This window comes from Dendropsophus ebraccatus, chromosome 1, assembly GCF_027789765.1.
Source record: "Dendropsophus ebraccatus isolate aDenEbr1 chromosome 1, aDenEbr1.pat, whole genome shotgun sequence".
In the NCBI taxonomy this organism is placed as follows: Eukaryota; Metazoa; Chordata; class Amphibia; order Anura; family Hylidae; genus Dendropsophus; species Dendropsophus ebraccatus.
The window spans coordinates 130,450,514-130,594,692 of record NC_091454.1 but is presented as its reverse complement, the minus strand read 5'-3'; the positions used below and the strand labels follow the sequence as shown (position 1 = coordinate 130,594,692).

At 40.7% G+C, this 144,179-nt stretch overlaps 2 protein-coding genes across 3 annotated transcripts; one reads left to right on the top strand and one right to left on the bottom strand.

Annotated features, from left to right (window-relative positions):
* The first annotated feature begins 27,186 nt into the window (after window positions 1-27,186).
* LOC138798336 (store-operated calcium entry regulator STIMATE-like) lies at window positions 27,187-83,004 on the top strand. 2 transcript variants are annotated; one of them, XM_069978765.1, is made up of 8 exons: window positions 27,187-27,428; window positions 47,722-47,770; window positions 50,282-50,377; window positions 53,161-53,282; window positions 63,399-63,511; window positions 67,364-67,447; window positions 67,825-67,950; window positions 82,077-83,004. In XM_069978765.1, exons 1-8 carry the CDS (start codon window positions 27,278-27,280, stop codon window positions 82,113-82,115), a joined length of 780 nt encoding a protein of 259 aa, XP_069834866.1. In that variant the 5' UTR covers window positions 27,187-27,277; the 3' UTR covers window positions 82,116-83,004. The 2 variants fall into 2 exon arrangements, with proteins under 2 accessions (XP_069834866.1, XP_069834867.1); XM_069978766.1 differs by lacking the exon at window positions 82,077-83,004 and having other exon boundaries at window positions 67,825-67,983.
* An 11,715-nt stretch (window positions 83,005-94,719) lies between these two features.
* On the bottom strand, window positions 94,720-137,774 carry ITIH5 (inter-alpha-trypsin inhibitor heavy chain 5). Its single transcript, XM_069978764.1, has 14 exons — window positions 137,532-137,774; window positions 130,785-130,829; window positions 129,100-129,263; window positions 127,817-127,915; window positions 126,144-126,385; window positions 118,188-118,357; window positions 116,608-116,724; window positions 107,349-107,520; window positions 106,246-106,555; window positions 102,677-103,227; window positions 101,427-101,483; window positions 100,044-100,160; window positions 98,677-99,054; window positions 94,720-97,650 (listed from the first exon to the last, which is right to left on the bottom strand). Exons 1-14 carry the CDS (start codon window positions 137,637-137,639, stop codon window positions 97,373-97,375), a joined length of 2,808 nt encoding a protein of 935 aa, XP_069834865.1. The 5' UTR covers window positions 137,640-137,774; the 3' UTR covers window positions 94,720-97,372.
* Between the last annotated feature and the right edge of the window lie 6,405 nt (window positions 137,775-144,179).

Genomic DNA, 144,179 nt, shown 5'->3' with positions numbered 1-144,179 from the left:
TTTTATTAGGGGAGGGGGATTTTTTATTAACAACAACACCTTTTTTTTTTTTTTTTTTTTTTTTTTTTTACACATATACTAGAAGCCCCCTTGGGGGACTTCTAGCATAGCACCATTGATCTCTCATAGAGATCTATGCAGTATAGTAATACTGCATAGATCAATGAGATCACTGGATTGCTTTTGGCTGCTGCAGCCGAAAGCAATTGAGTGCCCAGCCGGGATCAGCGCCATTACAGCGCAGACCGGCAGGTACCGGACACAGAGATCGCTCCTCCACGACAACGTTGGGGGGGGCGATCCCCCCACTAGACATCAGGGATGAGGCTGCATATAGTAATCAGATGCAGCTGTCAACTGTGGGTATCCATCCACAGACAGCTGTTTCAGATTGTTGCCCTTCATCGGTGTGAAGCAGGATTCTGGCTAGGTGGGAGCAATGCCTAGTAAAGCCATAAGAGAAATAGATCAAAGATAACACTGTCGGCTTCTGGTTAAAGTGCTCAATACTGTGAAATCCTAGGTGCATTGTTCCCTGTAAACATGAATATGCAGAAAACAGCCTGTGGAACCTCATTTAAGAGTCTCGAAACACAGAACTAGCCAGATATCCCTCATGGATACACAGCATAGATATAGATAAATGCTAATTAGCAGCTGGTGGGCAGAGTTTGCTTCTGCTCATGAATATCCAGGACTAATAAGCACACGTATAAAGGAAGACTACTTATTGTCTATGTTATTTAGGAGGATATGTCCAAAACAAAACTGTGTAAGGATACATCGTTTTGTATGCCTTCTTTGTCACTAGTTTATGCTGCTCATAAATAAAGGGCAGGATAAACCTACTTAGAGTCTTTTTAAGGTTTACTTTTAGATCCTGATTCCATGGCAGTTCTATTTTGTTTTCAATTAAATACTGTTAAAATGAAAGTTAACATGAAACTTGGCAACATCTCACACCTTTATTCTGTAAGGAAGGCAGACTCATTCATTAACTGCCTCTGACAAGAATGATAGAATAAGTGACTCTTGAATCCAGCTGATTTCCTAGGAAATGTTACAAGATTTAGTGGCTTTCATCCAACAGCAATATTCCTGTAGGAACAAAAAGCTTCATTGCTTAACAGGAACATAAAAGCTGAGACCTATTGTACTTTTCCTGACAGTAAGAGCTTTTCATCAGAAATGTGTTCTATCTAGCATCTTAGTTCATGTCTTTAGACGGCTTGCACTATGGAATGCTTCTTTAAACTCACACTGGACCATGATATCTAGTTATCACACTAGAGAAAGGGGTTTTAAGTTTGTTTTTTTAAGGAATGTGTAATCAGAAAATAACCTTTTAAATAATGTTTTTATGTTAAACATATTGTTTAAGAATTTTTGGTGACATTTTTTCTAATTTTCCATTTTTCTATATTCTAAAATAATCGTGAAATCTTGCACTTTTCTTTCTCACTACTGGGGCTAAAACTAAGGGGCCTATTCCCTGGAGCGTTAATCGGCCGATTATCGCTCCGTGGAATAGAGAGAACGATCAGCCGATGATCGTGTCATTGGCAGATCGTTCATTTAGGTTCAGACCTAAAATCATCGGTCGCCACCAGCGCATCTCTACGGTGGAATAGCTGTGCACGGCGGCGACAATTTCAGCAGCATCATACATTACCTGTCCAGGCTGCAGGTCTTCTCCTTCTCCTTGGGGTCCCGCGGATATACAAGTCATATCACATGTGCTATGTAAAGCACTTGTAAATCTAATGGCACTAAATAAATAAATAATAAAATTTTACAGTTGTTTTCCCATATGTTAGAAACTGTTTGAATGTCCTAACTAAATGTTTTTTTTGTGGTAGGCCACTTGACCCCTACTGAATTTACAGCAGCTTCAACAGATTTTAAACATATTTAAAGGCAGATTTTTTTTTAACAAATAAATTATGCTCCACCCCAGAAGAACTGTAGGCAGCTGCTTACCTAGATTACTTCTGGTCATATTCCTAAATGTTACAATCCACAAGAGATGAAAGACATGGCACTCACCCTTCTAGAAATCCAAAAACAATTCTTTATTTCATGTTCCAAAAATACAAAAAAGCAGACAGACAAAAGCGAGAGGACGCCAAAACGTTTCATCTCTCGTGGATTGTAACATATTGGACTATTTTTCTTTTGCACACATTGAGCACCACCCTGAAGTAATTGCAAAGTTGTTATACCATCTGGTTAAGCGGAAGCCACAGTGCAGCATTGGATATATGGGTAGTGCCGGACTCGGTTGCTTTTGGATTGCATATTCCTAAATGTGTTCTTTGTAATTATCACATGACTCACCTTAGTAATAATTAAAATGCTTTCTTATGATGTAAGAGGAAAGAAAAAACCACATAATAGAGGTTATGAAGTTTGAGCCCAAGTTCTATAAATTAAAGGGGTTATCCAGTGCTACAAAAACATGGCCACTTTCCCCCCTACTGTTGTCTCCAGTTCAGGTGCAGTTTGCAATTAAGCTCCATTTACTTCAATGGAACTGAGTTTCAAAACGCCACCCAAACTGGAGACGACAGTAGGGGGAAAGTGGCCATGTTTTTGTAGCGCTAGATAACCCCTTTAAGCTACTTCTTAAAGGACAATTCCGGTGATTTTTTTCACGGTAATTAAAACACATTACAAATATCACCTCCCCATCCCCCCCTCGACCCCCCCATCCCCCCTGGAAGTATTAAAACTCATACGAAACCTGATCCCAGTCGACCACAGCTGGCGCCATCTTGTGTTATAGTCAGCAGATGAATGACAGCTTGCTCGGCTTCGATTAGCTGATCAAGCTGTCAGTCATCTAATGCTCTCCAACCCCTGGGAGAGGTCAGGAGATGACTCAAAGCTTGCTCAGCTCCAATTGGCTGAGCAAGCTGTCAGTCATCTGAAGCTGCTACTGAAGAAGGGGCCCGCCGAACCAGAAGGCGCTGCCGACAGGAGCTCCGGGGACCCGCAATCAGCGGGAAATTCGAATGGAGCTCAAGCCAGTTGAGGTGAGTATAGCAGAGGCGTTTGCCTTTGTTTGTTTGTTCTTCACCAGGATTGGCCCCTAAATGCTCAGCTCCGTTGAAGCATTAGATGTACTTTCTCTTTTTGAGAATGTTACATGATTCAGTATACTACTGTATAACACTTGTCTGCGTCCTCTTTCTGCTCTAAAATTGCTTCATTTCATTTGTGGCCAGTGTCACCTAGGTGGGTAGGCAGCCTACCTACCCAAGAGATGGGGCCCAACTGCTGTGAAGCCCCGCCTAGATGACACTGTCTACTGATGAAGTATTGGGAAATAACCTTCACAGAACAGGAAGTCTCAGCTAAGGGACCTTACATAGGTCATTATTGGCCAAAACTCTCATTTGGCTGATAATCAGCCTATGTAAAAGTGCCAGCGATCAGCTGAGAAGCATTAAAACGCCCACTTGTTGGCTGGTCACATCTTTATAGCAAGCAAATAAATCATTGTTTATTGGCTGCACATCTCACTATGTAAACAGGGGATGTGCAGCTGATAGCAATGGATTTAAATGGATGCAAACACAATACAGAGATCATTCGTGCAGCCCGGCGACTCAAAAAGCTGTGCTGTGTAAGGGCACTGCAAGCGAGCACCGATTGCTCTATCAACATTAAGTTTTAAGCCTCGTGGTCAGAATACAAACTATACGATTTCAAGGGTGTTTTATAATACAGATAGTAAAATGAAAAATTTGAAGAAAAAAAAAACAATAACATTCCTTAATAAATCTGTTTAATAAAAAGACTTAACAAAAGGTCATTTTCAAATGACACATTTTCTTTAAAAAAAAAATGGATTAAAAGACAGCGAGCTGTCTTTACCATGAACCCTTTTAATCGTTTTTAGATTTACTTTCATCCTTTGACGCTACATGACTGCTGTGGTTATCAAGTGCATGAAACAATTTAGACATTCGATATATGTATTAGTTTTAAGGGTCTAGAAGGTGCCAGACTTTGTTCATTTTACTGGTGATTCACAATCCAGAGTTTTCAGTAGAATTATTGTTGCTCAATTACAGTATAACAGTTATTAGCTGTACCTGCAGGGGTGTGACTTGTCATAGCATGGAAAACAAAAAAAAATTGACATTTGATATTGCCTGTTCTATCGCATTTGGGATAACAGGAACCGTTCTCCTATGCATAGCTCATATACATAAAGCCCAATGTCTGGGCTTAACGTATTGGTTTAACTGAGCTTCAGTCCACAAGGTTACATTCAATTGAACTAAAAGGGGTTTTCTGTTTTAAACTTATTTTCCCCCTATCCACAGGGGTGCAAAATTCATGAAGTGCAATAATGTTTCATAGTGTTGGGGCCGTATTACCAGTTGCTGCTGCCCTAGGCACTAAACCTAAACACATCCCTATCTTCACTCACCAATTAACATAATGATTTTCTAGTTTCTAAACATCATATTGATATCTGACCAGTGTTAGGCCGCCTTCCCACATTTACTGTACATCACCACATGCGGCCAAAACTAGACCCTCATGCGGTAACCAATAGGTGTATGGTCAATCATCCTGGTAACAGCACATGACTACTGAGGAGGAAATGGGAGTGAGGTTTCGGCCACATGCATTTCTCTACATGTAGAAACATTGTCTGAATCACGTTTTTTCATGGTTTTTAACCATTAGAGCCGTCCGTATATTGTCTGACGGAATTCTCACCACAGGATTGGTAGATTAGTAGGTAATAGCTCCAGGCCTCACATTTACCACTGCCACTCCAGACCTGAACAATAAAGCCATACTGTGACTAGATAACACCGCCATACCAGACCTGACCAATACCGCCATCCTGTGACTGGATAACACTGCCATACCAGACCTGATCAGTTTTTTTAAGCCTGGACAACCCTTTTAACTCCAGGGAAAACCATCAAGCCTGCGCATATGCCCAGACTTTGCAAAAAGTTATACATTTTGCACAGATTTTTAACTTTGACAAGGTCTGCAGAGTGCAGAGAAGGGTGGCACAGCTGAGCGGCCTCTGCATAAGCTACATTTATCTCAATTTATGACCGTGTGTAGATATAATTGTAGCAAACTTCTACACTCCGAGCACATAGGCAGCTGAGCTGCGTAAAGGCATGGCAAGACATGAGATAAGATTGGTGTATTAGACTGGTCTTAATAAATCCCCCTACCAAAAAAAAGATATCACTGGTACTATGGAGTTTACTTATATTAGGGTAATTGTATTACTTGTTACTTGTGTTGTGGATAATTGGGTTTGGAGGTACAAGACAACCATCTGCCACTTTTGTCACCAAATTCTATCACTTGTAAGGGAAGGCTATATTACTGGAACTGCGGCATTAAAAAGATTTCTGTGGTGGCGTGAGTTAGGGCCCTATTACACTGTACCATAATCTGCCAAATCAGGCCGATTTAGCAGATTATCGCACCGTGTGATAAAGACAATGATCAGTTAATGTCAACGAGCATCGGCTGATCGCATCTCTTGGTCCTGACCTAAAATCAATCGTCTACCAGTCATGCATCACAAGTTTATAGGTTACTTCTCCATACCTCCCAATTGTTCATTTTGCATCTGCTCGCTGTCCGTAGCTGCTGGTGCAACTTCTGGGCGGTCTCTGATGTGACAGGCTGCTCAGCCAATCACTGGCCAGGGTGGGACCACCATGGCCAGTGATTGGCTGAGCAGCCTGTCACTTAATAGAGCGGTTCTGAAGTTGCATCTGCGGCTGCAGGGAGAGGGCAGAAGCAAGGAGAACACTTGGGAGGTGTGGAGAGTTAACGTTTGAACTTTTATTATTTTACACTTTAAGGCTATGTTCACACTACGTATATTTCAGTCAGTATATGTATATTTCAGTCAGTATTGCAACCAAAACCAGGAGTGGATTAAAAACACAGAAAGGATCTGTTCACACAATGTTGAAATTGAGTGGATGGCCGCCATTTATTGGCAAATATTTGCTGTTATTTTAGAACAACTGTCTTAGGCTGCGTTCACACTAAGTATATTTCAGTCAGTATATTTCAGTCAGTATTGCAACCAAAACCAGGAGTGGATTAAAAACACAGAAAGGATCTGTTCACACAATGTTGAAATTGAGTGGATGGCCGCCATATAACAGTAAATAACTGCCATTATTTCAATATAACAGCCGTTGTTGTAAAATAACAGCAAATATTTGCCATTATATGGCGGCCATCCACTCAATTTCAACATTGTGTGAACAGATCCTTTCTGTGTTTTTAATCCACTCCTGGTTTTGGTTGCAATATGAGGACCACAATACTGACTGAAATATACGTAGTGTGAACCCAGCCTTCGAGTAAAAGCTGCACAGACATTGCTAACGTACTCCGTGCAGCCCTTGCTGCGGATAATCCAGCTGTGTAATTGGCTCAGGAAACAAATGCCAATCTAGGAGATTGGCGCTTGTTTACTCTATAGTGTTTGGGCCTTTTAATGCAGCCCTTAGACCCATTGTCAGAAAAATAAAACAAAACAGAGATTGTTTAGTTCATCAGTTCAATGTATTGGATAAATCTAGCTGCAATATCTTAAAACATCCTGCAGATGGCATTGCTGCTGTCTACTTCAGGAACTTCAGATAATTATTAAACCCAAGTACATACTACTTTTTTGTTTTAGATTATAAAATTAAAAATACATAATTATGCATTTTAATTCCTACTTAATGACAGACACATGGAGTGCTGTTCACCTCTGGTAAAAAAATGCCAGAGCCGATCAGACACCAACAGCTCATGCATCTCAAAAGGGATTTTTTTTTATAGAGAACAATATCATTCATTGCACCATTTAATGCCATAAAATAACATATGCTAATTTCATCACAGAGTGAGCCTTTTCTTTGATTTTATATATTCCTATGTTCTCATTCACTTATTATGTTTTTTTTATTAATGATTATTATTATGATGTCCTGCTGATTCTTCTATTTCTGTCAGAGACACATTAGCTATGTTACCTATCTGTTTTCTTTGTCACACTATCACATTGATAGCACTGATCCTATGATAGTAAAGTCTTTTAAAGACCTGTCATCAGCTTTTTAATGCCTAAACTAAAGTCAGTGCACCATGGGTCTTCTTACCCTGACTTCACAGAGGCAACTCTTATTGCAATCTAGTGCTCCAGCGCTATATATAATATGCAAACTGGGGGCTGAAGCCAACAGGGTTTCCCCTTGGTCTGTAACTTTACAGCACATTTCTTTGCCTTCACTCTGAACTAATATCCAGGACAGCCAGTGTACACCCGTAGACGTTCTACAGCAGATAGAAAAAATGGATAATAATGTTAGGGAACTACAAATACCAGTACACTTGTTTTCTATATATGTCTCAAGGAATCTCCTGCAGGCATCTGTAACAACCTTTTTAAAAAAACAAAACAAAACACAATGTGTGAACATTGCCTAAGGCTGGGTTCACACACAACAGATCCGCAGCGGATTTCACGAAGCAATTTTGCAGCGAAATCCGTTGCTGATCCCTAACTGTAATTTTCAATGACATTCCGTACTCGCAGCGGGATTGTCATCCCGCTGCGAGTATGTAAAATCAGCCCCCGCGACCCGGTGCATACACTATCGGGTCCCCGATCCAGCTTGCTTCAGGGGCACCTGGCGTCTCCCGGCGCTCAGCCAATCAGTGGCTGTAGATCTATTATGTGTGAACTCACCTTTAAGCTGAATTGAACTGTGGCAACATTCTTCAATAGGATGCAGAGTATGTGATGTGGTGATGATGAGGTTCTAGACCCCACATGGACTGAAACCCATTAGAGTCAGGTGAAAGAGGCGGTAGACATGCAGCCTTAACCACCCAGTAGCTCATAGGTAACAACTGGAGTAGGTAAAATAGTAGTAGTAAATAAATAAGACACGCTCCTTTTCATAGGTTATGTCCAACATTTCTTTACCTCTTTGGAACCATCTACTTTTTCAAAACAAGTGCTGTCCAGCTTTAAAATTAATTGTTCCATCCAAAAAAAAAGATGTCAGTAGTGGCACTCACCAGCTTAATTCAAGACGCTTTATTCCTTAAGGAAGGTAACAGGAAAAATACCGTGCAATCCATTAAAAAGGGCTCTTCTTATTGGATTGCACTGTGTTTTGCCTGTTACCTGCCTTATGGAATAAAGTGTCTTGAATTAAAGGGGTTATCCAGTGCTACAAAAAAATTGGCCACTTTCTTTCAGAGACAACACGACTCTTGTCTTGAAGCGACTCTGTACCCACAATCTGTTCCCCCCATACCGCTTATACCTTCAGAAAGCTGCTTTTAATTCAAGATCTGCCCTGGGGTCCGTTCGGCAGGGGATGCAGTTATTGTCATAAAAACAACTTTTAATCCTGCAGCGCTGTGTCTAACGTCCGGGGCTTACATTTGTATATGCATTAGGCTGGCACCACCTCTCCGTCCTTCCTCCCCACCCTCCTCATCATTAGGAATGATCCAGGAACATTTACTGCTGTTTGAGCTTTGCACAGGTGTATTAACGATCCAGCCCATGTTCATTATACACACAGGTGAGGAATAGGAAGCAATCTGCCTGGAGCATTTCTAAAGATGAGGAGGGTGGGGAGAAAGGACAGAGAGGTGGAGCCAGCCTAATGCATATACAAATGTAAGCCCCGGACGTTAGACACAGCGCTGCAGGATTAAAAGTTTTTATGTTTTTTTATGACAATAACTGCATCCCCTGCCCAACAGACCCCAGGACAGATCTTGGAGTAAAAGCAGCTATCTGAAGGTACAAGTGGTTTGGGGGGGTCAGATTGTGGTTACAGAGTCACTTTAAGTTCAGGTGCGGTTTGCAATTAAGCTCCATTCACTTCAATGGAACTGAGCAGCTAAACCCCACCCAAGCTGGAGACAAAAGTGGGTCTGTCTCTGGAAAGAAGTGGCCATGGTTTTTGTGGTGCTGGATAACTCCTTTAAGCTGATGAGTGCCGCTACTGACATCTATTTTCTGGATTGTTTGTGTGTGACTATAGCAGAGTACCTCCTATGATGTGATGAACTGTTAGTTCTTAGTGCCAAGCCTGTGTTTGCATTCGAGAGACCGGAGTGCCCACACATATACTACTGTTGCTGTGATTAAAATTAATTGTGCCGGCTAAATGGGCATCACTGATGTAGGGAGATGCCACTCTGTATGGAAGAACTCCAACAGCTGACACCTTCTCAACTTTGTAAAGTTTATGCATATACACACATTTAAATTTAAATCAATCTGATTTTATTAGATAAAGTGAATGGTTTACTGGCCCAAAACAATGATCACAAGGTCATAGATCCCTGATGGACTGAAGGCCATGACAGTACGAAGAAAAAGGTGGCAGACAACCAGGGCCGGCTACCTAGAGGCCTGTTGGTTGGCTGGTTGGCTGAGACCAAGCTTACCAAAGCCATCTCAGAGAAGCTCTATGGCGTGGCATTTTTTCTGGCAATATACAGTAACGAAAAGACACTCTTCATTTGCACGTTGTGCAGCAAGGATGGATGGGGTAAAGGGCTACAAGACCTCCTGACATTAATCATGCAACACCTCCTGGCAATACTCCTGTAACACCTCCTGGCAATATACCTGTAACACCTCCTGGCATTACTTTTACAACACCTCTTAGCATTACTCATACAACACCTCCTAGCATTACTCATACATTACTCATACAACACATCCTGGCAATAGTCATATAACACCTCCTGGCATTACTTATGCAACACCTCTTAGCATTACTCCTTGTAAGGATGGAAAAAGCATGAGGTTGTGGATCCCTTGGATCACCAAGGAGTGCTGATGAACTTTCTCCAAGGAGCGGAATCTGAGGAGCCCTTGGTTTTTACAGAGCCTGCCTCACATGCTCTTCTTCAGTGGTCACACTTTAAAATGAGAGAAGACAAATGGAGCATTAGAAATGGAGAAAGATCCAAATGGCTATAAGAACGCTAGGAAGCGAAGAAGTGGCAAATAGCAAGGGAGCACAGATGTGGTTTGCTGACTATGCAAAGCAAGTCAGCTCTTCAGGATGTGGTGCGCGTGGATAGTAGTATACCATAATATGAAGAATTTCCCGGCACTCACCACTGTAACTTGCAATTAAATTTTATTCCATACGGAGACGCACATGGTTTGCTGACTGACACACCAACAACTGATCACCGAGATGTGGAGGTTGTGGCTATATATACCCTCAGGTGAACAGCCTGGAATTCTCCAGAACCTGTAGGCTGAGCTATACTGTAAATACAGGTAAGCAGGCGCACGCCAGCCACTAGAGGGAGCCCAATCCTCCAGGAGGCTTGCTCAGAACAGGAGAAACTGCTGGAAGAAGCAGACCCTCCTGCCACACCTTCTGGCAATCCTCATGCTACACCTCCTGGCAGTACTCTCCCAACTCCTCCTGGCATTTGGGCCAAATTGCAGATAACATAGGAGAGGGGTCAGTATATACATAACCCAGCAGTAGTGCTGTATACAGTGGGGAAGCAGAGGCTATATCCAGTGTTTACATACTATAGAACAACTGAAACACAGACAACTGAAACAATAATAACTAGGTGCAAGAAAACCTCACGGTACACTATGTATTCGTAGAACAAATAAACAAGACAAATTATTATACCCACCAGTACTCCAAAGGAAATCCCTAAACAATTAAACTGCATTAAACCCATTAAGGCTAGGTTCACACTGTGTTTTTGCAATCCGTTTTTTGCAAAAAAAATGGATGAAAAAAACAGATGCATTTGTGTGCATCCGTTTTGATCCGGGTTTTTTTTCCGGACGCAAAAGTAGTGTCAGCTACGTTTTTGTGTTCGTCAAAAAAAAAAAGGATCCGTTTTTTGCAAAAAAAAGCGGATGAAAAAAACGGATTGCAAAAACGCAGTGTGAATCCAGCCTAAAGGTGATGTCAGTGGGTCACTTGTCTTCCGTCTCTTCAGTGGGCAGGATTATAATTGCTAACCCAGCCCATTGAAGAGCAGAGGACACGTGATCCATGTCTCGGAAGATGGGGACCAGGAGGAAGGCGCAAGATTGAGTGGACTCCGCTTAGCTAAGGGGGTAAGATGCCAGAGAACACATAATCACTTGCTTTGACCATATGTGAAGCTATGGGTGGGCTATTACATAGTTTATACACAATAGTTCCAAAGGACACTCAATATTTACCTTGGTCTCTGTCTAGCAGAGTTTATTAACCATAATGTAATTGGGTCCACAAAATATATCACAACAGATAGCTTTACTATAGAACAATTACACAACACAAAGCTAAACTTTTAAATATTAATCATTTTTATTAGCATGATTAAAAATATACCTCATAAACAATATTTTGTAGTGCAAAAAGGATCCAGTAATTAATGACAGCCTAGAAACCATAATGTAGAAATCACATGATCATCACAACATATAATGTAAGTGTCTCAATCATTATGTATACCCATGCAGTGTATCCACATGGCCTCCTAGGTTTACTACATGCAAAACTACATAACCCATATAGTATCTAACAAGATCATAGAGACCGCTTACCCATCGTGGTATCTGGTGTCCGTAACCCCGACGCACATTTCGCGTTAGGTCGTTTTCTCAAGCGACCTAGATTTTCAATGGAATACCCCCAAACTTTGCTGCCCGACTACCTCTCCCCTGTGTTTCTTCACTGGCTACCCGTTGCCCAACAAATTTATTCTCAACTGTTAACTATTGACATCTCCATCCTGTCTCCAACATACATCTCTGCCTTGAGATCCGGCTACCATCCCTCATGCAACCTCTGATCCTCACAAAACCTCCAATGTGCTCTCTCCTGGTCCGCCCATCATTTTTCCCAAGCTTCCTACGTACCCTGGAGTTCACTACCCCAATACATCCAGCTCTTACCCACCATCAAGACCTTTAACCCTTTAAGGACATGGCCCATTTTCGTTTTTACGTTTTCGGTTTTTCCTCCTTGTGTTTAAAAGGTCATAGCACTTGCATTTTTCCACCTAGAAACCCACATGAGCCCTTATTTTTTGCGTCACTAATTGTACTTTGCAATGACAGGCTGAATTTTTGCATAAAGTACACTGCGAAACCAGAAAAAAATTCAAAGTGTGGTAAAATTGAAAAAAAAAACGCATTTCTTTTATTTGGGGGAAATGTGTTTTTACGCCATTCGCCCTGGGGTAAAACTGACTTATTATGCACGTTCCTCAAGTTGTTACGATTAAAACGATATATAACATGTATAACTTATATTGTATCTGATGGCCTGTAAAAAATTCAAACCGTTGTTAACCAATATACGTTCCTTAAAATCGCTCCATTCCCAGGCTTATAGCGCTTTTATCCTTTGGTCTATGGGGCTGTGCGAGGTGTCATTTTTTGCGCCATGATGTGTTCTTTCTATCGGTACCTTGATTGCCCATATACGTCTTTTTGATCGCTTTTTATTACATTTTTTCTGGATTTGATGCGACCAAAAATGCGCAATTTTGCACTTTGGGATTTTTTTGCGCTGACGCCGTTTACCGTACGAGATCAGGAATGTGATTAATTAATAGTTCGGGCGATTAAACATGTTTATTTATTTATTTATTTGTTTACTTTTATTTAAAACCTGGGAAAAGGGGGGTGATTCAGACTTTTATTAGGGGAGGGGGCTTTTTACTATTAACAACACTTTATTTATTTTTTTTACACATATACTAGAAGCCCCCCTGGGGGACTTCTAGTATATACACTGTGATCTCTCATTGAGATCTCTGCAGCATAGATATGCTGCAGAGATCCATGAGATCGGCACTCGTTTGCTTTCGGCTGCTGCAGCCGAAAACGAACGAGTGCCGAGCCGAGGACGGCGCCATCTTGGACGCGTCCCCGGCCGGCATCAGTAACGGAGATCGCTCCTCCGGGACAAGGTCCCGGAGGAGCGATCTCCCCCACTAGACCCCAGGGAAACGTTGCCTCCGGTAATCGGAGGCAGCTGTCAACTTTGACAGCTGCCTCCGATTAGCTAATTAGCGGGCACGGCGATCAGACCGTGCCCGCTAATAGCAGCGGTCCCGGGCTACTCGCGGCACCCGGGATCGCGGCACTTCAAAGCGGGGCCGCCGCGCGGCCCCGCTTTGAAGTGCAAGTGCGGACATATGACGTACCGGTACGTCATATGTCCTTAAGAGGTTAAAAGCAACTTGAAAAACCCCCCCACCTCTTTCAGCTACAACCTCTGTGGACACGACACCACATTGTGACTAGCTGCCACTGTCTGTCTTCCCTCACCTTGTTGACTGTAAGCCCTCACAGCAAGATGCGCTCTCAATGTACCAGTCTGTTTTGTACGCCGTTTTCTCGCACATGTAAATTCTACATGTTAACCTTGAAGAAAATTTAATGTGTTTTGTTTGTTGTTGGTTCCCTTATTATTTACATTTCTTCGCTGTAATACTGCCAGAAACATGTCTTCCTGCTCTTTGCTCTCTTCTAGGCAGTAGTCCATTTTCAAGTTGTTTGTATGGTTTCGGGAATCTTTCCAGGATTGCGTAAGGAGCTGAAAGGAAATGACAGTAAATTAAAGTGATGCAGATTTCTAGTTACTAGATCTTTTTACATATAACAACTCTTCACAGCCTCCACTGATTGAGAGTTACAAAAAATCAACTCTATTTAGACATATCACAAAAATCTGTAAACTTTACATAATGAAATATGTGAACTCCATTGACTATGCACATGACAACATATCGGTCAGTATTTTACATCAGTGTTTATAAGACCAAATAAAGGAAGGAAGGCTCCTGCATTTTTTTTTTGCTTATTAACACACATTAAAAATTTATATAATTTTTAATGTATGTTTATAAGCTATCTGGCCCCATAACGCCCCCCCCCCCCCCACCGTACTTCTGCACTTCTTCCTCCTTAGAGTTTTCCAGTAAAGTAAATGGGGGAGGGAAAAGCTACTAACTGGTGCACTTGCACACCAGAAGCCTTTTCATTGGCTGGAGAGCATCACATGGCTTCCAGCTTGCTCAGCCCTGATTGGCATGTGCACCGGCAGCCTTTTCTCTTCCATTCACTTCACTGGAACCCGGAAGTGAGGGAGATCCAAAGATGATGGCCAAAGCTGAGGGGGATGTGGCACGTCAGGAGATTCAGGTATACTCACTGGAGGGATGGTGAGTATAAAATGTGTGTCTGTTTTTTTTCTTTTTTGCAGCGCTGGAGTTGTCCTTTAACTCCTTCAGGACCAGGCTAATTTTCATTTTTTTCCCCGTTTTTTTCCCTCTCCGTGTTTATAAGGCCATAGCACTTGCATTTTTTCACCTACAGACCCACATGAGCCCTTATTTTTTGCACTACTAATTGTACTTTGCAATGGCAGACCTAATTTTTCCATAAAATATGCTGTGAAACCAGAAAAAAATTATTTGTGCAGTGAAATAAAAAAAAAAGGAATTTGTTTACATTCTGGGGGGGTTTGTGTTTACGCCGTTCATCCTATGGTAAAAGTGACATGTTATTTATGTTCCTTAAGTCTGTACGATTACATCAATATGTAACTTATATAACTTTTATTTGATTTGATGGCTTTTAAAAAATTAAAACCTTTTAAAAATAAATGTGTTTAAAATTGCTCTATTGCCATCATTATAACACTTTTATCCTTTGGTCTATGGTGCTGTGTGAGGTGTCATTTTATGCACCATGAGCTGTACCTTGCTTGCGTATATGCAACCTTTTGATCACTTTTTATTACAAATTTTCTGGATTTCATTTGACAAAAAAAATCATAATTTTTGCACTTTGGCAGGTTTTTGCTCTTACGCCAATAATCATGCAAGATCAGGGTGCACGCGGCGATACCAAATATGTTTGTTTATTTATTTATAAAATGGGAAGGGAGAAAAAACTTTTATTAGGAGAGGAGATTTTTTATTACTGAAAAAACTTTATTTTTAGTTTTTATACTTTAACTTTTAGTCCCCCGGGTACTTTTATTATTATTGCTGTGATCTCCCATAGAGATCAGTGCAGTATACTTAATACAGCACTCATCAATAAGATCCGATTTCACAGCTGCACACGATGGAGCTCCATTGCGTGAATTGACATTTCTTGTGCGGTCGCTATTCATGTCATTTTTTTCGTGTGGTGTGATGTATGAATTTCTTGAGTAATTTGGTGTGCTTTTTTTGGAGTGTGACATGGTTTTTTTACTTTTAGGTATTACTTAATTAGCTAAACATTGTCGTTGTTGAAATAATGAAGTCATAATAATGTGACGACCTCGTACAGTGTAATGTGTATGGCCATTGTTCCTCCATTGGCTCCAAACACCTGTCATTTTTTGGACTGATATCAAAATTCTAATGGATTGTGTTATCAAGCAAAAAATCTCTGTGATGGCCTCTTATCAGTCTGCACTTCAGATGACTTAACAGGACACAAGTCTCTTCCTTGCATTTACCATTGTTTTCCTTTTGATAACAGTGGATAATAGGATAATAATGCAAATACTTAACACTCTAGGACACATCATTGTAGTCGGGCTCCCATTATCCCCATATATTTGCATATCTTAACCTATAAATATCTTTCACTATTCAGACTATAGAGATACTGTCTCTGCTTAGAAACAAAAGCACAGTTCAAATACTAGGGTGGGTTCATACTGAGGAATTCTTGCGGATAAACTCAGCGGTATTCCGCAGTATGTCCGCGCGCACGGCCGTGCACCTTTCTGACGGCTCCATAGACACCATTCTATGGGCCGGCGTATTTCGCTATCCTCCGAAAGAAATGACATGTCAAATGACATGGCACGGCCGCATGTGCGGACATACTGCGGAATTCCGCTGAGTTTATCCGTGAGAATTCCGTAGTGTGAACCCACCCCAACACATAAATAAAATCAGGAAAAGAATTGGACAGCACTATTAGATGCTACATACAGTCAAAAACTTTCGGATTTGGCCATCAGTCTGGCGTGTATGGGACTGTCTATAACCACAATCCACAGATGGTTTTGTGGTGATGGGGTCAGCCATGATTGAAAATCACAAATGACCTCTTTGTTTAGAGAGTGATAAGCCGCAACAAGAGTGCTCTCACTGCGGCTTACCCCTCTCCATAGAGAAAACAGGAATGCTCAGCCATGACAAACATTTCTGTGTGTGCGGAGGACAGGTGGCGGGCGGGAGAGTTAACTGACAGCCAGAGGTGTATGGGGACCTTATGGGCCATATTAGATGGCCTGATGCATGGGGTAAGCGAGCACCAATCTGCTAGATCGTCTCTTGCACACAAAGTCTATTACATGGCTCAATAATTGTGTGGACAGGGCTGCACAGACATCATTAGTGATGTCTGTGCAGCCCTCGCTTAAATGGCTTCTCTGAAGTCGGTATATAGAAAATAATAAAGATGCTTTATCCTTGCTCTACCAGTGTCCTCCTGCCTTGTATCTGCGTTTCCCAGCCAATCACTGGCCATAGTGCTGTCCCATCTCAGTCAGTGATTGGCTGAGCGGGTTGTCACTGTAGAGACGAGTTTGGAAGTGTCAGCAGTGGCTGTAGTAGGTGACACAGAAACAAGGCAGGAGGACACCGGGCAAGCGCGGAGAGGTAAGCATGGCTTATTTTCTTTATACTGATGCCGGAGTACCTCTTTAATCAGCTGTTGGACGTGCATAATCTATTACAAAGAGTGATGTGCTACTGGCTGTCAATGAGTTTTAGGGCCTGTTCACACTGAGCAAACAAGGCAGAATTCCAAGTAAAAACCATGCTGCGGACGCCGCTTAAAATTCTGCCCGAGCCATTGTTTCAATGGGGTTTCAATGGCGTCCATGGCACAGGCTCCACTTGAAATTCTGCCTCTTTTGCTCAGCATGAACTTGCTGAAAAACAATGATCAGCCAACAAGTGAATGATTGCCGGCTCCTTGGCTGATTGTTTTCTTTTTTGCATGGGCTGATATCAGCCTTAGGCTGCATTCACACGTTTAGTGTTTTTTCTGGTTGGAATGTAGTCTGCTAGCTACTAGAGATGATCAAACAGCGCTGATGTTCAGGTTCGTACGAACTCAAATCATCAGTATTTGACTCCCGCAGTCTTCCTGTTCTGTGGGGGAAAATGGAGACAGCCCGAGTACCACCAAGCCAGAGTTGTTGTTCTACCATAGCCACACAGGGGCATGCTGGGAGTTGTTGTTCTACCACAACCACACAGGAGCCTGCTGGGAGTTGTTGTTCTACCACAGCCACACAGGAGCATGCTGGGAGTCGTTGTTCTACCACAGCCACATAGAGGCATGCTGGGAGTAGGGCTGGGGGATATGGACAAAAAATAAAATCTCGATTTTAAAAGAAAAACATTTGGTCAATTCTCAATTTAAATCTCGATTAAAAAAAAAAAAATCACAGTGGCAGATACTATTTTAATGACGTTTGAGACAACAACTGTGTTGTTTCCCAGTTTAACAGTGCTCCCTCTGTGACTGGGGCAGACTGGGGGTGACTGAGGGGGACTGGGGCAGCTGGGGGTGACTGGATGTCAGGGCATGCTGGGAGTAGTAGTTATACACATACAGGCTGGGGTAGTAGTTATACACATATAGGCTGTCAGGGCATGCTGTGAGTAGTAGTCCTACACAGACTGACAGGGCATGCTGGGAGTAGTAGTTCTACACAGGCTGTCCGGACATGCTGGGAGTAGTAGTCCCACACAGGCTGCCAGGGCATGCTGGGAGTAGTAGTTATACACAGGCTGCCAGGGCATGCTGGGAGTAGTAGTACTACACAGGCTGTCAGGGCATACTGGGAGCTGTAGTTATATAAAGGCTGCCAGGGCATGCTGGGAGCTGTAGTTATACACAGGCTGTCAGGCAGGGCCGCCATCAGGAATTTCGGGGCCCCATACAACCAAAGTGTCTGGGCCCCCCACATTATTAAAAAAAAAAAAAATTGTGTGTTCGACCCACGCCTTGCTGGGAGGTATAATTTGGTTCAGATCAATTCTAGAGAACTGGCTCATATTCCCCATTTTCCCCAGTGGCTTAAAATGTAACCTCTGTTATACAGTTATAAAATTGTAGAAACTAAATGTGAACAAGGTGCAATTCAAATAGACACTTACTTGTATAGCTGTCTCTTGTGCTCTGTATGCAGTGCGTTATACTCACCCTTGCAACGTACAATTTATAGCGCGTCTACAAGCCCAGCGGGGCTCATTATGATGGAGACTAAAACTTATACAAGAGTGGGGTAGGGGTTCCCCTGTATTCAGAATGCTGTTGAGTACTAGGCAATGCCCCGTTTGGGGTTATTGAATTTCGAGGGTCTGGGGGGCTGTTTGATTTGTATATGTTCACCAATATCCCCCCCCCGGTATGCTCACTAACATAGAATATGTTGATAAGGCTAATATAATGAGTCTGTTCCATGTTAGTGAGCATATACAAATCACCCCCCCCCCCAGGCAGACTAGTTTAGCTCACCCAAGCCAGTGATAGCGAATACATGGCGGTGAGAACGCTTTCTAGGAGATCCTGTTTGTGCAGCAGAGGTGTCTTTATCCTGCTCTGCATAGACCCTCGAAATTCAATAATCCCAGACGGGGCATTGCCTAGCACTCAACAGCATTCTGAATACAGGGGAACCCTTACCCCACTCTTGTATAAGTTTTAGTCTCCATCATAATGAGCAGGCCCGGATTGGTAATCTGGCAAAGCGGGCAAATGCCCGCTGGGCTGCCAGTATTACCAATCCGGGGGCCGCCGGTCCTGGCCCCCATGTGCACCGGCCCTCAGCAGTGGCTGCAAGAATAGCGCAGCCGGCAGCTGCGCTATTCATTCAGCCTGTGCAGAGGGCCGGCGCCCTGGCCCTTTAACTGTGAGCGTTCAAGATGAACGCTCACAGCTTGTAGCGGCTGCGCTCTGACTGACAGAGCCAGGGAGCCATTGGCCCCCGGCACTGCCAGTAAGGAGCGGGCTGGGCCGGAGAGCGGGGGGGCTGGTCTTCAGCCCCCTCCGGCATCTGGAAGGTGTCAGGGCCGGCCCGGGGCCGCAGACGTGCCGCGCGCAGGCACGTCTGTAGGCACCTCTGCCAGGTCCCCAGCGGCTGACGTCACTTCCCTGACGCACCGCTGAGGACCTGGGAGCAGAAACAGGAGAGGAGCTGCCTCCGCTCTGCACCGGGGAGAAGAGCTGTGGACCGAACATCCGGGAAGAAGAAGCTGCTGGGGAGCGAGGTGAAAGGTGAGAATGTGTGTTTTTTTTTTACCTCTTTCACTAGTGGCCATGGGGGGGGGGGGGGTATTCTATTCTATATGGGTGGGATGCAAGGAGAAGGGGGTATTCTATATGGGTGGGATGCAAGGAGGGGGTATTCTATATGGGGGGATGCAAGGAGGGGTATTCTATATGGGGGGATGCAAGGAGGGGGTATTCTATATGGGGGATGTAAGGAGGGGTATTCTATAGGGGGGATGCAAGGAGGGGTATTCTATAGGGGGGATGCAAGGAGGGGTATTCTATAGGGGGGATGCAAGGAGGGGTATTCTATATGGGGGGATGCAAGGAGGGGGTATTCTATAGGGGGGATGCAAGGAGGGGTATTCTATAGGGGGGATGCAAGGAGGGGTATTCTATAGGGGGGATGCAAGGAGGGGTATTCTATAGGGGGGATGCAAGGAGGGGTATTCTATATGGGGGGATGCAAGGAGGGGTATTCTATATGGGGGGATGCAAGGAGGGGTATTCTATATGGGGGGATGCAAGGAGGGGGTATTCTATAGGGGGGATGCAAGGAGGGGTATTCTATATGGGGGATGCAAGGAGGGGTATTCTATAGGGGGGATGCAAGGAGGGGTATTCTATAGGGGGGATGTAAGGAGGGGTATTCTATAGGGGGGATGCAAGGAGGGGTATTCTATAGGGGGGATGTAAGGAGGGGTATTCTATAGGGGGGATGCAAGGAGGGGTATTCTATAGGGGGGATGCAAGGAGGGGTATTCTATATGGGGGGATGCAAGGAGGGGGTATTCTATATGGGGGATGCAAGGAGGGGGTATTCTATATGGGGGATGCAAGGAGGGGGTATTCTATATGGGGGATGCAAGGAGGGGTATTCTATATGGGGGATGTAAGGAGGGGTATTCTATATGGAGGGATGCAGGGGGGATATTCTATAGGGGGGATGCAAGGAGGGGTATTCTATATGGGGGGGATGCAGGTGGGGTATTCTATATGGGGGATGCAGGTGGGGTATTCTATATGGGGGATGCAGGGGGGGTATTCTATATGGGGGATGCAGGGGGGGTATTCTATAGGGGGGATGCAAGGAGGGGTATTCTATAGGGGGGATGCAAGGAGGGGTATTCTATAGGGGGGATGCAAGGAGGGGGTATTCTATAGGGGGGGGATGCAAGGAGGGGGTATTCTATAGGGGGGATGCAAGGAGGGGGTATTCTATAGGGGAGATGCAGGGGGGGTATTGTATATGGGGGGATGCACGGGGGGCTATTCTATATGGGGGATGCAAGGAGGGGCTATTCTATATGGGGGGATGCACGGGGGGCTATTCTATATGGGGGATGCAAGGAGGGGCTATTCTATATGGGGGGATGTACAGCAGGGGGGCTATTCTATATGGAAGGATGTGCAGTGGAGGGGGGGGGGCTATTCTATTTGGGGGGGATGTATAGATGAGGATGTTGCTGAAGCAAGAAGCCTAAAATGTCTGTCTGGCAGATCCCGTGGAGAGGAGTCATGGCCAGAGAAGCCTTCATGATGGCCGGAGCCAGATGGAGAAGAAAAGGAAAAGTGGACGTCTCTTCATGCAGAGAAGACACCTACTGTGAGTCACTGAATGTAATTGTAATCATCACTTTTAAGGTCTGCAGAACCATTATACAGCTGGGATCTACTTCTGTATCAGGGGTGTCACACTCCGGCCCTCCAGGTGTTACAAAACTACAATTCCCGTCATGCTTTAGCTGACCAGGCATGATGGGATTTGTAGTTCTGTAACAGCTGGAGTGTGACACCTGTGTTCTATGGTCACTGTTCTGGGTGAATATTGGTCTTTATATAGTGGCTGTTATTTGGTGCCAGTATAGTGGTATTATCCAGTCACTGTATGCTGAGGGTAGTGGGCATGGTGTGATGGTATAGTGGTATTATCCAGTCACTGTATGCTGAGGGTAGTGGGCATGTTGTGATGGTATAGTGGTATTATCCAGTCACCGTATGCTGAGAGTAGTGGGCATGGTGTGATGGTATAGTGGTATTATCCAGTCACCGTATGGTGAGAGTAGTGGGCATGGTGTGATGGTATAGTGGTATTATCCAGTCACCGTATGGTGAGAGTAGTGGGCATGGTGTGATGGTATAGTGGTATTATCCAGTCACTGTATGGTGAGAGTAGTGGGCATGGTGTGATGGTATAGTGGTATTATCCAGTCACCGTATGCTGAGGGTAGTGGGCATGGTGTGATGGTATTACTCGTATTATTGGTAATATTAGTGTTGTATATAGTGGATTGTATTCAGTCACAGTGTAGCGGTATTAGTCATTATGTGGTGGTAATGGCCGTGCTCATGGTGTGGTGATATTATTTGTTACTTATATACTGGTAGTATTGGCAATATTGCTGGGTTTGCTTAGTAACAGTATGGCAGTAACGTGTACAGTATGGGGATAATATTTGCTTACTGGTGTTATTAACTATGACAGTATTATCATGCACAGAAAATTCTAGATAGATAGATAGATAGATAGATAGATAGATAGATAGGAGATAGATAGATAGATAGATAGATAGATAGATAGATAGGAGATAGATAGATAGATAGATAGATAGATAGATAGATAGATAGATAGATAGATAGGAGATAGATAGATAGATAGGAGATAGATAGATAGATAGATAGATAGATAGATAGATAGATAGGAGATAGATAGATAGATAGGAGATAGATAGATAGATAGATAGATAGATAGGAGATAGATAGATAGATAGGAGATAGATAGATAGATAGATAGATAGATAGATAGATAGATAGATAGATAGATAGATAGGAGATAGATAGATAGATAGACAGACAGGAGATAAATAGATAGACAGACAGGAGATAAATAGATAGATAGATAGATATCCAGTAGGAAATATCTATCTAGCAGCTTATTTTTAAGCTTTGATTACACATGAGATCACAACCAGCAGACACATTTTAATAATTAAAACCTTACTGCTTATACCGCCATTATATGGAGTGCAGACATAGTCAGGATAAAAGGGATTTAAAAAATATAGTAACTTTTGTCCAAAAACAGCACCATCCCTGTCTTCAGGTTATGTAAAGGTATTACAAATTCACTCCATTCACTTCAATGGAATTGAGCTGCAATACCTCACACAAACTGAAGAAGAGTGTGGCGCTGTTTCTGGAAGAAAGTGGCTATGTTTTTCTCCTTTAAAGGGAATCTGTGAGGTCCGTACCAGGTCTAGGGCTGTAGATCTCAGCAGACAATAGTGACAGGACCTTTAGTCCAGTGTAAACTTTTATAATTGTCCTTTTCATTACCGACTAAAGTTTCACAACAGCAGCCGCAGCAGCAGCACTAACCTATACGTCCATCAGTCAGAGCAGGAAGGGGCGGGGGCAGAGGGTGCTGCTGTGACTCAGCTCCGCCTCTCTGACACTTCAGCTGGTAATTAAAAGAATGATTATAATAGTTTACAATGGACTAAAGGTCCGGTCCCTGATCTGTACGCTGGGATCTACAGCTGTGTACCTGGAATAGACCTCACAGGTTCCCTTTAAGGGAACGTTCATACCTAATCCATTGCGGTTTTGATGCTTCTGATTTAATCAGTTAAAATAAATGCATAAATATGCCACATCAAATCCACAGCAGATTATGTTATAGCATTAATTTTAGGTGCTGGTGGTGGGGTTCACATGCTTAAGGGAGTAGTGGGGACATGGCTAAATGAAGCAGAATTTGCTACAGCGCGTATTTTACACGGATATCCATGATATGGTATGTGGGCTGCTGGGGTCTGATTGCCAGGGCTGATTTTAAGTCCCAGTCCGGCCCTGATAATGAGCCCCGCTGGGCTTGTAGACACGCTATAAATTGTACGTTGCAAGGGTGAATATAATGCACTGCATACAGAGCACAAGAGACAGCTATACAAGTAAGTGTCTATTTGAATTGCACCTTGTTCACATTTAGGTTCTATAATTTTATAACTGTATAACAGAGGTTACATTTTAAGCCACTGGGGAAAATGGAATATATGAGCCTAGAATTCTCTAGAATTGATCTCACACACAGACACCAGCACACATGTATACAAACACCAGCACACATGTATACAGACACCAGCACACATGTATACAGACATACAGACACCAGCACACATGTATACAGACACCAGCACACATGTATACAGACATACAGACACCAGCACACCAGGGCACGATGAAGTTTGAACTTCTGCAACCTGGAGAAATCACCTGATATCACCTGCAGTCCTATGTAACACCACATAACACAGTGGTATCTCTGAGTACAGATAATGTAGTAGATTTCACCTGCAGTCCTATGTAACAGCACAGATAACACAGTGATATCTCAGAGTATAGATCATGTAGTAGATGTCACCTGCAGTCCTATGTACCAGCACAGATAACACAGTGATATCCCTCTGAGTACAGATAATGTAGATGTCACCTGCAGTCCTATGTAACACCACAGATAACACAGTGATATCTCTGAGTACCGATAATGTAGTAGCTGTCACCTGCAGTCCTATGTAACAGCACAGATAACACAGTGATATCTCTGAGTACAGATAATGTAGTAGCTGTCACCTGCAGTCCTATGTAACACCACAGATAACACAGTGATATCTCTGAGTACAGATAATGTAGTAGTCACCTGCAGTCCTATGTAACACAACAGATAACACAGTGATATCTCTGAGTACAGATAATGTAGTAGCTGTCACCTCGGGGCGCCCCTACTAAATAATGTTCTACAAAATAAGAAAACTGTCATACAGTGACTCACCGGTGATGTCTTCTTTGATCTGAAGCGTCACTTTCCCTTTTCCTCTCCATCCGGCCCAGACCTCCATGATGATTCCTTCCAGATACGTTTCATCCCCTTAGAACCTGCGAGACAAACAATTTAGGCTCCGCACATTTCTAGCAACTTCCTTTCCTTTCTCCCCCCTGTAGGCTCCCATAGTAACTGCGCTGTGTGGGATGCCCCCTGTATGCAGGATCCCCTGCTGTGCCCCCTGTATGTAGGATTCCCTGCTGTGCCCCCATGAGCTAATAATGCCCCTAGAGGTACCCCCATGAACTAATAATGCCCCTAGAGGTGCCCCCATGAGCTAATAATGCCCCAAGAGGTGGCCCCCATGAACTAATAATGCCCCCAGAGGTACCCCCATGCACTAATAATGCCCCCAGAGATGCCCCCATGAGTTAATAATGCCCCCAGAGGTGCCCCCATGAACTAATAATGCCCCCAGAGGTGCCCCCATATACTAATAATGCCCCCAGAGGTGCCCCCATATACTAATAATGCCCCCAGAGGTGCCCCCATGAACTAATTATGCCCCCAGAGGTGCCCGCATACACTAATAATGCCCCCAGAGGTGCCCGCATACACTAATAATGCCCCCAGAGGTGCCCCCATACACTAATAATGCCCCCAGAGGTGCCCCCATACACTAATAATGCCCCCATATACTAATAATGCCCCCAGAGGTGCCCGCATATACTAATAATGCCCCCAGAGGTGCCCCCATATACTAATAATGCCCCAGAGGTGCCCCCATGAACTAATAATGCCCCAGAGGTACCCCCATATACTAATAATGCCCCCAGAGGTGCCCCCATGAACTACTAATGCCCCCAGAGGTGCCCCCATACACTACTAATGCCCCCAGAGGTGCCCCCATACACTAATAATGCCCCCAGAGGTGCCCCCCATGAACTAATAATGCCCCCAGAGGTACCCCCATATACTAATAATGCCCCCAGAGGTGCCCCCATGAACTAATAATGCCCCCAGAGGTACCCTCATATACTAATAATGCCCCCAGAGGTGCCCCCATGAACTAATAATGCCCCCAGAGGTGCCCCCATACACTACTAATGCCCCCAGAGGTGCCCCCATACACTAATAATGCCCCCAGAGGTGCCCCCATACACTAATAATGCCCCCAGAGGTGCCCCCATATACTAATAATGCCCCCAGAGGTGCCCCCCATGAGCTAATAATGCCCCCAGAGGTGCCCCCATACACTAATAATGCCCCCAGAGGTGCCCCTAAAAAAACAAACATCCTACTCACCTAATCCGCGCTGTGCAGGCAGCAGCTCTTCCTCCTCCTCTTCGGGCTCCATCTTGCGAGCCGCAGGGACGGGACTTCCGGCAGACGTGATGACGTAACATCATCACGCCTGCTGGAGAGGTCACGGACCGGCCTCCCATAGGCTGCTGGTATGAAGTGCCGGCGGCCTATGGGAGAGAATACAGGAGGAGGACGCTGACAGGTCCTTCTCCTGTATTCTGATCGCTTTAATGTTCCGCCCGCTCAATGTGCGGGCGGAACATCGAAGTGATCAGTGCATCCCGAGAAGCTGCGCGGCCGCAGCTTCTCGGGATGCTCAAAAACAGGTGGCAAGGGGGGCCGTGCGGGCCCCCCTAGCGTAGCGGTCGGGGGGCGGCGGCCGGCGGGCCCCCCCCAGTGTCTCTTAGGGTCCGGGCCCCATACGGCAGTACCACTTGTACTGCCCTATCGGCGGCCCTGCTGTCAGGACATGCTGGGAGCTGTAGTTCTACTCAGGCTGTCAGGGCATGCTGGGAGCTGTAGTTCTACTCAGGCTGTCAGGGGATGCTGAGACTAGTAGTTCTATACAGGCTGTCAGGGCATGCTGGGACTATTAGTTCTACACAGGCTGTCAGGGCATGCTGGGACTAGTAACTATACACAGGCTGTCAGGGCATGCTGGGACTGGTAGTTCTACACAGGCTGTCAGGGCATGCTGGGACTAGTAGCTATACACAGGCTGTCAGGGCATGCTGGGAGCTGTAGTTCTACACAGGCTGTCAGGGCATGGTTGGAGCTGTAGTTATATAGGTATAGGCCATGTGTATGTAGGGATATGTGTATATAGGGCCATGTGTATGTAGGGATATGTGTATATAGGGCCATGTGTATGTAGGGATATGTGTATGTAGGGATATGTGTATGTAGGGATATGTGTATGTAGGGATATGTGTATTGTAGGGCCATGTGTATGTAGGGATATGTGTATGTAGGGCCATGTGTATGTAGGGATATGTGTATTGTAGGGCCATGTGTATGTAGGGATATGTGTATATAGGGCCATGTGTATGTAGGGATATGTGTATATAGGGCCATGTGTATGTAGGGATATGTGTATTGTAGGGCCATGTGTATGTAGGGATATGTGTATTGTAGGGCCATGTGTATGTAGGGATATGTGTATTGTAGGGCCATGTGTATGTAGGGATATGTGTATTGTAGGGCCATGTGTATGTAGGGATATGTGTATTGTAGGGCCATGTGTATGTAGGGATATGTGTATTGTAGGGCCATGTGTATGTAGAGATATGTGTATATAGGGCCATGTGTATGTAGGGCCATGTGTATGTAGGGATATGTGTATGTAGGGATATGTGTATATAGGGCCATGTGTATGTAGGGATATGTGTATGTAGGGATATGTGTATGTAGGGATATGTGTATATAGGGCCATGTGTATATAGGGCCATGTGTATGTAGGGATATGTGTATGTAGGGATATGTGTATTGTAGGGCCATGTGTATGTCTGCCCAGTACAGCCATCCCATTGTCTAGCTGTTTCAGTAAACACATAGGTGATAACAATGACAATAAGCTTCCCATCCGGCCCCAGCACAGCTGGAGGAGTGAAGGACGATAGTGGAGGCTGCACTGGGACGGAGCCGTGGGTGGGAGTGGAGCAGGCAGGAGGTGAGGACGGGGCCAGCCTCCTCACAGTGTCCTCACAGCCTCCTCACAGTCTCCCCATAGCCTCCCATAGCCTCCTCACAGGTCTCCTGCCTTTGTCTACACGGAGCACTAGTTCACAGAGTTTCCTTGCTTGGAGCCGCAGCCGGACGTTCCCTCGGACATGGAGGGTCAGGGAGTCCTCCTGAAGGACGGGAACATGACGGAGCTGGTGAAGGCGACCCCTCAGGGCTGTGATAACGGGGCGCTGATGGATCGTTTCGGGGTCCTCATCCAGGGGGTGCTGGCTGTGGTGGCGTTCAGTACGCTGATGTGTAAGTATAGCTGGATGTGCGCCGCCATGTGGGTGCTCCGTGTGCGCTCCGTATAGGGGGGCGCTGTGTGTCCGCTGCCTAAAGCAGGCAACTTTTAGCTGTTGTTGCACTCCTACAACCAGCATGGATGTATTGAGTTCTCCATATAGTAATTGTAAGCTGAATACATGAGTATAACTGGCCTTGGAGTTTTATGTGGTAAGGTTAGTAAAGGGGTCCCCCTACTCCATATGATTGGTGGTGTGTACACAGTCTAGTGAGAGACATGTGGCTACAATGCCTTGTTATCCGGGCAGGTTTGCTTAGCTGACATTTGCATTGTTTTAGGGTAAATTGCATTATTTTTTATTTTTTTTGGACAAATGTACCTGAGACCTCCACAAATGTGTTCTGTCGTATTAAAGTGGTGCTCCAGGGCCAACACCTTGCTGTAGTAAATGTGTCGTAATTACTAGAGATGGTCCTGAAGGCCTGGCATTTGGTTACTGGTGGCAGAAATGGTGCAGCTATGGGCAGGCTGATGCCGCACAGGTTCACCTTTGGTTGGCAATTATTATTTCTATATGCACTTCAATGGCAGCAGCATGACTGTATAATAAAAAGACATGCAGCTTCTCTATAATTTCTGCATTATAGTACCATTTAAAGGGGTACTCCAGAGATAAAATAAAAATAGAATCTATTGCTTTCTTTAACCCTTTGAGGACCAGGCCCAAAATGACCCAGTTGACCGCGCCAATTTAAATTTTTGCGCTTTCGTTTTTCCCTCCTCCCCTTCTAAGAGCTCTAGCACTTTCATTTTTCTATTCACAGGGCCATGTAAGGGCTTGTTTTTTTCAGGGATAGTTGTACTTTGTAATTTCGCCTTTCATTCTACCATAACATGTATGATGGAACCCCCAAAATATTATTTATGAAGATATAAATTGGTGAAATTGGAAAAAAGAATGCAATATGGTAACGTTTGGGGGGTTCCTGTGTCTATGAAATGCACTATATGGTAAAAGCGACATGATACCATTATCCTATAGGTCAGTCCGAACACAACCATATGCAGGTTTACACAGATTCTCTGTTTTATTTATTTTTTTTTTTTTTATGAAATCCTTTTTTTTTCCAATTATTAATAAAGTGGCCCTATTGTGACTCTTATAACGGTTTTAGTTTTTCACCTACGGGGCTGTATGGGGTATAATTTTTTTTTGCGCCATTATCTCTTCTTTTTATTAAATTTTTTCCCTCTTTTCGTTTACTTCGTTCACCGTAGGGGATGATGATTGTTATATTTTAACCCCTTAACGACATTGGGCGTAAATTTACGCCCTGATGCCGGTAAGGGAGTTCAGAGCGGGGCCGCGCGGCGGTCCCGGGTGCCACTTGTAGCCCGGGACCGTAGGTATTAGCGGGCACGGTCCGATCGCCGTGCTCGCTAATACAGTAATCAGATGCAGCTGTCAAACATGACAGCTGCATCCGATTACCGGACGCAGCGTCATCCCTGGTGTCTAGTGGGTGTTATCCCGGAGGAGCGATCTCCGTTTCTGAAGCCGGCCGGGGACCGCTCCAAGATGGCGCCGTCCCCGGCTCGGCACTCGTTTGTTTCCGGCTGCAGCAGCCGAAAGCAAACGAGTGCCGATCTCATGGATCTCTGCAGCATATCTATGCTGCAGAGATCTCAATGAGAGATCAAAGCACTTATACTAGAAGTCCCCTAGGGGGGCTTCTAGTATAAGTGTAAAAGTAAAAAAAAAAGTGTCATTATTAGTAAAAAGCCCCCTCCCCTAATAAAAGTCTGAATCACCCCCCTTTTCCCAGGTTATAAATAAAAGTAAATAAATAAATAAATAAACATTTTTGCTATCGCCGCGTGCGTAATCGCCCAAACTATTAATTAATCACATTCCTGATCTCGCATGGTAAACGGCGTCAGCGCAAAAAAAATCCCAAAGTGCAAAATTGCGCATTTTTGGTCGCATCAAATCCAGAAAAATTGTAATAAAAAGCGATCAAAAAGTCGTATATGCGCAATCAAGGTACCGATAGAAAGAACATATCATGGCGCAAAAAATGACACCTCACACAGCCCCATAGACCAAAGGATAAAAGCGTTATAAGCCTGGGAATGGAGCGATTTTAAGTGACGTATATTTGTTGACAATGGTTTAAATTTTTTACAGGCCATCAGATACAATATAAGTTTTACATGTTATATATCGTTTTAATCGTATCGACTTGAGGAACATATATAACAAGTCAGTTTTACCCCAGGGTGAATGGCGTAAAAACACATTTCCCCCAAATAAACAAAATGCGTTTTTTTTTTTTCAATTTCACCACACTTTGAATTTTTTTCTGGTTTTGCAGTGTACTTTATGCAAAAATTCAGCCTGTCATTGCAAAGTACAATTAGTGACGCAAAAAAAAGGGCACATGTGGGTCTCTAGGTGGAAAAATGCAAGTGCTATGGCCTTTTAAGCACAAGGAGGAAAAACCGAAAACACAAAAATCGAAATTGGCTCTGTCCTTAAGGGGTTAACAGATCAGACAATTACGCACACTACGGTATATAATATGTTTAGTTATTTTTTATATGTTTTATTTATACTTTTGGTTAGGGGGTTGATTTTAATTTTTATTGGGGGAGGGGCTTTGGGGTATTTTTAAAAACATTTTTACTTTTTTTTTCTACTCATTTTAAGTCCCCCTGAGGGCATTTACATGCAATCATTAGATTGCATACACTGATCATTGCTATGTCATAGGCATAGCATTGATCAGTGTAAAAGGCGCTCTGCTGATTGAGCCTGCTTGTGGCAGACTCAATAAGCAAAGCTCCGATCAGACTGCACAGAGGAAGGTAAGAGACCTCCGACGGTCTGACACAATGAAAAGGACCTCCCCAGTTACACTGCGGGGGTCCCGATCGGTAAGTGACAGGAGCTGCTACTGTCACACTTAATCGCAGTGTGATCGCAGCGTTTAATGAGAGTTAATGACAGGCCGGGCTGGGCTACTGATTGCAGCCGGCCTCCACCTGCTATGCAGCACGCTCCGCTCCAGAGCGTGCTTCATAACTCAGGACGTACCTGCACGTCCAGGGTCCTCTGACAGGGGGCCAGGGCGTACAGGTACGTCCTAGGTTGTCTAGGGATTAATAATGTCATTAACATAAATGTAATTTTATAGATTATTTATGTTTGTGTCAGACACTGCAATGGTGCCCAAGCCCAGCAGTTAACGATCCCCCCGTTGATCTAGATCTGCCACCGAGTGCTATTGATACAAACCGCCCTCCCTAATGTACAGTGGGGCTGCCCGTCAGTATAGCTCTATGCTCGGCAGCCTCTGCATAGTGAGCGGTCATTTGCATGGTTGGTGGCAGCAGAAAGACCCATGTCGCCCCTTACTGCTGCCACTCAACGTAAAATGATGTAAAAGTAGAAATGTGTACATTTAAAGAGAACCATCATGGAGGAAAATAAAAAAAATTATATTTTTCCCTAATTATATGTAAATTACCATTTTATTAATATTTGTAAATATATTTAATTATTTTTATTGCCGTGTTTTTAAATTTTACACGTTTTCCTTTCCTGTCTTGCGCCAGCTCTTTTCAAAAGAGTCGGCGTGAGACAGGAAGCTCCCGTCATGCAGAGCGGTAGCAAGGCCGGGCGCCGCCATCTTGTTTACTTCATCAAGATAGCGGTGCCCGGCCTTCCTGCACCAAAAAAGAAGAGTGGGTAAAGTATAAGATACAGACTGCAAAGGCAGTCTGTATCTTCATAGATAGACTTAAGGAGAGATGAACTTTGATAATAGGGACAGTGAGTTTTAGGTGATAGGTTCTCTTTAATGTAATAAAGTTAATAAAATAAAATTAATTACATAGTAAAGAAAAAAAATTATTACTCTCTGACTCCGAGGTACCCCTTTAAGACATCTGCAGGGTTTCGACAAGGAAATTGACCTGCAGTGCAGACTTGAGGTCTGCAGCATGTTGTGTTTGTTGCCTACACATGTTGATGACCCCATACCAAGATCAGCATTGCGCTTTGCATATTAAATCCACAGTGAGAAATTCACACCAAAATCTGGGATTCTCTGTGACTCTGGTTTTGATTAAAGAGACGGCATAAAATTTTTAACATGTTGCTGCCATATTAGTAAACATAACATGCTATAACAAACATGTTATGCTTACCTCTCTGCTCTCCTCTGGTGTCAATGCCAGTGTCCCCTGCTGTCTGTAGCTGCTGTTACTTCCGAGTAGAGCTCATCTTGGGAGCGACCGAGATCTTGTCATTCCCGAGATGAGGTTGTCTCGGAAGTAACAGAGGCTACAGACAGTGGGGGACACTAGCAACCGCATAATGGAAGTTATAATGAAAGTTAATGGAAAAACGGATGGAAACACATGCATCTGTTTTTTTTCATAAATGGATGGAAAAAAAAAACAGATTGCAAAAACATAGTGTGAACCCAGTCTTAGGTTGCAGACACACAGGCCGGATCCGCAGTGGATTTCTCGCTGCAGATCCCTTGCCTGTTAGTTTCTATGGGAAGTATGTAAGTGACAGCCCCATTAACCCACCGGCGGCCGAAGCATACATTACCTGCTCCATGCTCCAGCTTGCTTCAGGGGCTCCCCGTGTCTGGTCGTCCCACTCAATCAATCAGTGTGCTGCGGTGGGGCGTCCAGCCGGGAGCCCCTGAAGCAAGCTGGAGCGTGGAGCATGTAATGTATGTACCCTTACAGCATAATTGTGACATAGAAATGAAGATTTCATATCTGCAGCAGATATTTGTCCTATTGGAAACAAAAGGATGCATCTCTTCATGTGCTTTTCAAGCATTTATGCACTTCATATGCAGTCAGTTGTGATATACAGATTCGTCAGGATGTTGAAACTTTCACACAAACAAACACAGCATATATATATATATATATATATATATATATAAATATATATATATATATATATATATATATATATATATATGCAGGTAGACGGCACTCCAATAAAGTAAATAGGTGCAAGTTTTTTCATATACATATACGGGTGAATAAACTTGCACCTATTTACTTTATTATAGTGCCGTCTACCAGCCTTTGATTTTCTATCCTGTGGAGTCGGGGGTCGACTGCCAAGGACGTGCACCCCCTGGCTGGAAGCCAATTGACTTTAAGTCAGCACAGTGCCATTCAACCATTGTTTTTTTCATATATATATATATATATATATATATATATATATATATATATATATATATATTATATAATGTCTGTGAATGTTAATAGAAGTTTTAGACAAAGCGGCCTATAGGTTTAGTTTAAAGTGTAACTGTCGAGTGATCCACCGATCCCATTGGCGGTAAATTCCTCTGCGGCTGGAGGTTTAGGTATCCTTGAATATGAACATGCCAAGACCATAATACGCCCGACCCCCATTCTGATCCAATGGGGGGCACACGCATTACGGGCTCAGCATGTTCATATTGTGCAGAGTCTACACACAGTGATCATAGACAGTCCTGCAGTTCCCGCAGTTCTGCTACAGAACGGTATAAACCAGTGCTTCTCAATTCTAGTCTTCATGGCCCACCACCAGTTCATGTTTTCAGTGTATCCCATACAAAGAACGCCTATGATGATACCTGATGCACTGAGTCTAATTATATCACCTGTGAAATACTGAGGAAATCCTGAAAACATGACCTGTTGGTGAGACCTGAGGACTGGAATTGAGAAGCACTGATATAAATAACTTTTCTTTTTTTAAAAAACTGACCACATGCTCTCTATAAGCCAGCTTGGACCTATAACCAAAAAATTGTGGGGTCAGACAAAATATAAAAGAATAATCCTCTCAAGACATGTGCAACTTTTTTTTTTTTTTTTTTTGTGCGCCATGCAGGATATTCAGATGGTTTTGCTCTTATTTTGACCTGTTGGTTAAATTGAATCACTTTGTTTGAAGGCCGCTGCATGTGTTTCTCTTATAGTGCCAAGATTTAAGTAAGCGCATTCTTATGGCTGGGATCTTGTCTGGGCATGTCTTCTTAGGGCATATTTTCTTTATTAGTATCACTTATATCAGGCTACATTTACACAATCGGGACTTTTTTAGAGGCAGTTTCAAAGAATCCTTGGGAGAAATGTGTCACAGGTTTTACAGTCTTTTAGTAAAATTCTTTTTCATTTCCTTAGCAACCAATTGGAGCTCGGTTTTCATTTTACCAGTGTGTTTTTGGGTCAGTAGCAGTTTTTTTTATGTCGCATATTCTTACATAGTTACCTTGTTAATAAGATTGAAAAAGACGAGTCCATCAAGTTCAACCTATAATCCAAAGAAAGGCAAAAACCCTCATGAGGCAGATGCCAATTGCCCCATTACAGGGAGAAAAATTCCTGACTCCAAAATGGCAATCAGAATAATTCCCTGGATCAATCTTCTATCACGCGTAATCTAGTGCCCATAATTTTATATTTATCGAGAAAAGCATCCAGACCTCCCTTGAATTTGTTTAGCGAGTTAGCCATGACAACATCATGTGGCAGAGAGCTCCATTGTTTCACTGCTCTAAGGCTCCGTGCACACAGAGCAAAAGTGGCAGAATGCCACCAGCCTCCCTGTCATAATGACAGTCTATGGGAATGAATATGTTCATTCTTCAGCGCGGAGAGAGGGGGCACAGAAGCCTCCCATAGACTGTCATTATGAAAGGGAGGCTGGCGGCATTCGCGGCAAAGAATTCCTCCACACTTGCTCCATGTACACGGAGCCTTACAGTAAGAGGAGTAATGGTGTGCTGATGATGAAACCTTCTTTCCTCTAGATGTAGAGGCTGGCCCTATTACATGGATCAATAATCTGCGGAATCGGAACGATTCTAGCTATCGCCCTGCATAATAAAGACATTGATCAACCAAGGAAATGGTCATTGGCTGAACGTTGATTTTTAAATATGTTTAAAAATCATCAGTCACCGTCTGTGCATTGCTGTGTGTTATAGCGATGCACGTCTGGCAGTGTACAGAATAAAGTTAACTTTATACCTACCTGTCCCTGGTGTTTTAGCTGGCATATCTGAAGCACCCTGCAGTGACCTGCCACTCAGCCAATCACTAAAGGTCCACGAAAGGCCCTATTCCACGGAACAATTATCGCCCGTATTCGGCGATATCGGCCGTTACGGCCGATAATCGTCCCGTGGAATAGAAGGCAACGATCAGTCGACATTGTTCATGTTGGCTAATCGTTGCAGTCGTTTGTCTTTCAAACTAGTTGAAAAAGAAACGACTGTGATAGCAGCGATCTTCTACCGTTGCTCCGTGGAATAGGAGCGGCGGCAGCAGACCACCACTATCCTCTGTGGGCTGCCCGGACGATCTAGCGATCACCCGGGCAGCCCCCCCCCCCCCTGCAGCTCCCAGCTGCCCCTCAGGCACTCACCCGCTCGCTGCCGCAGCGTGCCATAGCGGCATCAGCAAACGAGGGGAACGAGGAGCAAATATATAGGTTACATCGGTGAAAGACCAACGACGATTTGAGAACCTGCTGAAAGATCATTCGTTGATCATTCCCTGCGTTTACACGTACGATTATTGTTCGAATTCGACCATTATCGTGCAAATTCGCATGATCGTTCCGTGTAAACGCAGCATAAGCCTTTTGCATGATCTAAACGGACTACAAATGTAACTGATCATTGTGTCTTGCACAGACTAAGTGGGAAAAGCTGCTCTTGGCCGCACATTTCTCCCTGGCTGTTTTTGTGATTTGTTTGGATCTGTACACAAAAAAAAAAACTAAGCCGGATCGCAGCAGCAGCGCACATGGTAAATATGCACTTTCTGTGATCTCAAAATTGACAGCACAGATATATGTATATCTGTGCTGTCAGTTTCCATGGCTGAATGAACGATCATGCAGGGCAGCTGATGTGTTACGGTACATGTGAAGCTACCCTTATGGTCCTTTTACACGGAACGATTATTGTTCGAATTTGCACAATAACGATCGCATTTGAGCGATAATCATTCATTTTGATCTTTCAACATGTTCTCAAATCGTCGTTGGTCGTTCACAAAAAATTCGCAGATTATTCCATGTAAACAGTCTTTCACCGATGTAACCTATGTGTGAGGCTTAAACGATCGCAAAACGATTTTTTCGTACGATATATCGTTCTGTCTAAACGCTGATTGTAATGAAAAACACATAGTTCATTCGGAATCGTTAATCGTGCAATCGGGCGGTGTTTTTTTTTCTATTTATGTGCACTGGAGACATAGGGGGGATTTATCAAACATGGTGTAAAGTGAAACTGGCTCAGTTGCCCCTAGCAACCAATCAGATTCCACATTTCATTTTCCAAAGAGTCTGTGAGGAATAAATAGTGCAATCTGATTGGTTGCTAGGGGCAACTGAGCCAGTTTCACTTTACATCATGTTTGAAAAATCTCCCCCATATTTTTCATTGTGGCTGACACTATAGGCCTCTATGTCCGCTATTAGGGCAGCAGATAATATTATGGCAATATGCGCACATCCTACTGGGTAAGCGGCATGGCCTTTCTGACTTATCTGACAATATTGTTTTAGCATTGAAGAACATTGCAGAGCTGCTAACCCTAAGTGACCCAAGTGTGAAACTCTATTATAGTATGAAACTTGATTTCAAGATGAAACATGCACGCTTGTTATATGTGTATCATGTCTTGTTATGCATGATGTCTGACCTGGAACAAGGAATCAGAAAGAAGTCACAAAGAGACATTCACTGTCTGACGCTTTTATTTATCTTTATTAATCCAAGCTGTCTGATACAAAGGCTTGTATGATATTATGAGGCTGACCATAGAAACAGAAGGAAAAATTGTGCTCAGGAACATATCAAGTACTCACTGGTTTCACAAAACGTTATGGGGCTGCTTTTGACTGTGGCTCAAAGTACATGCATATACCTGTGCATGGGTGTAATGAATGTATGCATGTGTAGTAAGTGCATATTAATACATGCATTATTGTAATGTATGGATGCCCAGTGACTGCATAAATGTAGTGTCTACATGCTGGGACATGTCAGTATTTTTTGGCCATGTATAAAAACATTAGGCTGTGTGTGTATAGTTCCTTTGCCGTGTGAGATCACACTGCCTGCACTCCCAGCATCCTTTTCACATTGTTGCCTGTGCTTTTCCAGGTTGACTAATTGCCCAGCCTTTCCATAATATACTAGTATTATTTAGCTGTATAATTTGGGGGAATTGTATAGGTGTGCAGTACATCAACGTTGTTTGGCTGTTTAGGTATAGGTGCTGTATAGCATTGTGCATTTTCAGTTATGCAGTATGGAAAACTATTTAGGGCTTTATTTACATGTGCAGTCTGACACCATTACTATTGGGGTGTGCAGCATGGCTGCATTATGGAACAATATAGCTTTGTGATAGTGTGTTTTTTTTTGTTTTTTTTTTAATAAAATAGTTTTTACTGAAATATTTTCATTTTACAAACAAAAATAAACACATTAATTCCCCGCCTCTGTTATGCTTTTTTTTTATTAGGCACTTGTGACGACTGTTGAGTGCATGGCCATATGTATTTCTTTATATTCATGGACATGACAGCCTATGTATCTGCATCATGAGGCCAATATGGGACCAATGTCCCAATAAACATTGGCTGATAATAAAATGCAAACCTCTCCCTATGAGACTTGGTCAGAACACTAGACTTGCTGATAACCAAACCGTATAAAGATGAAATTGATACCTGTAAGCGTCCCTTGCAGAATTAAAGAAGTATGGCAAAAAAATTTTTATTAAAGTATTGTATTGCCCCCCAAAAGTTATACAAATCACCAATATAGACTTATTACAGGAAATTTTTATAAAGTGTTTTTCCCTGCACTTACTACTGCATCAAGACGTCACTTCCTGGATAAAACGGTGATGTCACTTCCTGAATAAAATGGTGATGTCACGACCCGACACTCAGAGCTGTGCGGGCTGTGGCTGCTGGAGAGGATGATGGCAGAGGGATGCTCAGTGTCCCTCCAGTGCCCTGTGTCCCTAAGTGTCCTCCTGCCATCATCCTCTCCAGCAGCCACAGCCCGCACAGCTCTGGTAGTCGGGTCGTGACATCACCATTAATCCCCATCGCAGCTCTGCAGTGTATCTATAACAAAGGCCTCTGATGTATATTGTTGACGTCAGACACCAGATAACTTGTAATGGTATTATGATGTTCATATCTAGAGATTCCATAATTCATGTAGCCTAATTTTACCCAGTGTTAGGATGTGAGATTGGGAAGTGTCATTACATTAGCTACAGGACTCTCACAACAACAACCACAAGCCCTCCTCCCTTCTTTTCATCAAGTATATGAATTATGTGAAACAGAGCATATTGGCAATTCGTTTTAATAAAAAAAAACTAGTGTTCTACAGCTTGCAATATAGTGTAAGCTGCTTAATTTCAAATCCATCAGCTTCCTGACATCTCAGTCTGCAGTCCCTCTCTTTGCTCTCCGGAATGCTAATCTAAGCTGATTTGATTTGGGGAGATTTTTTATGGTATTTTAGCATGAATGAGCAGACCAGAAACAATAAATAAGCAGAGAGCTGTTATGCATTAAAACAGCAGTGATCAGGGAGGCAAGTAAAGCAAAAGTAACTATATTGTGCTCAGGGCCGTTTTAATACATTGGTGGGCCCGGTGCACAGCCCTCAAGAGTAGGCCCCCCTCTTCCCTTTCGGCACATGGTATAATGTACTGAATTTGCCCCCACACTGTATTAAGAGCCCCAATACATACAGTAGTTACCTTATGACACTATTTCCACCATACAGTGATTACATATTACATGAAAACTGCACTGAACAAAACAAAGATATTGCCAATGATACCATTACATAATACCGTCACACCATGACCCCTAACACTACAACCCTATAACAGAGTGCAGTTACATCCAGTGACTCACCGGGGGCGTCTTCTCCGATCAGAGTCTGTCACCTTTTCTTTTTCTCTCCATCCAGCCTGGGCCACCTTGAAGTCTTCTCCTGGCTGTGAATCTTCTCTCCAGAATCTGCCAGAGAAATATTTTAGGCTCCAACACATACAGTAGTTAGGTCCCCTGTACCCCTATATAGTAGTTACACCCCTCCGTACCCCTACATAGTTCCACCCCTCTGGCCTCCATAGTTTTAAGGTGTCCCTGTAGTATATAGACCCTTGTGTGCTCCTCCAGTTATATACAGCCCTCCTGTCTGCCCCCCCATTAGTATATAGACCCCCCGTGTGCTCCCCCCAGTAGATTATAGCCCCCTGTGTGCTCTCCCCAGTAGTATATAGACCCCCCGTGTGCTACCCCAGTAGATTATAGTCCTCCTGTGCGCTATCCCCAGTAGTATATAGCCCCCCGTGCACTCCCCAGTAGTATATAGCCCCCTGTGCGCTCCCCAGTAGTCTATAGCCCCTCTGTGCACTCCCCCAGAAGTATACAGCCCCCTGTGCGCTCTCCCCAGTAGTATATAGCCCCCCTGTCCGCTCTCCCCAGTAGTATATAGCCATCCTGTGCGCTCGCCCCAGTAGTATATAGCCCCCCTGTGTGCTATCCCCAGTAGTATATAGCCCCCCGTGCACTCCCCAGTAGTATAAAGCCCCCCTGTGTGCTCCCCAGTAGTAAATAGCCCCCATGTGCTCTCCCCAACAGTATATAACCCACCTGTGCTCTCCCCAACAGTATATAGCCACTATGTGCTCGCCCCAACAGTATATAACCCCCCCTGTGCTCTCCCCAATAGTATATAGCCCCCATGTGCTCTCCCCAACAGTATATAACCCCCCCTGTGCTCTCCCCAATAGTATATAGCCCCCATGTGCTCTCCCCAACAGTATATAGCCCCCCTGTGCTCTCCCCAATAGTATATAGCCCCCCCCCCGTGCTCTCCCCAACAGTATATACCCCCCTGGGCTCTCCCCAACAGTATATAGCCCCCCCCCCTGTGCTCTCCCCAACAGTATATACCCCCCTGGGCTCTCCCCAACAGTATATAGCCCCCCTGTGCTCTCCCCAATAGTATATAGCCCCCCCGTGCCCTCCCCAATAGTATATAGCCCCCTTGCTGTGTGCAACCCCCCCCTTCCCCCATTCGCTCCTGCTCCCCCTCCCATATAACATAAAAAAAAATCAGTTATACTCACCCGGGTCCTAGCGTTCCTCTTCTCTTCCCTCTTGTGGCCGCACTGCAGCGGTCAAGAGGCTGCACTCCCCTTACCCTCGCGCCGACGCTCCCGTGACGTCAGGCACCAGAGGGAGAGTGCGGCCTCTTGTGACCGCAGCAAGTGCGGCCACAAGAGTGACTGACAGGGAGGGAGCCAATGGCGCTCTCTCTCTGTCAGTACCGCTGCTCCTGCTGAAGCGCAGCAGCGGGCGGAGGGGCGCAGCGGCGGGCGGAGGGGGGCAGCGGCGGACGGGGGGGGCCCTGCAGGGGGCGCCATGGATGGGTAAGTATATTACCCATCCATGGCGCTCCACCCTGACAGGCTGGTGGCCGGAGCCCTGTGCGACCGCATTGGTCGCACATAGCAACGGCCGGCCTGCTCAGGGTGGGCCCCTTTAACCAGTGGGCCCGGTGCACATGCACCATGTGCCCTCTGGTTAAAGCGGCCCTGATTGTGCTCAATCGTATACATCCAGATAGATATAAAAGGACATTTAAATACCCAGCTGTCTGCACTGTAGAACATTTGTTGTGGGTTGTGACTGTACCACTAGGTGTCTCTGTTGTTCTGAATGCCGATGAATAATAACTGTCAGGACTCTTTTACCAACCACAGCTTTACACATTTTTCAATTCCTTCTAAAGTTGTACTTTTTATTCATATTATTACCAGTAGTATGAATTAAGCTCAGTATAGACAGAGATATGCCTCCAATAAAAAAAAAAATGTTTTTTTTTTTTTGTCATTTAAAAAAAATATACATTTTAAAAATCAGTCTGTTATAGACTACATGACTAAAGGCAGGAAGAGAATGTCTGATATATTTCTACAGTAATTAAATAAAACAGAATATCCAATGAAGGAAGTAATGCAGTGTATGCATGACGACTCGCATCATCTTGTTTGTCAGCTGCTTCCACACCACATTTCCAGGGCTGTTTGCTTTATGGGCCAGGTGTTGGCCTGGTAGACATGCAAAATGTATACATAGATGCCCTTTACTTGACAGAGACCAAGTAAATTTTGTGGGTGGTTTACATCACTGTTTGTATTTATTTATCGTATGGAATAGGACAGACTGTAGAGCTGTTCCCTAGAGCAGTATAGAACCACACAGTATACATTTTTGTTTATACATTATTTTATTAACATGGGAGTTCATGTATGATAGATGGCTCGAAGCTATATGTAGGGATTCCGCCACATAAAACTCATTCACCCATATAAATGTGCAGACAGATAAATAAAGGTACTTGGTACACACTCCAGTCTCCCTTGCAACCAGTCACTGTTTTTTTTTATCCCATTATGTGCAAACTTGCAGGATTGAGTTTCTTTATGTTGCAAATATTAGTTTGTTTTCTAGTCACTATGGAAAAAAAAGATGAGCACATCCTCAATATAATTAAAAGACAATTGTGATATAAATCGGAAAGGGTTTTAACCTTTGGTCTGGAATAAGAATGTCTGCATATATATAGATTGCAAGTGGAGGTCTTAGAAATGTGAAAACTGTAACGATTCAGAGACAAAGTAGAATAGGAAGAATTTCTTTATATGGTGATTTGCTTTATGTGTGTACAATCAGAAACTCCTCTAAATTGTCAATGCAGCCATGTACATGTTGTTTACATGTTATGTGCTTTCAACTGAAAGTCCAGGGTTTATGTGGAATTGACTTGATGCTAAAGCTCGGTAAATGACCTTTGACTTCAATTGATTAGCAGATGTTATTGCTTCTAGATTTAACCCTTTGAGGACCAGGCCCAAAATGACCCAGTGGACCGCGCAAATTTTGATCTTAGTGTTTTCGTTTTTCCCTCCTCCCCTTCTAAGAGCTCTAGCACTTTCAGTTTTCTATCTACAAGGCCATGTAAGTGCTTGTTTTTTACAGGAATAGTTGTACTGTGTAATGGCGTCATTCATTTTACCATAACATGCATGATGGAATTCCAAATATATTATTTATGAAGATATAAATTGGTGAAATCGTAAAAAAGAATGCAATATGGTAACGTTTGGGGGGTTCCTGTGTCTACGTAATGCACTATATGGTATAGGTCAGCCCGAACACAACCATATGCAGGTTTACACAGATTCTCTAATGTTATATATTTTTTTTAAATGAAATCCTTTTTTTTGGCAATTAATTATAAATAAAATGGGCCTATTGTGACGCTTATAACAGTTTTATTTTTTCACCTACGGGGCTGTATGGGGCGTCATTTTTTCCCGCCATGATCTCTAGTTTTTATTAATACCATATTTGTAAAGATCGGAGGTTTGGATCACTTTTTATAATTTTTTTTTATATATATATATATATTGTAACATAAAATCGGTAATCCGCGCACTTTTTTCCCTCTTTTCGTGTACGCCGTTTTCCCTTCGCAATGACGCTTGTTATATTTTAATAGATTGGACAATTACGCACGCTACGGTATATTATATGTTTATTTGTTTATTTTTATATGTTTTATTTATATAATGGGAAAGGGGGGTGATTTCAACTTTTATTGGGGGAGGGGTTTTGGGGTAGTGTGTTAGTGTTTTTAACTTTTTTTTTTACACATTTGAAGTCCCTTTGGGGGACTTTTACATTCACTAGTTTGATTTCTACACTGATGATTGCTATGCCATAGGCATAGCATTGATCAGTGTTATCGGCGCTCTGCTCATTGAGCCTGCTTGTGCAGGCTCAGTGTAGCAGAGCGCAGATCGGACCGCACGGAGGCAGGTAAGAGACCTCCGGCAGTCCGTTTTACCAATCGGGACCCCCGCAGTCACACTGAGTAACCGCAGTGAACATAATGTGTGCACATACCTTCATTCTTGTCTCTAAAAGTTTTTACAATCCCTATTGTACAAACACTGTGGCTGATTTTCATAGGAGTGCAATACATTTTCACTCTGCCAATTTTCACCTTTTGCGTTTTTTATTTTTTTGCTCTCTGAAAGCTATAACTATTTTATGTATCCATCTACAGAGCTATATGGGGTTTACCATAAAATGTACAGCAAAACGAAAAAAATGTGTTTCGAGGGTCAAAAAAAATTTTTTTTTCAACTTTTGAGGGGTTTTGATGTTTAAGATATGCAAGTTATGGTAAATCTTATTTGTATTCTGTGCTTCAGTTACAATAACGACGATACCCAAAAATGAAATAAGATGAAAATGTAAAGGAAAAAAGCACTTATAATTGCAGCACTATTTTAGTGAGGTGTTCCCAGAATTGAAATGTATTGCCAGGCCACACCATAGATGCTAAGTTTCTTCAGCTACTGGGAAGATACAGTGCTCAGGGGAGTTTATCTCCCCTTCACTTTTGTGATTCAGTGGGGGTCTTTGCACCTAGGCACCCTCATAAAACTTCCTACATATTTCTGGGACATGTCTAAAATTCTGTGAACATCCAGTTACATTTTAACCTGCAGAAAAAGACAATTGATTAGTCAAATAAGTCTACCTGAGTTTACAATATAAACTATAAGTATCATCTCTATTTTGAAAGGTGTGCCTAACCAAGACTGTGAGAGATTTATCAATGAAGTAGGAAAAATGTCACAGATTTTACCAAATTGATCAAAATGATGCTTGCGAAATGGTAAATGTAGTGCAGATCACCAGACATGTTAGGTCCCTACGCCATATGGCATTTCATAGCTGGAGTATATAACACCAATATTTTGCTGAAAAGGCGTGTGCCGTAAAAAAATTGAACACATCCTATGATGACTGGTTAACCATGTGCCATACATCTTGTTTTAACACAGAATTTTTGGGACGATTATCATGCGAAAAATCTTTATATTGTTGAATTTAAACGATAATCGTTTTGTGTAATTGCAAGCAAGATTAAAAAATCGTTTGTGTGCCATTGATCTTTGGTTTACATCTGAACCTAAAATCATTGTTAATCGTTCGCTGTAATTGCACATTCATTCGCTTATGCTGCATTTACATGGAGCGATTTGCCTGATCGTACGATTAACGATTTCGAAATAACTGTTTGTTTTTGATAACGATCAGCGTTTAGACGGAACAATATATCATATGGAAAAATCGTATTGTGATTGCTTAAACCTATCTCACACATAGGGTGAATCTTTGAAAGACTGTTTACACGAAACGGTCTGCGAATTTTTAGCGAACAACCAACGATGATTTGAGAACATGTTGAAAGATCAAAATGAACGATTTCTCGTTCGGCGCTTGATCGTTTGCTATGTTTACACGGAACGATTATCGCTCAAATGCGATCGTTATTGTGCAAATTTGAACTATAATCGTTCCATGTAAAGTCCGCATTTGTTCACTAATCGTTCAGTGTAATTGCACATTGTTCATTGCTTTGCTGGCATCAGAAGGAATAAACGATCGCAGTAACGATCATAGTAACGATCGTAACAAACGAGCATCCTTCTGTGTAATATGGTGAACCATTTCAGGTTAATGATAAACAATCTCGTTCGTGATTGTTTATCGTTAGTCATTAATCGTAAAAAAACCGCTCCGTGTAATAGAACCCTAACTCTCCCCCAGTATTCATGAATGGAAGATGTGTACTTTGCCTTGTAGTGTTGTCTCTAGTGGTACCTGTTTATTAGTTAAATATTTCTAGACTTGGATTGCTGAGTAAGGACATCTTCATGCAATTTTGAAATTAGGTTTTCCATAAGTTAGTACTTGACAGAGGAAGAATCTGAAGTTAAAAGTTTAGCTTAAAGCATTTCACTCTTAATTTTTTAACCCCACAAAGCATAATTTTTTCCCTTTGTATTCATTTATTTCTTTTACACAAACAAAAGCCAAAATAAAGCAAACAGTTATGAAATCCCTCCCACCGTTATAACATAATTATTATTGTTGTTATTTTTAGCATAATATTATACACATTCTCTGAATATTTATAAAAAACAGTACAGTAACAATTTAGAAACTCTGTGCACTACAAGAAGCCTTCAAACTTAGGCCTTATTCACACGTTCAGTAATATTTTCTAGTCCTGAAACAACCCGCTAAAAATTACGGATTTGACATCCATAGTACATCTGTATTGCATCCATATTTCCGTAAATCGGTTTTTACTACTGACTGCTTTATACAAGTTAATAAAGTTTGTAGTAGGCACCAGTTTGCCCAACCCCTAAAATAAGTCACATGATCGCTTGTCAGCCTGTGGTTGCTTAGAAACAGAACCTTGTGACCTATGAGTCATCCGTATTTTTTTACGGGAATACGGAAATACGGATGCCAAATATGTTGCAATCCGTAAACAATTGATTTCAATTAGAGGATCCGTAAAAAAGTCCGCACTAGGACATGTCCTTTTTTTTTCAGCATTGATTTTCATCCGTTTCATCTACTGATAGTGTGAATAGCCCAATAGACATCAATGTGCACCAACTCGGATACAGAAATACGGGTCCAAAAATTACGGGACGTGTGAATAAGGCTTTATAGGTATATGGCTGGGTTCAGACTAACGTTTTTATTTGCTATGGATCTGTCCATAAAAATAATGAATTAATGGATAAGCAAGAAACAGATGAGCAGACTGATGCAAACTGATTGCAAAATGTTTTGGCTTTAAAAACTGAGTTTTGTTCATCAGTTTGCATCAGTCAGCATCCGTTTGCTTATCAGTGTTTTTCTTTGGTTTCTCACTTCTTCTGCGCATGCTCAGTGACAAAACTGATGTAAACTGTTAACTTGCAAATGGATGTGAACAGAAATACCTTCTGTTTAGATCTGTCCTCATTGACTATAATGTAAAAAAAAAGAAAAGAAAAAAAACGGAAGTGCACTTTCATTCGTGTTTTTTGAACAGAGGGAAAAAAAAGGTGCATGCAGATTGTTTGTTTTTTTCCGTTCACGAAAACGGAACACTGACAGAATGCAAACTGAGCACAATAAAAACACATTGAAATGAATGGGGTGTTAGACGGATAAATTAGATTCCGTTTATGTTGTTTAAAAAACAGAACAGCTAAACAAAACTGTGGCAGAGAGAATAATGCAAGTGTGAACTCTCTAGATGGTCTAAAAAGGAAGGGAAAATTGCGAACTAGTTAGAAATCTTAACCCATATGAGAATTAGGGGAGCAACACCTCAGAGAGCCATCAATGCAAACACAAGGTACTGTCAACATTAGTACTTGATCAGTCAGATCTAGAACAACATCCTAATAACATCTTAAATGTGGACAGTTAAATGGATTAATCCTGCCATTGAGGATGTGTGTCTAGGGCAGCTATCATCACTTACTGATCCCATATTTGAGGGTAGTAATATCACTATAGATATTAGACCCTGTATATTAGGAAAATGTTAAATAGTCTTTGGGCTTTGGGATGTGTTGGGTTCTCTATAATATCTTGCCATTGCTTCTCTATGATAGAACCCATATCTCCCTTTCATTTAACTTGTAAATGTAGAATATATATTAATACTGTAGGCCTCTAAGAGTAATGCAGATAAATAAATCCCTTTGTTTTCTACCAGATTGAGATACATTTTCAAGGAGTAAAGAGGTTTTCCAACTAAAAACTAACTTGTCCTCTCCTGTGGATAGTGGACAAGTAAGAGATTGTGGGGGCGGATCTCCGTACCCCGTGGCTATCTCCATATCACCCCTCAGCTCCTTTGTTCTGAATAGAGCCAGGAGTGCGGCATGTGACCTGTGGCTCTATTCATTCTCTATGGAGCCGATGGAAAGAGACGTGCGGTGCTCTGCTCTCTGCAGTGGCACCATAGAGAATGAATAGAGCCACTGGAGAAAGCAGAGTAACGTACTCTGCTCTTTCCAACAGCTCCGTAGACCATGAATAGAGGCGGGGGTCACATGCTGTATTCAAAAGAAAGTAGAGTCCTTTGGATATGGGACAAGTTTGTTTTAAGTTGAAAAAAAACCTTTAAATTGGTCAAAGCTGCCTTGACCTGTGGTTTTGTGCATTGTTGTATCAGAAAATTGGATTTAAATTAAACTGCAGCATGTTTTTTTCTGATTTCAATGTTCTCCTTTTAACCATATGACAGATTTGCAAACATTGGAAAAAAAACTAACTAGTCTGCAGCTAATTCATAGTTGTCTTTAATTTCTGAAAAAGGTTTTAAATGTATCTTCCTTAAAGTGACTCTGTACCCACAATCTGCCTATCCAAACCGCTTGTACCTTCGGATAGCTGCTTTTAATCCAAGATCTGTCCTGGGGTCCGTTCGGTAGGTGAAGCAGTTATTGTCCTAAAAATATAACTTTAAAACTTGCAGCCCTGTGTTAAATTGGCGTGGCCTAGAGTGTGTATGCCCTAGGATTGCAACACCCCTCCGCCCCTCCTCATCACTAAGAACGCCCCTGGGCAGGATTTTTCCTATTAATCAGATATCTTAATCAGGTGCCTTAACGATCCGGCTCATGTGCAGTGTTCACACAGGTGATGAATAGCAGAAATTGTTTTAGGGGCATTCCTTATGATGAAGAGGGCGGGAAGGAGGGATGTCGCAATCCTAGAGCATGGGTACTGTAGGCCACGCCAATTTGAAATAGGGCTGCAAGTTTAAAAGTTGTTTAACAGACCCCAGGACAGATTTTGGATTAAAAGTAGCTATCTGAAGGTACAAGCGGTTTGGGGGGGGGGGGGGGTCAGATTGTGGGTACAGAGTCGCTTTAAAAAATAATGCCATTAATTTTACTACTTTATTGACCCACTTATCTAGCTAAGGAGGTTAGCTATATTGTTTTACCTAAAGTCTCTCTACCTTCCACCAAGTTTTTAGAGCAGTGATCTCAAAAGATCCCCACTTCCAAGACAGATGGTACTTACATAAGTCACTCCTTTACAAACACTTTTTCATTTTTCTTTTGCCGTAGCTGTATAAGGGATGTTTTGTTTTTTTGTAGGAAGTCTTGTAGTTTTGAATTCAACACTTTATTTCACTGCATATATTATTAAAAGACAAAAATATTTATGTTTATTCATTTATTATCACTATGGGGGGGGTAAATAACATTAGAACTTTTTTTGTAGTAATTTCACTTTTTTTTCTTCTTCAGTAAAACGATGGAAGGAACCTAAAGAAGAAAGGCGTCCATGGATAATATGGTTAGTAAATATACTTATGGTTGTGTTATTTTAATAAGGCTTTGTTCACACTTAGCATTTAATTTTCAAATTAAAAAAACAATTAAAACGCTATGTGTGAATATAGCCTAAGATGATGATTTAAAGGAGAAGTCCAGCAAAAAATTTTATGAAAGTATTGTATTGCCACCCAAAAGTTATACAAATCACCAATATACACATTAATGGGAAATGCTTATAATGTGCTTTTTTCCCTGCACTTACAACTGCATCAAGGCTTCACTTCCTGGATAAAATGGTGATGTCACGACCCGATTCCCAGAGCTGTGTGGGCTGTGGCTGCTGGAAAGGATAATGGCAGAGGGGACACAGGGCACTGGAGGGACACTGAGCATCCCCCTGCCATCATCCTCTCCAGCAGCCACAGCCGCATAGCTCTGGGAGTCGGGTCGTGACATCACCATGTTATCCAGAAAGTGAAGCCTTGATGCAGTAGTAAGTGCAGGGAAAAAAAGCACTCGCTGAGATATCCCTAGTTGTTTGGCTCAGAAGAATAAATACATTTTTCTCCTGGCTGAGAGAAAGTGGGCGTGGCCTATCCCTCATCTCCCTGGCTGGCTCCCTCCATTCACTGACCAGCACCTCAGCAGATGGTATTATACACAGTGGGGTTAGATACATCGCTCTCATTACACTGTAGGATAATGTCAGCCATGGAGGTGGGGGCACCTGCTGAAGACATCTGATAGGGAATGTTATATGTACTATGGAAGGACTACAGCTGTGTTGTGCTGGGACTTGTAGTCCTCCCCTCAGTGACTCACCCACTCTCCCCTATGCAGTACATTGGAGTCATGGCTGGCATGTCCCCCCTGGGTGAAGCACTGGATACACTTGTCCCTCCATCCAACTCTTCCCCTGCGCTGCTCCTCACACACAACACCCTCAGCCCTGCTTAGTGAGGGGAGGAGAGAGAACGTGCTGCTAGGAGGTGGGGGAGGAGGTTTTGTTTCTGTCTGTGTCAGGGCTGTTATCTGATCCTCCTGTAAGAGTCTGTACGCTCGGGACGGATCTCCAGGGAGATCCAGCAGGATTGCAGAAATAAAACAGAGGCAAACACAGCTCTTAGGGGACATTCAGTTTCATGTATTTAAAAAACTGTTTTAGTTTATTAATGCATATTGCAAACATTCTTATTATGACCTAAGCTAACTAACACTGAATGGTCAAAATATTTTATAGTTACGCTTTAATGTCTGGTCAGAAGACACAACATTCAAGGCCAAGCTTTGCTGTATTGCCTTCTAAGGGAAACACGTATTTGGTATAGCTCTTAAAAAAATCTTGGGAAAAATGTCAACAAGACAAGAAGAAATTTTTTTTTTTTTATGGAAGGAGACATGGTCTTGCCAGTCAGTCATCCAACTACAGAGCAATCAAAGCAGCACAGATGTGTCTGACCTAGGTAGAGTAAGTGGCTAAGAAAGAAAGAAAACAAATAAAACTGAGCTCCACCCACAAAAACCTTCTATTTACACCCTCACTCTTTAATAAATTGTAAATTTTATATAGTGTTTTCCTGTAAAAGAATTCTAGATAATATAAATACAAGAGCCTGCTATTATAGGGCACCTGTCAGCACAGATGCTGCTGGACTAATGCCGATGTTCGGATATCCTTGGTAAGGCTGAGCTGTTATGGGTTTCTAAAGACAAATCACAGTTTTTGTTTCAAACAGACTGATAAATCTGGGCCACAGTGCTTTTATATTTTGTAGAAATGTTAAAATTAATAGAGTAAAAAGTTCATACCAAGGACATCAGATGGGCTGTTCTTCTATATATGACCGCTTACGACCCTTGGCGGGTTAACCAGAATCCATTCTTCCAATTTATCCAGGGAAGAACAGAGGAAAGAAAGTTTCAAAGAGAACCTTAGCTAGGTACATTAAAAACTTTATACAGTATCTAGCCTTTAGCTGAAAGGTTCTTCAAGCTGTGGTCTCTGATAATCCCCCATGGTGCCATATTGGAGGTGAGGAGAAAAATAGGATTAGTCTTACTAGTAAGTACTTCCTTCAAATCCTCCATGACAGCATCAGTATCCCTCCCTACAATATATTATATTATCAAGTGGTGCTCAGGTTGGTTATAATGCACTGTAGGAGGGAGGTGGAGGGGCTTTTAACCTGTTGTGTTGTGTTTTTTCTGTCCCTATAGTACATTCCTGTGGTGCCATTGTACAAAGACTTATCCAGTTGTTGTTTTTTTCCTTTCTTTTTTTATTTTTATTTTTTAAATTTTTATACCATTAATTGAGTAATGAAAGTAAATCTTTATTATTTTAAAACATGGGCAAATCGACACAGCAAATAGTGTCATTGATTTCCTGTGGAAATTGTTTGCAGTGTAGCTCAGTTTGTGTTTATGCAAGGTGAGTTGGGGGTGGGTTTAAGCTGCTGGATGTACAGATGTGTATTATACTTTCTTGCAACAGAATACAGATTATGAACTTATGCCTTGAATTCTTTAGGTTTTTTGACACATCTAAACAAGCCATTGGTTCTCTCTTCATTCATTTCACAAATGTCTTTCTCTCAAATCTGACTGAACAGGACCCTTGTTCTTTGTGAGTATTGATTTTTTTTTTACAATATTGTATGAATAAAGAATTACTGTGAATGTCATGAAGGTCCTTCTGCATGCTGTATAGATTACATTGGTCTCATATTAAACTAATACACCCACTATGTATACAGTAGCCATTTAAAGCAGGGATGGTGAACCTTTGGCCCTCCAGCTGTTGCAAAACTCCTCATCATCGGCTGCCCAGGCATGATCACAGTGGCTCAGTGGTTAGCAAAGAGTTTGTATGTTCTCTCCATGTTTGCGTGTGTTTCCTCCGGGTTTCCTCTCACACCCAAAACATACAAATAGGTAAATTTAGATTGTGAGCCCTAATGGGACAGGGAGCAATAATCGACAAACTATGTAAAGTGCTGCGGAATCTGTGTGCGCTATACAAATAAAAGCATTCTTATTATTATTATTTAGCTGGAGGGCCGAAGGTTCCCCATCCCTGATTTAAAGCGTACCTGTCATTGGGCAGCTTTTCCTGAGTTCAGTACACAAGCCTCAATAGGGCTGAATTAGTATTTTGGTGGAGTCAGGTGGATGCATACCAACACTATTGTTTTAATATACTGTGACAATAGAGCAGATAAACTAGCTGTCAGAAAGAAGATTGATCAATCGCTATTTTGTTCAGTGATATAAAGACCCTTTACATGGAGCAGTTTTTCAAACTACCAAAGAACAATCATTTGTTTGAATATGTATGGCTGAGAATCCTATATCAATGCCTTACAAATATTCCTTACAATATCTCCACAAACATCTGCCAGATATCAAGAATTAAAGGGACTCTGTCACCTCCAAACCACCCACCTCAAAAACCTAAACTAAAGGCATCTGTAAGTAAGATAAGAGATGCTGATTGCAAATCTGTAATTTGTAGCTTTCTACTCCTTTGTATTTCACAGATACAAAGCCTCCAAACTGGGCATGCCGATGATAGTTCAAGAATATAATGGAGAGAACTACTCAGACTCCTTCTTTTGTAGACTTATAGCAAAGGAATGCAAGAACATAGAAAGATATAAACTGCAGATATAGAATCAGCATGGTATACCCTACTGATGTATAATTTACTGATAACTTTAGTGGGTGTTTTGGAAGAGACAGAGTCCCTTTAAGTTAACTGCAGCTATACTTACCCATCGTATTACCCTACACATAATTTTTAGCAGAACATGCTGCCGCTAGACCTGGCAGCAACTAGTCTGGTGGTGGTGTCAGTCTTGGATGACTCAAGCGGGTTTTTTTTGTTGTTGTTTTTTAGGTTTCTCTGCTTTGTGTATACTCCTATAGTGGTCTAGGGTTTTACTTGTTGCAATGGTAACGGCTCCCTGCTGGCACACCAAGCCAAGCTGTTAAACACATAACTAAATAATAGCAAATGTCTAGTTATTACTTAGTATAGCCTGCAACCGTAAGTGGCCTAATAGTGATCTTGGCTTTGACCTATGTTTAAAAAGCTATTAAGAATTAGGAACAGAGTGATCATGGTAAAGCCACCAGGTCACTGTTGCAGATCCTATTTTCCACTAAGGGATAACAAGCTGATAGCTTGAGATTCGACTGCCTGGACCCCACCTATTCTGAGGCCAGGAGCTCTGAAACAGTTAAAATACTTGCCTTGCTGTACTTATACAGGTGCCCCTTTAAAGAAAAAGTCTGGCGATTTAAAAACTTTGTCGGCTGGCAGTGGGGGACATATTAAACAATCACTACTTACCCCTCCCCATGCCTTTGCAGCACTGTCTCACCACTCTGGAACTTCCGCCAGGCTCCAGGATCTCCTTTGGCTGATAGTCACTGATTGGCTGATAGGGCAATCCATAAGCCAGGTCAGGTATTGTCCGAGTCATGATAACATCTGAACACAGGGGGAAATGCCTTTCGACTGGGGAGATTGTTTATTATATTCTACCCTGCCCCTATCGTCTGACAAATTTTTTAAATTACCTGAATTCTCCTTTAAAGAGAACCAATCATCTAAATTTCACTGTTCCTAATATTAAAGTATATCTTTCCCTAAGTCTATCTATGAAGATACAGACTGCCTTTGCAGTCTGTATCTTTTTTCTTACCTACTCTTTTGTTTCTGTGTAAGCAAGGCGGGGCGCCGCCATCTTGATGACGTTATTTGCGCAAGTTACGTCATCAAGATGGCGGCGCCCGGCCTTGCTTACACAGAAACAGAGGATTAGGTAAAGTACAAGATACAGACTGTAAAGGCAGTCTGTATCTTCATGAAGTCTATTTATGAAGATACAGACTGCCTTTGCAGTCTGTATCTTATGTCTTACCTAGTACTTCGTGCCGGTGCAGCAGGGCCGGCGCCGACATCTTGATTAGGTCCTTGCGTTCCACCGCTGGAACACAAGTGACGTCATCAAGATGGCGGACGCCCGGTCTTGCTGCCGCTCTGCATGATGGGAGTTTCCTGTCTCGCGCTGACTCTTTTGAAGAGAGTCGGCGCGAGGCAGGAAAGTAAAACGTGAATATTTAAAAAAACAAAGCTGTAAAATTAATTAATTTTATTTACAAATGTTGGTAAAATCATAATTTACATCTAATTAGGGAATTAAAAAAAATTCATTTTAGTCCATGATTGGTTCTCTTTAAGGGCAGATTGGCTAGCCACTGTGTTTTTTTCACCTTGTAACTTGATTGATGGGCTGTTCTGTTTTTTATACTTTATTAAATTACATTAGTAACACAAGTTTATAATAAGAATTCTGTATGTGTTAAAATTATCAACAATGTATTTTCATTACCTCTGTACAGGTACCTGATGAATTTTTTACTGGATGCCACACTTGGAATGTTAGTTATATGGCTAAGTGTAAAATTTGTATCCACAATCGTGGAGCGGAGGCAGTGTGCATTACTTGTATTTGGTGAATATGGTAAGGATCAATACTTTTTGTTGTATTGTGTTTTTCTTCACTTTAATAGTTTGTCCTCTAGTGGGGGCCTTGGTGGCTAAGTGGGTATTTCCTGTGTGTCCAGAAGAAAGCAGGAAGTGTCATTCAGTCAGCATCTGGTAATGTTGTAATGGATGCAGTGGGACATCATTGGTGTCTGAAAGAACCCTTTTGAATTAAAATGGGTCCTATCGGGATGGCCACCTGTTTGATGAAAAATCTGGGCTTTATGCAGTGTTATTTTACCTGAAAATAGGTTCAGTTTAAAACTTAATCAGCTTACGTAGCTTAATTCAATATATAAACTATAAAATGGTGAAGTTCCTTTACATTTTAAGCATTTAAGCTTTTGTTATATTTAGTAAAGGGACTTTCCAACTAAAGAATTATATACAGTTGTTATTAAGTTAGGCACTATGTTGTGCAACTGTCTCTTTCTTTATATTACAATGAAGAGTCAAGTGCAAAATGGGGCACCCATTTACAAGACTGATGTGTGTCTGAGCATTGAGACCCCCACCAATCTAATTGGAGTTGCATGTAAGTGCAATCTCATGTATATGTAAGGAGGTAAACTGTCATGCATCGGCAATTTAACTCTAAGTGATGTCAGCTAGTGCTGACCCGTTGCGGCAACCAGCCTTGTTTGTGGATTGCTGCAATTGGTCTGTCTTTGATAAGGAGTGATAGTGACAGGAGGGCCTGGCTTCTGACAACTCTTTCATCTCTGATCCACTCTGTTGTGGGTGGGAGGGGCAAGAAGAGCCTAGAAAAGTGCTAATTGTTCGACTTTATTGTGACATTTTCAAGTTTTCACAAAGAAAGGGTTAATTTATTAACCAAAATTTAAAAAAAAAAGTTCTTAAAATCACATGGATACGTATTTAACGTGTACCTGTCATAACTTTTAACCCCTTAAGGTCAAAGCCAATTTTCGTTTTTGCGCTTTTGCTTTTTCCATTTTATGTTTAAAAGTACATAGCGCTTGCATTTTTTCACCTAGAGACTTATGAGTGCTTATTTTTTGCGAAACCAATTGTACTTTGCAATTACAGGCATAATTTTTCCATAAAATATGTTGTGAAACCGGAAAAAAATCATTTGCGCTGTCAAATTGAAAAAAAAAACGAATTTGTTTTGATTTCGGGGAGTTTTGCATTTACGCCGTTCGCCCTATGGTAAAACTGACTTGTTATGCATGTTCCTCAAGTCGTTACAATTACAACGATATATAACATGTATAACTTATATTGTATCTGATGGCCTGTAAAAAATTCAAACCATTGTTAACAAATATATGTTCCTTAAAATCGCTCCATTCCCAGGCTTATAGCACTTTTATCCTTTGGTCTATGGGGCTGTGTGAGGTGTCAGTTTTTGCGCCATGATGCGTTCTTTCTATCGGTACCTTGATTGCGCATATATGACTTTTTGATCGCTTTTTATTACATTTTTTCTGGATTTGATGCGACCAAAAATGCGCAATTTTGCACTTTGGGATTTTTTTGCGCTGACGCCATTTACCGTGCGAGATCAGGAATGTGATTAATTAATAGTTCGGGCGATTACGTGTGCGGTGATACTAAATATGTTTATTAATTTATTTATTTATTAATTTATATTTATAAAATGGGAAAAGGGGGGTAATTTGGACTTTTATTAGGGGAGGGGATTTTTTATTAATAAAAACACTTTTTTACTTTTTTTTTTTACATACACTAGAAGCCCCCCTGGGGGGCTTGTATATACATAGCACTGATCTCTCATAGAGATCAATGCTGTGTATATACACAGCAAAGATCCATTAGATCGGTCATAGATTGCTATGGCCTGCTGCAGGCCACAGCAATCTATTGCCGAGCCGGGATCAGCGTCATTCCGACGCTGAGGCCCGGCACGGGCAGAAGAACGGATCTCCCCCCCGCGATCGCATCGCGGGGGGGAGATCCGTGCCACTAGACACTAGGGATGCACGGAGGAAAGCACTTCAATGCAGCTGTCAGGTTTGACAGCTGCATTGAAGGGCTTAATTAGCCGGCGCGGCAACGGGACCCGCGCCGGCTAATAGAGGCACTGCCCGGCGCAGATTGCAGCCGGGATCGGTGCCGTTCAGAGCGGGGTCCCGGCGGGACCCCGCTCTGAACACCCCCTGCGGCACCATGACGTATCAGATACGTCATGGGTCGCTAAGGGGTTAAAACCTAAATTAACATTAGATGTGAACTAAAGCAAGTTTTCAATTTTTCAGTTTTTTTTTTTTTTTTTATAAACATTCACAAGACTAAAAATCTGCCTTCAGGAGACTGGACCTGGATTTCTGGTTAGTATAAAATAAACAAAAAAAAAAAAAGAATGTTAATTGCAAACTTGCTTTATGTCACATCTATTTTTGATTTACATTTTGAAAGTTATAACGACAGAGACACTTTAATTCTCATGACGTTATTAGAACATAAAACAAGACTGGTCAGATTTAAAAAATATGGCTCGGTCCTTAATGCCAAAAGTTGCTGCGAAGTTAAGGGGTTAAAGCACATCTGTTACTTAGTTCATGCTGCTGTCCCTGCATAGTGATTTAAACTATGTGGCTGTTATAAGTAAAGATGATTTGAAGTGTAACTGTCCTTATAACTTTCAAAATTTACACCAACAGTAGATATGATATAAAGGCAGTTTGCAATTTACATTCTTTTTTTTTTTTTTTTTTTTTTTCCAGTCATCATGGAGAACACGGCACTTCCTGTGTCCTGATTTTTTATTTTATTTTTCAAAGAGTCTAAACACAGGAAGTCCAATGTTTTCCAGGCCACCTGCACTCACAGAGAAGACATGTGATTGACAGACACATTGAGCCGTGTTTAGTCTGTGGGTTTGTTTTTTTTTGTTTTTTTTTAACCAGCACAAGACAAAAAATCTGCCTTCAGGAGACTGGACCCTGATTTCTGGTAAGTATAGCTTAGTTTTACTGTATGGTAACTAGAAAAAACTAATGACTGTAAATTGCAAACTTTCTTTATATCACATCTACTGTTGATTTAGATTTTGAAAGTTATAACGACACTTTAAAGCATGGGTCTCCAAACTGCAGCCCTCCAGCTGTTGCAAAACCACAACTCCCATCATGCCTGGACAGCTAAAGCTTTGGATTTGGCTGTCCAGGCATGATGGGAAAGTTTTGCAACAGCTGGAGGGCCGCAGTTTGGAGACCCATGCTTTAAAGTATTACTTGCAGCATTGTGAACCTGGAGAATAGCATATATTCTTCAGTTGCATGGACCCTTATGGCCACCCTCCAGTGATGTTAAATGGCAGTTTTCTTCATATACAGAAAAGGCTGTCAGTCCAAGGTGAGTGGACAAAGGAACTCACAGCTAAGCTGCTAAAATGTCATTTTCAGCACAGCATTTTATCATGAAAACAATATTAATTTAAATATAACTTACAATTGAATTTTTTTTTTAATTTTTTAGTTCCCCATTAAATATTTGCTGCATTTTATTATGTTTATTATGTTGCTTAGTTAATTTCTCATTTTCTACACAAGAGGTCGCTGTTGTCCTGATTTATACACAGTGGTCTGTGGAACTTTTATATTTCTCCAAGGTTTCAGAAATAAAAGAATGATGGCAATACAGACTGGTAGAGAAATATTATTTTTCCAGGTAAAGGGAACTTAAAATTTTTATCTATCCCGTCACTGCAAGCTAAACTAACATTAAAACTGGTTACAATTAACGTTTGGACCACAATTTGCAAACTTTCACAAAAAGTTAGCTGATTTTAGGGGGGTAGCTGACTATTCCAAAGCTCAAGTTTCCCAACTTCTTTTGCTGCCACAGTAGGGAACATTTCAGGTAGCATCATATTACAGATCACTGGTTAATCCTGCTCACCTCTGTATCCTTGATGTGTCTTGCATAGATCACTGCCAGTCAGAAAAATAAATACTTTCAGTGTAGCATAACGTGATAAAAATCTTCAATCTGATGTTTTGAAGTACAGTATCTCTGTGCTGGAATTTCAACATTTCATTACAATAAAGATTGAAGATATTTTTATGAAGTCATACTGGATTGAAAGTATTTTTCATTTTTCTCTTGAGGGTCATATTATGCAACAAATGATCACATCTGTAGTACTCTGGTCACTCCCCCACCATTCTCCATTGCTAAAAATAGGATCAAATTTAAAACTAACTGCAATGTCATTGTAAAGGGTTAACTCTGCATTAACCATTCTCCTAGTGCCTTCCAAACTGACTTCCCACTATAAAGACTAAAAAGACATTTCTGACCTGTAGGCCATTCTGTGTGATTATCTGAATAAAGTGTAGGGGTTTCCTCATTCCAGTTTTCCCCGTTTGCCAAATTCCTGCAAGCCTAATTTAATTTGTCTTAGGTTTGATCCCCAGGAGTTTGGTCACCATGTTATATTTTTAAGAAAAGCTGATTTGTTAAGCCACCAAAACCATGTGCTAAGGAAAGCATAAACTGTAAAATGTTTTTTTTACATATTTGATAAGGTTGAAAATGGAAGACAAGGAACTATTAAGCCCTACCTAAACCCCCCCACTCTGTTGATCTTTTGAGATAGATGCTTATTACCAGTGTAAATCCCTGGATCTATGTGCCATATACAGAAACCAGCCTTGGCATATATTAGTATCGAGAATGAAAAGTTCCAAAAGTGCAGTCCATTAATACTTTTTCATTTTTAATAAATGTAATTCAATTTTCCAATTAAAACACCTACTATTCTGAGATATAAATCTTGTCACTGTACACTGTATTTTCCATTTTAGACAACATCCTATGCATCATTTTTATTAGCTTTCTTATTGGTTCTGTGCAGCACAGCTATTAATTATCAGTCCCAGAAAGCATGGTCAGTAGGATATGATACCATAAAGGTTTCCTGGCCAACGCGCTGTAAATAAATAATTGTACTGTCCTGGGTACTGTCCTGGGCTTCTATCAGTTAACTAGACATCCAGTGTATTAGAACAGATGTGGAAACAAAGCCAAATTCAGTCCAGAGGGAGGATGTGTGGGACGTTGCTAGAATTGTTGTCATGGAAGTGCATGATTTTTCCATAACAGCTTTTTCCCACGTTTGTACATAGCCAAGTTACTTTTTCCTGTTTCAGAATCTGGCTACAAAAAAATAGTATAAACCTAAAATATAAAAATAAATGATTTTAGTGCAGGCAAGGTTCTGGTGACAAATATACATCATGTGTACAGAGACCTAGTGGGGGGTAAGTAAGTCAGATGGGGAGATTTAGAACTATGAGTGGAAACAAACATGGAGGAATTGAAACTGTACAACACAAGAAAAGAGGAGACTCAGTTGTCCATTTTATGGGTCTACGGTGATCCACCGCACATGTGAGGCCAAAGTGTGGTGATGCACGAGGATGGTTATGGCCAATGGCATGATCATGCTGCCGGTCATTTCCGTTTCCACTCGGCGCCACAGGGAGGCACAGCAAAACGTGTGAGGACCGCAAATAACGGGTGGATTAGCTCAATTGCAAATGTGGCCAATCAAAAGAGTTGGGACTGATCTATAAGGATCCCTGCCCTCCCCCTCACTACCCCCTGAGGAAGCGTAAGTTAGAGAGTGAGGTGGGGGGTCATTATAGTGGGACAACAGTACAATACTGAGACTATCAGCTTTTGTGCATCCATGTAATGGTTCACTTTAAAACCGGTTCAGCATATAAGCCTGATGGCTGTTGCACTAGCACTTTATAACATGCAATTATGATGTAGGAATGAATTGCCTTAGGGTGCGTTTACACTGAGAGATTTATCTGACAGATTTGTGAAGCCAAAGCCAGGAACAGACTATAAACAGGGAGCCGGTCATAAAGGAAAGATTGAGATTTCTTCTCTTTTCAAATCCATTCCTGGCTTTGGCTTCCAAAATCTGTCAGATAAATCTGCCTGTGTAAACGCACCATTACTTGAACTGATGCACTAGCACTTTATATGTACAAGATAAGTCCCAGTAGTATGGCCTCCCACCTCCCCAAGCAAGTTTTTGTTGTTTGTGTGATGGTATATAATAAAGATTTTTGATAATTCAGTTGGTATTATTTTATGGTTTTGGGGTAGTAGATATTTGTAGGTGTAGCTACATCTAAAATGTGTTTACAATTGTAGATAAATGCACCATTATCTTTACATAAGGATAGGGGGTAATTCTCCAAAGAGTTGTCTGATCAGCGTATGACAAGACATGATGTTAGAAAAGTCTAGCATACTTAAAGGACAACTCCGGCGAATTTTTTTTTTTGGCTTATTTAACACACATTACAAAGTTATATAACTTTGTAATGTGGTTAAATACCCGGTCTGGCCCCCTTCCCCCACTTTCCGACCCCCCACCCCGGAAGTTAAAGAATGTATACATTACCTATTACGGTCGTCACGGTCCTCTTCTCTGGTGTCGGGTGACGTCAGAGCTGGGGGGGCGGTCCGGGTCTTCTTCCTCTTCAGCGTCTTCATTGAGAGTGAATGGGAGAGAAAAGGCTGCTGGTGCACATGCGCACCAGCAGCCTTTTCATTGGCTGGAGCGCATCACATGGCTTCCAGCTTGCTCAGCCCTGATTGGCTGAGCTTGCTGGAAGCCATGTGATGCGCTCCAGCCAATGAAAAGGCTGCCGGTGCGCAAGCGCACTGGCAGCCTTTTCTCTCTCATGGACCCGGAAGCAAGAGAGATCGCTGGACGGCGGACGCAGGTGACGGTGAGGCGGACGGCGGGCGAATGGAGTGGCGATCGTCAACAGAGGGATGGTGAGTATGGTGTCTGTGTGTGTCTGTGTTTTTTTTTTTTGGGGGGGGGGGGGGTCCCGCCGGAGTTGTCCTTTAACTGACCTCAAATCTTATATATATAAAATTGGAGTTACCAGCAACAGAAAAATGGATTCCAAGTTATTAAAGCAGATACATTTTGCCATAAAAGATGGAAATAAATTTTACTATGCACTTACTATTGTGATTACATTACTGCTGCTCATTGGGTCCCTGCAGTTCTCTGTTTATACTGGAGCATGATGATTACAACATATACCACTAAACCATTGCTGCTTATGTCATTTTTCTGTATAAAAGGATATTTAAAAGAGTTAAAGCGCTGTTGTATTGCAGTGTTGCCAACCAAATTTATTTCTTTTTTTTCTGGACATGGCTACCATGGACAGCCAACATTTTTATGGATACATTGGGAAACCATAATGAATCCATTACAATTCAAAGTAGTAAATGCCTAAATACCAAAATACGTAAATGAACACATTACCAACATTTATGGGGAGCTCTAAACTCTAAAAAAATTTTTTTTCCTAATAGCATTTAGAGAGATGTTTTACAGCAAGCCCCATGGGTTTAGACATTGATAGTCTGGAGCTGACCTATTGACATAAATGGTAGAGATTTCTGGTTATTTGTGTGACCTGTGCAAAGGTCATTCTACATGGAGTGGCAAGCTAATAGCCCTATTTCACGCAACGATTATCGTTCACAGACTCGCTCCAACGACTGCTCGTTAACGAGCACTTAACGATTTTTTTAAGCGAACGATAACACATAATACGTGTGGGAACGTGAACGATATCTGTAGTGTAACGATTTTTTTGCGGTCGTTACATCGTTACATGGTCGTTTAAAACGTGGGGAAATGTAGGTAGACATTTCAAGAAAGACTGAAAGATTTTTTTATTCAACGAAAAGATTAGCGAATTATTGATGATGTACGATGATTTCGCTGTTGTCATTCGCTCGTTTACAGCTATTCCACAGAACGAATATCGTTAACGAGCGGTCGCTTGAACAATTTTATGAACGATAATCATTTTAAAAAGTTCCGTGGAATAGGGCCTTAAGATGTGAGAATGAGCTGTTGTGAAGATCCTGTGTTCTATACACTGGTGTCACCTTTCACTGTAAACCAGTCTGTGATCATAAGGACGACACTGCTGAAAAGTAACCTGTACAGAACAGAACTTCTCATTGTAGTTTTAGGGCCCTATTAAATGGGGAGAATATTGGACAAACAGGCCAATATCATTCTGTGTAATAGGGTTAGCTATTATCAGATTATTTGTTGGCTGCTCAGGCTGATCTCCTAAAAAAAATAAAAAAAAATCTGTCGGCCTCACCTCTCCCTGTGTAATAGATGTGTGGTGACGGCTAATAGCAGAAAAGGGTCGCACAACTAATTTTGTCTTTTGAAGGCTTTGTAAACCGCACTAATTACAGAAATTGTCACTCATCTGTAGACCAGATCAGGCCATCTGATACATATGAGATGTTTTGTTGGTATCCCCTCTGTAATAATGTGAGATTTTGGTAATCTGGAGCAAAATCCACATTAACAATACATTGCATGTAAAAATATCTTTATGTTGATGAGGAAATCTGGGAAATCCACAATTAAACACAATAGAAATTGCTATGTTCTGGATTTGAAATTGCACCATGGGTCAGTTTCTGAGTGGAGAACAAGTGGGTTTGTTAAAATCTCGCCCTCTAGCCTACTCCTGTATTCTGCAGCATTTCCATCCCCATATTGGAAATTTAGGTGTAGGAAATCCCATCTGCAGTAGATGATGAGTGATCGCTATTCACTGCAGTGACCTATTATTTCCAGTTCATGAAACTGTACCATTAGCGACTAAATATTTTTGGAAACCTTTCTGTGCAGTTGGACATAACAGTGGGAAACAAATGTAATGCAAACACTTTCAATCAAATCAGTGTCTATATAATATTGTCTACAACAAGAATACAAGTTATTGTTTAGTTAGAGGGGTCCAGCAGATCAGTTTAATGTGTAATTGTATCCCAATCTCTGCCAGACAAATTGGAATCTCTCACATAATTTAAGTACAGTAATTATTCCCCCTTCTCCTCCCATTTTAAAGTTTATAGATTTTCCATCTGTTTAAAACTTAACTGTACTAAATTACAGTACGAGAAATGTCCCTTTTAGATAGCAAAAGACTCCTGGCTAGACTAGAATGAGACAATTCATTCAATTCACAAAGTATTCTGGAAATTCTTTTTTTTCCTTATATATTTCAGTATAGGCTTTTATTACAGCATAATGTGGAGGTTCTCATGGAAGCCTTGCATATACCTATTTTAGTTGTTGTAGTATGCATAGATTGTCTGCCATCTTTATTCCTATTTTCCCTCTGATAGGGTTCTTAGTAGTAGGGACAGATCCGTGAGCTAAATCTTCTGTCCCATAATGCACACTGTATAGTATCATATGTGATGCAGCCTCAGCCTGTTAACATTTCTTTCTGTGAGCTCTTATACACAAGATATCAGTGGCTGCATCTCATATAATGATCTAGAGAATCTGCAGGCAGGAGAGACAAGCAGTGTGAATCAGGGGGTTCTAAAACTCTGCAGCTTATCAGTGTATGGACTTGCCTGCCGCATCTTTGCACTCCTGGTCTCTTTTGGAAGCCTACAGATGCAGAGCTGGGTAGGGAGGGGTAAGGTCTGAGAGCTGCCACGAGATATCTAATGATGGTGGGAACGTTCAGTTAGCCAATACTAACAGCCATCAGCCAACGGGTGAGAAATTGCCGACGCGTTGGCTGAGTGGATCTTTTCTGCATTGGTAAAATCCATTGTTATTGGTCAGACATTTCTGTGTGTAAAAAGGAGATGTGTGGCCGATAACAATGAATGTTGTTGGCCACATGAATGACGCAGTAATTATTTCTGTGCCCCGGCTGTGTGATTAGTTATGCCTTGTAACGGCACTGCAAATGTATGGATGCAGCTAAGCTGGGATGAAACCAATGACACTGTGGGATTTCAGAGGCTAAAAAATTGGACATTAGTGGGTATAATCTTTAAATAATGTTCCAAATGGTGCATTAATTCAGCACTTTAATTCTAATGTCTCGCCAGTTTCTGCTTCTTTTGGAAAAATACATATATGGAACAAAATGTGACATTTTTAGTTCAATTTCTGCTTGGTGTAACGTGTGCTGAACTCCTGTTAACATATCTACTATGTATAGTAATAATGTATGCCTATTGTGCACTAATGCGGCATTATTTACTTTTCCAGGGGACCCTCCACAGGCAGCAGCATGGCTTGGCCAGTGTGGGCTATATCTCTTAATAATGATTGTTGAAAAGACCATAATAAGCCTTGTTCTGCTAATCCCAGGATGGACAAAGGTAGGTCCTTGTGTATATGTGTAGTTGGCGTCATGGAATAGTTTACCCACGTGTTTATATTTCAGATGGGTACAAGCTCTTGTTAGATAAGTATTTATTAATTCTGCACATTGAATAGCAAAAAGTATGCCATGCTGTTCTTCATCATAGCAGTATGGAGGCAATTACCTCGACATGCATCACCTGTAATAATTTATGTTAATAGTGATGTTACTGGCTGCTTTTCATCTATGACATAAAGGCTATATACTATATAGCAAGACATGTTTATAGATCACCACCATTCAAGACTGGTAATTTATTTTTGTCCTTGGGCACATTTTCAAAGGCAACATGGCCTACTGGTGTTTACATTTGACATGACAATGTACTATCTCTAGTGAATAATGTTTATCTGAGTGTAAAATTAGCTCTTATACCTCTCATAAAAAGGGAACTTGGAGGCATGAAGAAATTTCCGTGCCTTCAAATGTATTACTTGTCATGATAGTTTTAAGGTATGCATTCTATACAATGCAGGAGTATGTTTAGGCACAGTAAACAATATTACTTTATAAATATTTAATATTTTAACCCTTTGAGGACCAGGCCCAAAATGACCTTGATCTTTGCGCTTTCGTTTTTCCCTCTGCCCCTTCTAAGAGCTCTAGCACTTTCAGTTTTCTATCTACAAGGCCATGTAATGGCTTGGTCATTACAGGAATAGTTGTACTGTGTAATGGCGTCATTCATTTTACCTTAACATGTATGACGGAATCCCAAATATATTATTTATGAAGATATAAATAGGTGAAATCGTAAAAAAGAATGCAATATGGTAACCTTTGGGGGTTCCTGTGTCTACATAATGCACTATATGGTAAAAGCGACATGATACCATTATTCTATAGATCAGTCCGAACACAACCATATGCAGGTTTACACAGATTCTTTAATGTTATATATATTTTTTTAATGAAATCCCTTTTTTTGACAATTAAATATTAATAAAATGGTCCTATTGTGACGCTTATAACAGTTTTATTTTTTTCACCTACAGGGATGTATGGGGTGTAATTTTTTTTTCCGCCATGATCTCTAGTTTTTAAAAAATACCAGTTTTTGATAACTTTTTATTAATTTTTTTTTTATATATAATGTAACATAAAATCTGTAATCCGTTGACTTTTTTTCCCTCTTTTCGTGTACGCCATTCACCGTTCGCAATGACGCTTGTTATATTTTAATAGATCGGACAATTATGCACGCTATGGTATATTATATGTTTATTTATTTTTATATGTTTTATTTATAAAATGGGAAAGGGGGGTGATTTAGCCTTTTATTCGGGGAGGGGTTTTGGGGTAGTGTGTTAGTGAATTTTTTTTTTTTTTTTTACATTTTAAGTCCCTTTGGGGGACTTGTACATTCATTAGTTTCACTTTATACACTGATCATTGCTATGCCATAGGCATAGCATTGATCAGTGTTATCGGGGCTCTGCTCATTGAGCCTGCCTGTGCAGGCTCAGTGACCAGAGCACCGATTGTACCGCACGGAGGCAGGTGAGAGACCACCGGCGGTCCGTTTTAACGATCGGGACCCCCACAGTCATACTGCGGGGGTCCCGATTGGTAAGTGACAGGGGACTCCCCCTATCACTTACATTTAAACGCCGCAGCGTTTAAGGAGTTAATGTCACGCTGCAGCGTGTCATTAATGGTGAGGTGCCAGCTGTCCTAGGTCGCCTAGGGGTTAAAGGGGTTATCCCAAGATTATCAACAGGATAGGTGATAAAAGATCAATAGGGGTCTGACTATTAGATGACACCTGGGCATTGTATAGCCTGTGGGCCACATTGAGCCCACTAACTAACTGTGGCCCACGTTAGAGCGTCTGTGATGCTAAATCAAGTCTCAACAGCACTCTGAACATTACGTTTAGATTCATGGGGCCCCAAAATGTAATGTTTAGAGTGCCACTGACTTGCTGACACACCAGTTTATGGACCCCTGCTGTACTGCCGCTCCCCCATGGTCACACACACCTGCCCCACAACCCTTCCCATGTACTGCCGTCCTCACCTCTAGCGCTAGTTCCTGTAGAACTGAGAAGAGTGATGAAATGAATAGAACTGAGTTAAGTATTTTAGTCTGCCCCTCGAAAACCATTTCAATTTCTCATGTGGCCCCATGGGGAAATTAATTGCCCAAACACTCTATGTATAGTGCCAGGGGAGGGGTGAATAAAATAAAAAAAAAGTACACTTTCCTGGTGCCTGCATCACTACCGGTATTATGCAGAGTTCAGGCCAGTCCAACCAACAGTGCCTGCCATCTGGAACTCCCGCCAATTAGCTGTTCTGCGCATCTACAGTGTTGCGTTATAAACAATGCTGTATTATTAATATCCTACAGATATAACATCAGTGGATGCTCTCTGGGAAAAAAAACCCTTTATATCTTTGCTGTGGGGCCCCATTTCCTCAACATACACATTTCCTCAGATTTTCCTCATCTGGCTGTGCATATATGTGCAAGATACACACATTCCTAGAATACAACACCCATTGGTTTTCTGTGTGATAAGGAGGAGTCACAGACGCTCATCACACACAGAGAAGCCTATACTGCTCAGTGTCTCCAACAGCAAATCTGCACATTTTTGGCTTTCAAGAGTTATAAAAAGATTTATTAAAGGTTGGACTTTCTTAGAGAACAAGCGAGATGCTTAAAGTTAAAGTGACTCTGTACCCACAAGCTGACCCACCACCACCACCGCAAACTGCTCTTACCGTCAGATAGCTGCTTTTAATCCAAGATCTGTCCTGGGGTCTGCTTGGCAGGTGATGGAGTTATTGTCCTAAAAAAACAACTTTTAAGCTTGCAGCCCTGTGTCAAATTGGCGTGGCCTAGAGTGTCTATGACCTATTGCGACACCCCACCCTTCCTCCTCCCCACCCTTCTTATCATTACGAATGCCCTGGGCAGGATTTTTCCTATTCCTCACTTGTGTGAACAATGTGTTGGATCGTTAAGGCTCATGTGCAGTGTTCAGACAGGTGATGAATAGGAATACCGCTCAGGGCATTTCTTATAGTGAAGAGGACGGGGAGGAGGGACGGAGAGGCGGTGCAAGGCTTTGGCACACACACTCTAGGCCACGCCAATTTGACACATGGCTGCTAGTTTTTAAAATTTTAAAAGTTAGTTTTTTAGGACAATAACTGCATCACCTGCCGAGCGGACCTCAGGGCAGATCTTGGATTAAAAGCAGCTATCTGACAGTATGGGGGGGGCAGCTTGTGGGTACAGAGTCGCTTTAATGAAGTTTAGGCATAAACTCAGACAGACATTTCTCTGCTAATCTTTCATTTTATTAAACTGGTTGAATCACAAAATGTCTTCAACTTTTTCTATATTATAAGTGTTTTTACATTTCATGAACCTGGTCGAGATTGACTTTGTAACAAGGTTTGAATACATGGGGATAAAAATTATCATCACTGTAACAAGTAATAGCCTGTATCAAGTGGGGTAATGTACCATTATATATAAAATTCTCATAATAGACCGAAACCAGGTGATGTTTTCCTCTATAAACAGAAATAACAAAATACTTTAGTGTGTTTTTATAAGTAAGCCACTTGGGCCCATTGAAAACTGAAAATATAACAGATGACTCCATTCTGTGTATGTGACCTTGATTGTCTGCCACTAATGTCCCGCTCTCCATTCTACTGTGTAATATGTTATTGTATCTTTGCTTTAACGTTTCAATAACTGTGTGTGAACTCTGGCTGGGAAACCTCTAAAGTGACAGGTCTGTTTGTACAATGTATATCCTCTTGCTTTGTATTTTCTCTCTGTGCAGCTTCAGGAAATTCTGCTGGACTACATTCCAGATCCAAAGTTGGAGCTCGTCCTGGTTATGCTGGTGGTGCCTTTTATAGTCAATGTGAGTACTTGTTCTTGTGATGCCAACCTAATGTTCACTTTAGCATATTGTCTAAGTAGTTTTGTTGTTTTTTTTGCCACCGGGTAGTAGGTTTACAATTCCTAACAACCTCGAGAGGCTTTTACCATATAAAATGTGTTAATTTACCCTTTTATGTTGGGATTATGACATTAATTTTTATCCATAATTATCTTCTTTACATATCTATAAAACCGAACAAGAAACAATGTAAAATAACAACAAAAATCTTCAAATAAAGAGGAGATTTGGGTACTTTTCAAACTCTGAGCTAATGTTGAGATATTTTTGTAAGCTATGGTTTAGCACATAATTGACATTTAGGTGTTTAAAGAATAATTTGTTTCCTTTCTTTCCAGGCTATAATGTTTTGGGTGGTGGACAGCTTAATAATGAGAAAAAGTAAAAGATTATTAGTGCACAATGGTCTGAAAAACAGTGAAGCTGCTGGGGCTTTACCATCAGTAGTTGATGAAGAAACACAGGTAAGTCCTAGTATTTTACAGAGTCATTGTTAACATGTACAAAATCTGCACTAAAGAGGACTTATTTTAGAGCATCTCAGCTTATACCCACTGTGAGGAATATGGACAGCCTTGTCTTTTTTCATGTATATGTAAAGTGATATATGAAGTGTGCCATTTATATGTATTTGTGCAACAAATATTTTATATATTGAGTGTAATTGTATTTGTGTGCAGGCCCAGGGCTGATTCAAGTTAATGATATGCAATTATTGATTCGCTTGGAGTCAGGCCATCTGTTTACCTTTTGGAAAAGACCAAATGCTCTCTGCAAGGGGCAATAAGCATGGATCTGCAAAGGAGATTGTGGTTAGTGTGTTGAGGCAGGCTTAAAGGCCCTATTCCACCAATAGATCTGACGACAGATTATCTGCCAAAGATTTGAAGCAAAACCCAGGAGTGGATTTGAAAAGAGGAGAAATCCAGTCTTTCCTTTATGACCTGTTCTCTGATTATAGTCTGTTCCTGGGTTTGGCTTCAAATCTTTGGCAGATGATCTGTCGTCAGATCTGTTGGTGGAATAGGGCCGGGGTGGATTCTCTTTAAAAAAAAAAAAAAAGAAAAAGGAATATGGTACATATAGCCACAGAACCAATTTCATAGCATTGGGTATGACGGGGACATTTCAGTGAGCCCAAATATGGTCTGTCTAAACCTAAAAGTTTAATGGTTTGTCTTGTCCCCTAAAATGAACCTAGTTAGCTCTTTGAAGAGTGCATGTGCGGAGTGCAACCGTATGTTGTATGACCTGATGGCTTACTCTACCCTGTGGGTGTGTCTGCTTGTAAGTGGAAAACTTTTTGGGCTCCCTGTCTTCCCTGTAACATAACAGATAGGGTGGTGGTATCAGGCCAACACATCATCAGGACATGGGACATGGGACTGTGGGTAAACAAGGGACCTCACTCTACTCACACTGAGCATTTACCCCCTGAGCACTTACCCCATTGCATGTATGTCCCATACTGACCACTACTAAGTCTACCATATTAACTATCATATTGTCTAACACAGACACAAGCTATTGACATTCGTTAGCAGTACATACCACTCTCATGTACATTCCACTCTCATTTGTTCCACCTCCATGCCCCTGATGAACTCACCGACAAGGGTGAACCGTAACACGTTGGGCAAGGTGTATATGTAGGTGCATTATGACTACTATTTCCAGTAAGCACTGTTGAACTAACTGGCACAGTAGCCCCTTGATAAAAACTTACTGGACACTTACTGACGGGACCAGTGACATAGGATACTGGTGTGATACGGTACTGGTCATATGCGTGTATTGTGAATCTCTGACATCCCATAGTCACTTACCTGATTTATGGACGGATACGGTCCTAGCTTATGACCGACACAGGTCTGAGCCATTGAACTACTTTGTGACACAAGGACGATATAGGATAACTTATACCTCCAACGCCTTGGTCTTAGATGTTTTGGAGATTTGTTATTCTGCACGATTTATTTATCAATAAATTACCTTTTGATCTATGCAATCCCTTCTCTTCTATTTCGTAATATTGTTATTGCAAGGGTTTTAGCCTGTAGCATTGATGGTGTATACGATATACAATGGATTATTGATCTTACATATATTGCTTGTAAAACAAATTTCCACACACACAGTAACTATAATTATACTACCAGTCCACTGATGCTGGGTAAATAGCTAAACACAGTAAAAAATAAAATACTAGTGTTATCAGCCAGGTATATGTAAAATTTTCGGAATTAGACTTTGAAATGTGGCAGTCTTGGTTAGAGGAGCAGTTCAAGGCTGTGAGCAGGTGTTAGTGTGCAATGCAGCCAAGAAATAATGAGTCACTAATATCCATATCCTGTCCCACTAGATGTTCCACTTCCTATCCATCTCCCTGAAAGGTTTAGCTTATTACAGCATTATTAGATGTAATTGTGATAGAGGACATGATAGCATGTCATGATTCTGTATGTGAGTGTGAAAACTTTGCTTTACATAAAACCCCCAATATACAGAATATTCTAGACATGTTTGCTTTATGGTCACTAGAATTTGAAAGGCATAAGTCCATATCATCTTGCTATGGTGATTTTAGAGGTAGAACCTCTATGCTGTAGTTACAAAGTTTGTAAAGGCTATAAAGGAAACAACTTCATTTCTGGTTCTAGAAAGGGCAAAGAGAAAAAAGTCCTTGGTTTAATACGGATAGCTTGTGATACTGGTTTTTAATTAAAATAAAAAAATAAAAGGCTCCCTTTTAAAGGGGTAGTGCGGCGGTAAACAATTATTCACAGAATAACACATATTACAAAGTTATACAACCTTGTAATGTATGTTATGTCTGTGAATCGCCCCCTTCCCGTGTCCCACCACCCCCGCACGTGTACCCGGAAGTGTGGTGCATTATACATACCTGATCCGGGTCGCGCCGTCCGCCATCTTGTGCCAAGACGTCCTCTTCGGGAGGCCGGCCGAATCGCTGCCGCCAGCCCTAATGCCGGCCCCCCTCTGCCACATCATAACTGTGCTCAGCCGCGATTAGCTGAGCACAATTATGCTCAGCCAATCGCGGTTGAACATCTGATGACGCTGCAGAAAGCGGCCGACACTAGAGACAGTCGGAGCGGTTTCGGCCGTCCGTCCGAAGATGACGTCTTGGCACAAGATGGCGGAAATGCACGACACAGATCAGGTATGTATAATGCACCACACTTCCGGGTACACGTGCGGGGGTGGTGGGACACGGGAAGGGGGCGATTCACAGACATAACATACATTACAAAGTTGTATAACTTTGTAATGTGTGTTATTCTGTGAATAATTTCTTAGCGCCGCACTACCCCTTAAATATTTTCGGTCACCCGTTGGCAGCAAGCATAGCCCTCAGCTTAGTGTACAGAAGGAGAAAAATGAGAAGATGGTTAGCCTTTGGGGATAAGATGAACATGGCTTTATACTGGGACTCCGAACTACATCGTGGGACAAGAAGACAAATCTCTTTTCTCTGAGCCATCAGTGAAACAACTGTAAAAAATAGCCAGAGTAGAAGAAAGGAATATATCATAGGTAACCTCCACTCCAGTTAGAGACAAGCTTGTCCAAACCTGTGTTAAAGCATTGTACCTCTATCTTGGATGTGCTCCAAGGGATCTTAATTAAAAACAACTGAGGAGGCCTGCCCAAACTGTAAGGAGATAAGAACGGATCTGGTACATAGCCTGGCCACTTGCCCTTTGACGAGGCTTTTTTGGGTTCAGTTGAAGGAACTTCTCCGACATAAACTGAAGGTTAATCTTTCTCTAGAGCCGCTATCGCTTTCATTTCATATACCACAAACTGATGATCACCTTATTTCCCTGACCCATATTTTCCTACTAGTAGCTAAGAGATGCCTATTGGCAAACTGGCTGGTCCCGCGTATGCCTACCCAATGTGATGTGATATTCCAAGTCACTCGCTACATGCATTGTGACCAGTTAAAGGTATTACCAAATAAGGAAAAGTCAACGCAAGGCTTCTTTAAGAAATGGTCAACCTTTATTTGTAAGTTTCTTCCTCAAGAAGATATCATGAAAATTATGCTACCTTTTAAGGACACATTGTGGTACATGAAAAAAGACATGGCAGGTACTTTTGGAAAACTAAAAATATCCGTGACAACGCAACAATAGTGTAATGGTGCGTTTACACAGACAGATTTATCTGACAGATTTTGGAGGCCAAAGCCAGGAATGGATATGAGAAGAGTAGAAATCCCAGTCTTTCCTTTATGATCTGTTCTCTGTTTATAGTCTCTTCCTGGTTTTGGCTTTAGAAATCTGTAAGATAAATTCCTGTGTAAACGCACCATAAGGCTGGAGGAGACTATGGGCGGAGGGGACCGGCTTGATTGACTGTGGGACTGTGAGCATTGGGGGGAGGGAGGGGGGATGAGGGGGGGGGGGAGGAAAACATAACCCAAAACACTCAAGGTATGCTGCATAAACTTTTACAGGGAGGGTTAGTTTGTGCTGCTGCTTCGGACTACAGGAAAGAGAATTTACGGTGAGTATAAAATTCCCCTTTCCCTTACGTCCTAAGCAGCAGCACATAATGGGGATATAGCAAGATCACATAAAGGGTGGGAGAATCATACAGCAGCCATGAGAACCGGTTTACCAAGATTGGTTGCCCAGAGGTTCTAATGTCCAAAAGTATAAGAAGACCACAATGCAGTTCTGCATAACTGATCAATGAGAATGCACATCTCCTCCACCCAGGATGTAGACATTGCCCTTGTGGTAAGGGCCTTAATGGATTCAGGTACTTGGACTCTCACCTCTTGGTAACACACAGAGTCTGACGTATCCATCTGGATAAAGTGGCTTTTGAGGACTTCCAATCACTGCTCCTTCCTGAAAAAGATACAGATAAAATCTTCTGACTTCTCTGGTTCTCACAAAATAAACTCTCAAGGCTCCGCCCACAACCAGAGAGCGCAGGCTCAAGGCTCCGCCCACAACCAGAGAGTGTGGTTGTAAAGCTTCCTCATTGGAGGAATTTAGGCAAAAACAGGTAACTCAATCTGCTGAGTAATGTTGGATAAGGAAGGAACCTTAAGGGTAAAAGACAAAGTCCTGAAGGATAACAAGATATGGTTCAGTGGCTCCTAATGTCTGAGCACACTCCTGCGTGTAGCAGATGTAATAGCTACTAGAAAGCATACCTTGAGGGTAAGGTATTTTAATTCAACTAAAGATAAGAACTCAAAATGGAGCTGTGCAAGGTGATCCAGGATGAGTCCCAGATCCCACCTGGGAGTTGTATCCATTACAGTTGCTTTAATCCTTTGCATAGCTTTAATAAATCTCTGTATTAGGGATTTATGGGACATTCAGCTGCCTGGAAGAGCATAAAGAGCAAAGACATGTACTTTGACGGTCGCAGCTTCAGCCCCATCCTGGAGAAATCAAAGGATCGCCTTTATAGACAGTGATATGGGAGAAGTCCAATTCTTCACACCAGGATAGAAAACCTCCTTCACCCTCAGGGAGGTTCTCTTTGTGGGTTCTGCTCTTAATAGCAGAAGCATATTTACCACCAATTCTAAAAAGCCTCAGCTCATCAGGCCTGTCAATCTTCAGGCCGTCAATCATAGGTGGTGCAGACCCAGACACAATCTGCCCTTCTGTGACAGTAAGTGAGGATTCTAGGGAAGTCTCCAAAATGTCCTTTTGGACACATGCATCAGGAGAGAACAACCATGCCTTCTTGAGCTATTAGCAGTAATGAGGCATGATTCTGTCTTGTCCTTACAAGACTACTACAGGTTGTCGTCCCTAGCAGTTTTAGGGAATAAAAACCACGTATTCTGGCGTTATCCGAAATGGCCATTAGGTCCACGTAAGGGTCGCCATAATATCTGGTGATTCGCCAGACATAATCCGTCCTCATGGGGCAGTAGGTGAGGAATCTGAGGAAGTCTCCAAAATGTCCCTTTGGACATATTCATCAGAAGAGAACAACAATTACCACAATGACCTCTTGGGCCAATCTGTGGCTCTCAGGATTACTGAGACTTGATCCTGTATTGTCTTTTTACAAGATTTTTACTGATTGTTGTCCACAGTAGTTTTTAGGGAGTTAAAACCACGCATCCTGGTTTTACCCGAAATGGCTATGGGACCAATGGGTCGCTGTAATATCTGGCGATTCACTAGAACATCTTCTGGTCCAGAGACAATGGCTTTAGCCTTTTACATTAAGGCATTGTGACTTACCTTGTTGCTGGATAGATCTCTTGGTCCATGCAAAAACAGCTTCTTCTTTTAACAGTAATGCTACTGATCACATGCAGCTCTGACGATCGATATGCACCACTGTACATGCATTCTTGAGCTTACTCCAATAGCTTCCCCATAGATTGATGTGCTGAAGTGGACTGGAGCTCACTTACCGCACTCATCTTTCACATGTTGGATGACAGCCACTTCTGTTAGGAACAAAGTCTTCTTCGCCTGTCTCACCCTTTGTTAGATAGATCGGTGGTTGCCTCCACCCACTTTGAGGGCGAGATTGGTCTGCCACTGACTGAAGAAAATGTTGAGGCCCTTTTATCTGTGGGTTTAAACCATAACCCAATGTAGGCTGTTTATTCTTTGGTCCCATACTGACAGCATCTGCTGTAAGGGGATACATATGCCAACCTGCCTATTCAATTCGTTGATTGCAGACGTCATGAGAACTGACATACTCATCATTGGGTGAAGGGACACCAATTGGGAGTTCTAGGAATCCTGACCCAGGAATGTTTACGGGTAGGTGAAAATATAGTACTGTAAGTTTTTGACAATTAATCACCAGTGCAGGAAGGAGACAATGGTGATCTTGGATTCTCTCCAGATGGTGACTACAGCTGACATAACATAGAAGTGTGTCCCATCTACTTCCCTTCTTATCTTAGGATAGATATATGTCATCCCAGGCCCGGCAGGTAACCTTAGTGAATGTAAAGGGAGCTGAGGTGATTTCAGAAAGATGCAAAGGAATATGCAGTCTTCTCTGTAGCCAGGTACATGTAGATATGTGTCTCTCACAACTAGCATGGTTAGTCTCCTTTAGGAGGGGGAACACAGATCGTATGTTCTCCCTATGGAACCTTCTTTGCTTAGAACTGTAGATCTATGGACGTTCACCAACAACTTACCTTCTTTGGATCGGAAACTGTCGAGAATATGGCATCATAAGGTAAACCCACAGTTGCTGCCAGAGAAGCTTTAGTCACAAGCTTCTTTGTCCACATCCACAAGACCTCTGAGATGGATGATGCCTTTTAGTGACGGATCCATCATTTCTTCCAGTACCTTCCATGCTGGAAACTTCTATAGAATGGGGAACAAGGGAGGATTTCCTTCTCCTCTTCAGACTGGGGCAGAGATTGAGGAAGGACTCTTCCTTACAGAAAGGTACAGAGTGTCCCCAATCCATTCAGGTGGATTCTCATGGTACATAGAGTATTATTAGAAAGAACATCCATCTCTGGCAAAGTCTAATGCTCCTCTCCAAGCGTGGAGGGGCCATGGATCGGGAAGCCAAATGCGGAGTGAAACGCATACTCAGAAGTAAGCACTATAGCATCTTCTGTAATGGTTTACAATGAAGATACAATATACAAACAAAAATAAATTTCACTGCCATCTGGATGTGGAATCTTGCAGAATACACATACATAAGTGACTGAGCTTTCCCAAAGGTTTCCTCACCCTGAAACTTTGGACATTATATCCCTGCATTAAGTGAGATTAAATGATAATAAACCTGTGCCAGGTAAAGAGGCAACAGACTGCTGTGTAGTGCAAGAAAACCAGATACCTCAGAGCACCTGATACACAACTAGCAATTCTAAGGCTGTGTTCATACAATGCAGCCTCATTGTTTCAATGGATCATTGTTTCAATAGCAGAACTAATGTAAGACAGCTACCAGGTATACTCGGTACACAACTAGAAACTCTAAAGTTGTGATCATACCCTGCAATATCTTAGTTTTACTTATTTTTAAAAATAGCAGTACTCTAGCAACTCTAGGCGTGTACACACAATGCTGTTTCATAGCTTCAATGCAACATTAAATATCAGTAACCGTGCTAGAAAAGACTCCAGATGCACTCAATACACAACCAGGAACTTTAGGGTTGTGTTCATACAATGCAGTCTCATAACTTCACTGCATCATACAAAAGCAGAGCTATAGATGACATGTAAGGTGCAATCAATACACCACTAGCAATCCTAGGGTTGTGTTCACACAACGAAGTTTCATAACTTTACTGCCTCATTCAATAGCAGTACTGAATGAAACATCAGGTGTAATAAAAAATAGCAACTCTAGGCTTGTGTTCACACAATGTATCTTTCCACAGCAGAGCCAGAGCAAGGAATCAGACATCAGGTGCAATAAATAGCAACCCTAGTTTGTGTTCACACAATGCATCTTTCCACAGCAGTAACGGAGCAAGGAATCGGACGTCAGGTCAATTAATAGCAACTCTAGGCTTGTGTTCACACAATGCATCCTTCCACAGCAGAGCTAGAGCAAGGAATCAATATTCACCTAGCAACTCTGGGCTTGCGTTCACACACTGCAGTCTCACAGCTTCACTGCATCCTTCAATCGCAGAACTAGAGCCAGGAATCACTCAGATGTAATGAATCACGCATCAGGTGTCACCAATACACACCTAGCAAATCTAGGGTTGTGTACACACAATGCAGTTTCATAGCTTCAATGCAACAAGAAAAAGCAGTGCCAGTGTAAGAAAGATACCAGGTGCAATCAATACACAACCAGCAACTAGTGCAAGAAATTAGCATCCAGGTGCACAAACAGCTCAGTGACCGCACAACTAACAGCTCTTATCTAAGGCTGCATACACATATAGCAGATCCATAGTTTTTACTGTATTTTTACATAGCAGGACCCATACCACATGATCACATAGCGGAACTGTCTCACAGAGCTCGCACAGGCAAAAAAATAAAAATAAATTATAAACTATTATAAATCTCATGAAATTTATGTCCCATTTTGCCTGCACACAGGCCTCCTGCAATACAGGTCAGGCTTCCAGGCAGAGAGCCTGCACAGGCACCATACAATTCCTCACAAAAAAGGCAGTATGACTTACCTCTCTGAAGAGTGAGGACAGACACCAGGCGAGCGGCGTCCTGTCTGAGCAGCGCCATGGTTAGCAGCCACATGCAGCCCAGCAGCGGATGGCGCCATAATACTTACTGACCAGAGCATAGAAGCTGAGCGATCACTGAGATGGCGGCTGCTTCCATAAGAAAAATAAAATCTTTGCTCTGTACACAACAGAGCAGGATAGAAAAAAAAATACATATACAAAAAAACTCTCCCTCTCCACACGACCATGTGGAAAAGAAGAATTATTAGAAGGAGAGCAGAGAAACACACATAGGACTGCTCCCTGCTCACCTTCCTACCACCTGTCCCACAGAAGGACAGAAAAAAACACAAGGAGGCTGGGTCAGCATAGGTCTTCTTATACTTTTGGACATTAGAACCTCTGGGCAACCAATCTTGGTAAACCGGTTCTCATGGCTGCTGTATGATTCTCCCACCCTTTATGTGATCTTGCTATATCCCCATTATGTGCTGCTGCCGTAAATTCTCTTTCCTGTAGTCCGAAGCAGCAGCACAAACTAACCCTCCCTGTAAAAGTTTATGCAGCATACCTTGAGTGTTTTGGGTTATGTTTTCCTAGATCGTTAGAAGTACAGAGGCTGGGTCAGCATAGGGCCTTATAGGCGGGGCAATTAACTCTTTATTGCTTGTTACCATCTGTCCTATCATTGCAGGAAGATAGAATCTTCCCCATTATGTGCTGCTGCTTACGACAAAGTAACATATATATATATATATATATATATATATATATATATATATATATATATATATAAAAATTATTTATATATATATATATATATATATATATATATATATATATACATATATATATATATATATATATATATATATATATATATATATATATATATATAATGTTACTTTGTGTGGTAACCCTTTAAGACCCCCATTCATTTTATACAAAAATCAGCTGAACCTTCTGCTGAGAGTATAAGGTGTGTGGGGGCCTCCCAACTCTCCACCAATAGGTGATGTCCGCTGTCAGTGGAGATAAGGATTGGATGTGATGGATTTTCAATCCCCGACCCTTCTCACCCCTCCTCACAGATAACACACTGAGCCAAATGTTAGTGTGTATAGGAGGGGGACAGGTGAGATAACTGTTGTCTGAACAATTGTTCAGCAGTTAGGGCTCTCACACTGAGCGATTATCTGCCAAATCAAGCCAATTTGGGCGCCGTGTAATGAAGACAGCGATCATCGGCCAAGGAGCCGATTATCGGTTGATTGCTGTCTTTCAGCAATTTTTAAAAATCACCAGCCGCTGACCACGAATTGCTACCTGTAATAGTGATGCACTGCCGATGGTTGATGTAAAGGTAAAGAAAATAATAAAGACGTGCTTACCTGCCTACACTTCCGTGGTGTCCTCCTGGCTTGTTTCTGGGATTTCCGACTCACCGCAGCGACCTCGGGCACTTCCAAACCTGTCTCTTAAGTGACAGGCCGCTCAGCCAATCATTTGCCACAGCGCTGTCCCATCTCGCCTAGTGATTGGCTGAGGGCCTGAGAAGGGACTTGTATAATCTATTTCTAATATAACTGGTCGCACTCTTCCAATGTATAGCTAGGTGGAAATGATCAGAGTATTTGTAACTTATAGCCACCAAAAATGCTATAAAAATGATGTACAGAAGTCTTTTATAATATGCAAATGCTCAAAATCGTGTATTTATTTTACAGTTGACATCCACAGACCATAAATCATTGCCTGATGTTTCTGTGTTTCCTACACATTTGTCAAGGGGTCTGTATATCATGTATAGATGGTAATCCTGGCGTCAACTGTAAAATGCACGATCATTTTTATAGCAGTTGTAGTGGCTATAATTTACAAATACTTTTGAGAAGGTTAAGAAGTGGCACGTTGGATGCTGTGAGTGGGGAATTCCACAGACAAAGCTAAAGGAAGGATCCTTAGATCGTTCAGGCAGCCCATTGAAGTCAGAGGCGGTCTGCTACCATTGCTTCTATTTCACGAAGTGAAGCACTGCACTGCCATCGCTGATCTTTCAACATGTTGAAAAACCACAATCAGACAACATTGTGCATGTCAGCTGATTGTTGCCTTTTAACATGTGCTATTAAAATGAACAACTATCGGCCCAAATGGTCGGTAATTGGTCAAGTGAGCCCAATTACTCTTGAGTGTAACAGTGCCTTTAAGGTGTATAAGCACATTTAAAGAAAAGGGTGCCTAGGCAAGAGGCTGTAACAGCACCATTTGTGACATAAATTTTATCAACTACAGTTTATTTACTTGAAGATATGTTCAAAGTCTTTTCCCAATTTTAATGTTAACGTTAGGGGGTTAAAATATAAAACCTATGTGTTCCCATAAGTAAGTAATCAAGTTCTGCATATTCCAAATTACCCAAACCCCTTGAGACTTTGTCACTGAAGTCTATGCATAATTATTGTATTTTTATGCGTTTCTCTTGCACAGCTTGAAACTCTCTGCCCAAATCCATTAAAGGGGAACTATCAGCAGGTTAGACTAATCTAATCTGCTGATAGCTTTCTAGTGGGCACGGGGCACTGAAGATGAAGGTGTGTCTTTTACCTTTATTCTCTGTGATGTTCCCGTGCGGTTAGTTGTGAAATCCTCTGCCCAGTAAGCCATTAGGAGCCCTGGGGATGTGGCTACTGCCCCCCAAGCACTGAACCAGCCCACCCCCTGCTGATAGTTCCCCTTTAAACTTTGATGAAAAAAATACTGATGACTGTGAAAGTCTGAAATTAGTGCCGGTTATGAAAGCAGTACTAGACTGTCTGTTTCCTTTGACTGTTCAATTTATGACCTTTTATATAATCTTTTATAGAACTTGGGGTTTCTTGTTATACTGAAATGATACTAGGAAGTTAATATTTTTAATTTAAGTAAAAGGCTTTTCATCTTCAAGTGTAAGTGACATTTTCCAAATCTTTAGATCTGATTTTGTGAACACAGAGAGAATTATTCTGCACACAGTATCCTCTGAATGTATCCCATTGGCTTTTTCAACTTCCGTTACTGACCTTTTTTTTTTTCTTTTGCAAATTCTTCGTATTTTCTTATCCACAAAACAATGGTTCTCCTCAGTTCAGTGTTTGCCTTTAGTTCCCATGGTAATAGACTTCCAGATTGTTATCTCACTGCTTACTAGCACAAGTATCTATGTCATGCTCATTTATTTTCCAATTTATGTAATCATGATCTCATTTTGTTATAACCATACATGATGTTCTAATGACTATAGTGGTAGTTAACATCTTCTTAATTCAGAAATAAAATCGGTATTCATATTGTAAAAAAAAAAAAAAAATCTCCCTCAGAGTGGGGGTAGAATTCTGCAGTCAGTTTATGTGCCTGGTAAAAAAAAAAAATATGCTTAAAGGAGAAGTCTAGGGAAAATTTTTATTGAAGTGTTGTATTGCCCCCCCCCCCCCCCCCCCCAATTATACAAATCACCAATATACACTTATTACAGGACCGCGCAAATTTTGATCTTAGTGCTTTCATTTTTCCCTCCTCCCCTTCTAAGAGCTCTAGCACTCTCAGTTTTCTATCTACAAGCCATGTAAGTGCTTGTTTTTTACAGGAATAGTTGTACTTTGTAATGGCGTCATTCATTTTACCATAACATGTATGATGGAATTCCAAATATATTATTTATGAAGATATAAATAGGTGAAATTGTAAGAAAGAATGCAATATGGTAACGTTTGGGGGGTTCCTGTATCTACGTAATGCACTGTATGGTAACAGCGACATGACACTATTATTCTATAGGTCAGTCCGAACACAACCATATGCAGGTTACAAAGATTCTCTAATGTTATATATGTATTTTATGAAATCCTTTTTTTTGGCAATTAAATATTAATAAAATGGGCCTATTGTGACGCTTATAACGGTTTTATTTCACCTACGGGGCTGTATGGGGTGTCATTTTTTCCGCCATGATCTCTAGTTTTTATTAATACCATATTTGTGAAGATCGGACGTTTTGATCACTTTTTATTGATTTTTTAAAATATATAATGTAACATAAAATCGGTAATCTGCGCACTTTTTCCCCTCTTTTCGTGTACGCCGTTTACCGGTCGCAATGACGCTTGTTATATTTTAATAGATCAGACAATTATGCACGCTACGGTATATTATATGTTTATCTATTTATTCATTTTTATATGTTTTATTTATATAATGGGAAAGGGGGTTGATTTAGACTTTTATTGGGGGAGGGGCTTTGGGGTAGTGTAATAGTGTTTTTTTTTTTTTTACACTTTTGAAGTCCCTTTGGGGGACTTGTACATACATTACTTTGATTTATACACTGATGAATGCTATGCCATAGGCATAGCATTGATCAGTGTTATCGGCGATCTGCTCATTGAGCATTGCCTGTGCAGGCTCAGTGTAGCAGATCGCCGATCGGACCGCACGGAGGCAGGTAAGAGACCTCCGGCAGTCCGTTTCAACGATCGGGACCCCCGCAGTCGCACTGCGGGGGTCCCGATCGGTAAGTGACAGGGGACTCCCCCTGTCACTTACACTTAAACGCCGCGGTCGCGCCGCGATCCCGGCATTTAAGGGGTTAATGACACGCGGCAGCGCGATCGCTGCAGCGTGTCATTACCGGTGAGGTCCCGGCTGCTGATTGCAGCCGGCCCCCACCTGCTATGAAGCGCGCTCCGCTCCGGAGCGCGCTTCATAGCGGGAAAAACACCCAGGACGTCAGGTTACGTCATGGGTCGTCTGGGGACAGACTTCCATGATGTAACCCTACGTCCAGGGTCGTCTAGGGGTTAAAGGCGTTGTCCAGCAAAAAAAAAAAATTTTTCAAATCAACTGGTGTCAGAAAGTTATAGATTTGTAATTTACTTGTATTTAAAAATCTCAAGTCTTCCCATACTTATCAGCTACTATATGTCCTGCAGGAAGTGGTGTTTTATTTACATTCAGACACAGTGCTCTCTGCTGACATCTCTGGCCGAAACAGGAACTGTCCTGAGCAGGAGAGGTTTTCTATGGGTCTGTGTCTGAATGTAAATAAAACAACACTTCCTGCAAGATATATAGTAGCTTATAAGTGTAGCTTTTAAGTGTGGGAAGACTTGAGATTTTTGAATAGAAGTAAATTACAAATCTATATAACTTTTTGACACCAGTTGAATTGAAAGAAAAAAAAAATTCGCTGGACCACCCCTGAGAAACATAACTGAGAAATGGCAGATTATTTGAGTCTCTAAACGTGAAAAAAATGTTATAGCTTTCAGATCCACATATATTTTTTTAAAAAAGGAAATTTTGTTTGGATTTAGCTATTGTGGGACTAAAGTTAATATGATCAATATTTATTTTCTTATTAACTAATTCTATTTGGTTTCTTTTCTTCCTTTTTAGGTTTTGCTTGGACCATCACCTGTTCGTACTTATTGCTAGAATAGCGGTTATCTGTCCAGTTCTCCATGGAACACTTTTCTGCTTGTCATCACTTCTGGGATCAGTTCCTCAAAATTTATAAAAAGGAAAAAAGCACGCATGAATAATATTGACATTGCAAGTATAATCTGGCAATACTATTTAGAACATGCAGTGAGTGAAGAACGCGGAGTACCTCCACAGTGGCATTCAACATGTGATAAAGCTCAGAGACTCTTACCTTTTGTGTTTACTTGTATATTATGTTGTATTCATTAATAGTTCTCTGTTACATTTTGCTTGCTTGGACTAATGAGAAGTCTGGCTGGAGGACTGTTTGGTAATATGTCTTTCATTACTTTCTGACACTGTTATGGACACACTTAAATGGACATTCCCATCTAAACTAATATAAGTAATCCTTTGGGTGTGTCAAGATACATATTTTTGCAAATACATTCATTTAGAAAACTTACCTTCTCCTGATATGTTGCTCTTCCATCCCATTGTTGACAGCTTGTTGTCTAGGTTACAGACCACCACTCTGCTCTAAAAACAGTGGTCTGACTGGTGTGTGTGTGTGTGTATATATATATAGTATACATATGTATATATATTAAACAGTATATATACAATATATCGCTATACATCTACATTATAGCTATATATACACCCCCCAGCCACTGTTTTTAGAGTTGAGTGGTATTCAGTAACCTAGACAATGGGGTGTCAAAAATCGGTGGGAAAGAACAGCATATCAGGTGAAGAAGACAAGTTTGCTAAATGAATGTATTTGCAAAAATATTTAACTTGATGAACCCTACAAGTTTAACTATGTTAGTTGAGATGAGAATACCCCTTTCGGGTGCATTTACACGTACAGGGTCTGCAGAAGATTTGATGCTGTGTTCAGTTGTGCAGCATAAAATCCGCTGCCATATGGTACGTGTGAAGCTACGTGTGTTGCTGTTGTATTTGAAAGAGAAAAAAAAAATGGCCAGATATACAAATAATTTCTGTACATGGAAAATCAATTGTCTGACCTGTCCATTTCTTCTTCACATGTAAGTCCCTGTTCTATCAGGTGTCCATTGGGCTGCTGCTGTGTCAGCTGGTAAATAAAATAAGACAGAAACTCCTAGCACCAGTGTGGAATCAGCCTTTTACATGTAGAAGTGTACTTCATGCCAAACCCAAATCAAAGTTTTTTTTTTTTGTTTTTTTTTAATCAAGTTTATATTTGTATGAAAAAAAACTTTTGAAATATTAATGAAAAAATATAAATATATATATATATATATATATATATATATATATATATATATATATATATATGACAAACATTGCATACTGAAATGTTTATTTCTTATGAGTCAGAATATTCATCTACCTGTTGTAGGTAGACCTTACACAGCAGATTGGTACAGAATAAAATTCCACACATACTGGACCCAGATAGTAGGATATCTGAAGATTATAATTGGAAGAAAATATGTCATTAACACTTCTGGGTAACTATTCTGAGAAGCCTAGGAAAAGTATATTTAAATCTAAGCCTTCAGCTTTTTCACATCCATTTGGAGGGTTTAAAAAGTTTGATTCAAAAGTGGAACATTTACATATAATAGGGAAATTTATTAAGATGCCTTATAGTAAGATCACTCGAAGCAATCGATGAGATCTGTGCTTACATTTTACTAGAGCTTGGTAATATATAAAAGTTGATCTGTGATTGGCTGCTGTTGGCAATAAACACATTCTTTCTTTAAAGGGGTATTCTGGTACAAAATTGTATTTAAATCACACCAGTATATATAACTTACTAATATAGTGTTATCACTAATAGTACTGGCTTCATCATGCTTCTGCATGCTTCACCCCTGACAGGAAGTGGACAATACAATTTTTTTCCACAGCTCCCTGGCTCCTCCTTTTTTCCATACATAATGCCTCATCCTCTGATGTCACAGGAGGCTTGGCTAGATATTGTGATTAACCTCTGCACTGCCCAGCGAGTACTTGTTCTTCTCTTTTCTGTTGGAACCACTTTTGGTTTTGGCACAAAAACTGCAGTGGAAGTTTTTAAAAAAACTGACGTTTTTGTTTCCAGCCAAAATGTTGGATCCAAATGTGAATATGTTTGGTCCACTACTTATCTATTGCAGGTTTTCTGCATTGAACATAATGGGGAGGTCAGAATCAAGAATAAATTTACAAGTGTTTCAGATTTTGCTGCAAAAGAACACAACTGCAGCACAATTCACAACTGTGGAGTTTTAAACACATTGGATTTTGGTTTCTATTTTATTTGTCTCATCTGCGTTGGAATGAACAGCAGAAAAGACGTAGCAATTTAACAACAAAATTCTCACAACTCACAACCGCTACACAGAACCCTATCCAAGCTCATTAATTGAAGACAATATTATGTTGAACGTTGGCATGTTCAACCTTTGCATTCTTATGCAAAAATGGTGATCCCTATCCTTTATGTACTGTTGGCATGATTCCACAAGTCTAAATAGTAATTCAAATTTGCATGAAAATGGAAGTTAAGCAAGCCATATCAGAAGTCGGACATCATTCAGGAAGTGTCCTATTTGGCTTATAATGAACACTTATTTTTTGTACATGCTCAGAAATGTAATAAAATAGAATGTCTTTGTACCATGTTAGCATGTTACATTAAAAAACAAAATCAGTGGAAAAATCGGGCAAATCTAGCCTGCTGATAGCTCCCTAGTGTGTGTCGAGCGCCGTGAAAGAAGGTATGTATTTTACTTCTTGCACCGTTCCCATGCTGTTTGTTGTGATATCCTCTGTGCAGAATAACCATTAGAATCACTGGGGGTGGGGCTACTACTCCCTGAGCGCCGATTCGCCCCACAGCTGACCCATTACTTCTAATTATCAATGAAGTGGGTCAGCCAGGGGCAGTCCGGATTGGCGCCGGGGAGAGGAGCTATAGCCCCCAAGTGCTCCTAACAGCCTTATCGGGCAGAGGATTTCCCAACCAACAGCATGGGAATGGTGCTGAGGACGAAAGATAAGAGACATACCTTCATCCTCAGGACCCTGTGTGCACTTGGGAGCTTTGCCTAACCTGCTGATAGTTCCCTTTTAAATATGGTTCTTCATACAATGTGTTAACCATGTCTGATGAAGAGACCAGGGAGGTCTTGAAAGCTTGTAGTTTCCTGCCTTTTAATAGCTAGCTGAAGGAGATGGTATCATCAGAACATAACACAATTGTTATATCCTTTTCCAGCAGTTGGTGATGTATATTCGATCTATTCAATTTTAATGTTACACAGGGAATGAATCAACCTAGACTGTAGAGTTTACCTAAAGGACCACCCTGCAGTTTAGGCTGAGGTACTTTATTTAACTCATAACTTAAATGTTCTAAGCGTGTGTCTGTGTGTGTGTGTTTTTCTATTCATGAATGTTAGCAAGAAATTCAATGTTAAAATCTACAAGAAGTTTTATAAACAGTCTTGTAAAAGCCATAACACCATGTAGATTTTGTTTTATTTCACATGAATACATGTCAATATTTAACAACCTAAAGGACTGAGCCAATTTTCATTTTTGCACTTTCATTTTGTCCTTGTGTTTAAAAGGCCATGGTGCTTGCATTTTTAAAGGGGGTTTTGTGTGTACACCATTCTCCCTATGGTAAAACTTGCAATGTTGTCTTTGTTCCTGAAGTCTGTACAATTACGATGATATGTAACTTGTATAACTTTTTTTTTTTTTTATGTGATGGTTTAAAAAAAAAAGTTCTTCAAATTGCTCTATTCTGATCCTTATAATGCTTTTATCCTTTGGTCTATAGGGCTGTGTCAGGTGTCGTTTTTTGCGCCCTGATCTGTTCTTTCTATCGGTACCTTGCTTGCATATATGCGACTTTTTGATCACTTTTTATTACAATTTTTCTGGATTTGATGTGACCAAAAATCAGCAATTTTGCAGTTTGGCGGGTTTTTGTGCTTACACCGTTTACCGTGCGAGATCAGGAATGTGATAATTTAATAGTATGTGTGATTCTGCATGTGGTAATACCAAATATGCTTGTTTGTATATTTTTATTTATAAAATAGGAAAAGGGGGTGGTTTAAACTTTTATTTGAGTATGGGATTTTTTTTTTATTATTAAAAAAAACTTTTACTACAGATTGTTGAGCCAGGATCAGCATCAGGGTGACGCTCGCAAAGGTCTAGCTGGGTGAGATGAAGAGATTGCCCCTCTGCGATTGCATCGTGTGGGGGGGGGGAGATCCCCCCCACTAGACACCAGGGATGGGGGACATAAACAATGTAAATGTTGCTGAGGACAACAGTGGCATAGTTCTTGGAAGCAACCAGCTATGTTTTTCTAATGCTGAATAAGCCCTTTAATCAAGGAATCAATGGATGAAATATTGGTTCTGGTTGGATGTTAATCAAAGACAAGTGCAGATAAGGTAGCAATGCTGTATTAGCTACTGTGCATAACTGAACATAAATAGTTAACTCCTACATTGAATAACTTTCATGTTTCTGACCTGCTGAAGAATTTAATAAAAGGAAAAAAGAGCTAAAGACGAATTGATTGGCTCATTTTCCCTGGTTCAATGAACCACAGGTACTTGGCAAAATTTAATGACATTTCTTACTTTACTTCATTATCTGGGAAAATGATAAATTGCAGTCTGCTTAAAATACCAAGTTACTGATACAGATCCAGCCCTAATCCATGTTACCCAAACCCTTTCCTACCCTCCACAAAGCTCTGCTACATAGTCATCCATTTTTGTCCTTTGACAGAGCCCCTGTCTACCTAATGTCTCCCATAACCCTTTGTTAAGTACTTGCCCACCTATGGTCTAGGTTTGTATCTTTTCCCTTCCCAGCCTTTTTCTCTTACCACCTGCAAGGGTATGTTCACACTATAATAGGGAAGAAATTTCAAGTAAAGTTCCCACGGCTTGGCATGTCAATCCTTTGAGTGGATGATGGATTTAGCTTGAGAAATCCCGTTGAATCAATGGGACAGGCAGAATTTCAAGTGTAGTCCGTGGCGCAAACTCTGTTTGAAATTTCTTGACAATTCTGTAGTGTGAACATACCCGGAGTGTGGGATCCTGAAATTCCTAAAGTTGATCCTGAGCAAATTAATAATTTACTTTAGGTCATGGTGTGCCAAATAGATAGATCTATGATTTCACTTACTGCAGCTTCTTTCCTCTAGGTCAGTGTTCCTCAACCCTAGTTCTCAAGGCCCATTAACAGGTCACAGTTTGAGGATTTTCTTAGTATTTTACATGTGATATAATTAGTCAGTGAATCATGTATTGGCAAACGTGTTCATTGCATAGGATATCCTAAAAATCCTGTTGGTGGGCCTTGAGGACTGGCATTAGGGAACATAGACCAAGAGAACTCAAGTCCTGATAAGAATGTCATAGTATGGACTACAATGCATTCGGAAAGTCTTCAAACCCTTTTTCTTTTTTTCTTTTTTTTTTTAGATTTTATGTTGCGGATTTGTGTTAACATTAAGGCTGGGTTCACACTACGTATATTTCAGTCAGTATTGTGGTCCTCATATTGCAACCAAAACCAGGAGTGGATTAAAAACACAGAAAGGATCTGTTTACACAATGTTGAAATTGAGTGGATGGCCGCCATTTAATGGCAAATATTTGCTGTTATTTTAAAACAACGGCTGTTGTATTGAAATAATGGCAGTCATTTACTGTTATGTGGCGGCCATCCACTCAATTTGAACATTGTGTGGACAGATCCTTTCTGTGTTTTTAATCCACTCCTGGTTTTGGTTACAATATGAGGATCACAATACTGACTGAAATATACGTAGTGTGAACCCAGCCTAAAGGAGATATAAGAGGAGCAAGAAAGGTCCTACCTATTCTGCTCTCTGGTAGCTATTGAACATTGTGTATGGGTGTGATTTCACTTGCATGCAATACCCACAGCACCCACAATATGCTCACAACACCCTCCCCTTATCTGTGGAAGTTTTAGCAAGAATGGGTAGACAGAAGAAGTGGTGCACCACTTAACAGAAAAGGTAGGACCGGTAAGTCCAGCAGAGGGGAACATCATAAAGAAAGTATGCTCCCCTCCCACCAGACTTTCCTTTAACCCTTTAAGGACAGAGCCAGTTTTCATTTTCGTTTTTTCCTCCTCGTTTAACCCTTAGAGGATTGGCCAATTTTAATTTTTTTTTCGTTTTTGTTTTTTCCTCCTTGTGCTTAAAAGGCCATAGCAGTTGCATTTTTTCACCTAGAGACCCACATGAGCCCTTATTTTTTGCGTCACTAATTGTACTTTGCAATGACAGGCTGAATTTTTTTCATAAAGTACACTGCAAAGCCAGAAAAAAATTCAATGTGTGGTTAAATTGAAAAAAAAAATTCTTTTATTTAGAGGGGTTTTGTTTTTACCCCGCTCGTCCTGGGGTAAAACTGACTTCTTATATATGTTCCTCCAGTTCTTACGATTGCAACAATATATAACATGTATAACTTTTATATTACGTGATGGCTTGTAAAACATTCAAACCATTGTTAACAAATATATGTTCCTTAAAATTGCTCCATTCCCAGGCTTATAATGCTTTTATTCTTTAGTCTATGGGGCTGTGTGAGGTGTCATTTTTTGCGCCATGAACTTTACTTTCTAATAGTACCTTGATTGCGCGTATGCAACGTTTTGATAGCTTTTTATCACAATTTTTCTGGATTTGATGCAACCAAAAATGCGCAATTTTGCACTTTGGTTTTTTTTTTTGCGCTTATTCAGTTTACTGTGCAAGATTAGGAATATGATAAATTAATAGTTCGGGCGATTACGCACGCGGCAATAACAAACATGTTTATTTTTTATTTTATTTTTTTTATTTATAAACATGGGAGTTTTTTTTTTTTATTAATAATGAGACTTTTTTTTTTACTTTTACACTTTTATACTAGAAGCCCTCCTAGGGGACTTCTAGTAAAAGCACGCCGATCTCTTATTGAGATCTATGCTGTATAGTTATACAGCATAGATTAATGAGATAGGCACTGGTTTACTTCCGGCTGCTGCAGCCGTAAGCAATCGAGTGCCGAGCCGGGATCAGCGCCATTACGGCGCAGACCCCTGCCCGGGCTGGATGTGTGGATTGCTCCTCCGTGACAACGTCCCGGGGGGGCGATCCACCCCACTAGACACCAGGGAACGGCTGCAGCTGTTAACTTTGACAGCTGCATCCGATTACTTAATTAGCGGGCACGGCGATCAGACCGTGCACGCTAATAGCCGCGGTCCCGGGCTACAAGCGGCACCCCGGACCATGGTGGTTCATAGTGCGGCCGCCGCGCGGCACCGCTCTGAACATCCCTAGGCGGCCCAGGACGTACAAGTACGCCCAGGGTCGCCTAGGGGTTAAAAGGCCACTGCGCTTGCATATTTTCCCGTACAGACCCACATGAGCCCTTATTTTTTGCGACCCCAATTATACTTTGCAAATACAGACCTAGTTTTTCTATAAAATATGCTGAAAAAAAAAACAGAAAAAAATTATATGTGCAGTAAAATTGGAAAAAAGGTGGTTCATATTTACACTGTTCGCCCTATGGTAAAACTGAAGTTATCTATGTTCCTCAACGATATGTAACTTGTATAACTTTTATATTATTTGATGGCTTTTAAAAAATTAAAACCTTTAAAAAAAAAATGTGTTTAAAATTGCTCTATTCCCATCCTTATAAAGATTTTATTGTTTGGTCTATGGGACTGTGTGAGCTGTAATTTTTTTGCGTCACAATCTGCTCTTTCTTTCGGTACCTTGTTTGCATACATGGCACTTTTTGATCGCTCTTTATTAATTTTTTTCTGGATTTAGGGTACGTTCACACCTACAGGATCCGCAGCAGATTTGATGGTGCAGATCTGATGCTGTGTTCAGTTATTTCAATGCAATCTGCTGCGGATCCGGTAGGTGTAAACGTACCCTAAATGTAAGCAAAAGTGCGCAATTTTGCACTTTGCCAGATTTTTGCGCTTACACCGTTTACCGTGCAAGATCAGGAATGTAATTATTTTAAAGTTCGGATGTTTACGCACGTGGCGATACCAAATCTCTTTATTTTTTTATTAAGTAATTTATTTTTATTTATAAAATGAGAAAAGGGGGGTGATTTAAACTTTTATTAGGGGAGGGGATTTTTTATTAATAAAAGCACTTTATTTTTTTTTCACTAACAGTAATTAGAAGCCCTCAGGGGGACTTCTATACACACAGCACTGATCTCCCATTGAGATCAATGCTGTGTATTTAATAGAACACTGATCCATCAGTTGCAGCAGACCACATATATGAAATGCCGGGATCAGCGCCATTCCGACGCTGAGCCCCGGCCGGCTCAGTAGAAGTGATCTCCCCTCCGCGATTGCATCTCGGGCGGGGAGATCCCCCACTAGACACCAGGGACAGGGGGCACCACCAAAATTTAAATGCAGCTGGCAGATTTGACAGCTGCATTTGAATAGTTAATTAGCTGAACGCAGCGATCGGCCCGCACCGGCTAATACCTGTGGTCCCTGGGTGCACATAGCAACTGGGGACCGCGGGCTGCAGAGAGGGCTTACGTCGGGAGCCCTCTCTGATCACCCTTAACGGCCGCATGACAGGTATAGCCGTCATTAAGGGGTTAATACCCATATTTTAAAAGCAAAGGGGAGCATTTATCATTTAAGGCATTTTCATTATTTTTAAACCGTGTTCACCGGCTGTGCCTTTTTATTTTTTTGGATTGGGTGTGTCAGGGGGGTGTGATTTTTTTCCTCCTTTTTTTCCCAGCAGTACTCAACTTCTACTCTGGCTTGGTTTTTAGCCCAGTTTTGTTAGGCAAAAAGTTGCACAAGCACATAAAAAATACACAGGATTCTAGAAGGCCTGTGTGCCTGATTAATTTCTAGCAATGTCTATGAGTTTTTGAGCAGCACTCCAAAAATGCATAAGCATGAAAAAAAATTGCAAAGATGATAAACGTGCCCCAAAATGTTATAAATCTTTGCTAATTTAAAAATAAGAAAAGAAAATAATATATGGCATTAGCATAAGTATGCGGGCTCTTTACTAAGTTACTTGTTGAAGCACCTTTGGTAGCGATTACAGGGTAAAAACTTGACATTTTAATTATTTTAGCACATTGCCTCAACATGGCAAAATGTGAAAGGTCTGAACACTTTCCAAATGCATTATATATATATATATATATATATATATATATATATATATATATATATATATATATAATATAATTATCTGTAACACATCTTGGTGAAATTAACTGATCGTTTTAGGGACCCACCCCACCCATCAGAGGAATATCTATTACTACATGACATACAAGTGTATTGAGATTTCCCCTTGGAGAAATGACACAGCGCTTTGGAATGATGATGTAATTATAATGAAGTCAGCACCAGATTCTGACATACAAGGCCCCAACCCTGCAGTTGTTTTTCTAGTTATAATCAAGATAAACAATAAATGAGCCAAGCAACACCCATGGATATTATGACATATAATCATAATACAGGTGTTATCCTATATTATAAGCTATTTTATATATGAATAACAGTATTCTATTTTATTCTATTCTATTTTAAATATGAATAACAGTAATGTGGCTACAATTGCATGATGAATAGGATGCAAATCAGAACTACCACAAGACATTTACTATGTTTTAAACACAGAAGTCTTCACCCATTTTAAGTTAAGAGAATATACAAAATAAGTTTCCTCTTACATAATAGGACAAGTGAGGATTTACCTATCTCCATAGTCAGCTCCAGACATACTGCACAGGCACTCCTGTTCTTTTGAGCTGCAGAGGCAAGAGTGTTTGTTTTATTTGTGTTCTTTATCTATCTTGTTATTTTTTCCTTCTCCCATTTTGTAGATATGTACAGAAGTATGTTTACCAACTAGCACCAAGATATAGAGAAACAATGGTAAGCACACCATGACATATTAACTAGAATTAATGTTTTATTGAAAATCACAAATACAAAATAATACGGCAACAATACATGATGAAACCCCCCTAAAAACCATTAAAATCAACCCACATGATACAGGAGTTGTTGGGAATATAACCAACAACCCACTCCCTGGCCCATATATACAACTCAGCTCCCTGGTATATAGTAATGTCAATTAGATATAACTGGTACTGTGCAAAGTAAATATTCTTCCTGCAAAACCTATAAAGTGCAAGTGCATATATCATCCAAATAATGTAAATAAATATACAGTAATACAAAGACGTCATAAACAACCAAATAAGATACTACTAGCAGGCAAGAACCACAGTATATCACCAGGACCCAACAGAGACACCAGAGAGCCTCTAGACAGGGAGACCGAACCCCACGCGGTCCGTCCACTAACTGGACTTTCTCAAGGGTCTCTTGTGGGTTGATTTTAATGGTTTTTAGGGGGGTTTCATCATGTATTGTTGCCGTATTATTTTGTATTTGTGATTTTCAATAAAACATTAATTCTAGTTAATATGTCATGGTGTGCTTACCATTGTTTCTCTATATCTTGGTGCTAGTTGCTAAATGAACTTTTTCATATAGAGGGTTAGCACACGGACTTTGTACATTGGGCTGTGCATCCCTACGCTTTTGCTTTGTATTGATATGTACAGAAGTATGGCTGTGTGAATAGAGAAGTGTGAGTGTGTAAGCTTACAGACGTGTTTTATTTATTCACATGTGAGCGAGACTTTACACTGCTTATATACAGGAAGCTACACCCAATTCTATGTTTTATCTTGTGCATTCATAGACATTCACTCAGGGCTAGCTCCAGCTCTTCTGCTGCCGGAGGCAAAAATCCCCCCCCCCCCCCCCAAAAAAAAAAAAATAATTAAAAATCATAAATATTAATATGGTTTACAAAAGAATCATATGGAATAAAGAAAAAAAAAGGTTTGCGTGCATAAAATCAGTAGTATATAACAGCACTAATAAAATGGGGCAGATTTATGAATGGGTGTAAATATGTAAATATACACCTGGTGTAAACACTTTGTGTTTTTAATCCACTCCTGGTTTTATTTGCAATATGAGGACCACAATACTGACTGAAATATACATAGTGTGAACATAGCCTTGTAATATGAGTTATTTAAGTGAATGGCCCCCTTCCCCATGTTCCCCCCACCCACGCTAGACCTGGAAGTGTGGTGCATTATACTTACGGAATAGCTGACGGCCCCGGCTGCCATCTTGGGATAATGACTACATCTTTAGGAGGCCGGTCAGACCTCTCCAGCCCTCCCTCATGCTGGGGGCCGGCATGAGGGCTAGAGCGGTCCGGCCGGCCTCCTGAAGATGACGTCATTGTCCCGAGATGGCAGCCGGAGTCAACAGTGATTCTGTAAGTATAATGCACCACACTTCCAGGTCTAACGTGGGTGGAGGGTAGAGATGAGCGAACCTGCCGGATTTCTGGTTCGTACAAACGTTCGCTCATCTCTAGTGGAGGGAAACATGGGGAAGAGGGCCATTGACTTAAATAACATACATTACAAAGTTGTATAACTTTGTAATGTGTGTTATTTAGTGAATAAATGCTTTACACCGCACTACCCCTTTAACTGCTAGAATGTGGCTGCAATAGTGCAGACATATACACCAAGAATAGACCATACATAGGGAAATTATCACCCAAGTGTAATAGGAACTAATGTTAAAAATTATAGCCAGAAATAATATCTGCTCAGATCATCTATAAGCAGATCGTTAGTCTTTCGAAAATGTTGAAAGACAACAATCAGCTGACATCGTGCATGTCAGCTGATCGTTTTATTACATGAAGCGATTATCGTCTCAGTGTAATGTCCGTGTATCTGTAAGGGCCCTATTACACCAACAGATTATCTGACAGATTTTTGTAAGCCAAAGCGAGGAATGGATTTGAAAAGACGAGAAATCTCAGTCTTTCCATTGCTACCTGTTCTCTGTTTATAGTCCATTCCTGGCTTTGGATCGAAAAAAAGTCTGTCAGATAAACTGTTGGCTGTTGGTGTAATAGGGCCCTAACTCTCTCCACACACACACACACACACACACACACAACAAGCTCTCCAATACCCATAGATGAGTTTTGCACTCATGACAGCGGATCACTGGTTCAGCCTCTGCACAGGCTGACAACAAACTGAACGGCTCAGCTAACAGTGAGCAACATTTATTGTACGAAAATGTACCAAGTAAACAAACATTAGCTAGTGGTAAGAGTGACGTGTTTCTACTATATTTGAGTAAAAAACTATTTTTTAGGCGGCACATCTGTGTCAAGGGTGGTGCTCGTAGTAAGAAAAAAATCTTAAGTCCATTCTCGGCACTCACCATATCTTGCTTCAAAAAAGTTTTATTGTAGAAAAATCATCAGAATACATATGACGGGACGTTTCGCCATCAAGCCTTCCTCAACAGTTGAGGAAGGCTTGATGCCGAAACGTCCCATCATATGTATTCTGATGATTTTTCTACAATAAAACTTTTTTGAAGCATGATATGGTGAGTGCCGATAATGGACTTTTGAGATCTACTATATTTGAGACCTACTACACCATATAGCACCCCTGTATGTGTTTTTATGTCTGTCTAAACGTATACAAGTTTTGAAATATGTGACACACAGTCAATTCTAAAAGTTTTTATTTTTTTAAAGTAATAGGACCTACAGAATAACCTTAACATTTATACTGCTCAGTGAATGTATTAAAATTAAACTGAAACAAAACAATGACAAAATAGGTATTTTTTTTCCTATTCTATCCCACAAATAATATTTGAAAGTTTCCCAGTACATGATGTGGTGCTATAAAATAATGCCAATACAATAAAAAATATCCATACGTAACCATATGTAACACGTTTTCTTGTATTAAAACTTTTTATATGTTGCTGCCCTGGTGCAGAACATAAACAGCTTATTCTTACCTCTCCTCTATTTCTTCGATGTTATCCAGCACCATCTTCAGGCTCTTGGCTAAATGATCCCACCTCCACTTCCAAGATGGATTTGTCTGATGGTGACAGCCATTTAGTCTATCTCTGACCGAGATGGGACAGTGCCGCGGCTAATGATTGACTGAGTGGACTGTCAACCCCAGATGAGTTCGTCACGGAAGTGGAGGTGGGATCGCTCAGTTAGGGATTAGAAGATGATGTAGGACATCAGGGAAGTATGAAAATGTAAGAATGTTCTCACAGGGGCAGCAACATGTTGAAGGTTTACTTTGGGTGAAATATCCCTTTAATAACGTAGAATTCTGTTTTATATGTTAGGAGGTAAATTGTTAATGCTTTGACTAAAATGTGCTTAACCTAAAGTGGAAAATTCATCAAATAAATCTGAATCCAAATGAATAAATAATCTTGTAAATGACTCTGTAAACAATGCAGCCTTTCATCATATACAGGTACAGCCATGGCAAAAAGTTTTGAGAATGATACAAATATTAATTTTTAAAAGTCTACTGCTTCAGTTTTTAAAACGGCAATTTGCATATACTCCAGAATGTTATTAAGAGTGATCAGCTTAACAGTAATTACTTGCAAAGTCAATATTTGCCTATAAAATTTATTTTATCCCCCAAAACACATTTCAACATCTTTGCAGCCCTGCCTTAAAAGGACCTGCTAACATCGTTTCAGTGATTGCTCCATTAACACAGGTGTGGGTGTTGATGAGGACAGGGCTGGAGATCAATCTGTCATTAATAAGTAAGAATGAGAGCACTGGACACTTTAAAAGGAGGCTGATGCTTGGCATCATTGTTTCTCTTCTGTTAACCATGGTTATCTCTAAAGAAACATGTGCATCATCAAGAACATTGATGCCAAAAAGGCTCCAGGGCGCCCAAGAAAGACCAGCAAGCGCCAGGACTGTCACTTAAAAGAGTTTCAGCTGCAGGATCGGGCTACCAGCATTGCAGACCTTGCTCAGGAATGGCAGCAGGCAGGTGTGCGTGCATTTGCATGCACTGTGTGGTGGAGACTCTTGGAGCAAGGAGGGCAGCAAAGAAGCCACTTCTCTCCAGAAAAAACATCAGGGACACACTGATATTCTGCAAAAGGTACAGGGAGTGGACTGCTGAGGACTGGGGTAAAGTCATTTTCTCTAAAGAATCCCCTTTCTGATTGTTTGGGACATCTGGAAAACAGCTTATTCAGAGAAGACGAGGTGAGCACTACCACCAGTCTTGTCTCATGCCAACTGTAAAGCATCCTGAAACCATTCATGTGTGGGGTTAATTCTCAGCCAAGGGAATTGGCTCTCACAATCTGGCCTAAATACACAGCCATGAATAAAGAATGGTACCAGAATGTCTTTCAAGAGCAACTTCTCCCAACCGTCCAAGAGCAGTTTGGCGATTAGCAATGCCTTTTCCAGCATGATGGAGCACCTTGCCATAAAGCAAAGGTGATAACTAAATGGCTCAGGGAACAAAACATAGAGATTTTGGGTCCATGGCCTGGAAACTCCCCAGATCTTATTCCCATTGAGAACTTGTGATCAATCATCAAGAGACGGGTGGACAAACAAAAACCAACAAATTCTGACAAAATGCAAGCATTGATTGTGCAAGAATGGAATGCTATCAGTCAGGATTTTGTCCAGAAGTTTATTGAGAGCATGCCAGGGAGAATCGCAGAGGTCCTGAAGAAGAAGGGTCAACACTGCAAATATTTACTTGCTGCATTAACTCATTCTGTCAATATAAGCTTTTGTTACTTATAATATGATTGCAATTATATTTCTGTATGTGATAAAAACATCTGACAAACACACATAAAAACCAGAGGGCAGCAGATCATGTTAAAATATAATATTTGTGTCATTCTCAAAACTTTTGGCCATGACTGTACAGTACTTATAATACATTATAGGAATATGGTATAAAAAAAATTACGGTAGCTTTTTACACCTATTTTTGCCATGATGAGCTTGAGTATCATGTTGACGACATATAAAATTATGCTTTAGTCCATTTTTAATTGTTTTCAAGAAAAACTTTATGCAAGCAGGTCACAGAGCTTCTGTGACTCATAAATACTAGTGTATATACCCACTATGTACAATTGATCCATATGTAAGAGAACATTTTGCTGACATCTTGTAGTCCACAGACCTTCTAAGACTCATAATAGAATATTGCAAAATACAGTATAGATTTCCTATGTTGATCTCTTTCTTAAATTTCATTTGTTATTAAGTCACTCCCACAGTCGAAAGGATGGGATACCAGATAATCCTGATACCTTCCATCAATCAGTTTTTCAGCATTATTTTTTGCAAACCAACATTCCACTTGGTGAAGGCCATTATACAACTTCCTTTGCTTTCTGATTACAGGGACTGAGCGATTTCTCACCTTCAGCATACTGACAATGTTGGAAGGCTGGGCTTTGGCTTGGCCTTTGGTTCTCGATGACACATTGGTGACTTTAACTTCATTATATAAGAACTGACCTATTTAAGGAAATGGAATACAAGGATTTTACCAAATGTGTTATGTTAACTAACAAGAGCTTAACTGGAACATTATTTTTCATTATTTTTCTATGTTTTATTAGTACAAATGAATGAATGAAATTAATTCATATTTTATTAGTACAAATAAACATCTCATTGCCTATATAGCAGATAGATTTTTAGCGCCATTTCCTTAAAAGGATATTCTGGAGAATGAGTTTCAAAACTTTTTCTGGTCAGGGTGTTGTAAAATAGGGGGGGAACTATACTCAAATTTCTCATTCACCTTCTACCTCTGTTCTCACAGAGCCTGTTACCACTACACAGTAGTTGCTAGTTTTGAGAGAATACATATTCATCCAATCAATGGCTGTAGTGCTGCCCACTCCATCCACTGATTGCTAGGTGCTCAGGCTCATGCATGAGCTAGTGGGGGGAGGTTAGCTGACAAAATGTTTCCCATACACTGCACTAATACAGAAGAGAGAACTGTGCTCCCCTAAAATTCCATGCTATGCCCTCATAAGCAGCAGAATGGAGGACATTATAGAGCAGTACTGATCAGTATACAATGTAAATGGGATAATATATAGCACTGACTACCAGCTTCAGCTGTGCTTCTCTCTCAGTAGCCTCATACTTAAGTAAGCTGATCTGTTGGAGAAGGATTGGAGCAGGTTGTGTTTAGTGAATGATGAGTTGGGGGAGGTTGGGGGAGTAGCATGTAAAAAAGGGCAATTTCCACAGTAAGATCTTGTGCTCACTTGTACTAGTGTATAGTGTAGTGCCTATATGGTGGCTATTATGGCTCCAGCAAAAATCTTACAGTTGCTGTAGCTGTTTTTTATACAAAAACAGTTTGCCAAATTAGCTGAAATCACAATACTATTCACATGTTGTACACCTTTGATTTCTGCTGTCTAGGTGCTTACTTTTTATAGCAATGTATATGTATCCACTGCAGCATATGAAAGATCAATATATTTATGAACAGTACAGTATCATAAATTCAAGTATCCTTACCTAAAAGTCCATGAGAATTAGTAGACAATCCTTTGCTGTTAGCAATGTAAAATCCTAAATGATTTCTCTGATACGGAGCAGGATTTTTGTATCTATGAACCAGAATGACAAAGCTTGTGGTGCCTCGGATGGTTATGGTGACATTTGATTTAGCGGCAATAGAGACCATTAGGTCATCGTTCTTCACTGTTGCATTCTTGTCGCATGTGAGAATTAAACGGTCTTTACTATCCAGGATGACCTTGGAGGGAGTAACTTCTATATAAGTGCGCCTTGGCTTATTGATGACGATGGTGATTCTGCTAAAGTAGGTCCTTTGTTTCTTATGACCATTGGGTGGGGCTGGAGCTCCAATCAACTCTCCATTTACAGTCACTCCTTAAGATGGATAGGACATGGTTAACTAGGTTTATCCAAAATTGTGCATTAACATTGTACTTTTGAAAGGGTAGGGCACAATAAGGAGCAGAAGAGTATGGACAAATACAATCCCCCTGTTTGGGAAGGATTTGTGAGGGGGGTCATAAAAAAGTGTCAAGAGATCACATTGGTAGACTCATAGGGGGAGATTTATCATCATTTTACACCAGTTTTTTTGGAGTGAAAATGTCGCAAAATTTTGCGACATTTCACCTACTTAGACTGATCATGCCTACTTCAGCTTACCCTGAAAGTAAGCATGATTTATCATGTGCGACTATCTAAAATATTCGCACGTGTCGCAAACTCACTCCACACTAGAGGTGGTCTATTTCACCACCTATACTGTGGAGCGAGTTTGCTTCGTGGGTCGGGTGCAGTGCACCCGGTCCATGGAGTGTAAAGGGTTAAGTAGTGATGCAGCAGCATCACTACTAACCCCCTGGGGCTGTACAGTAAGGAGGGGTGCTTAGCTGCTCCATCTGAACCCGAACGTTCGGCATTTGATTAGCAGTTGCTGCTGAAGTTGAATAAATCCCTAAGGCTATGTGGAAAACATGGATATAGTCATTGGCTGCATTCATGTTTTCCAGACAACCTTAGAGATTTATCCAAGTTCAGCAGCCCCCGCTAATCAAATGCCGAACGTTCGGGTTCGGATGGATTTGAACCAGAACCCGGTTTGCTCATCTCTACCATATTGTCATGTTAATTAGGCTGTTTGATGCATGGTGGGGGGTGCTATTGCCCTCAGTGCACTGATTTGCCCCATCTGCCTTTTGCAGGGAGGATTGGTACACTAAATGCTAAAGTACCAAACCACCTAATTTACATATTAATAAAATGCAGTATTTACTAAAAAAAAAAAAAAAGCCCAGAGGCAAGAAAACGACTACTTTTTGATCTATAATTGATTTGGTTATTTACAAATGTTATCAGGAACTTACCAGAGTTTTTGTGGTCGGACACAAGCCTCAATATGTCACCAGGTTCACCATCAATGTTGAAGCACACTGTCAACTTACTCAATGGGAAGTCAACAACAAAATGGGGATCTCCGTCCGCTAACAGGATGTATAAATATACAAAAGGTTAGCTGAGAACATTTTAGTCCAGGTTAAACACAAAGGTTTCTGTAACAATATGGTTGCTTCCCAAAGTCTTGTTTTTACAGATACAACCATATCAAGTCAACAGTTTGTACTAACTCTTGGTGTGCAGCCAAGAAACTGACTATCTGCATTAGTAAACTGAACTGAGTGTCCCCAATATAAAGCCAATATTAATGAGCAAGAAATAATCTCATTATGCTAAACAGATGATTTTTTTTTATATATTTTGTTCATATTTTCAAAAAATCTTTAAAGCATGGATATAGGAAACAACAGGCCAGAGGGGAGTAACTGACTTATACAGAAAAATCTAGTTTTCTAGACATGCTCTTGACCTGTGCAGGGAGCAGTAGTATGTGAGCCATGACCATTATTAATGACTTTCATCCTGTCTTAACTATATACTGGTGTCACCTTTCATTGTAAGCGGAGGTCGTGCAGCAGGCTCCACTTGAAGTTCTGCCTGTCCCATTGACTCAATGATATTCTCAAGCTCAATCAGCTGTCCACCAAAAAATTAACATGTCTATTCTTTGGGCAGATGGCGGATTGAGCTTCCGAAAATCATTGAGTTAATGGGAAAATCAAGTGGAAAAGTAGAAAAAAAAACACAAATTCATTCTGATTGCATGATATCAGAGATGTCATGCAATCTGAGGAAGGGAGGTGATTACTCCTGAAACACAATATTGCTACTGTTTTTATGTCTTTTTTTGCCTTAATTAATAAACCATTTGCCGTGTTCACTACTCCATTGTGACTAACACTTTTTGGCTGCCCGGAAACAGCTTTGTGCTCTCTTTTTTCCTTTCCATATCACTTTTTCCTCCACAGTGAGAGTATCCCACTTATGTGAAGCATCTGGCTGGCAGCTATCCCTCCAGGATCCAGAGTTACCCCAAATTGAAAGGGTTATATGCACAAAGTCCAAAGTGTCTAGCCATCACAATGTGCCCCTCTTAGTGCTTTAGTTTTCTTGCTTCCAACACATCAACTTTAAGAACTGACTGTTAACTTTCTGTGCATATCCCACTCCTTAACATATCTCGGAGTCATATCAGTCTTACTGACTTCATCTGTCTGTCAGTGGTTCTAATGATATGGCCGATGAGTGTATGAAGCTCTACTGTGATACACTATCCTTATGTATTGAAAAAGACAGTAGGAGGAGTGCTATAACAAAAGATAGGTTTTTAAAGCAAATTTCTATGAAATTACCTGATGTCTTTGAGATGGGTGGTGGTTTGTTCTTGCTTGTTAGTGTCGATGGAATTCCTATAAGAACAAAAATAAATTTATTTCACATGTATTACTCTGTATTTCCCTGCCAAAAACATCAGATACTCTTGTGCTTCCTCTTGATAACGTATTTCCTTTGAAAAATATTTACACAGAGCTACTGTAAAATATACACTTTGAACTCCCATTGTTAGGAAAACTGACCTGTACCTTTTGATTTACTTCTACTAACATTTTACAATTACTAATTTAGTAAAGTCTGCTGTTTAAAGTCTTCATTCAACATAAAAAAATGTGTAATTCACAACATTTCCCAGTTTTGTACATACAGGGCAGCGGGGTATGTGTGCTTTATGGCAGCTAAAATAAAAGGGGTTAATTGCCATACAAAAGTCCCCATGAGGCAATGGAGTACAGCCCCTTTATCAGAGGCTAGGAAGTAATAGGGGAAATGCATACATAGGCCAAGTTTTCGCACTGTCTTTTTTGTTCAAATAACAGCCGCCAATTTTGTTTAAAATAACAGCCGTGGTTTTCATTCTTCAATGCTTCCCTTAAAAGTCAAAGGAAACAATGGCCATCAGTTCACACAATGTATTGAATAATAGCTGTTGTTTAGAACGGCCGTCAAATAATACTCATGACATTTATTTGCAGTCGTTATTAAGTTAACAGCGGCTGTTATTTAAAGTTGTTCAAACATATATAGGGCCTTTCTGTTATCAGATGAGCCCAAGTTGTGCGAAAGATGGTGTTCATTTAAATAATGTCATTTCCCGATGTTAAATTCCCTCTTAGGGCATGTGCACACCATGGATTCCCAGCAGGGAATTCCAAGGGGATTCCACCACAGACCTGAAGTTCCGCCAATCCCATAGGCTACATTCTATGAATTTTCTGCTTGGAATCCGTACTGTGCACATACCCTAGGAGTAAATGCACAATAGACTGAGAATTTACCTTCCCCTTTGATTTCAATGCAAACATCTGCAACGAATCTGTGGTATAAATTCATATACTGCAGATTTCAAAATCCACACCGCTGGTAAATTTCAGTCAGAAAAATGTCTAGGGATTAGATTTTAAACATTCACATCTAGGTTGCTGGTTCTGTAATCTGCCGCACATGTGCTGCACAAATATTCACAGAAGTATAATCCACAGAAGATTCAACTAGTTTGCATTTACCCTAAAAGTACAACACTACCAATGCATTACTATTGTATTACCTTGAGTAACTTTTCTTCCTTGCAGTGTGAGTAGTTTCTGACCAATCCCCTCTGTATAAAGACTGGTTGACTCATCTTTGGGAACATCTGCCTGGAAGCCATAGTCTTTCACCTCCATCAGTGTAAACGGTGTTACAAAGTTATACTTTAAAGCAAGTGTGCTGGCCTTTCGGGTTATTGCCTCTTTCTCAACATGACTGTCACTTTTATGCCAGCCTGTCAGTAGTTCCTTGAATGTCAGATAACCCCACAGTCGTTCTATATGGTTCCTGTATTCCTTGCTGTCCTGAATCTCATATCCTATAATGTCATTTATCCCAGAACCATTAAGATTCAGATCGGCTTCTAGGATAACGTATTTATTGCTGTTGCTTGCTTTGATTTCAACATGCAGACTATCACAGGACTGGTTAACAAGTTTTCCAGCGACCACAATTTCTGAGCCATTAAAGTAGTTGTAGAACATGTTCTGTGTGATGTACTCAACACTGTCTTCTGGGTAGTCAATGCGTATGTCAGACAACAGAGGTGTGCCAATCTCATCATAAAACCTGAAACACAAATATGAGTATTATAATTAGTGTCTACTTGCTTTCAGGGTACAAAATGGGATATTTAGGCTACTTGACCAGCTCTGGACTATCCATTCAGCCATTCTGCTTCTTTTGTAAGTGATTAAAGGGGAACAAATCTATCCTGCTGATGTACCCTATTGTTCATGGGGTGCTGAGGATGAAAGTCTCTTTCCTTCATCCTTGGCACCATTCCTGTGCAGTTGTATTGTAATTCTCTGTCCAGTAAGGCAGTTTGAAATACTTTCCCATCACCAGAGCGCTGATCTGGCCAGCCCACTCCACTATTAATCATAAGAAGGGGCGGTCTGGATGGGGGCGGATCAGTGCCCCAAACGGCCTTACCGGACAGAGGACTATACTAAAACCGCACTGGAACAGTGCCAAGGAAAGCTAGAAGAACGCTGTCCCTCATACATGGTGGTCTAGTGGGGTTGATCGCCCCCCCCCCCCCCGGGACATTGTCCCGGAGGAGCGATCCACACATCCTCTGCCGTCTGGGGTCTGCGCCATAATGACGCGGATCCGGGCTTGGCACTCAATTGTTTTCGGCTGCAGCAGCCGAAAGCAATCGAGTGCCTATCTCATTGATCTATGCTGTATAACTCTACAGCATAGATCTTAATGAGAGATCAGTGTGCATATACTAGAAGTCCCCCAGGGGGGGGGGTTAGTATATGAAATAAAGTATCAAAAAACCCTAATAAAAGTCCAAATCACCCCCCTTTTTCCATGTTATAAATAAAAATAAATAAACTAACATGTTTGGTATCGCCACATGCATAATCGCCCAAATTATTAATTTATTTCATTCCTGATTTTGCACGGTAAACGGCGTAAGTGCCAAAAAATCCCAAAGTGGAAAATTGTGCATTTTTCATCCAGAAAAATTGTAATAAAAAGCGATCAAAAAGTCGCATTCAAATTGTGCATTCAAATCCAGAAAAATTGTAATAAAAAGCGATCAAAAAGTCGCATATGCGCAATCAAGGTACCTATAGAAAGAACACATCATGTCGCAAAAAATTACACCTCACACAGACCCATAGACTAAAGGATAAAAGCGCTATAAGCATGGGAATAGAGCAATTTTAAGGAACATATTTATGTTAACAATGGTTTGAATTTTTTACAAGCCACCAGATAAAAGAAAAGTTATACATGTTACATATCGTTGTAATCGTACCGACTTGTAGAACATATACAACAAGTCAGTTTTACCCCAGGTCAAACTGTGTAAAAACAAATACCCCCCAAATAAAAATGCTTTCTTTTTTTTTTTTCTTTCCAATTTCACCACACATTTTCTTTCTGGTTTTGCAGTGTTTTTTTATGAAAAAAATTTAGCCTGTCATTGCAAAGTACAATTAGTGCCGCAAAAAATAAGGGCTCATGTGGGGTTCTAGATGAAAAAATGCAACTGCTATGGCCTTTTAAGCACAAGGAGAAAAAAAACAGAAGTGCAAAAATCGAAATTGGCTCTGTCATTAAGGGGTTAAAATATTTAACAATTGCTTCTTAGGTAGCATGATTATGACCATGAGATATGGTCCACAAGCTGACTGTAAACCACGGACTGAACTCTTGTTATTTTGATACCGAAAGCTCCAAAACAGCTAAAGTTGTATGCTGCTGAACTGACACGGCTGTCAGTACGGGAGCATGGAGCTTTAACTATTTCAAAGCTCCCCACATCATAATAAATAATTAAGTCAAGAGCTGTGGTTTACAGTCAGCTTGCGTACCATATTTCACTGACATGTACATGCCACCTAAATGCTTGTCAATGCATATCAGATGAAAGTTGGTTGAACAAGCCTGACTACCTAATGTGTATGGGGCCTGTGCCCTAATGTCAGATGTCAAGTAAGTAAGGATCTGTTCTTTGTTCCCACAGGAAATACACTGCTCTCATAGAAAACTGGCACTGCTTATTCCCATGTTAATGGTAAAAATCAACACATTTGATCATGATTAATAAATGTGTTTGACCATTGGGGTAATGAGTAATAATTGAGGTATATTAGCTAGATGATAAATGCTAGATCCATTAGGGTCCAACTACTGAAACTAACACCTATCACTGAATAAAGACTAGACACTAAAGACACAACCCAGGTGCAATCACACAACTAATAGAGCAACAATCTAGCATGTGCCCTGCAGCTCCACCCATAGTTTATGACACTGTGCATAATATACTATATACAATGTGTATTAGGTATACAAGATTATTGCATATTACATATTGCAAGTAGTACATTTAGGAATAAATGACCTTAAAAGTCATTGGATATATTATTCTTCTCTGCAAAAGTATCACTTTTTGTCATGTATATTAGTGTATTTCCAGTTTTTTAAGTTTCCATTTGAAGTTATATCCTAGGGTCTTTTTGGAACATGAATCTACACAGGGAAACAAAATTTAAAAATTATTACCTCCTCTGTAAGTTATAAGGAAGGTTCCCTGAGGAATATTGTATACCTTAGTAATTTTTCAGGTGACGTAAATGCTTATATGTAGAGGTCACAATTGCCAGATTGATGAATTTTATTCTTTTCAAAATAGCAATAAAACTTATGCAATATTTGAAGATAGAAGAACAGTCAGTAACACAAGCAAATCCTCAGAGACAGATGAGTTCTAGAGGAGATGGGTCTGATTCATACAGAAATCTGATACAATAGTTTTGCATATGGAACTGCTATCCCTAAAAATGTGAAAGTAAGAAAAGGCTATGCCTGTCTGTCCAACTACTATACCTTCTATTAAAGCCAATGTTCCACCGGTACATCACTTTTCTGATAGTTACATGGATAGAGCAGTTTTTTTCAAACCACGGCCCCGTTCCCGCATACATCGCCATTTTAAACCCCCGCCCCTCTATGATGCGGCTCTATTAACTTTCTGAAATGAGACTACCCCTTTAATTCATCCCAGAGTATTTTAGAATGGGTTTCTAAAACCCTTTACAGTTATACCTGGAAATGACATACCCTTTAAGCTGAAGAGCAGCATCCTCATCTTCACTGATCCGACGCATCATCCCACAGTTTTCTAAAGACAGTTTTTCTAAAAGATGAAAATCCACATCATTGCCAATTCCAATGCTGAAAAGACAGAACTTTTCTTGAATGGAATTTTTAGTGTTTCCTAAGATTCGGCCAGATTCAGTCACCCCAACAGTTGGTCGTCCATCAGTCAGGAATATGACCAGAGAGACACTCTTTTCATGTTTGCCATTATTAGCAAGGTAATTATTCAGGAGATTTGATGCTGTCTGGATTCCATCATTTATATTTGTACCTAAAATAAAGAATATTTCAATACAAAGCATACTCCATGGAAAAAACATAGTTTTCGTCTTTCATCTTTGGTTGCGTGAACACATTCTGCACCTTCTTCTATTGCTTTCTGTAAGTGGTATATTACCAATAGCTTTATAGCAGGAGCTTCTTTCATTTTTCTTCAAACATGAGGGTTCTTCGGAAAGAAATCCAAATGCAATATATTCTAACTAAAAATAGTGGCCCTCAAGTCTTGTGTTCTGTATGTACTTGGGCTTTTTAGATGATAAATACTGACACAACATGGACAAAGAACTAAACATCTTTCCCTCACCTTGCTCCCCCCTCCATCTAATCTCTCAATCACATTCGATGGCTGCACTCTGTCCCCCGTTACCCAAGTCCGCTGCCGAGGGCTTACCTTTAATTCTACCCTGTCTTTGAACCTGCACATTCAGCCCAAGCTTAAGCTGTCCAGGTATGATGGGAATTGTAGTTTTGCAACAGCTGGAGGGCCAAAGGTTCCCCGTCCCTGTTGTAGATTGTAAGCCCTCGCAGGCAGGGTCCTTTATCCCTATATACCAGTCTGCCATTTACCTTATTCATATAACGTGTTTTGATTTTGAAGTGTTTTATAGCACTCTGGAATCAAGGGGCTTTAAAAAGAAATAACTAATAATAATAATAATAATAATAACCCCTTAAAAGATTTTATGAAGGGTTTAGTGTTAAAGTAGTCATGGGAGACCAAAATGTAAATCTGATATTTATACAGAATGAAATAGCAGTTGATAAGAAACAGAAGTAGTTACCTCCTGTAGGTGACAAGCCGAAAATAAACTTTTTTGCATCTCGAATATTGTTAGGAGTAACCTTAACAAGCTCATTTGGCTGCCAAACTTTGATTTTATTGGAAAATCCTATTATATTAAAGTGATCATAAGGCCTTAGGTCCCGAAGAATAGTAAATAAAGCTTCTTTAGTCTGCAGGAGAAAGGACATTTAATTCAACAAAGAAGCTCATATATAAGAGGGATGCAACTGATTCCAACTAATAGAGAAAACAAAATATTACGTCATCATGTATGGAACAATCCAGCAGTTAGAACATGCACAATGGGCACTTATACATCATGCCAAACATTTCTATCTGACTAGGTCACACTACATCATCTTCTGTTAAATCAGCATAATCCAGTTTAAAGTTTTCCTTTTCCGTGCCATGTACTCATACGCATGTTTACCAGTACTTGTCTCCTAGAAATGAATGGTTATGACATTCTACGTCCCACCTAGTCATATTTTGTACTGAAGTAACAAATTCACTGTCATCTTCCTAGTTCTTCTCCTAGTCTATAACTACATACATTAAAGACAAGCTATGATGTGATGTTCACACAGGGACGTGTTACTAATACATTTAGCATATTTCTTTAGATTTTTGCTTAGGTTATGCATAAAAAATCTGCAGCAAAATGCTGTATGTGGATAAAGTCTAGAAACCATTAACATGTGGCAAAAAATATATTCACTTCAATTCAGTATTCTTGCTTTATAGGCAAAAAGTCATCTAAATCTTCCAGCATTAGATTTAATGATGTCAGCTTGGCTTTTCCATTATCAGAATCTGAAGTAAGGAAGTTTCTGTAATTATAAAAACTTTTGAGAAATTCCAATTTCCCTGACATACCTCCTAGCAGAAGATTTATAGAAGATTTTTTTTCTACAGATTTTGAATACAAAGGATTATTTGTACAAGAAAGCCTGATGTTCCCTAACTGTACCCATTTGTTGGGGCCAGCTGTGGACCTTCTTTAGCCAAACTAAAAAATAATGATGTGATTCAGTGATTCAATCCATCATGGAAATGTCATATTAATAAAGGTCATTGTGGCCGGACAGTGTAAGGCTTTAGTGGGCTTCTTCATCAGCACATTGGCATTTCATACTTGGATATATCATCTGTATATATTTGTCTTCATTAAGATTCTGATTATAACATTATACTCTTCTACAATAGCTAATTTAACTTTTTTAGATAGTGCCAACATATTCTGCATCCCTGTACAGAGCTTGTTATTGCTCAGGTTGGTCCTTGCTCCCAATGGGGCTAAAATAAATTCCAAATTATTAAATCTTAGCAGATGCGGTTCATGACATTCAGTGTCTTTCCTAAGTATCCAACAAGGTTTAATCTCCCACACAGCACTTTGCATACAACACCATTGAGTTAATGTAACATCTTAACAATGCAAGTGATCTGAGTAGTACAACTTATTTGCAGTTTGGAGATGTATAAAAGCCATGTATAGTAGTTATATAAGAATAGTCGAAGTCTTTTCAAGTAGTCTGTTGTTTATGCACATTCCTATGGTAGCAAGTAATAGGCCACAGGTCAAGACAAGAATGAACACAGCCAGGGAATGCCAGGTAAACTGTGTATATATTTAGAAGAACAATACCCTCTCCCGCTCCTGCATACTGGTAACTTTTATGCCTGAGTGCAACTTTAACAAAATGTTTGTGTGTCAGATAAGTATGTGACTACACTTGGTCTGGGAATTGCTTGTGCTGAAATTAGCATTACTGTTTGCTCAGCAACAGCCATGGAGTTTCTTTGGCACAGCTCAGAGCAGTTCCCATTGGAAAGGAGCCATTAGTGTTATTACAGAGCTCCAGTGCTCTGCCAACTACCCCGAACTACTGAGGAATGCTTTTTGAGGGTCAAGGGCTCTGCTTCTTATAAAGCTCTGAAGATTTCTGCCTGAAAGTAAAACTGTTGGATAAAGCATGGGTTTTTTTGGGCTGGAAATTGCATAAATAGTACAAGGCAGGAAATTACTGAATGCTTAATGGCTACTTAAATGTAAAGTATATTTTTTTTTCCTATATAAAGGAGACCACATTGTTTATTTAACACATTTTGCTTACTAAAGTACAGTATAGTGCATACTTCTACAAAACCCCAAGAGCTGCAGCTGGTGGTATAGTGTGGGTCATCAGCACCCAGGGCAAGTATTGTACCCCTCCCCCCTAACCCAGTCTGTGAACGTAAGAAAGTGGCAATTCATACAGTGCTTAACTTAAAGTGACTCTGTACCCAAAATCTGCCCCCCCACCCCAAACCACTTGTACTATCAGATAGCTGCTTTTAATCCACAATCTGTTCTGTGATCAGTTTGGCAGTTGATGCAGTTATTGTCCTAAAGAACAATTTTTAAACTTGCCGCCCTGTGTCAAATTGGCATGGCCCATAATACCCATGCCCTAGGCCTGCGAGGCCTCTCCGTTTCTCCACCCCGTGCTCTCCATCATTATCAATGCCCCATGGGCAGGATTTATTCTATTCATCACCTGTTTGAACACTGCACAAGTGTTGGATCGTTAAGGCACCTGTGCAGTGTTTAGACAAGTATTGAATATGGAAAAATCCTGTCTGGGGGCGTTCCTAATGATGAAGAGGATGGGAAGGAGAGGCGGTGCAAGCCTAGGGCACAGACACTCTAGGCCACGCCAGTTTGACACAGGGCTGCAAGTTTAAAAGTTGTTTAGGACAATAACTGCCTCACCTGCTGAACAGATCCCAGGACAGATCTTGGATTAAAAGTAGCTACCTGACAGTACAAGCTGTTTGGGGGTAAGATTGTGGGTACAGAGTCACTTTAAGCACACTCCATTCCTTTTAGATTAGCCCCTTATATGACATATAAAAAAATGTCATAATGGTACCAATAAAAACTACCTTCACATAAAGCCTTTACATAACTTTGTCAGGGGGGAAATTAAAAAGTCATGGGTTTTAGAATGTGATTCCTAATGTTTTTATTGTGCCAAGGTAGTAAAAAAATAGATAAATTTGGTATTGCTGTAATCATACTGATCCAAAGGGAAAAGCTTGAATGTTATTTTTTGCTATACAGTAAGCAGCAAAAAAAAAAAAAAAATTTTCCATTTACCCAGAGAAAATACATGACCCTAAAGTAGTCACTGTTAACAAGTACATGCTGTCCTGCAAAAACTAAGCCCTTGTATGGCTATTGGAAAAATAAAAATATTACAGCACTTTGAAAGGCAACCATGTAAAAACTAAATAAATTACTTGGGAATTAAGGCCCAGAATGTATGATGGGGCTTGTCAAGAAGCCTGATTTGTGTGAGTCATGTAGAAGATTTAGTTGGCTTAATTTTATATATCACCCGAGAATAGAGTACAGTGACTTTTTTCCTTCTATAAACAATTCAGAGAATGGCTAGAACCCATTTCATTGTTAGTAACACATGAAGCAAAAAGAGGAAAATGTGGATCTATATTTAGAGCCCAAAGATCATCAACTTTACTGCACTACTGACAGAAAAAAAAGAATTTACTCTAACCTCATATCCAAAATTGTCTTCAACAAAATGGATGCAGAGAAGTATTGTACATAATAGGGGGCATTTATTAACACCAGTATATCTGTACATCAGTCCTATGTAAAATCTTTACCCCGATGTCCCAGGCTGGATTTATTGGAAGACGTGCCCATTAGGCATGCAGGACACTCAACAAATATGTGCAACATTGTCTGGCACCTTATAGGTAAGGTGTTGTTTTCCTCTCCTATATGTAACAGTTATATTGTCTAGTATACACAGCACTGATTTGTTTTGTCTGAAATTATTTGGCTTCAAAATTACGTCTATCCTAAAATGGCCAAAAATAGTGTGTGAAAATAGTCACAAAGTGACACAAAACAATCAGAGAGCAAAACACTTGTATGCTCAATTACAATCTCTACAATTTTCCTCACAAGTTATGATTGGTAAAGCAAAGTCATTGCAGCTCAGTCATTTTACCAGAAGACAGAGAAAATTGGATGGATGGATGGATGGATGGATAGATATTCTGTTCCAGTTTACTGTCACAATTTGGCTGTGTAACCTGTGCCACTCCAGCAAAAAACAGACTTAGGCCAGGTTCACACTACATGAAAAACTGGCCGTTCCGTGACTGCAGTACTATGTATATACACTCTGGACTGGATTGCCTGACTTCTATGGCAATATATCTTTTGTATTAATCATGGCCGTTAATCAACGGCCCTGGTTAATACAAAAGATATGTTGTGTGAACATAGCTTTACTCTGTTTCTTGTGGCTGTTTGCAGCGCCAAGGTGACCAGCACCTCCATATTACCTGGAAGCAAGCTGATTTTTTTTCTATGTGAGGGTGGGTTTACACTGAGCAATCCGTGTGGAGAAGTTCCTGCGGATTCCATTGCTCGCCCCCGCTCGTGGCCACTGGCATCTCCGCCTGTGCCAAAGATTACATTCTATGTACAGGCGGATTCCGCCATCCGCCTTAGGAATTGTCATGTCAATTCTTTTGTCGGATGGCGGAATTTGCCCCGACCATAGAATGGAGTCTATGGGACAGGTGGAAATCCATGCGGGGGTGAGCCACGGAATCCGTGGGAACCTCTGTGTGCGGATTCCTCTGTGTGACCCCACCCTCACTGTTTACTCTGACTACTGATGACATTTGGCATGTTCCCGACTGTTTTAACGTGCACTGTACAACCCCACCAATCTAAGACTACTCAGGAGACTACAACCTGAGAATTTCCAGCAGCAAAATTCACCTCAAAAATTTTTTGACCATTTTTTCTGGCTGTATTTTTAGAACTTCAGCCCAAAACCCAGAAACTTTTTGGGTATGATTACATGCCAAAATACAATCCAAATAACATATCAAAATATAATGGTGCGTTTACACAGAAAGATTTATCTGACAGATTTTAGAAGCCAAAGCCAGGAATGGATTTGAAAAGAGGAGAAATCCCAGTCTTTCCTTTATGACCTGTTCTCTGTTTATAGTCTGTTCCTGGCTTTGGCTTCAGATATCTGTCAGATAAATCTGTCTGTGTAAACGCACCCTATCATGCTCTACCTTCTTCTGATTTGTCTGCTCTATTGCTTCCATTGTTAACAGCTCATTGCCTATGTTATAAACCACCACTCTGCTCTAACAACAGTGGTCTGGCTTGTATATACATAGCTATATTATACCTATTCAAAAATAAATTACAGTTCATGTACACTAATACCTATTCATCACTGCACATCGGACTCACTTTAGCATTCTTTTTTATATATATTCCCAACATGTAGGCCGGCTGGGGCCGAAAAAGAGATGTGGACCTAACCTTTACCTGTACCTTACATTGGCCCAATTACAATAATAAACAATTTGTATAGTCTTCATCATGTTTTACTACTTTAAAAAAAATTAAAACTATTCTAAAAAAGACAAACATTTAGTAGCCATTTTCTGACACCTATAACATTTTGAATTTTCTGTCTTCAAAGCTGTAATAGCCTAATCTTTTGCATAATAATCTTTTTTTTTTTTTTTATTGGTACAGTGTGTAGATTAGATCTTTTAACATTTCATTCAATTTTTGTGAGACATGATGGGACCAAAAAATGTAGTTCTGTTGGTTTATTTAAACTTTTTTCACATTTACATAATTTACCATGCGCTTTTGATAACATAATAGTTAAGTAGATTGGAAATTGCTGCATGTGGCAATACATAGACTTCTATGAGAATTAACTTGATTGCTTGTAGGAATCTATGCAGCACCTATGTACTGCATTGATCCATTAGCTTGGCACTCGATTGGTCCTGTTGTAATCTGGCTGTATCAATCGAAGCCATGGGAGACCTCGCAACGCAGGGGGGCGATCTGGAACACTGCACCAAAAATTAGGTATGTAAAGGCCATTTAAATGCCATTATCAGCACTGTCTAAATGTTTTAACAGCCACTATGGCAAGTACTCAGAGCTAACCATTAGTGACAGCCCATAGCTACTGAAAGCAGCCAGGAGTTGCTGTGTATGGAGCGGAGCTCTCTCCATAGTCATTAAGGGGTTAAAGATATTTTTCTGTAAACAGTGATCCCATCCAGATTTTAACAATAAGAAAATGGGAGAATAATTTCTGATTCCACCAACACAGCAATATATAGTACTGTACCGAATTATCTTTCAAAGGATAATCTAATCTTTTAGAGGTGTGTTCAAACATTAACAAACAAAAGTTTTAACTTGCAAAGCCTGGAACATATCATAAAGGAAACTTCCTATTGCAAATCTATTCCTGCCTTTGTAATCAATATCTGTAGTTAAAAACCTGAATGTATGAACACACCCTAAGAGTACAGCATTCATCCTACAGCAAAGTAAACTTACATTCCCTTGAGTAAACTACTGCATTCAGGTATACAACAATGTATTTGGATGTGGAAATATTTGCAAGTGATAGCAATATTTCTGTTCTTTAGGCACATATATGTTATAATACAGACTAAAGACATATATTATATATTGATCTCTTTAGCAAGAATGTTATGTCTCTAGTTAAATATTATTCAATTGTAAATATTTGGTTGTCCTTTCATCTGTGACACTATGGCCTCTTTTAGTTGTTAATAATATAGCTACATTTTAGCCTTCATGTTCCGACCACAAGCCTGGACCTTCCATGGTTCAACTGAACCAAACTTAAAGGGTACCTTTCATTTAAACAAACTTCTGACAGGTCATGGCCACATGTCAAACGTTTGAATAGTTGGGGGTCAGGCGCTATGACCCCCGCTAATCCCTAGAATAAAGAGGTAGACACACCCAGCAGCACACACTCTGCCCCTTTATCTCCGCTGTCACTGCTAAAGTAGCAGTGGACGGAATTATAATGGAGCCTATGAAACTTCCGGTAGATGCGATTGCCGGAAGTTGCACAGGCTCCATTATAATTCCGTCCACTGCTACTTCAAATAATGAGAGAGATGAAGAGACAGAGCGTGCACTGCTGAGCGTGTTTGCCCTTTTGTTCTAGTGATCAGTGGGGGTCTCACTGCCTGACCCCCATCAATTCAAACCTCTGACATGTGGCTATAACATATCACAAATTTGTTTAAAGGGTATGTAAACTTTAAGGCCGGGTTCACACAGCGTTTAACACCCGCCGTTCTGTGACCCGGTTAGGTCACAGAAAACCTGGTGTTAGTGAAGATCATCCCAACCGGTTGAATTCGGATGAGGGCGCATCCGTGTGTGCCCGCATTCCAATTCAACTCTGCACACAATGGAGCATGCGGCCGGAGCCACACGCTCCATTGTGTGGCCGGACATGTTCTGTGCGGCCGCTATTCAATGAATAGCAGACGCACAAAACTGACATAACAGTTTTTTGCGGCCGGTTGGTATCCTGGCTGGGGCTTATACTATGTGTCTAAGCTCCGGCCGGGATTCCATTCATTCAAATACAATGTATGTTTTGCATAAATCACGGCTGTTGTTGCTAATTGCAAACATTGGCCTCAAACATCATAAATTGTGGACTAGAGATGAGCGAACCTCGAGCATGCTCGAGTCAATCTGAACCCGAACTTTCGGCATTTGATTAGCGGTGGCTGCTGAACTTGGATAAAGCCCTAAGGCTACGTGGAAAACATGGATATAGTCATTGGCTGTATCCATGTTTTCCAGACAACCTTAGAGCTTTATCCAAGTTCAGCAGCCCCCGCTAATCAAATACCGTATGTTCGGGTTCGGATCGGCTCGAACCCGAACCTGGTTCGCTCATCTCTATTGTGGACTGAAGTTCTAATGAGATGCTCATTGCAACTATCTGAAATCAATTAAGGCTAGGTTTCACAGTATGGCCAAATAGCAGAAATAACAGGCCTGAAAATAGACTTTGTGCTATACATTTCAAAGGTTTATGCATAAATACTTTTCTTTTATGGTACTAAAAAGACTAGGCTGCCACACCCAACCGCAAAAAAACTGTTCAGGAATTTTTAGTTGCATAACAGAAGTCATTGACTAACATAAGCAGTTGTACAGGCATAAAGTTTGCCTCCCTTATGACAGCATATAAAGCTCAGACTTTTTTCCCATTCTCCATTTATCTTCACTACATTTAATGAAAACACATCAGCGAGAGCATGAGGATTAGGACAATAAAATAACATCCAGCTGTATACACAGTGGTCCACATTTACTGTGGCTACCAGTCTCAAGTTTGGGCACGTAGCAATGGAGACACATGCACCAAAATGAATAGGAAAATCCAATTAGTCTAACAAGTCCATAGCGTAATGGAGAAGAGCATGGCTCAAAAGGGTGTGTGGCCTAAAATATACTGTCATGCACTAGAAGGCACCAAAAGTAAGTCAACTGGTAGGTGGTGGAAACTAAATTAGACAGTGCAAACTTAGACTAGACAGTCTCCAGATGCAATAGACTTGCAAATCAGCCTGAGCTGCAGTGATACATCTGGCACATTTGAAGCCTGTCCATCTGAGAGCATTTATAATAAAGTGTATGAAAACTGTAAAAAAACTGTGTGAATTCACCCCAAAGATTACACTCACCGGCCACTTTATTAGGTACACCATGCTAGTAACGGGTGGTCTTCTGCTGCTGTAGCCCATCTGCCTCAAAGTTTGACGTACTGTGCGTTCAGAGATGCTCTTCTGCCTACCTTGGTTGTAACGGTTGGCTATTTGAGTCACTGTTGCCTTTCTATCAGCTCGAACCAGTCTGCCCATTCTCCTCTGACCTCTGGCATCAACAAGGCATTTCCGCCCACAGAACTGCCGCTCACTGGATGTTTTTTCTTTTTCGGACCATTCTCTGTAAACCCTAGAGATGGTTGTGCGTGAAAATCCCAGTAGATCAGCAGTTTCTGAAATACTCAGTCCAGCCCTTCTGGCACCAACAACCATGCCACGTTCAAAGGCACTCAAATCACCTTTCTTCCCCATACTGATGCTCGGTTTGAACTGCAGGAGATTGTCTTGACCATGTCTACATGCCTAAATACACTGAGTTGCCGCCATGTGATTGGCTGATTAGAAATTAAGTTGTAACGTGCAGTTGGACAGGTGTACCTAATAAAGTGGCCAGTGAGTGTATAATGGCAATAGCAGTAATATGTTTTATCATGGCTAAAATTCACCTTTGTACAACAATATATTCTGATTTTAGCATATTTAAAGTGGTGTCCGTTTAGACTTACCTGTCTAATTTTCGTTCCTACCATAGAAGCGCTTGTATCAATCACAAAAACCACATTCTTTGGCAGTGGAGGCAGATCTGTGGGTGCAAAGTAATGCACAAAGTATCCATTTAAAACCTGGACAAAAGGGCAAAGGTTGGACATGTTAAAATGACTAAACAACTCTGTATAATCCTAGCAACATGGTATATTGTAATGTGGCTGTTCTTTCATTGTACATTTTTAGTGTTTGCTCAGTCATAAAGCTGAGGGGTTTTATGAATGCAACACTATCTATTAAATTATAGATTTTGCTAAATTCATAACTAAGCTTTTCAGTCACACCTATATTGTAAAAAAAAAATTATTTCAAAATAATTCATGTATATAATTGGATACAATGTGATGGGTGGATTGAGTAACTATAGCCAGGATACATATAGATGGGCTCTGTCACTTTAAAAAAACAAATCCACACTACAGGCCCACAGTCAAGCCAGGGCTTGCGTCCATGATATGAAAGCACACTGCATAACATGAATGCATCTGGATTATGGTCATTTGAATGCAGCCTGCAGTTGACAATGTGTTAGAAAGGCATCCTGAATAGAGATGAGCGAACCTCCAGCATACTCGAGTCCATCCGAACCCGAACTTTCGGCATTTGATTAGCGGTGGCTGCTGAACTTGGATAAAGCCCTAAGGCTATGTGGAAAATATGGATATAGTCATTGGCTGTATCTATGTTTTCCAGACAACCTTAGAGCTTTTTCCAACTTCAGCAGCCACCGCTAATCAAATGCCGAACATTCCGGTTCGGATGGACTCGAACCCGAACCCGAACCTGGTTCGCTCATCTCTAATCCTGATGTTTACTGCAGTGTACTGGCAGTGGACCAAAAAGTTCAACCAGTGAATATGTTTGGTCAGTTTCTTATATGTATATGATTATTTTGTGGGACTGAAAAAGTGCAGCAGACCATGCTTTTGAGTCCTGCGCAATAAAGGTATATGTACCAACTAGCTCACTATGTTCAGTACAATAAACTTATCTGGCCCCCTGGCCAGAATTGCGCTGCAATATGTACTGGCATATATAGTAGTATATGTAAATTTACTGATGAAATGCAATAGGCCTACAAGTAAATCAGCCTAAAAGAAAATTGCTGTTATTTTACATAGTTCACATTAGAAAGTGGATCTTTTTAGTGTGGAAGTTGTACAGTCACCTCTCTTCACAGCTGGTGGCCAACCCATACTATTGTTGGTCACATGTGTCCATTTAATTATGTTTTAATTTATTTTAGTGCTAAAAATTCAGTCATTTTAACATTGTTTCATGTAGCACATATGGAGACTGCATGTAAGTATGTGAAGGATATATATTATAGCTTTCTGCAAAATGTGCAGGTCACACAAAAGGACCCCTAGGTTCTAGTCAGGCTAATGCCTACAAAGAATGGATGTGAGCCAGTTCTATGCTGTCAGTGAGATTCTGGACAGTGCATCACACTGCTCCATCTACACTTCTTATCTACTCTATTGAGACAGTAGATTTGAACAATACTTTAAATAGCAAAGTTGTTTTCTCTATTAGATACCTGAATGTCTCCAACACTGAGCTCTCTTCTTACATCATAGCGAACAGCAAAATCACCCAGAATCCCATTTTGTATGATCTTTGCTTGCTGGAAGACATTGGGCTTATATGTTATTCTTGCATAGTTTTCTGTCTGATTGATTACTGTGGAAGGAGGAGGGGCTGTTCCATCTGGTAAGGAAGAAAACATTTTCACCATTTTATAAATATCCTCTAAAATAATTAAAAATCTTTTCACGCAACAAATAAATGACATATGATTTTGATGGCCCGTGCGACCATCGGCCATTATTTAAAACGTAATGTAAACCGCTGGCCATTGTTTCCATTGATTTCAATGCAAATCATTGAATTATGAAAAGAATCGCCAGTGTTTTACATGAAAAAGCCGGCAATTCTTTTCATAGAAAGTATGTTGTGCATACATAGCCTAAGGCTATGTTCACACACAGTACAATAAAAAAATATAGACATAATAATGAGTGAAAATAATAACCTGTGTGAACAGGTGAATTTTTTTTTTACATGTTTTTTACAAAAGTAGGAAGTAAATAATGAGCATGTTCATTATTTGGAGAATCATAATCAATTACCGCCATTATTCCATTCTATGTGTGCACTGTCAGACGATTTCCCATTGATTAAAATCATTGATTTGCCTCAAAATTTAGTATTTTGGCAATATTTTACTGTATGTGACTATAAACTAATAGTCATGGAGCAATTGGTAATTTCAGTAATGTGAAGAGTTGGGAGCAAACACTCGTTTTTTAATAATATAAATTTATATAAACCTGATATAAAACCAGAAACAAATATCTTATATTAATATATGGCATACATCTCAGCAGTAGGGTAACAGCCATTCAGGTGTACCCCAACTATACAGGTAAACATTAGATTACTACCATAACTTGTTCCAGGAAAATGCTTGTAATCCAAATCATTTGTATATCAAAGCAAATTTTCCCAAAAGAAATAATTGAATTGCAGACGATTTGTTTCACAACCCAGCAATGAAGGGGTTAATTCAGGGGTCAGAGGGATGCAATGGTCATAGGCCATCCATTGCATGTAAGTAAGATGGTGGTACTGCGGGATATATCCAGTTGAGGCCCTGGGGAGTTGAAGCACTCACCACTTGGGTTATGATTGTGCATGCAAGATATAGGCTGCCTGAACAGCGGAGTAGGAGGGCGCCACAGCCTTCCTCACACTCAGTCCTCTGGCAGCAAGGAGAGGAGATAAGGCCGAGCTGCTCGCTCATGCTGGAGGATCTCTGCAGTTCTACAGGGTCCTTGACGCGGACAGGCACCGAAGAAAAGCCAGAAGGTATTTGATTACCGGCAGAGTTGATCAGATAGCAGTGGGTTAAAATGAGAGGGCTTTCTACTCAGTACAGTACAGTACAGTTAAAATGTTTTTTTTTTTAATTGTTATCTTGTCTTGCAATACACTGTCAGTCCAAGTTACTTGTAATCTAAAGGGCCTATTACACGGGTCGTTTAGAGGAGCAAACGAGCGCTTTCAGCGGCGGGGAGCTGTGGGGGGGCTGCTCGGAGGATCGCTGATCGTCCGGGCAGCCCATAGGATACAGCAGCGTCTGCTGCCGATGCTCCTATTCGACCGAGCGACGGCAGCAGATCGCTGCTATATCAGTCGCTTGTTTTTCAACATGTTGAAAAACAAGCGACTGCAACGATCAGCCGACATGAACGATGTCGGCTGATCGTTGCACTCTATTCCACGGGACGATTATCGTCCGTATCGGCCGATATCGGACGAATACGGACGATAATCGTTCTGTGGAATAGGGCCTTAAGGTTTCACTGTATTACTGTTAGCACAGAAGTGAGCCAACAGCTAGTGAGCACTGAGCAAGTGGGCAGTTTGATGCCTTTCTTTCTTATTCCCACATACCAACTTTGTACTGCAAATTCTATAAGTTGATAAATGGGAAATACCTCCCACTTTTTTTCTGTCTCTAGAGCTGCAGCACTTTAAAATACCGGCAATCATTTGCACTTACACGATGGCCGTCCACTAAAAGCAGATAGAGTTTTGATGCTGTGTGAACATAGTCATGGAATGATATCTCTATCTGACTAGTGCAGAGATTAGACCCCCCCTCCCTAATATCATATTCCTTGTTGCCCAGTGGAAACATACTCTGAAAACACTTTTTTTTTCTTTTTTAGCTGAACTTGATCATTTGCTTTTATTTATAGACCCAGCTAATAGACCCAGGATTGCCTTCACAAGTGACACCTTGACATATCTGCATTTCCTGACTCCAACTCCTTTCCGCTGTTTAGACTGATAAGAAAGCCAAACAAGTAGTCATTGTGCAAGGTTTACAGTAGTCTTTTTTTAATGTGAAATGTAACTTTCCCTTGATAAGTCCACAGGAAGTATATTACGTTATTTCAATGCTGACATATCTGCAACCATGAATGAATATTTATAATTGGCCCTGAATTAAAGTTGTACCCTTGTTTGTTCCAGTGCACTGGAAAAGTACAATTCTATTATTGTTGTGGAATATTTCATTTCCCTATGTAGATATCTTTTATTTGATGCCAAATGTTATAAAACAAACAAGACACAAGAAAAATAACCTGACATTGCTCAGATGTGAAGACGCATTTGATTATTTCATTTATAATGTATTTATTTATACTGACTTTGATGCCAGCTGCAAACACAAAGATGGGAGACGCAAAAAGCCAAAATATGAGACCTTGGCTGCGCTACAGACATCCTGCATTTTCATCTCAAAGATGGGAAACAAGAAGGAAACTATGTACAGTACGTTCTGTCTACACATAGCTGTTTAGAATATTCCTTTTAAAATGTCATCGTTTAGTCGAGTTATTTGAAATATTTTATCCTTTTAATGCGCTTTGGAGAGAAGTTTACTTAAAACATCATAATAAAGGTCAGATCTGGAATAAAATGGAGGCAGGTAGCTCTGTACTTTATGCAGCGGCCATAGTAGGCTACTTCAGCATAGTCCTATTCACTTAGCTGTTGGAAGTAGAGTACCTCTAATGTAGATGGCTTTTTGTTGCTGGCCATTAATGACCTTTTCTACTTGCCATTACAACTGGATAAAAAGTCACTTGCAGAACTGTAAAAGAAGTGTGTATGGGTTATCCTATAAATAAGATGGGGCATATACACTAAGGCTATGTTCACCGACCATCTTTTTTTTGGATGCCCTATAGAACGGGCATTTTTAAGCCAAATAATGGCTATTATTTTATAATCACAGCCATTATTTTATAATCACAGCCATTATTTGTATAATCACAGCCATCATTAAAAAAAATATTCCATTATTTGACCTCAGAATAATGGTTATCCTAAAAGACTGCCGTCATAGCCAAAAAAAGACATTGTGTTAACATAGCCTAAAACTTTAATATAGTTAGTGCAAACCTTAGACAGTCTACAAATCCTCCGCACTTATCAGTGGCTCATGCTGTTTTATAAACTTGGTGCACTGTACACTGTCTAGTCTAAGTTTACACCACTTATTAGTTGGCTTACTTAAAGGGGTTGTCCAGCAAAAAAAAACTATTATTTCATATCAACTGGTGTCAGAAAGTTATATAGATTTGTAATTTACTTCTATTTAAAAATCTCCAGTCTTCCCATACTTATCAGCTGCTGTATATCCTGCAGGAAATGTTGATTTATTTACATTCAGACACAGTGCTCTCTGCTGACATCTCTGGCCGAGACAGGAACTGTCCCGAGCAGGAGAGGTTTTCTATGGGAATTTGCTACTGCTCTGGACATTTCCTGACATGGACAGAGGTGGCAGCAGAGAGCACTGTTTCTGAATTTAAATAAAACAACACTTCATGTAGGACATGCAGCAGCTGATAAGTATGGGAAGACTTGAGATTTTTTAATAGAAGTAAACTACAAATCTATATAACTTTCTGACCCCAGTTGAATTGAAAGAAAAAAAAATCGCTGGACAACCCCTTTAATGCTGAAATTTTGGTCCAACATTTTGGCAGAAATTTTGCTACAAAATATCGCTAAGGTATGCCCCTTGTGGAGCCTGGCATTTCCAGTAGTAAGTTTAACCTCATCAACCTCTTGAGGACCAGGCCAATTTTTGTTTTTGCACTTTAGTATTTTCCTCCTTGTGTTTAACCCTTTCACGGTCTGGGGTCATTGATGCATCAATGCCCAGGTCCCATTTTTGGACATTAGCTTATGGAATCATAAAAATCCCATAAGCTGATGTCTCTATGTGTGCCCCCTCTCCTCTGTCCCCTGCCTCTGTTACAATCTTGTGACAGCAGCAGGGGAGAGAGGGGAGGGGGCAGAATGCACGGCCGTGCGCCGGGTGTGCGCCTTGCCTTCCTTCCCCCGCCAGCCTCCGTAGCCAGTAAATCGGAAGCCTCAGGCTTCCGGTTTCCATGGCTACCATTGGGGCTCTGCGATCACTTCGCAGAGCCACGATGGACACCGGACAGAGAATTCTCCCCCTGTAGAGGCAGAATTTTCTGTCTGGAGCCCTATAGATGCTGCGGTCATGCTGACCACAGTATCTATAGGGTTAACTCTCGGCACCAAAGCGCAGCTCCGGTGCTGAGAGTTGCGGCGGGTCGCTGGCTATCACTGCCGGGACCCGCCACGGATGATATGGGCGCAGCTTCATCGATCCTCGATCGTAAATTAACATCGCTGCAGCAATCTTTCCATAACATAAGCTCCAAAATAACAAAAAAATTATTTGCACAGTGAAATTGAAAAAAAAAAAGCGATGTTTTAAATTTTGGAAGGTTTTGTGTTTAACGCCCTATAGTAAAACTGACTATGTTCCTTAAGTCAGTACGATTGCAACGATAGGTAATTTATATAACTTTCTTTATTTGACTGCTTTAACCCCTTAAGAACCGCAGGTGTATATTTACGCCCTGCGGTCGGTAGGGGCACTCTAAACCGCTGCGGACCCGGGTGCCGCATATAGCGCCAAGGTCCGATCAAAGTTGACAGCTGCATCAGATTACCTTCCAAAGCAGTTCCCTGGTGTCTAGTGGGGTGGATCGTTGTCCCGGAGGAGCGGTCCACACATCCTCACCCAGCCGGGGTCTGCACAGTAATGGCGCTGATCCCGACTCGGCATTCGGGTGCTTTCGGCTGCAGCAGCCGTAAGCAATCGAGTGCCTATCTTATTAATCTATGCTGTATATCTATGCAGCATAGATCTCAATGAGAGATCAGTGTGCTTATACTAGAAGTCCCCCAGGGGGGCTTCTAGTATAAGTGTAAAAAAAAAAAAAAAAAGTGTTGTTATTAATAAAAAGCCCCCTCCCCTAATAAAAATCAGAATCACCCCCCTTTTCCCATGTTATAAATAAAAATAAACAAATAAATAAACATGTTTGGTATCGCCGCGCACGTAATCGTCCAAACTATTAATTAATCACATTCCTAATTTCGCACGGTAAATGGCGTAAGCGCAAAAAAATCCCAAAGTGCAAAATTGTGCATTTTTGGTTGCATCAAATCCAGAAAAATTGTAATAAAATGCGATCAAAAAGTCGCCTATGCGCAATCAAGGTATCGATAGAAAAAACACATCATGGCGCAAAAAATGACACCTCACACAGACCCATGGACCAAAGGATAAAAGCGCTATAAGCATGGGAATAGAGAGATTTTAAGGAACATATTTTTGTAACAATGGTTTGAATTTTTTACAAGCCATCGAATACAATAAAAGTTATACATGTTACATATCGTTGTAATCATAACGACTTGACGGACATATGTAAAAAATCAGTATTACCCCAGGCCGAACAGCGTAAAAACAAATATCCCCCAAATAAACAAAATGCGTTTTGTTTTGTTTTTTCAATTTCACCACACATTTATTTTTTTTTCCGATTTTGCAGTGTACTTTATGAAAAAATTCAGCCTGTCATTGCAAAGTACAATTAGTGGCACAAAAAATAAGGGCTCATGTGGGTTTCTAGGTGAAAATTTTCAAGTGCTATGGCCTTTTATGCACAAGGAGGAAAAAACAAAAACGCAAAAAACTAAATGGGCCGGGTCCTTAAGGGGTTAAAAAAATTAACCCTTTAATAAAAACTTAATGTGTTTAAAATTCCCCCAGTGTGACAATTTCCCCTCGCCTCTGTGATGTGGCTCCATTAACTCTAATGGAGCCACGTCACAGAGGGAAGATCATCACACTGGCGGCCAGCAGGCCCACCCCCAGTGCTTCATTCCCGGCCGAGGCTCGGGAATAGGCCGACACTGTGCGCAGGAATCGGGTGACGGAACAAAAAAGCATTGTGGCAGCAGCATCCCTGCACCGGCGCCAGCCTTTTTATGTGCCACCTAACCCCCAAGCTTCGCCACAGTTCTATCAATCTTCCTGAACCAAGACTGTCTGTTTTTGTCCCATAGCAACCAATTGCTCATTAGCATATGGAAGCTGTGATTGGTTGGCAGATTAATAAATCTGGGTCATTGTTAGTCCAAATTGCAAGGTGTAATTATTTCCGATCCTGTCCATTGTTTATAGAGATGTAGTGTTCCTTACCATAGTAACAGAAGCAATTTAATTGCTGTTCTTCTCATCCAGGTGTTCCTTGTATAGTTTTCTTTAGGAAATCAGGAAGGTGTGAATGGAGCAATGAAAGGAAATGAGCAATTGTTTTATTTTCCAGATAAACACATCTATGTGCATAACATGACCAGATTGGTGCAGGGTTTCCTGGCATCATGACTTTTGTGCTGAGTATAGATAGCAGAGAATGAAGTATAATATCTCCACATGTAGTATATCTGGATTGTGTTCATTTTATTATGCACGGGAGGTAATTATGTAGTGAATGCAAATGAGTCTGATATTGTTTGGGTCATACTGTTTGCTACACATTTAATTATAAAAGGGTATAATATAAATATAAAGGAATATCAAAATCTGCTCTCCATATAATTTATAATTTTGTAATTATCTATTTATATGTAGTGGAACATAGCCTAAATGTGTGAAATTTAACATATTGTTGCACAATGTTTGATGAATTTTGTCAATGCACTTTTTTATCTTTTCATTTGGACTTTTGGCCATCCATTGAGTTTATTCCCAACTGAAAAATGCTTTCAAAAATCTAAGTCCCATTTTAAGGCCAACATAAGAAATGGTGAGAAAAGTTACCAAACATGTACATATTACACTTATAATAAATGATCAGTGTCTGTGGTTTTTTAAGCATTTTCCAATCCTTTATAATGTAGACAATTACTTTTGTGGTCAAGGTCTCTAGTGATTTACTAGCTTTGCCAGATAGGAAGTCCTCTTAGTAAAGTTTAGCAGGAAACTACCCCATCTGTAGTGCACGTTATGCTATAGTTCACTTCTTCTAAGACCTTGGTGTTCATACACCCTGTGTATGTTACGGTTATAGCAGTCTTTACCAACAAGTATAGTTGAAGAGCAGGTTCGGAGTACAATTTTCCCTTCTAAGCCCAACATACACAATGTCAAGTCTGTATGTAGTGCCTGCTTTTGTAAATGTGTGACCTGTTATAATTATTCTCTGCCATAGGTATTCTTTTGTGTTTCCCTACCTGAGGATCTCCTGCATGTCACATGTGCTTCCCTCTTCCTCTACAGCGTATAATATAATGTATACCTTTGCTGTTAGAAGCTATCCATCTTCCTGTAGCATAGTATCAACCTCTCTGATGCCTATTTTCTGAGAAGCCATAAACGTTGCTATTAATAGAGTACAGGTCACTTGCACCTTTTTTCTGATGCCACCTCTCTGGTGCATTTCATCTGCCCGCATTTTATAGGTGTGCTGGGAAAAAAATGTTATGCTATTGTGCCTAATTAATCTCAGTCTAGTCAATCACATTGAAAGAATTTTATAAAGGACAGTACTCATTTTGGGGTATTCATATATGAAATTCTTACCTATAGTTTTACTCTTCTGTTTGTTCTGAAGAGGAAGAACCTCTAGGAATGTAATCCCAGATGTTTCCAAGATATTGACCTCCACCAACAGTTTGCCTACTAACTGCAGTGGACGGACACTGACTACGTGCTCATACACTCCCAGACGTCTTTGCAAAAGTTCCTCATACTTCAGCAGAAAAACTGCCTTGTTTCGACCTGGGATAGTGGCAGATGCATTAAATGTTTCCATTTCATTCTCCCTGCAACAACAGATACATAGTAAAAAAAAAAAAAAAAAAAATATATATATATATATATATATATATATATATATATATTAAAAAAAAGAAAAGAAAAAGTGAATGAACCAACACCAAACTTTTTTTTTTTCCGCAGTACCTGCTTGGCGCCAGCGCTGGGCACGGTCCTCTTTTCGAAATGTCGCCCAGTTCCCTTTTGCTTTCTGCTTGTGCACCGGCCTGGTTCGATGCACTGAGACAGGTCACCGAGACGAGGGGTTATTGTCGCACTGGGGGGTACCAGGCCTGCCCCACTGCTCCAAGCAAGACTGGTGCTCAAGCAGAAAATGGTGCAGAGTGTGTGTACTGGGCTGCGATTTGAAAAAAGTACTGTGCTGAACAGGTATGCCAAAAAAAATATTTTAGGGGATGGCATAACTCACAGGACGGTATAGATTTATACTATTCACTGGTTTGGAATATTCTTCTAATACCCTTGCATCTTCTTAACCCAGGATTTCAGCATAATCATTATGTATACACAGGTGAATGATGGCAAAGTAGAAAGGGGTAGCTAATGCACTTACTTATTTGTCTTATGTGTCTGTTAGGACATAAAAACACATGCTGTTATGATGCTTTTTAACTAAGTACAAGGGAGGACAGAACAGTGTTTTTCCTTCCTTGGATTTCTGCTAAAGCTGTGCAGCGGGATAAATGACCTGCCAGCATCATCTATTATTGTGATGTTGGGAGCCTCAAAACTGTACTGTGTGACTGAACTGACTGTGTGACTGTACTGACACAACTATGTGATGTAATTCTAGTCTTAAAGCCCAAAAGTCATTTTGTTGGGATATATGGGATCCACCATTATCAATGGTGAATATCCAAACATGAAACCTGAACAAAGGTTTACACCTATGGTGAGTCCTCTGAACAGGTCTCAGAGCATGCCTTTAAAAATATTCCATTAGGGTGCGTTCACACATACAGGATTTGATGGCGCAGATTCAAAGCAAATCGATTTTGGGCCATCAAATCTGCTGCGGATATGTTGCAGATCTGCTGCAGATTCAAATCTGCACCATCAAATCTGCTGCAGATCTGCTTCAGATCATGTATGTGTGAACGCACCCTTGAAGTCAATAGCATCCCCTTCAGTCTACTGGTTCCATGTCCATGGGGCTGCTATAAAGCATACCTCTAAATGTTGTTAACAGAGCAGAACAGAATCCCAGTCTGCCCCCATATAAATATACAAAAAAGCTAAATAAAAAATGTACAATTAGTATATTAGTATAGTTATAGTTATTAGTATATATATTAGTATATATTAGTAATAGAAATAGATTCAAAAATAGAACATGTTTTAGTATTTCAGTAAGTTAATAAAATATATGGGGTGCACAGCATTATTACAAAGATGAGAAATAGTAAAATTCTGCTTACCCTCTATCACCAATAACATTCTCATATTCCTGTATATTGTTTTCTCCAATCTTTTTTCTCCATGTGACTTCACTGTGATAAGTCCTGCCTCCAATAATCCTGCAGTGTATAAAAATTTTAGTATCACACAAGGCACATCAAAAAATAACAGCATAATTGTCAAGAAATTATTTAAAATAGATGTATATGTAAGTAAAAAGAATACATGATGAATTATATCAATCCGTCCTTAATAATGTAACAATTCAAAACATAAAGTATGAATACCTTTTCCTGATAAATCTCATACTGCTGTCATTGGGCTCATATATTGGTGAGTACAGCTTTGTAAAACCCTTCCCATATGAGATCAAAGGAGAATTTAGATAATTTGTTTCTTACCTACAGTATGGCTACCTTGTTGTAACATAGATGTAATACAATACAATTGCTGTATTTTTGTTTGCACATTATTATGTATTCCACATGAACTTTTAGGCTATGTTCACACTACATATATGTCCGGCCGCATATTTTACGCGGCCGGACATATACGTGTGAAACTCCGGCCGGGGATTTACGTAAGTTGCGGCCGGCTACGTACGGTCCGCGAACTTACGCTTCCCGAGCGCCGTACATAGCGATCTGACAGCGGTCTTTTACTTGAATATCTTCGGCTAGCCCCGGACACCGCACAGAACCTTTTGGATCTGCAAAACAAAGTGCAAAAAAGAAGAAATCACCACTCCGTATGGGACCGCATGTTACGCTACGGGCATAAGTTACGGCATTTCCGTCCTGAAACAATGGTCTGGTTCATTTTTTACGGCGCCGCATACGATCCGGGCGTATGTTCTTACGTAGTGTGAACTGTGCAGCCGTACATCGTATACTTTCCATTGTACGCAAACTACGTAAATCTCCGGCCGCTTATTCACGGAACGCCGGAAACTTACGTAGTGTGAACATAGCCCAAGGCTACATTTACGCAGTGTAAAAAAATCAAAACATGGTTGTAATTTTTAGTCAACAGGTAAAAAAACCAAACAAACAGTATTTAGCAAAGGCAGGTCGTAAATAAAAGTAAGTAAAATGATATTGCCACCTGTGTGACATTCACAGCAGCTACCAAAAAAGCTTTAGTGGCTGCTACCGTAATCTAGGTGGTGTATTTGTCCTAAGAACCCAATTAGATTTGAGCTTTGTCCTCGTTTCTTTGCACTAGTTCTTATTAATCTTCTGAGATATATTTTCCCTATATCATCAACTCTTTGCTGTCTCAGTACATTGTCACAGTTTCTTACATGGTGAAGTTGGAGACAAAGGCTGCAGCTGGGATCTGCATCTGGAATACCACGTCTTTCGCCTCTGCAGCTCTGTTTACCATGGTGCAGGACACAGCAGTGAAGGCATAACGTGATAGAATGGTGGATTTCACTATGAAGTCAGTAACCAAGGGCCTGATCTCCTGCAAATGAATCATTTTATGAGATTTATGAGATTACTCACTGACTTTGTGCTAGGGCGTTCATGCAGCCACTGTACACAGTAGATATATATATTCAGTAATCAACAGTGTATTGCATTGTCTTCTTTTCTATGGTATTCTCTTACATAGTTTTTACACCAATAAAGTGCCATAAATGGCCCTGTTGATTTAACTGGGATCCTTCTGATGGTAAATGCTAGTTTGTCTCGGTTCCTCAAAGAAACATTTTTAAAAGAGCATTATAATATAATGTAATATGCTATTTTACCCAATACAATAATACAATTATACCTTAAATTCGGTAAGGAAATTGGAATTGAATATCTGTTATCATTTATTGTGCTTCCCTTATTTTAACCCCTTAAGGTCAAAGCAAATTTTTGCTTTTGCTTTTTCCATTTTATGTTTAAAAGTCCATAGCACTTGCATTTTAATATAAAAAAAAAATGCTGGGAAACCGGAAAAAAAATCACTTGCGCTGTCAAATTGAAAAAAAAAGGAATTCGTTTAGATTTTAGGGAGTTTTGCAATCACGCAGTTCGCCGTATGGTGAAACTGACTTGTTATATATGTTCCTCAAGTGGTTACAATTACAACGATATGTAACATGTATAACTTTTATTTTATTTTATACGACTTTTTGATCACTTTTTATTACATTTTTTCTGGATTTGATGCGACCAAAAATGTGCAATTTTTCACTTTGGAATTTTTTGGCCGCTGACGCCGTTTACCGTGCGAGATTAGTAATGTGATAATTTAATAGTTCGGGTAATTACGTGCGCGGCGATACCAAATATGTTTATTTATTTGTTTATTTATTTATATTTATAAAATGGGAAAAGGGGGGTGATTTGGACTTTTATTAGGGGAGGGGATTTTTTCATTAATAAAAACACTTTTTTACTTTTTTTTTTTACTGAAACTAGAAGTCCCCCTGGGGGACTTGTATATACACAGCACTGATCTCTCATAGAGATCAATGCTGTGTACAGTATATACACAGCAAAGATCGACTAGATCGGTCATAGATTGCTTTGGCCTGCTGCAGGCCATAGCAATCTATTGCCAAGCCGGGATCAGCGTCATTGCGGCGCTGAGGCCCGGCACGGGCAGAAGAACGGATCTCCCCCCCACGATCACATCGCTGGGGGGAGATCCGTCCCACTAGACACCAGGGACGTGAGGTCTGAAGCACTTCAATGCAGCTGTCAGGTTTGACAGCTGCATTAAAGTGTTTAACTAGCCGACGCGGCAACGGGACCCGCGCCGGCTAATAGAGGCACTGCCCGGCTGCAGATTGCAGCCAGGAGCGGTGCCGTATAGAGCGGGGTCCCGGCGGGACCCCCTCTGAACTCCCCCCGCGGCACCATGACGTACCAGGTAAGTCATGGGTCGCTAAGGGGTTAATATTAAAAATAGAAGCATAGTGCTAGTGTAAACTTGGCCATATGTGTAGCCCTGTATGTCAATAATTAAAAGAAGCTTCGAGACACTTACCCTTCTTGATGCATACGGAACTTGTCTTGGAAATCGGGATCCAACCTATAATTATTAAAGAAAACATAATCATGAACTAAGGTAAATTTGGCATGAATTCTGAAAATAGGCACAGACTGGTGTCATTCTAAGAACATAGGGGAAGATTTTTCAAACTGGTGTAAAGTAGAATTGTCTTAGTTGCCCCTAGCAACCAATCAGACTCCACCTTTCATTCCTTACAGATTATTTGGAAAATGAAAGGTAGAATCTGATTGGTTGCTAGGGGCAACTAAGACAATTCTACTTTCCACAGTTTGATAAATCTCGCCCTAAATTCTCAGTCCTAGCTGTTTTATCTGGAGAAAGTCAAAACAAATCCAACTGGTCATATCAGTGATACCTCTCACTAATGTCATTAGTTGAGATAAATGGCAAGCACTGTTTTCACACATTGGGGGCATTTATTGAGTACACCAATTTTTGCGCCAGGCTTAAAAATGTTCCAGCAACACAGATGCTCACAGGATTTATGTTGAGACGCCATGTCCCTACATAAATCAAGTGTGCCGTGGATCCGCTCCATGCACCAAAGTGAAACCTACGCCAGTACAGAGCTGGTGTAGGTTTCACTGACATTTTTGTGGCGCAAAAATGTTAAATGTAGTGCATGCAGAGGCACAGAGGGACCTGATACGAATAAAATATTAGCAAAACCAGTATCAATAGGCTACAGTCACAGTAAGTTAAAAAAAAAAAAGGTGCCCTCTTTTTGTTTAAAAAAAAAAACTGAGTTATTGCCTTATTTTAGTCTATTGAATGACGAATGTCATTTGCAAACAGTTTATTAAATAACGGACCACTTTTGAGGCGGACGTCAAATAATGTTCATGTTTATTATTTTAGGACGTCTTTTGCAAACAGTTATTTTATAGTTGTCTACAAATAGTTTTTACTTTTTCACTGTCCTTTCACCGTCTTTACTATCAATTAAAGACAAACCCAAAGTGCAATCAGTTCACCAAAACTAGAATAATGTGCCAACAACTGTCATTGCACTGACGGGTGGCCAAACAGTGAAATGATGGACGTTATTTTGGACTCAAAATGATGGACATCATTTTAAAAAATTATGAACGGACAAGAAAAAAATTGAGTGAATGTCACCATATCCTGTGTAAACGGGATGCCAACATGCAGCCTAACGTTTTATTTGTATAGGTTTGCCAGTTATTGCTCCCTGTCCCCATTAGGGCTCACAATCTAAATTCACCTATCTGTATGTTTTGGGTGTGGGAGGAAACCCACGCAAACACGGATAGAACATACAAACTCTTTGCAGATGTTGCCCTTGGTGGGATTTGAACCCAGGACTCCAGCGCTGCAAGGCTACAGTGCTCAGTCGCACATAGCTTCTCTTTTTAAAATTGAATGCTATCAATATAAAGTATACTTAAAGTGTCACTGTTGTAATAACTTTCAAAATCTAAATCAACAGTAGGTGTGATATAAAGCAAGTTTGCCTAATACATTCATTACTTTTTTTGTTGTTATCATGCTGTAAAACAAAGCTGAACTTACCATAAATCCAGGTCCAGTCTCCTGAAGGCAGATTTTCTGACTTGTGCTGGTTGAAAAAAGACTAAACACAGGAATTCCGGACAGTACAGAGAGTAACGGCTCAATGTGTCTATTACTGCCTTCTATCTGATGGCGCTCAGATGGCCTGGGATACACTGGACTTCCTGTTTTTGAGACAAAACAGTCAGAAAACAGGAAGTGCCATGTAAAATAATGAATGTAAATTGCATACTTGCTTTATATCATATCTACGGTAATTTAGATTTTGAAAGTTAAAACGACAGTGACACTTTAAGGATTTCTCCTGTGAACTGCTGGCTTTTTTCTTGAGTCTTCATTATCAGCAACTTTTTAAAGAAGCTTCACTTGAGTGAAACTCTGATGACTGACATCATCTTATCTAAACTGTTCAGTGTAGACTACTGGAGTCTTATTTCTGATAATCAAAGATAGTGTATTCTGTATCAGAGTACTATGTCATTTCTATAGGCACCCTAATGGGTTATTCATATTCGGTGTATAGAGGACTGTTAAAGGACATTTCGATAATTCAGCAAACTTTCCTTATGGTCCTTTTACACGGAGCAATAATTCGCCTAATCGTTTAACGATTTTGAGGTACCAATTTGGTTTTTATAACAATCAGTGTTTAGATGGAAAGAAAAATCGTTAATGCGATCGTTCTGAGATTGCTTAAGCACATCTCACACAGGATAAATCTTTGAAAGACTGTTTAGACTAAGTAATATGCGAATTTTCAACGAACGACCAACAATGGTTTGAGAACATGTTCACTGTGTTTACACAAGACGATTGTTGCTCAAATGCAATTGTTATCGCGAATTGTTCACCGATAATCGATTTGTGTAAAAGCACCATTATCAGATTAGGAGAGGTTGTAAGAGGACAAACCCTCCAACTATTGAACGATCCCTGGCTAGTAAACCTAATAATTCTATTTTTCTGTTTTTATATAACATAACTCTTCTCTAATTTTAGAGAGTTGTATTGTGGTTTATATTCTGTTTAATCTGTATTGAGTAAATAAAAAAAATGAAATAGAGAGGCCCCAAAGTCTAGCACAATACAGCCCAACTCATGCTGGAACTTTGGTTTTGTATGAAATCCTCCCCCTGTTTCTGAATGTTCTCTGATAGTATCCCATCGCCCACTGGATTTGTGCGTGAGCTAGCTTATTTTGGCAACAATGAGGCTGAGCAGAGAAGAAAAGAAGAGGTCAATGAAACCATGACCTGGACATATACCACACAGAACATCACTAAGAGCGCCACATACCAGCTTAGCTCATTGTGTCAAGAACTGAACATCATAGCATTACATGGCACGCTTGAGCTTGGTACGGATGTCATAAAATAATGGGCGCTTAGCAGAGCTTAAATATCACAATTTAACTCAAGTTGAAAATATAGAACTGAAGCTACACATAGACTTCATTCATTAATCACATTAAACATTACTACAGGCTCATATAGTGGCCAATGGCTGTATTATTGTAAGACCCATATGTGACCAATTAGTGGGAAGTGATGGGCATGGTAAGTACCTCCTCTTTCCCAGTCTAGCTGGGAGCACATAAAGTGAACTTTGCCTCTGTTGGCCGTGCCTGCGGGGTGGTGCAGCTCTGGCCCTGGGGGCTTGGTTCTGCAACACTGGGGACGCTGGGCATTGGCTTTGCAGCGGTGGTGGTCGCTGGCGAACGCTGCACCATGGTAAGAGTAGGCACTCGTGTATCAGAAGACCTGCACGTGGTACATGAGGCAATATGGTTTGATCAAATTATATACTAACTTCTGATTTGGTTTTTAATGTAGTTGAACAAGCTTTAGTATCAACCGTGGGTCTTATGTGCAGTCATTTCTGTGTTCTTCAGGCTTTTGCATTATTGTATTGGTAAAATTGTAGTATGAGTGATGAAATTCTGTGGCCATTGTCCACTGTGTATGGGCAAAAAATGACTATTCATCCACATAATAATGACCAAAAGGCCTTAAACACAGGCCACTGATTGGGTGCACAATGTTACCTCAAATGTGTGCTCCCAATTATTGGGCTTTGTAAATAAAGCAGTGCTCAGCTCAAATTCTGGTAATGGGGAAGGTCAGAAGCACGTACATTAAATCCTACCCTTTACATGCTGTATGAGGAACCCAGCTATTAACAGGAGGAGTGGGCACCTTGAGAATGTGAACTACTATAACAACAGCCGCTCTCTATGGCTTCCATTTACAACGCAGTGCTGTATACATATTACAACCTATATTACAAGCGCTTGGTGAACCCCACTGACGTACAGTAAATGGTCAAAAGTGGGTAAAACACCATCACACCTACAGTGTACAACTTTGTTACACATTGTATTGCAAAACCATATAGTATGGCTCTTTTGTGGCTTCACCCCACCTACTCAGTTATGGAAAGGATTTCTACAAGATATCGGAGAGTTTTGTGGGAATTTGCATTTGTTCCGTCAAAAGTCAGGGATCCGTGCAGCTATGTTGTCTCTATGGACCTTGTTTTGTGCACTGGGGCACAGCCATGCTGGGATGGAAAAAGGGCGAACCCAAATTGTTCGCACAAATGTGGAAGCATACAATCCTGCCGTATGTAAATGGCACGCATAGGAAATATGGTGAAAAGAGGATTTAGGTAAAACCCCTTCAAAGACAAGGGAGCCCTCCCTCCGCCTGAAGAATAAAAAGTTCAGTCTCCGAAGATGACAAACCTTCTTTACCTTAGGAGCTGGTCAAAGCAAACACAGTGGAGGGCTTCACAACAGGTTTTTAGAACAAAATAACATCAAAGGGAAACTCTGCATATAAACCTGCTGACAGCTCCCTACAGCCGGGTACCTCAGCTTTCTGGTGCCACCGTTTGGTCTGCCCACCGCCTCCTTCAGTCACGCATACCTATGCATATTTAATTATGCATATACAGGCCGGTTCCTAGGTAGGCATGACAGTAGGTGGAGGCAGGTGGGGCAAACAGAGCTAATTTTTAATCAAACAGATTTCTGTTTGATTAAACTTATTGAAAGTGGAGGGAGAGACTAAGGAAAGAAGATCGGAAAGATGAGGTATGCAGCTGCAAGGTGCATTTTAATACATGTGAAAATATGGAATTTATCCATCCATACACCCTCCTTTCCTTCATCCATCACCTTCCTTGGTTGAACTTCATGGACATATGTTTTTTTTAACCTTACTAAATATGTTACTATGTAACTTTTGTCCCTGTTTTTTTATGACAGGGCCCATTAAATTTCTGATGCACAGTTCCTGTGCTGATATCACTACCAGCTGTTTGGATCTGAAGAATATCTAGGAGATCAGAAGGTGCCTTGCCTCCGTCAGTGATTGGTGGGTCAGATCAAGTAGGCAGGTCCTGCTAATATGTCTCATCTTGAAATCAGGAACAAGCGGTGACAAGTGGGAGAATAGAGTAGGTGAGTATCACTATGTTTTATATTTACCATGTCCACAGAATAAAAAAAAAATGTTCAGGATACCAGCATACCCCCTTTAATGACTATACTGATAAGAAGCAGTTTGTGAATGGGGTAAATACTGCATCATATTCTGTTGAACATTTCCTACTCTTCACATTATTACTTGAGTTACCTATCTAGCAATCTAAATTACAAGTGGCATATGTTTGCAGAAGTGAACAATGAGGTTGTAAAGTAAAATCCATTAGGCCTGGTTATCTGCCAACATTTTAGAGATAACTAAGTTCAAGGTGTGAAAAAAAACTCTAATCCTAGGAACCCAGGGAATACCTGTAAAACGCACCAACTAATATGTAACTTACTAATATAACGGAATTACTAATAGTACTGGCTTCACCCCTGAAAATCTACTGCTAAAGATAGAACTCCTCCCTCCACTCTCTGTGGACAATGCATCACCCTCTGATGTCAAAGAAGCATGTTTATTTTTTACCTGATGTCGGAGTGCCCCTTTAAAGAGGCTACAACTATTACAGCTTGTCACCTCAATTCTGTGCACCAGCATTATTAGACATGTGAGAAGTCAGACTAATAGGGAAAGGGGAATAAACCCTGCTGCCCCTGCACTGCCCCAGGCACAGGACTGATGTACAATACAGCCCTGCATGTAATGTAAATCCCTTCACCTTCTACATCCCAGGGACAGATATGCTTTGAAGCAAATCATTGATGTGTTAATCAGAAATTGGAGGAATTTATTTTCTTATCTCTAAATATGCAAAAAAAAAAAGAATTACAGTATAAATACCACTTTATAGGCAATCTTCTGTAAACAGCAGCACAAATCTTGTCCCTGCCCTGTCTGACTGTAGCTATATGAACAATATATCATCAGGGTAGGACTTTGACAGCAAGCAGTAATCTTGGCAATGGTGAAAAACTAAAGCACATAATATATTAATAAACTTTAATGTTATAGATCCGTTATACTATCCAACACACTGGGTAATTGATCTATTAGAGTGCTGTGGTGTTGTTAACATGTATGACCATCTTTTAATGCTATTTATGGTGCTTAGTATGTGTATAGTAGTGGATTTATAGTTACAATGACAAATTGCCTACACATTCCAATGGCTTTACCTTTCCGTATTGTATACAATGTTGTATTAAAATATTGTGCAGAATATATAACTCATGGTAGTCTTATTGTAGTTCTTTAGTCTGAATAATAGGTCACTATAGAAGCCAAACCCCTAGTGTAGAGTATAGTATATGAAGCCATACAGAAGTGTCCCCAAACACTGGAGTAAAACTCCACCACATATAAACTGTACGCACTGTACTGCACAGCTTAAGTAAAGTTATACCATTATCATAAAGTTTATATTTTATAGCCAGGAGTTTCTATCTTAATAATTTATATAGTGTTAATTCTTCATGCCTAAAAAAAGATATTGAGCCAGTCATGAAAAAAAATACCTAGGGTTCAAAAAGATGAAAAATGTTAATTCAATGATTTATCTGTTATCATGACCTCCTGACAGCTCAACATGACACACAATAATTTATACAAGTCTTAGTATTGCAAACATTTCTTTTTTTTTTTTTTTTTATTATACAGAAAACAAAATCATGTAAAACAACCAAATCTGGGACTTTATCATAGGAGTAAAGTATGCCAAGCAATGAATGCAGCAAAAAATATAGAGAATACTTACTTTTTCTGCAATGCCATTTGTTATAGTAAATTCAAACAGGCCACTCTCAGATTCCTGATTTCCCAAGACAAGAGACAGGCAGAAGCAAAGGCGAAGCATGAAGATCATGTTTAATCCTTGGGGTGCAGTGAGTCTCTCAGGGAGGACTGGAATTTAGATGTGGCAGTGCTGGGTTTGTACATGTACAGTGGGAACTTGCCAGTCTGCAGCTGGCTGAGATGCCTCTGAGAGACTGGAGAAAGAGGCAAACACAGACCCACCCCTCCCACACCTCATCCCAGCCTCTCATCCATGTTCTTTCTACTTTGGTTGTAGATCTGTGCAGATTCATGTGTATTATATGTATGAGACACAGGGCCAGCTGCATGGGTGATAGGCCCACCACCAGACTTCTAGCACCTGTTGTTCCACTTGAAATATTAAAATCATGGGAATAAATGTATCCAGTACAAGTGTTCCTCTTTCCTGAGCATAATCCTCCATGCTGCTTGTATTATAAGTACATTGTGTGGCTGACTGGTCACTTAAAAGATGTGCTAATGTTTACCCTAACTGGTAAATTGTGTTCTTAAATTATTATTCATGGTAGGGCATACTTCAGATACAAATATATTCACCCATAGTTTTGTTACTTTTAACTTTAAAATCACTTAGATTGTTGTTCTAGAATCACTAATCTTTTTTGGATGCTACATTTACAAATGACATACACATGTTCTTATAAGTAGCCAAGCACCGATCCCTATATGCAAAGAGAAGCAGCTGGACAGACTGTTACTGACATGCTATCATTCCAGTAATTCCAGTTGTTTTTTTTTTCTTTTCTTCTTTTTTTCTTAGGGTATATTCAAACGAACGGGCTCGCAGCGAGATTCTCGCTGCGAGCCCGGCAGGTCCTGGCAGTTCCCACACACTACATACTTGCTGCGGTCTAAACGACCGCAGCGAGTATGTAATTATACCGCCCTTAACCCCTTCTGCTCCCGCCCGGCTCCCCCGCTGTAAGCATACTTTACCTGTCCTTGCTGCACGGGTCCGGCGTCCTGCTCTCCTGTCCGGCCAATTAGTGTGTTGCCCAGCCGCAGCCACTGATTGGCCGGGCGGGAGAGCAGGATGCCGGACCCGTGCAGCAAGGACAGGTAAAGTATGCTTACAGCGGGGGAGCCGGGCGGGAGCAGAAGGGGTTAAAGGCGGCATAATTACATACTCGCTGCGGTCGTTTAGACCGCAGCAAGTATGTAATGTATGGGAATTGCCAGGACCTGCCGGGCTCGCAGCGAGATTCGTGTGAATATACCCTTAAACAGTTTTTAGCCTTTAATGTTAACATCCTATGTGGCTTAAAGTAGATTTGACGTTTGACTGGCTCGCCCAGTCACCTATAGGAATTTGTGACTATGTACAATGACTGGAACATTGGCAAATAAAGCACTTGCTTCCTCTTGTGGCATCCCAGTCTGTAAGCTCTAGTGAGCAGGTCTCTAACTGTTTGTATCGATTTTAATTTATTTATTGTATAATATAATATAACCTGTATTATACTTTTTATATTTAAAAAAAAAAACGCTGCAAAATCTGTTGGTGCTATACAAATAAATATTCTTCTTATTATTATTGTTAAAAGTTCTTCCCAATTTCTTGAAGCCATTGAGGCTCTATTTCAATTGGGGGTCGTGTGCAGCTTGTGTAAGTAATATATCCACCCCAGAATGTAAGCATAAATGGTATTGATTCAGAACTCATCTCTCCATGTGTGCTGTGCTGCATCCTCTCTTACTCATTTTCACAGCACTAAGTACTGAAAACATGGCTGCTGATACAATATTTTAGTATGTGGACTAGAGATGAGCGAACCGGGTCCGGGATCGAGTCCATCTGAACCCGAACGATTGGCATTTCATTAGCTGGGGCTGCTGAACTTGGATAAAGCTCTAAGGTTGTCTGGAAAATATGGATACAGCCAATGACTATATCCATGTTTTCCACATAGCCTTAGGGCTTTATTCAAGGTCAGCAGCCACCGCTAATCAAATGCCGAAAGTTCGGGTTCGGATGGACTTGAACCCGAACCCGGTTCGCTCATCTCTAATGTAGATATTACTAAAAATAGGAACTTAGGATATATGAACATGTACGTGAGCCAACCTTAAAGCGGTATTTCTGGATCACAATTTTATTCATGCATTGCTAATAAAGAAAAAAAAAATTACACTCGCCTACCTTATTCCCCCACTTCTCCTGGTCTAGCACATTCCAGTCCCCCTTTGCTTACTGCTCATTACTACTTTCAAGACATGAGTAGCAGAGCCTGCCCACTTAGCCAATCAGTGGTTGAGTCAGGAGACTGCTGAGTCCAGTGATTGGCTGATTAGACTTCTTATCTCAGAAGTAGCAATGGGCAGTGAATGACTGGAAGGCATTAGACCAAGGGCATCAAAAGGGACCTACTTAGGTGAGTATAATTTTTAATTTTCACAACCCCCCCAGGGGCTCCCCAAAATGACATAGACATTGCAGTTACACAAGATTCTCTGTTAAATACTGGCACAATATTTTTAAAACTGTGGCCAGGGCGTTGATCTCCACTGGAGGCCCAACTATGTAAGGCTGTAAATGACAGTCGACGTTGAGTCCATGCTAATATGGCACTTTTGGTCTCTAAGATTATCTCCTCTACCACAGCTTGCCTAGCCTATGTATATCTTAAGAAGTTATACAAGACACTTAGCAGAGAAATTGCATGGCACCTCTATGGATCCTCACAGTTACTATATCACTATGTTTTGTGAATTCTAATTAGTATTGTTTGGAAATGTTCAACATGCACATCACATATTACACGGCACAGGAACATGGTCACTAAGCTATAGGTTGGCAAATAAAGTAGTGAAAAGAATACAGTTTCTTTAAATGACCACACAATATAAACTACAGTTACAGTATAACACAAACTTTTCACACAGGAATGGTTATGTCCCATTTTTACTAATAATCCCCAATGTATGGTTAAGATGGCAGGCTTTTCTGTTTGTTCCAGAACAGCTAGTTGCTCTGTCCCCTGCTCAGTCCATCTCTTGGCAGTGTACCTCAGTCTCTCGCCATCAGTGCCCCATTTTTCTCTTGGTGTCTGTAAAAAGGCCTTCTGCTCTACAGCATCCCTCTACAGGTGGCATTTCTGCACTCCCTTCTACATTTCGCCTGTTTGTTAAGTAGGAAATTCCCTACTCTGAGATCTCTGAGACCCATAAGGATTGTAGCAAACAAATTAAACCCAATTTTGGGTGTAGTTTTGTGAAAGAGTGCTGAGGGATCACTACTCACTAAGCCTAAGTGCAGCATTCTAGGTGTGTTCAGATCACAAAAACTTTTTTTCTTACATTTGCTAAAGGTTTCTCCTGTTTGTCTCTCCCTGCCTTATGCTGCGTTTACACGGAGCGATTATCGTGCGAATCTGCACGATAACCGTCAAATTTGAACGATAATCGTACGTGTAAACGCAGAGAACGATCAAACGACGAGTGAGAAATCATTCATTTTGATCTTTGAACATGTTCTTAAATCGTCGTTCGCAAAAAATTCGCAGATCGTTCCGTGTAAACAGTCGTTCACCGATTTTACTCTTGTGCGAGATAGGCTTATGCGATTGCAAAATGATCACAAAACGATTTTTCCATATGATATATGGTTCCATCTAAATGCTGATCGTTATTAAAAATAAATTACTTTGAAATCGTTAATCGTACGATCGGGCGAATTATCGCTCCGTGTAAACGCAGCATAACCTTGCACAAATAGAGGTGTGTCTGACAACAAGTATGTTTTTGAAATCATCAGAATTTTAAAAATAGCTCTAGGCTATAACAAAACCTATAACTCAGGATCGAGTGATACACTGAAGGAAACTTTACCTGCATAATTTACTTTGAGTCTACATTCACACAACATACTTTTTATGAAAAGAACAGCAGATGTTTTCAATTAAAACAATGGATGTTCTTTCCATAGTCAAATAGAAAGAAAAAAAACGGTGGCGGATTAAATGTTCCTTGGGCCCCGGGCTGTCAACTCAACCTGGACAGCAGAGGGCAGAAGAGACGAGAGAGCCGGGCGAGCAGACAGCAAAGCAGTGCCAGGAGGGAGGGGAAGGAAAAGGTAAAGGAAAAACTCTGGCTGCCTGGGAAAGAGTGATGTGCTGCTGTGTTGCATGCCTAATAGTAATGTGGGCAGTTTGGACAGCATGGGCCCCCCTTGAGCCTCGGGACCTGGGTGGCCGCCCAAACTGCCCACATTATAATCTGCCACTGGCCGTTGTTCACACAATGTATTCAACAACGGCCGTTAAAATAATTGACATGTCAATTATTTCCTCCCGTTGTGCTTTGATTTCAATGCAAAAATGGCTGTTGTTTGACACTCAATTCAAACAAACAACAGCCATTGTCTGTACGTTGTGTGAACATAGTGTAAAAATATATAACATAGGGATAACCAAATATACAAAAAAGCAGAGCAAATGGCAATAATGTAACAGTGAAAGTCAAGGAATAAGTGTTTTCCTTAGCCAACATGAAAGGAAGTTTGTGAATTTTATGATTCATTTTAGTTCTATTTTATTTTTAATTTTTTTTTTACTTACCACTGAATGTTCTCCATAAAAATAAGGGTTGGGCCTGCTATAAATTTATAAGATTGCTGCAATATAATAAGTAAATGCGGAGAACCATACACTGCGAGGTTTGGATAAACTTGAGCATTGTGCTACTGTCTTCTTGAATTCTCCAGCAGACTCCAGCAAAGTACTGGGTAGAATTATAAAGGAAACTTGTCCCTACAAGACATTGGTTTTATTTAGAGTACTGTTTTCCACTGACCCTAAAGCTGGGTTTATGTGTAGTATTTTGGTCAATACTTGATCCTAATTTTGGTACTAGGGCATAGGGAGCGGTGAATATAGTCCTGGTGTAGGGGTTGTATGGGTCCCATGGCCTCCTTCCGCTTTCTCATTTATAATGATTTACGCCTGGTGGCAGGAGTAAATCATGATCACATTCTACACCTGCTTGAAGCGTGTACCTCTTAGTGAATTTGGCTGGGGAAAAGGGGGCAGAGCCTAATTTAAGACCTCTGTACGAGTATGCCGGTCTTGGTAATCGATGCAGGAATGAGTGTGGGTTATGGAATCTAAACATAAAAATACTCTCCGTTTTGTAACGGATTATCATCTGGATCTAAATGAAGATATCGGAACTGACTGTTCTATTACCTGATGGCTGTGTGTGTTGTTTGACTGTAACTAAATACAAACCTTTTATCTGTATAAGGTAGGCAAGAGATATTATTACAATAGAACAAAGCAGCCATCAGATGCTTCCTATGCAGTAATAAGCAATTGAACTTGGCTGACACTCACTATTCCTGTATGCAGATGGCTTAATAATGTGTATGCTAGTTCTGCGTTACAGCTGATATTCTAAGGGTGATATCACCTGTCACAGTACAATGGATAAGTGCCACTATCTGCTGTGTTTATTGTGCATTTCCAATCTAAAGTGATAGATGCCAGGAAAACCAAGTCACAACAGTTGTTTAACTTTCCTGTAACTTCCAAAGATAAGGGCCTGGCACTATATTTTTACTGATATCAGCGCTAAGCTGTTGAAACTTAGCCTTAAGGGCCTTTTACACGGGCCAATTATCATCCAGAAGCATTGCTGAAATGCTCCTTTGGCCAAGAATGGGCCTGTGTAAAAGTGACAATGATCAGCTTGGGACCGGAAAAACACCTGATCCACAGCTGAGCGCATTTTTGGACCATGCTTTAAAATTTATCCGGGCGCACACTTACATGTATAAAAAGGGTTATGTATGGCCGATAGTGATAAAGGGAAACTGATAGTTGCTGCTTGTGATCCGGCATCCTATTCTCCCATCTTCGGCCGTGAAGGCCTATAAATTAAGGATGAGCGAACCGAACCGTTACGAACTTTGCAAAAAGTTTGTTACGAAGTTCGTTAAAATCGCAACGGCGTCGCAAAACTGTATTGTTTTCACAGAATGGAAGAGGATATAAGGAATTATTACTCCTATAATCCCTTTTGTCCTGTTATTATGTGAATATCAAGGTGTGTGACATCACTACAGGAACAGGAAGTGCCTGAGCGTCCATGCTCTTTCTCATTGTGTGTCTAGACTGCAGAGAGAGAGGAGGTGTACGTTAGGCAGAGAGGGAAATAACATAGATTACATATCAAAACAACTGGATAAGTACAGGGAGAGATAGAGAAGGAGTATATATTGTTTGTGACAGAAGCCGGAGAGAGGAAGATGAAAAAAAAATCGCAAGATCCAGGAAAAGCTTGATAAGCCCATACATAGTGAAAGAGGCTGAGAAATCAAGAGTTAGGTAGAGAGAGGGAGAGATAGCCATCTAACTCAAAAATTGTGATATCTAGGGAGAGATAGGGAGATAAAAAAAAAAATACGGAGAGAAAAGTGAGAAGAGTCACTCAGGACACGTAGCATTGAACCAGCTACTGTTCCATGACAGAGAGGAGACGCTAGACGTTGCTGCTCTGCTGGGTGCCGTTAACCGTGTATAGCCACAAGCAAAAAAGTTTAAAAAAAATTAAAAAAAAAAAAAGTTTGTTT

Coding starts and splice junctions, on each gene's coding strand:
- LOC138798336 (XM_069978765.1), top strand. CDS start 27,278: ATGGAGGGTCAGGGAGTCCTCCTGAAGGACGGGAACATGACGGAGCTG. Junction 27,429..47,721: donor GGCGTTCAGTACGCTGATGT/GTAAGTATAGCT, acceptor TTTCTTCTTCAG/TAAAACGATGGAAGGAACCT. Junction 67,448..67,824: donor TGGTGCCTTTTATAGTCAAT/GTGAGTACTTGT, acceptor CTTTCTTTCCAG/GCTATAATGTTTTGGGTGGT.
- ITIH5 (XM_069978764.1), bottom strand. CDS start 137,639: ATGATCTTCATGCTTCGCCTTTGCTTCTGCCTGTCTCTTGTCTTGGGA. Junction 127,916..129,099: donor TTTGTCTCCAACTTCACCAT/GTAAGAAACTGT, acceptor TATACACTGCAG/GATTATTGGAGGCAGGACTT. Junction 101,484..102,676: donor AGGAAGAAAAGTTACTCAAG/GTAATACAATAG, acceptor TTGTTCTTATAG/GAATTCCATCGACACTAACA.